Below are 144,179 nucleotides of genomic sequence, written 5' to 3' on the forward strand. Positions count from 1 at the left end.
TTTTCAAATAATGCTGGGACTGTTTGTATCACTTGCTTTGCGGAACGTGCCGCAACATTAGACCTAGCAGATCTCTCGCCCCCTTTCTTTTGATTCATACCTGAGGGAGTCTGTGCTGCTGTCTTCTCCCCTTCACCCATCTCTACGGGCTCCCCAGGAATTGCCGTTTTCAATACCTTCCCTTGTAGCAGTTTGACCTTTTGTTTTGACACTTCGCGCAATCATTTTCGGAGACATTCTGCTCCACACTCCTCCACGTCCTCCTCCGCCTCCGCGTCCACGTACCACAATCGGTATAGTCCAGCAAACAGAGCCGGAAGCAACCAAACCGGAGGTCGACTCAATCGAGAAAACAAAAGCCTGGACACCATCCGGAACGCCGTAATAGAACAGCAGTCTGGCGCCCTCCAGATACCAGTAAGTCCGGCAATAAGTCTGTCACAAACGCTGATTTATAATATCCGGGGGAATACTGAAAACCTTTTCGTTCTTAAATTCCAGCAAAAAATCCCGAACCTTCTCAAAAAATCAATCTGCTTTTTTTTGGAGTGCTCTGCGAGTAGAATGCTTCATATTCTCCCTCCTTTCCAACCCAGAGCCTTCCCTGCGGCCTCCATCTTGCCTCCTCTCAGTGCATGTAACTGATTCTTTTTATTGATTCTTTTTATCGAATAATGTGAATCATAAATACATTAACACTCGCAGTGCGCCTGGCAAACTGGTGGTGCTCCACCAGAAGTATTTCCTAGTTCTCAGGCTGGCAGCCTTTTTACCAGGTCGCACGCAGTCTTTGTTTAAACAGATTACACGTAACCTACCCAATTCTACAGGGAGTGCGCAGACTTTCGAACAATTCTTTCATTAGCTATTCGCCATTTCCAAGTCCGCAGCAACTCGCAATCATAATCTAACATGTCTTTTGAAAGCATCTCAAATCTTACAGATAACAGAGCAGATACCCTCACATACTCAGCTTCACAAGTCAAAGACATATACTCTTTAATTCAGGATGCACTGTCATTCAATGCCCACGGTAGTTCAGTTACACAGCACATCCGGCAGTTAGAATTCATTAAACGCAGAGCATTAAGTTAACGTTTATATGCATTCCCATTAATTCAATATCACAAAGTTCAACGTATTCCGCGAGGTTTACGTTTACCAATTGAACCTCTTTTATAGAAATTTCAATTTAATAAGGCATTCATGAAAAAATGGCAGGCAGTAAATGCTCTCTAGATTTGATACTGTTATTAATTGAAGAGCTGTCCAGAACGATAAAAGAACTTGAAGATGAAATAGATACAATCAAGTCTGATTTATCAGTTAGATGCGAAGCCGAGTTCTGGAAGATAACATTGGATGATCTGAACAGTAAACTTGATTCTTACGGCAAAGATATACAGTAGAGAAAACGTAGGAAATTTTGTTGTGATACTATTGACTATAAACTCAATGAGGTGTACACTTGGGCAGCGGTGTACGCCAGCAGACGACCTTACCAGAAACCAAATACATCATCTCAAGAGTCTGTGGTATCCAACCATGAGCTAGATCCTTCTAGACCACCATTGGTAACGCAACCTGAAACAGCTCATCCAAGCACAAACAATGGTGCTGGTGCTTCATCTAAACAAACACTGTCTTCTTCTTTTTTAGAGGGAGGTGCAGCCGGTGGAAGACCACCAGATCAAAGAAAACCAGGAGAGGTCAAAGAAAAAGTAAAAGAAGTGGAAGCTTGGAATCTGAGGAGCAAAGGCAAAGCCTTGTCATAAACATTTCCTCAATTGAACTTACACCAGCTCAACACCAGGTGCTCAACAAAGGCACATCCTTCGTGCCAGTATACCATACTAATCCTTTAGAATTGGAGGTCTCTACCTTTAAATTCATGAGAAATTTAGGATTGAAGCACTTTTTTAATAATGTGGTTCCTACACTTGAAACTACGACATCAGCTACTCAGGATCAATACCCCGAACTGCGTTCTTTAAAGCCGAAGAGTTTATTTATGGCACCAATTTCACAAAAGGTATTGGATTCCTTTGAAATCTTAGTCCGCAATGATCTCGCTAAACTCAATCTTCGTCCCGAGGTGCACACAAATTTGAAGTAACATGAATTTGGTATTTTGCATGAATTAGCGAATGATGACAGAATCACTTTTCAGATGGCTGATAAGGGCGGTGCCTTAGTCATGATGAACTTTAGCTTCTATGAACAGAAAGTGTCGCAACATCTTCTTGATACCACAACTTACATCAAGTTGGACAAAGATCTTACATTGATTATCATGGATACCTTAACCCACATTTTGAATCATGCTGAACAAATGTCTTGGATTAACAACAGCATTCACAGTTATCTCACAGTTACACACCCGAGGAGACCCAGGTTGTACATGCTACCGAAAGTCCACAAAAACCTTGTAGATCCCCTGTTCCGTCCCATAGTTTCTGGCTGTGACTCAATTTTTTCGCCAGCTGGTCGGTTAGTTGATCATTTTTTGCTGAAATTTGTCCAATCTTGGCGGAGTTATGTGAAAGACACTACGCACTTTCTCAATTTGTTGCAGAATATGAGTGGATATGTTAGAAGGGGCGAACTCAGAGGGCCAGGTTATGCTCACCCGGTCACCCCAAGTCCCACCTCTCCCACAGAACTTGCCGAGTCTTGATTGTGAGGTCCTCACCGGGGAGGACTTCGAGTCTAGGATCGTACACTCTGAGCTCACACCACACTACGAACAGACACCACACCGTTGGATTCTGGTAACCAGTTCTTTATATAAGCAATAAAACGAAGAAGGCACTCTTATATACACAGTGGTCGCGGGACCACAAGATCGTTGAGGAATCGGGAAGGGGGAAGCGGGACAGTCTTTTAGTCTCTGGGACAGTACGAGGCGTACCCTACGCACAGCTCTCAATCCTCGAGCCGGGGGATACGGGATGATGGTCGTACTGGCTGCTTCACCTCCGTCGAGTCGGCTCAGGTCGTGATGGTGATCTCGATGGTCCAGCCGGACCAAAGTACTCCTCGAGCCGCGACGAAGTCAGCAGGGCTCGATCCGGAGAAGTTCGTGAGGAGCCGCGACAGCGTCAGCAGGGCTCGGGTGGTCTTAGAGGTCGAGCCGCGACAGCGTCAGCAGGGCTCCGATGGTTACAAGAGGACGAGCCGCGACAGCGTCAGCAGGGCTCCGGTGGTCTTAGAGGTCGAGCCGCGACAGCGTCAGCAGGGCTCCGATGGTTACGAGAGGACGAGCCACGACAGCGTCAGCAGGGCTCCGATGGTTACGAGAGGACGAGCCGTGACAGCGTCAGCAGGGCTCAGGTGGTTCAGTTCCTTAGATGCCAAGAAGGAGCCGCAACAGCGTCAGCAGGGCTCAGGGGTTCAGGATGAGTTCGTCTTAGGGTCAGCCGCGATAAGATCAGCAGGGCTTCAGGTCCAAGATACAACTGCCCGCTAGCTGTCGGGCGGGCCCAGTTATAGTCCTTTGGCTCTTTGATCTCCAGACCCTCGCAGGCAGAGGTCTCCTGCCCTGGGGGCTGGTCGGTGGCGAGGCCCGGCGGTTGGCTCTTTGATCCCTTTGAAAGATGGGTCCGGGAATTCCCAGACGCCCAGCGGGTCTGGAGCCAGCCCTTGGGGAGGCCAGAGGGGTTATCGAAACTGGCCCACAGGGGAGGCCCAAGGGTGTGACAGATACCGGCCCCTCAGGGGAGGTCGGAGGTGCCATCGAAACTCCCTGGCTTATCTCACTCGGGGAGCCCTTTACCCCCCGGCTGGGACTGGCGCGCCTTTGGAGTCTGGGTTTCGCTGGGGCCGGGGTCACGCTAGGCCCAAGGCGACAGGGATGTCGGGAAGGGAAGATGGCGTCCGGGCCTTGTGGGGCATGCAGGGTTAGGCGCTCGGAGCCGGGCGAGGAGCGGGAAAGGCAGGCCTGGTCAAGGTTCTCGGGGGATCTAGGTTTACTTGGAGTAGGACGACCAGGCTCGGGGTGCAGGCTACACTAATGGGGGCTGCGCAGGGGACTCGGGGTACAGGCCTACGCTCACAGGGTGTGGAGGGACAGAGGCGAACCACGCCACGAGGCCGGGTCCAACACGCGTCCCCCCCCCCGCTGAAGGCGGGTAGAACTACCCATCCTCTTGGGGGTTCTCTTCGCTGAGGCGGAAGAATCTGGACAGGCCGTCTGCGTTGGCGTGGTCAGAGCCAGGCCGTGCTCAACAGTGAAGTCCATCCCCTGGAGAGAGATGGACCAGCGCAGCAATTTGGGATTCTCCCCTCTCATCTGCATTAGCCACCGGAGAGGTTGGTGGTCGGTCTGGACCCGGAAGTGAGTACCGAACAGGTAGGGCCTCAGCTTCTTCAGGGCCCAAACCACCGCGAAGGCCTCCCGCTCGATGGTGCTCCACCTTTGTTCTCGAGGGAGTAGCCTCCGGCTAATGAATGCCACTGGTTGGTCCAGGCCGTCCTCGTTCACCTGGGACAGGACTGCTCCGATGCCATGCTCGGACGCGTCCGTCTGGACTACAAACTCTCGTGAGTAGTCGGGGGCCTGTAGGATGGGGGCGGTGCACATAGCGTTTTTCAATGTTTCGAACGCCTCTTGGCAGGTGGGGGTCCAGCTGACTTTCTTTGGCTGGTTTCTGGAGGTTAACTCCGTGAGGGGGGCTAGGATGCTGCCGTACCCCTTGATAAATCTCCGGTAGTACCCCGTGAGCCCTAGAAACGCCCGCACTTCCGTCTGGGACGTGGGGGCCTCCCAGGCCACGATGGCATCGATCTTGGGCTGGAGGGGGGCTACGAGGCCGCTTCCGACCTGGTGTCCGAGGTAGACTACGGACCCTTGTCCGATCTGGCACTTGCTCGCCTTAATGGTGAGCCCGGCCCTTCTCAGGGCCGTCAGCACCGCCCAGAGGTGCTGGAGGTGCTCGGGCCAGTGGGTGCGATATCGTCCAGATAGGCAGCGCTGAATTCCTCCAACCCCGCCAGTACCTGTTTCACCAGCCTCTGGAAGGTGGCGGGGGCGTTCTTCATCCCGAAGGGCATCACCCGGAAATGGTAGTGACCATCTGGGGTGGAAAAAGCGGATCTTACCTTAGCTCCCTCGGTGAGGGCGATCTGCCAGTATCCACTGGTCAGGTCGAACGTGCTTAGGAAGCGAGCAGCCCCGAGGCGATCAATAAGTTTGTCTGCTCGGGGGATGGGATGAGCATCGGTTCTGGTGACTGCGTTGAGCCCGCGGTAGTCAACGCAGAACCTCAGCTCGGGAACAGCACCGGGGGTGGCTGCCTTCGGAACCAGGACCACGGGGCTAGCCCATGGGCTGTCAGAGGCTTCGACCACCCCGAGAGCTAACATCTTTGATACCTCGGCCTTGATGCAGGCCCGGACTCGGTCAGGGACGCGGTAGGCTCTGTGTCGTACCGGTGGGCTGTCCCCGGTGTCCACGTCGTGGACGCACCAGTTGGTGACGCCGGGGGTGAGGAAGAAGAGGTCAGAGAACTGTCCCAGCAACTGGCGACAGTCCTCGCGCTGCTCGGAAGAGAGGGAGGAGGAGAGACTCACTCCCTCTACGGAGCCATCTTTTTCTTTCGTGGACAGGACATTGGGGAGAGGCTCCGTTTCTTCTTCTTCCCCATCGTCCGTGGCGAGGAGTAAGCTCAACTCAGACCGGGCGAAGTGGGGCTTGAGGCGGTTCACGTGAAGGACCCGCAAGGGGTTCCTGGGGGACTCTACATTGATGAGGTAGTTCACCTGACTCTTGCGCTCTACCACCTTGAAGGGCCCTGTCCACTTGTCTTGCAGGGCACAGGGCTCTACGGGGGCCATCACCCAGACCTGTTGTCCGGGCTGAAACTCGACCAGAGTGGCATTCTGGTCGTACCACCGTTTCATTTCTTCTTGGCTGGCCTCGAGGTTTGCCTCGGCCAGTTCTCTGAACTTCCTCGTCTGGTTCCGGAGGGCCAGAATGTATCGAAACACATCGGGAGGGGGCTCTGGGGCCGCCGTCTCCCACCCTTCCTTGACCAGGCTGAGGGGTCCCCTGAGGGGGTGCCCGTAGAGCAGCTCGAAAGGGCTGAACCCCAGGGACTTCTGGGGGACTTCGCGGTACGCGAAGAGAAGACAGGGGAGGAGGTCGTCCCACTTACGCCTCAGGGGCTCTTCGAGACCCATGATCATTCCCTTGAGGGTCCGGTTGAATCGCTCCACCAGACCGTTACCCTGGGGGTGATATGGGGTGGTAAATTTGTACGTCACCCCACATTGGTGCCAAAGGGACTTCATGTATTTCGAGATGAAGTTGGTCCCTCGGTCGCTGACGACTTCACGGGGGAATCCCACCCGGGAGAAGATGGCCATGAGGGCCCGCCCCACTACGGGGGCGGTCACCGTTCGGAGGGGAATGGCTTCGGGATAGCGGGTGGCATGGCCCACCAAGACAAGGATAAAGCGGTGACCCAAGGAGGTCCGGGGGTCGAGGGGACCCACAATGTCGATTCCCACCCTCTCAAAGGGGGTACTGACCATGGGGAAGGGTTGGAGGGGAGCCTTGCGCCTCCCCCCGCTCTTTCCGCTGGACTGACACGTGGGGCAGGACTTACAGTGGCCCTCCACCTCGGAGCACATGCCTGGCCAGTAAAAGTGGGTGACTAGGCGGTGATATGTTTTGTCTTGACCCAAGTGACATCGTGGGCCAGGTTCAGGAGAAAGCTGCGGAATCGTAGGGGTACCACCAGCACTCGGGCTGACCCTAGTTCGGCAGACTTTTGCTCGCTGTACAAGAGGCCGTTCTCCCAATAGACAAAGTGGGAGCCGGTCTGGTCACCCGCGGCCTGGGCGGCGGCCTGCTGCCGCGGCCCAACCAAGGATGGACAGGACGTCTGCTCTAGGCAGAATTCTTCTCGGGATGGTCCTCCTTCCTGGCGCCACTGGGCCAGCTCAGGAAGGTCGTCCAGGCTTGGGGTCGATTCGACGCCAGGGCCGAGGGGACCTGCGTCGGGGGGGGAAGGAAGCTTTCTCCGGGGAACAGCTCAGGGGTCTCAGAGGGTTCAGGGACCTCGGGGTCCTCAGGGGTCACCGGTGCCGCCTCTAAGGTCGCCCCTTCGGGCGGTCATCGACCGGGTACTCACACAGGCCCACTCGGGCAGGCCCACCATCTCCAAGTGGGTCCTTTTCTCAACCCGCTGCCATGGGGAGCTCTCCAGATTGTTGCCGAGCAGGCAGTCCACGGGCATGTCTGAGCGGACCGCCACTCGTAACTCTCCGGAGACGCCCCCCCATTCGAACGGGACTTGAGCTATCCGGCAGGTGCGGACGGAGTTATCGGCTGCCATCACCCGGCAGGAGATGTGGGGAACAATCTGGGCTTCGGTGACGAGGTGCCGTTTGACGGCGGTGATACTGGCCCCAGTGTCTCGGAGCGCCCCTATGTGATGGCCATTGACAGTCACCTGCTGTCGGTATTTCTCTGTATTGTCGGGTAGGGGGGCTCCTGGGACCATCTCCCTATCACCCAGGGAGACTAACATCATGGCTGCGGGGTCAGCTCCCTCGAACTCCTCTTCTCCCCCCTCCTCTTCTAGGGCTACTGAGGTGATGTGGCGCACTGGGGGCCCTGCCGCGGCAGGCTTCTTGAACAAAGGGCAGCGGGGGTCATTGGCATAGTGCCCTGGTTGCTGGCAATGGAAGCAGGCTTGGCTGACTCGGGGCCCTGGCTTAGCTAGGGGGAACCCTGCGCGCGCTGTGGGAGGCGAGGTACCTGGCTGGTTTCTGGGGGGACTGCACGGGGACCCTCCCTGGGATCCCCTCTGTCTATTCTGATTCCCTCCTCCCCTCTGGCGGGAAGATCCCTGTTCGTTTCGTCCAGAGTCTCCCCCGGGCTCCCGGGGTACTCTGGTGCTCACCCAGCGATCGGCCTCGGCGGCCAGTTTCCGGGGGTCAGCCAACTTGCTGTCCAGGAGGTGCTGTCGGAGTTCCACAAAGCAGTTCAGAGACAAATGTTCGTAGGCAATAAGGTCAATGAGCCCCTCGAAGGTGGACACCTTGCTGCCCTTGATCCACCCCTCGAGGGCCCGGCTGTAGAAGTTGACATATTCTACCCATGTGGTGCCGGGGATCTTCTTGCATTCTCGGAAGCGTTGGCGGTACATTTCTGGGGGTGAGCCCGTACCTTGTGAGGAGGGCCTATTTCATGTGGCTGTAGGAGGTCTGTTCGGCAGACGGTAGATCGAGCAGGGTGTCTCTCCCTTCACTCAAGAATCGCCCCCACAGCCCGGCTCCCCAATCTTTCTGTGGAACTCGGTGTGAGGTCATGGCGACCTCGTAGGCCTTGAACCATTGCTGGATGTCATCGTTTTTATAATATTCTTTGACCACATCCTTGGGGATGTGTACCTTGGGGTCCACCGGAGGAACAGACTCTCGGGACGCTGCTGTGCGGTTGTCTTCGTTCCAGGCCTTTAGTTCCATTTCTAATATGCTGCGCTCGTGCTCCAGCTGGAGCTTCTTTCCGTCATGTTCTCGCTGGAGTTTCTTCTCCTCCAGTTCTCTGTGGAGCTTTTTCTCCTCCAGTTCTTCTTGCAGCCGTAGCTGCTCGATGGCTAGCTTTTTCTCGGCCAGCTTGAGTTCTACCTCCATCTTCAAACGGGCTAGTTCTAGCTCGTGGTTCCGGTCGCGTTCTCGGTCGGTCATCTCTTCTCGAGATAGACCTCTCTCTGTGCTGTGAGTCCGCGTCGGGGACACTGCTCTTTCTTGCTCTGGGGCGTGGGTTTCGATCAGGGGTGCTCCCCCTCCATCGGCTTCTGTCGGTGCTGGAGGTTGGGCCCCGGTCTCCACCCAGGCTGTTAGAGCTTGTTGAAAGTCCTCTTTGGTGTTTAATCCCGTTGACGGGATACGGAGATCTTTGCAGAATTGCTTGAGCTCACGGTGCAAATAGTCTCCCAGAAGCTCCATCTGGAAGGTGGTCTTGTCGCTCGTGATGCTCATGGTTGCTCTTCGTTCGGGTAATGTGTCAGTACTGTACGATCCCTAGACATAGGTTCTTATCGCGACGCTGCCACCAATGTTAGAAGGGGCGAACTCAGAGGGCCAGGTTATGCTCACCCGGTCACCCCAAGTCCCACCTCTCCCACAAAAATTGCCGAGTCTTGATTGTGAGGTCCTCACCGGGGAGGACTTCGAGTCTAGGATCGTACACACTGAGCTCACACCACACTACGAACAGACACCACACCGTTGGATTCTGGTAACCAGTTCTTTATATAAGCAATAAAACGAAGAAGGCACTCTTATATACACAGTGGTCGCGGGACCACAAGATCGTTGAGGAATCGGGAAGGGGGAAGCGGGACAGTCTTTTAGTCTCTGGGACAGTACGAGGCGTACCCTACGCACAGCTCTCAATCCTCGAGCCGGGGGATACGGGATGATGGTCGTACTGGCTGCTTCACCTCCGTCGAGTCGGCTCAGGTCGTGATGGTGATCTCGATGGTCCAGCCGGACCAAAGTACTCCTCGAGTCGCGACGAGGTCAGCAGGGCTCGATCCGGAGAAGTTCGTGAGGAGCCGCGACAGCGTCAGCAGGGCTCGGGTGTTCTTAGAGGTCGAGCCGCGACAGCGTCAGCAGGGCTCCGATGGTTACAAGAGGACGAGCCGCGACAGCGTCAGCAGGGCTCCGATGGTTACGAGAGGACGAGCCGTGACAGCGTCAGCAGGGCTCAGGTGGTTCAGTTCCTTAGATGCCAAGAAGGAGCCGCGACAGCGTCAGCAGGGCTCAGGGGTTCAGGATGAGTTTGTCTTAGGGTCAGCCGCGATCAGATCAGCAGGGCTTCAGGTCCAAGATACAACTGCCCGCTAGCTGTCGGGCGGGCCCAGTTATAGTCCTTTGGCTCTTTGATCTCCGGACCCTCGCAGGCAGAGGTCTCCTGCCCTGGGGGCTGGTCGGTGGCAAGGCCCGGCGGTTGGCTCTTTGATCCCTTTGAAAGATGGGTCCGGGAATTCCCAGACGCCCAGCGGGTCTGGAGCCAGCCCTCGGGGAGGCCAGAGGGGTGATCGAAACTGGCCCACAGGGGAGGCCCAAGGGTGTGACAGATACCGGCCCCTCAGGGGAGGTCGGAGGTGCCATCGAAACTCCCTGGCTCATCTCACTCGGGGAGCCCTTTACCCCCCGGCTGGGACTGGCGCGCCTTTGGAGTCTGGGTTTCGCTGGGTTGTGGTCACGCTAGGCCCAAGGCGACAGGGATGTCGGGAAGGGAAGATGGCGTCCGGGCCTTGTGGGGCATGCAGGGTTAGGCGCTCGGAGCCGGGCGAGGAGCGGGAAAGGCAGGCCTGGTCAAGGTTCTCGGGCGATCTAGGTTTACTTGGAGTAGGACGACCAGGCTCGGGGTGCAGGCTACACTAATGGGGGGCTGCGCAGGGGACTCGGGGTACAGGCCTACGCTCACAGGGTGTGGAGGGACAGAGGCGAACCACGCCACGAGGCCGGGTCCAACAGGATAGTATTCTTCTTCTTGGATACTGTGCACTATTGACGTAACTTCGCTATACACTTCCATACCACTCAAAGAAGGTATTGAAGCAAGTGAATGGGCCTTGTTACAGCTTCTTGAGACGTGCATCAGCAAAGTTTTTTTACTGGAGTTGTTGTCATTCTGCCTTCAACACAGTTACTTGCAGTGGAAAGAAGACTTCTATTGCAGGTCAGTGGAACCTCGATGGGTTTTTCGGGTGATCCTGCCTATGCGAACACATTTATGGCTCAGTTTGAACATGCACACATCTTCACACAGGACTCCTAGAGTTCTAATCTGGCGTTCTACGTCAGATTTATTGATGACATTTTTTTGATTTGGAGGAATTCCAGAGAATCATTAGAGTTACTTATCTCGGAACTCAACACGAAACATGACAGAATCAAGTTCACACATTGCATCAGTGATGAAAGTATTTCTCATTTGGATGAACTCATAACTAAACAAGATCACCAGTTTCAAACATCAGTGTTCACCAAACCTACTGACAAAAACAATTTGCTTTTATACTCGAGTTTTCATCCACCCAAGCTGATTCATAACTTACCATTTTCTCAAATGTTAAGGATCAAACGTATCACATCTGATGATACTAAACTACAGGATGCTCTTAAGAAACAGAGTGAGAAATTCACGCAACGTGGTTATCCTCAATCAATTTTGAAGCAAGCCACCAGTAAAACACAGTTGACCGTCCGCAAGGAATTGTTGAATACTAGATTAAGAACTAATGTCAACAGACATGTTTGTCTCCAAATTTTCCACTAGGTCACTTGCGATCAAAAAGTGATTAAGGCTAGGTGGGAACTGTTAAAACATGAACCAGATTTTAAAGGTTAATTTACTGATGAACCTTTATTTGCATATACCCGCAGTAAAAACATCAAAGAAAAGTTATCAACCAGCAAAACTGAGATTACGCAAATTTCTGGAATGGGCAAATGTTTCAAGTGCATCAATTGTAACAATGTGATCACAGACAACATAATACATCATCCTCATTCTGGCAAACACATAACACTCAAGTACAACGGCGATTGCAACACCACCAATGTTATTTACACAATTAAGTGCCCGTGTGCGGTTTTATATGCAGGGAAAACATCATGCAAAATCAAAGTCAGGATAACCGAGCATAAAAGCACTATCCGCACCAAAAGCACTAAATCTTATTTTGCCGCACATTGGTCAGAACATCATCACTCGAATGCTGTTAAAATTTATGATCTTAGAAATTTTGTTGAGGAAATCTGGTCAAGACGACAGTAGAGTGTTGGCTCAAAGAGAAGCATGGTGGATAAAAAATGTGCAGACCCTCATGCCTGGGGGTCTTAACCTGTTCCACGCTGGTGACGGAACCGCTCCGTCACCAGCCTCGGTTGGGCTGTGCTGGTGACGGAGCTGTTCCGTCACGGCGCCTGCGCGGCGCGTTCCATTGAGCGGGCGGTGCCGTGACGGAACCACTCCGTCACAAGCACAGCCCTCCAGAGGCTCGTGACGGAGCGGTTCCATCCCGAGCATGGGAGCGCAGTGCGGCCCTTCCCCCCTCCCCCCTAGCGCTGTGGCGGAATAGCCGCCGCAGCTAAGGGGTTAATGATAGAATTGAATTACTATGTTTTTTATAGTAACCATTGGATGTTTCTTTAATGTTTGCCATTCTCCAGATTTTCCTTATGTCTACTTTTGTCATTTATTCCAGTAGGTTTTGCATGCTGGTTCCTATGTGTTGACTTTTGTGGCCCATAGATTGTACATATGCATCTCTTCAGTCAATTCCTTTTTTAACATGTGGTGGTGTTTATTTTTTTAATTATCTTTCCATTTGTTCATTTATTTCTGTTTTTTTCACTGTTTCGATCTTATTAACATCGGCAATTTCATTATGACCATTTTGTTATTTCCTATTTAGTGGTTTGGAGTTTTCGTGCATTTCTTCACGGTGATATCACTTTTGTATAATTAATCACGCAACACCAGACACTTTGCTGCTCACTTTGTTCCATAGTTGTTTGTGTTTACACACTCCAAGATGGGCGCCAATTTCTCGCATCAGCAGTCCTGTTTCTATTTCCATGACCAGCATTCGATCACGTTGTTTACGTCCTGCGCGTGGTGTTAGTAGAGGAGCTTGTATGGTCTCAGCTCGAGAAGTGCAGCCCGTGTTTGAGGCATCCGTTGAGTCCTGTTGGTGAGTGTTTAAGCGGTTTGTACGGAGTGATGAGTAGTTGTCTGGAGGTGGAGTCATCTTAGCTAACTGGCCGTGGGCCTCTTCAGGGAGCCTCCGGTCATGGAGTTAGCGTACGAGGGTCACCGCACTGCAGCCGTTGAGTAACGGCCTCTTCACCCAGAGTCTGCTTGAGACGTTGGATCGGGTCATTCACCGCGTTTGACATCTCCTCTTCCAGAGAGTTCCATGGGTTTTCGCGTATTTCTATGCATTTGGATCCATTCTTTAAAAAAAGGGTTTTTATTGAAGAAAAACAAGAGAATATACATAAATCGGGTATCATATACAGAACACGATACATCACTAGGTGAGCAAGTACACAATGCGTAGAAAGCAATTTTACAGACTGATGCAACTGTAGCAACAATACACACATTAAAGAGGAAAAACTATCAGCAATCCGACAAAACAGCAGTTCACAAAGGTAGCCCACCCACGATAAAGGATATTAAAGACCAAATTAGACACCCGATAAATAAGAAAATCGATACAGGATAATCGACCCGTCTCTTGTGAAAAAGGAAAGAAAGAAGAAAAAAGGCCATAGAACTAAAGTAAAATAATAAACCCCTCCCCATTCCCCCCACCCTACACCTCTGCAATGGCTACTGCCCATCCCCACTAGCAGCGTGCCTGTCGCCCCAGAACTTGACCTAAAAGTAGGAAAGAAGAAGGTGGAGGAGGGAATATCAAACAGACCCCCGGTCTCCCTTGCCCCCCGCCAGCAGCAACCCACCCCATAAATGTCCAGGATAATAAAATGCAACAAATAAAGTCCATCGGGGGGGAAGCGTGTAAGAACCACCCCGCTCCCGCGCCATCATGAAATACAATCCTGTGTCAAATGAAGTCATTTTCCAAACCCATACGGTAAAAGTCAACCCTGGACACTGCGATTCTTCATGCGAGCCCTGTCCATCGAACCGCCATCTCAACAGGAATATCAAAATAGAGAGAAGTTTCAAACTCAGCACGGAAGAAGTGATACCAGGATAGACGTGTACAAAATCCAAAAGTCAACCAAAGTTCACTGTCCATCAGAAACAGGCCGGCAGAGCGTTTTCGATCCGTCTGGGAGAAAAAGGGCGAGGTATTAATCCGACAGTCACTGGAGAACTCACTCTGAAGTATAGGAATATTCACATCCATCTCGGGCGATACCGGCATAGGGCAGAACACACCTCCGATAGTCTCGGGCTCGCTCGCTGCCATCTGAGGGTCGCGAAAAAATACAAAGTCCGACTTCCGCACAGGGTCCTCTATAGCAGTCGGAGCTTGCTCCGCGGGTAAAGTATCTTGTTCCAAAACCAACAAAGGGTCGGAGTCCAGACTCCGACAGATGGTATCAGCCGTTACAACCATCCTCTGGACGATGGCGGAGACTCGTATGTGGAGCTCCCCAATGGCGGCCATTATAGTATGCAGCGACGGTGTACATTCAACCCGCTCCATCGCCCCTCACGAAGTGACCGAGCAGGTCTCTGAACCCCGGCTACTCCAGGGCACAAGGCACAGGCAATGAAGATGACAACTGTGGGCACTTCCAAAAGCACGATCTCAACACCGTCGCCGCCAGCGAGGAACCAAGCCCCTCGACCCCGGGAGCTCTACGGGGCCTCCGGGCAGCGGATCCCCGACCACAGCAGTCGATATGTAAAGCCGCCGCAGTTGCGGGATAAAGCTGCCACCGAACCACCATCCAAAACGGACAAGAAAGACGCCACTTCGGGAGAACGGAAGCCACACACGTCCCGCGGCCGATGTTGTTCAACTTCAACCCGGCTGGGTTAGAACTCGAGGCCCCGGCTTCAACTCCGGGTTAGGCCGAGAATGGAACACGGCGTATCTTTGTCATTCGAGCAGCTAGAAATTCCGGGATCGCACCTTTAGAATCAGGCACACTTCAGCTGCACGGGAGTCCGGTGGGAAATCAGGATGATAGTCAGGATTTATAAGCAACCGGCGGAGGTCGGCGGAGCCGGGAGCTTATGCGGCCATCTTGGTTGCTAGCGTAGCTCCTCCCCTTGGATCCATTCTTATTCTCTTTCACTGAGGGCCTGGTGCAGTGGTTGATACTCCGGAGGAGGTTTATAGAAGAGCTTATTACTGAGCATCTTCGCACACTTCTCATTAGTAACTTATTTTACGTGTTCGCCTTCAGGCAGCACCGTTTTCATTTCCAAATTATTTTTAGGTCTCGTCCTATTAATCGCGCAAGCGATAATAGGATGAGAGTATAGAGGCTCAACCAAGCTCTGAAACCATCGGGGATTACGTCGAGTGCATGTGCTCATGCACGCGCTTAACATTTGCTCCCCGAGCAGCCTGCCTCCGAGAGCTTCACTTCAAAGGGATCCGCTCTCCCGTCCCCTGCTTCACACTTTTCACGTCCGCCAAGCCGTGTCTCGCATTTCTCCTACCCCCCTCCCCACAGCAATGCCAAGAGCTTGTTTAGTGTGGGTTGTAACTGGTCAGCGCAGATGTTGACCAGCATCAACAAGGGAGATGGCAATAACTTGTATTTTTCTCCCGCACTTCATACCTGACGTCTGCGTTACGACTCGCTGTAACTAAGCAAGTTTCTCCCTCAACTTTGTTGTAACTTACTTCTCAACAAATCAGCGTCATCATTTTACTAAAGATTTCAGGAAGGATGTGGTAGGTTCTAGGGCTGTGCGAGTAAAGTCTTCTGAAAATACAGGTTTGCCTAAAAAGCATAGACAAAGCATAATATTGTTACAGAATGCAATGTGTCCGGAAGTGACAACATACGCATCACAAGTGAAAATCCTCTTATTTTGTTGCCAAAGTCTGGGTACAATCTTCACAAGTTAAAACATTAGTGTGTATGTGCACAAAACACAAGCCTAGTCTAGTTAAAAGAACACTATATATTTGAAAAAATTCTAATGTTGAATAAAACCACTACATGGCTGTAGATTTAAATGCACATTAAGCAAAGCAGACTTCGCATTAGGAAGCTAGGCCGATTTCCTTCAGACTTGGAACTAATTTGGTTGATATTAGGGATCACAGCAAAGGCTAGACAAATAAACTACATGTCATTGCACCCATGTTTTTCAATAGTTTTGGGTTTCTGTAATGTTTATGAAACGCCCATGCTTGACTCCACAAGCCATCGAAAGACGTACATGAGGTAGCAAATTAAAAAAATATCGTCTAAATTGAAAAAATATCGATTTCTCAGCATCTCAAAAAAATACACATTCATATAATTGAATGACATTTACTGAAAGTAATATATATATTTTTTAATGAAACGTTGGCAAAAATTCCCATGACCTGACAACATTGACACATTATTCAAAATGTCAGTTTGTCATGTTATTTATTTAGGTTTTTGTGCTGCGCTGGATTACTTCATTGTGCTCTCATATTGTTTGGCTTAGCAAAATGATAGTGAAGTAAAGTGATGAGCCGTGGATCACACAGTTTGGTTTAGTGGGAAGCCAGGATTTTTCAAACAGAATAGCATATTGTGCAGTTCAGAAACTCTAAAAGTACACCCATCTCTATTCTGTTCAACACAAACTTATTGCTTTGTGTTCACTATTCAAGTGGTGATACTATGCCTCTGCTGCCACTTCAGCTCACCAGACTGCACACCCCCTCACCCCTCGCTCACCAATGTCCCGCCCACCCTTCCTTTGATCTTGCCGCGGGTTCTCACAGGTTAATGGCCCTCCCCCAGCACAGAGAGCTCATCGCTTGTTCTTTCTGCTTTCGCCTTGTTGGCTGGCTCACGGAGCTGCTCCCAGTTAATCTAATCTCCCCATACCGTTCCCACACAACATCTCCCGCCCCTTGCAGCTTATTTGTAGTGTCATTGTTCTGCTTTTGGACCATGTCCTGCCCATCGCTGCTTGTACGGCGCTGCTCACAGCTGCTCATTTAATTTTATTTTAAGCACTCTATGTTAGTGTGGTTGCTGGCTACCATCAGTACTTTCATACACGTGATGTTGATTATCTCTAAAAGATCCCTCCCACCCTCCGAAGTCTGGGTGCTTTTTTTTATTTGTAATCATGGGCGCCAGTTCACCTAAAAACCACGGGTGGTAGCGAGTGATGTCATGTACCGTTTGCCCCGCCTAAATTTACATCACTGGTTTGACCTTTTTCCCTGACCTAAACCCCTTCATTGTTGCTTTCTTCCACCCATCTCCGCAAAGCCCTCCCACAACACAGCTTGACTTCCCCCCCTTTCCTCCCAGGTCGTTGCTCCCTCTTTGCAACCCTCTCCCACAACACTGCTTGCTTGCCACGATACAAGCAAGCATCTTTCCCATGTAGTTGGAATACATATGGAATTAAAGCTCCATCGCCTACACACATATTGGCGCTTTCACATCAAATCTCCACTAGCGTGCCTATGCACTTAATCAACCTTTGCAATCATTCACACAGTTCTAAAAAGCAGGCTTGTGAAACCCACACACACCCCACACACACACCCCACACACACAACCCCCCACACACACAACCCCCACACACACAACCCACTCCACACACACAACCCACCCCACACACACCCCCCAAACACACAACCCCCCACACACAAACCCCCCACACACACAACCCCACACACACAACCCCACACACACACAACCCCACCCTGAGCTCACCAGTGTCCTTCCTGCCTACAATAAGAACACTGATTTATCCCTATTTCAGCAACTGGACCCGTTCCTCAAAACACTCGGGTCTTCAAATCCTTAACTTTTTTATCAGACTTGTCCTTGCTCTCATTTTCCCGATGTTCATAATATTGACCCATACTGAGTATAACGGAAGGGGTGGAGGTGGTCCACGTACTTTCGGCAGCCTGCAATCGTGTCATTATCTCAGGCAGCAAATTAGTGACAAATCTGTTTACGAATAGCCGTATACCACCCTCCGTCGACAGATCCTGACCACTGAAATTAATGAATACTTTCTCAAACCGAGTAAAGATATCAGACACATTTTCGTCCTTTTTCTGTTTACAAGCTGTCAGCTTATCCCAATCCACCTTACGTGGAGGAATAAGGGTTTGCATATATGTTATAATACGAGCAGGTATAGCTAAGATCTCTGCTTGAGGCTTATCACCTGGTTTCCGGTCTCTGTCCCAATCTTTAATTTGGTCCCATGTTCCACCAAAATCTGCAACATGGTCTTGCTCATGCACTTGTCTCCATATATCTACCGGGATCAATAGGCCGAAAAATAACTCAATGTCAGCAAGGGTCATAACAGCCGAATTAGCTGCCTCAGTAAGTTCTTTGTAGTAAGCCATCGGATTCTTACGGGGGTCGGGAAGCTGGGCTTTTAATGCGAGAACCTCGCTTCTCTTCCAAGGGGTATAAACCCACTGTTCTTGAAAACGTGTCGTGTCACATAACTCTTATCCGCCTGTAATCGAAATTGTCTATCAGTTTGTTCAATATTCTTCTCTACTTTTGCTTTCTCATATGCCACAGCCTTTTGCCTAATTGTCTGACAGGATTTGATTTTTTCCTAATTTCTCCTCTCGCATTCGCCGTCGTTTTGCTTCCTTTACCCATAGGGTCAAAGAGTCGAACATTGCCTGACGGCTCCTTTTGGCGAACAATTTATTTTGCAAATAACTAATTTTTCTTTCATCAAAAACCCCGTTAAGGGCCATTGCAATTCCTGATTATCTTTGGTGTACTTCTTCCAGATCGTATTAAACAAAATGGAAGAGATACCATGTTTAACATACATATCAAAACTCGGGCTGCCCTCCGGAAGAGCAGGCTGCCTTTCATCCAAACGCCCACTCTTCCGACGACAGCAACATCCAAAACACAATTTACTAAAACACAACATATTTATTCATTCAACAACTCGTACTTTCCAAACACACCATTCACCAGGACATGTCCATCTTCTATATACTCATTCGTTCTCAAATCATACAATCGCATTCACCACTCACACATGGGCTTTCGATCGATAACCAAAGTACAGCCGGCGTTCTTAATACAGTACAAATAGGCGTCAATTCCAAATTCATGTCTTCCAAATCGAACAGAGCCCGTCGACTCCTGTTCGGGGAATCGATCAAACCTGATTCCAGACCACACAGATTCACAAAAGAGACAGTCCAGAGACTGCCCAGAGATCATCAGACAGGCGAACCACGGACCTTCTTAAGGACGATCCCATAGTCCTGTGCTGGTTGGGCTAGGATGACTGGGCGCATAGCTCCAGGTCCCAAGCTTACCCAGTTGCTGTTACGGGCTTTTCCGAAGAAGATTCGGCCCAGTGAGCACCCCTTGTGCAACACCAGGGCATCTGACGTTGTCTCAATTAATCACCAAACAAGTCTGTGGGGCATCCACCCGTGCAGCCACTCCGCTGCCACGTCGGACCCCCAGATTCCCTGTGGTTCACCAACCACCAAATTCCAAAATACAGTTAACTGTTTCCAAAGGCACCGCTCAACAGTGCTATTCCAAAAGATGCCAAAACAAGTCAGTCACCTGGTGCACTCCGGTCCGATTGCGTGTTCTCCACTGCCGACTCCTGTAGACCAACACGGTCAGCTGTTCCGGGTTAAGCCCGAAGGACTCCGGCGAAGGGTTATTTAGCAGCTGGGAAGGTCACTTGGCGCGAGAGTGGAAATTTTCCGACCAAAAACTGGTTTCTCAATTAGGATCCTTTTTCAGTCCACCCACTCGACCAGAACTCCTCCTGTCCTTTCACTCCTGCTTATAGGAGGGGATGGCCCTATCACGAAGTCCCGGCCGAGTCGCCAACTGAAATACCCAAAAATTATATACCATAGGACTATACTTACCAATAGCCCATATACCAATTACCAATAATCAGTCAGTCGGCAATGGAGAAGGTTCAATCGTTTATTATGCAAAGTACTCTATATAGAGGAGCCTCTCTCTCGTCCTCACTGTAGTGATGAGCCTCAGCAAGGCCTACCAATGCAAGGGGTTCGCCCTTCTCTGCACAAAGTCCTCAGACCATAAGAAGAAGTTGGCAAAGAAACTGGAAATAGAAAAACAATATTTATTACACCTCATGAGGCGGTACTACGGTCCAAACAACACCCTCCAGTATTGTATGAAGTAGCACCCCGAACAAAGAAAGCATGGTCCTTTTATACCCACGCAGGGGCTCAAAAGGAGGCGGTACAAAACACAAAAGCAAGTTTTATGTACATATAAGGGCATGTTGGAAGGCACAATCGATGAGTGGGCGGAGTTAACAGTTTTCAGAAACTAGTAAACACATTACCTATCTGGAACTAATTACTAACAGCTGCAGACCCTACTGGACATGCCTGGGCATGCATGAAAGTGGGGGATGCTAAATATAGCCTGTTGCTGGGCAGATTTCAGGCACAGTTAACAAGAAGGTAGGACAAAGCACATGGTGAGCACATGGCAACATGTGGCAGACAAAATGGCTGCCACAAATACAAAATGGAGTCCGCACGATGTTACAATAATTGCTGAAAACAGCATGTCTTCTGCTAATGCTTAATCTAGCCGCTCCCAAATTACAACATCACCCTCAAAGGTGCTGTAGAGGAGACTGCTGGATCACATTCAAAACAGTGCATATATACTTTCAGCATAACACATGAAACCCCTTACATGGAAAAGTACCGCTTCTCGTGAAGCCAAAAAGGAAAGCCCATATAAGGCACAGTTGATTAGTTCGAAACTCAACTAAGCTATTATGGGGGCAGGTCAGAGAAGGTGACTCCCTTTCGTTCTGGTGCACGGGAGTACAGGCACGATGCCTACAGAAATGTGCCTATCTGACTTAAAAGGCAGATGCGACCTTGAGTTCCCAGGACCAGAAGTAATGGTTCATTCTTAGCTCAGGCTGACTGCTCAGGTTCTATCCTAAAGGTTGTCACGTGCTTTCGGAACTAAACTAAGTGAGGACGCGGAAACGAAACCAAGATGGCGTCTATTCGGCCAAGGCCCGATTTTCCCATGTCTCTAGTACGGTACGAGCGTATTTACAAGGGGTTTCGTTGCAAAGTAATATTGCGTATATTGGATATATTACGCCAATATCATATATAAGTCGGATTTTCTCTTCAGAACTGCAATGGTAATAGAAGCAGATAAAAGTAATTAGCAAAATAAGCACATTGAACAGAATAAATAGTTCCTCCATCTTTCTAAAACAATGTACATATGCAAGCATATAAAAACTGTACAGAGCGTTTTCCTACTATGCTTTCCCGTTTGTGTGTGTCTGTTGGTCTCTGTGTTTCTGTCTCCCATTCCCTGTAGGGAAAGTATGTAGCTCCTCGTGTAGAAGAGTCGGTCAAGAAGGAGCACACTGCGTTGAATAATTTCTTGGTATGCACTTTTTATAAGTATTACAGGAAATCACAATGATTGATTGTCTCTGTTATATTCTTCTTTCCCCCAGGGTCTTCCTCTTCAGTCCCTTAGGTGTGCCTCGGCGGCCGTCGTCCCTCAGACAGAAGGAAAAGACTCAGGTAAGTGTTTTTACTTTATGGTTTAATCAAGGGAGGATGTGAGGGATAAATAATAGCTATGCATAAATGTGAAGGAAGGGTGTAGAGGTTGGAGCAACCAAAAGAAAAGAGTAGCCGATGATTTCTGCTCTTGTCTTTCTTTTCCATCTCACTTATTTCCTTTTCCCTGGGTCCCTTTCACCCCTCAGCCTCCACTCCCGTCCCTCTCTGACTCAGCCCCTTTCCAAAAGCCCTGTAGACCCCCATGCACCTGGAAGAGGCACGTCACTCCGGGCCGTGGCGTGGTGACTTGACGTCCTTCAGTGAGGTCTGGTAGTAGATCATGCCTCCGGGTATTCTGAGGCTATTCCCCTCAGGACAACCACTGCCCCTGCAGTGGCTAGGGCCCTCATTAGCATCTTTACCAGGGTGGGCTTCCCTAAGGAGGTGGTGTCATACAGAGGTACCAACTTCATGTCTGGCTACTTGAAACACATGTCGAAGGAGTGTGGCGTGAATTACCGGTTCACTACCCTCTACCACCCACAATGTAATGGCTTTATTAATATTATTTTTTTTAGAACTTTATTTTAATTTTGTCAACATACAACCTGGCAGTCAGAGTATACATAGACATATCATACCAATATGTTCTACGTCAGTAGGTTAATCAAGAAGCAGTCAATAATTACACATGCACTTATCTGCTTTCCCGTTCTCCAGGTGATCAATAAGTATCCCATTCCCCTAATTGGGAATTGTACCTTACAATTATCATGTGGAGACACCTCCTTGCTCATCCCCAGTGTCGTAGTGTTCTGCCTTATCAGTTTCAGAGCTAGAGTCTGTCTGTTGTCACTCGTGAAGCAGGAGCTAGGAGTTATCTGTATGAGCACGGCAAGTGTTTAGTGTATCCTCAAATTTGTCATCCTTTCCGCTAAGGCGCATATGTGTCTCCCCAGCTAGGGCCCAGTCGAGCGCACCTCTATGCCAGAGCGCAATCGTTGGGGCATGCTGGGACAGCCATGTGATTGCAATTCTACGTCATGCCAGTACCATAGGCGACTGACCAAATGTATAGGTTATCTTGCACCCTTCTGGCATCTAAAGAGGCTTAATAAACAGCATTTGGTTGTCAGCTCAATACTTAGTTGTGTGGCATGCTCCATTTCTTCGACAGCTAGTTGCAAGAAGGAGTGTATTGCATCGCAGGGCCATGGTTAATGTAAGAAATCAGCCCCCACAGTGTGGCAGCGCAGGCGTATATCTGGGCAAGGCACAACCATTCGATAAAGGCCTTGTGGCGTTAAGTAAGTCCTTCGCAGAAAATTATAATGTATCATTCGAAAATGGGCATTACTAGAAACCATGCATGTTAGTTCACAGGACCGCTGGCAGTCTTGATCTTCCATTGGAATGTCAAAGTCTAAATTCCAGGCCTCTCGGGTCCGTGTGTAGTGTGAAGTGTCTACTGTACTGTTTAAAATGCAGCCCTTTAGGGGTGCAAGGGGTCGTGGCTCCTCCTCTTCCTTTCGGGGATGTTACAACCAATATCAGCAGTACCATTCCTATCAGGGCCAACCGCGTTACTCCTCCTCCCTGCAACAGCAGTCGTTTCGACTGCCGCAGGCTGCCTCTTACAAGCAGTACAGAGGGAAATCCTCCTGCTGAGGTGGAGATTCCTCAAAAAAGCACTGCCAACTGCCAACTGTCAACCGCTCTTTCCATCAATCCGACCAAAGTTGGAGGGCGGATCTCCCATTTCTTCTCCAATTGGTCCGTAATAACTACAGATCGATGGGTTTTTGACATAGTGTCCACAGACTACACTCTGGAATTTGTGAAATTCCATCACAAATTCTCCCCCCAGAGGTCCTCCTCCTGCCCGTCTGATGGAACTTATATGCCAAATCCATCTCATGTTAAGGAAAGGAGCGATCAAAGTGTGCCGAATCTTCAAAGGGATGCAGGCTTCTAGTCAAGATTCTTCCAAATCAAGGAAAAATCGGGGGGAGTGGCGCCCCATTCTGGACCTTCGTTCCCTCAAAAAGATTCTCAAGAAGCAAACTTTCCGGATGTTGTCTCTCCTAGAAGTGCTTCAATTACTGCCTCAAGGGGATTACAAGCCAACACTGGACCTTCAAGATGTCTATTTTCATGTCCCTATCCTACCCAGACACAGAAACTTCCTGCGCTTCAGAGTGGCTGGCAGAGATTTCCAATTACAAGTCCTTCCATCTGGCCTTCGCTCTGCACCCGAATGTTCACTAAAGGCTTGGCACCGGTGGCAGCATATCTTGGTCTAGCTGATGTCCAAATATTTCGCTATCTCGACGACTGCCTTATAAAGGCACAGTTGTTCGCAGTCGCAAGCAGACACACTCAATCATGCCTGTCTCTGTGTCTTTCCATCACTCTGGAGAAGTCTCAGTTCACCCCCTCTCAAGTGAGGACCTTCTTGGGGGCCATCATAGACACACAGCAAACAAGGGCCCTTTGTCTCCAATAAAAGACAACAGCAGATTTTCAAACTGGCAACTCCTGTGCACATAAAAGTATGTTTCTGTTCGACAGTTCAAATCGCTTCTGGGGATGCTGTCTTCCGGTATTCCCCTAATTCCCAACTGTCGCCTCAAAATAGGACCCCGACTGGAGAACTCGACAACCAATTGCAACAAGTCTCAGGGTGTCATGCTTTCAGAATCCCCTACGCGGTCCCTTTAAGAAACCCGGTATGTAAGGAACCTGGAAACAGGGAACGACGCTTCACGTTCCTGCGTCAAGCTTCCCTTGTTTCCGGTTCCGTTCCTGTTCTCTGACTTCGTTATTCTTGGACCTGTTCTGCTGTTGACCGCTGTTCCTTCGTGTAGCGTTCCCCTGCATCCAGCAAGTGGGCTCGCTTACGCGTTTGGTTTACAGTGCCTTTCTGCCTCAGGCGTTTCACTGCTGTATGCTCCGCCCGGCGGCCGGGCTTTGCTCCGCCATTCGGCCGGGCATTACACTGTGCGTACGCACTCTCCTCTCCCCCACTCCTGGTGCCTCGCCCGGCGGCCGGGCCTTGCTCCGCCATCCGGCCGGGCACTGCTCCGTTCTCTGCTTTACTAAGAACTAGTTCACGGCTATATAGTGAACTTCTGAATTATTGAGCTGATCCTCAGTTCCACCCGGCGGCCGGGCTTAGCTCCGCCATCCGGTGGAATCAGTCTCCCTCTTGCTTCCCAGTATTTTTTTGTAAGCCTGACAGCCGGGTTTTGCTCCGCTGTCCGGTGTGGGGTTTTCCCTCATTTTTCTCCTTACTTAGTTAGTCAGTTAGGTTTCTCCTTTATTATTTTCCTGTCCCCACCTTACCTGTAAGGTCCCTGTTTCCAGGAGCTTCCACCGTCCCTTTCCATTATATTCTGGTAACTCTGTCCTTGGTATTTTGTGGCACTCTTGCGTGGATCTGGGTGGGTGCCTCTATTCCTCACTACAGGGAATCACGGTAAGAGCGTTTATGCGCTACCAATATTTTGCCTTATCATTGTTCCATGTATATAGATTGTATAGAATTTGTTTGGTTCTCATAGATGGTGATTATTCATAAAGACATCTGCGGAAGGATTAAATGGAAGGTTCTTTGTGTACCAGACGTTATTGAAGGGGTCTTCAATGGCAGTTCCAAGATAGTTGAAGTAAGAGAGGGGTTGTTTAGAGTGCTATCAAACATACAACATCTAGACTATAATATTCCTTTCAATAACTGTGTCATCCTTCTTATAGCTCCAGACGTTGTACCTTATTACCACCTCCATCTGCTAAATCAGAGTCATATTAAGAACTTGGGGTACGTGATATGTTTATGTACATGTATAATCAATATCCTGTTTGATTGGAGTAGAGCTAGAGTGTTTCCTCTTGTCATTTCAGCCTTCCTGATTTCTTGTTGCCTTCATTGAAGTACCCTATATTCACTACTGGAGAATACCATCAGCCATCATTGTCTTCCCCCTTCTTTCCTTGTTTTGTTTCCCTGTTTTCCCCTGGCGTGTCTCTCGTACTCTAGTGCTTGATAGAGTCGGAAGACCGTAGGGGAAGGCTGCGGACTACTCTTCGGATTCCTGACGCTCCTGTGGAACCAGCCTGCAATCCTTACACAGGGTACTTTGACAATGTCATCAACATCACGTCTCAGATATGAAGAGCATTGGTATGGTGGACTCGCATACCAAACATTTCTGCAGTTTGTTTGTAGTGGACACTCCAAATTTCATCCTCACGACAGATGCCTCCCTCGAATGTTGGGAAGGTCATCTTCAAGCCCTCACAGTCAAGGGGAAATGGGACACCCACCAATGAACTTGGCACATAAACCTTTTGGAGTTACTGGCGATATTCCCGGCTCTGAAGTCCTTTTGCACCCTCATTCAAGGAGCTTCAGTGTTGATCCGAATGGACAACACAACAACCTGACCCCAGGCCACCCCCCACGCCGCACGGCTCCTCCGCTGTGACCGCGTCTCTGCCCCTGGCGCTGCAGGTTCGCCCCTGACCTTGGTGTCCCCCTGCTGCTACCTTCTCCTTCTTTCTGCTGCTGCCCTCACTTGTGACTTGTGAATTGTGCTTTTTTTTCTGGACTTCTGCATTTTTCGGTATTTTTCGTAGTTGCCGTTGTATTCCTTCCCTCTGTGTGTGCCCCCCCCGCTCCCCGCCGCTGCTCCCTCGCGCCCGCCCCTTTTCTTTTGTACTCCCTGCCCATTGCCCGCCCCGCTCCTGCCTCCCAGCTGCTCCTCCTTCCCACTTGGCCTCATATGGAGGCCGCACGGCGCAGGTGAGTGTGACCTGTGAAGAACCGGGCCTTATGGGCCTGGCGGCACAGGGCACGCCTTAATCTCCGAGGTCACCTGTCTTGTTGCACAGAGACACGGAACACTCTGTTGTCGTAGGAAACCGAATTTATTAGCTGCAGCTAGGCACAGTTGTCCTAGAAGTACACCAAGTATGTTCTCAGGAGACTGCCACTTTACTCCGTGGCTCACAAGCTTTTATAGTAAAAATGCAGTTGTACAAACATATACCCGATGCACAAAGTTACAGCCAGTCAGAAGAGTTTGAAAACAAAGTGTTGTGCAACCGGAATGTTCTCTGCTTACATGTTTGTGTGTTATTCGGCCCCTCAAGTTAATCAGTCTGGAATGAAAAGGCTTTTCTTGTATGCTTCAAAGGAAAGGTTGTAAAATAGGAAAACAAGAGGAGAGAATAGCGAAAGGCCGATAGATAAGATACGGCAAGAGAAGAATGCTAAAGGCTTAACAGATAGTTGGTACAAGGATTAGTTAGGCCGGGCGTTGTCTGGGCTTTGTTTCGGACAAGGACGGAGGGGGTCTTGCGACACGTTGCAGTCAAAAGGGCAGAGACAATTCGTTCGTCGAGCTGCCTGTGTAAAGGCAACACAAAATGGCGGATGAATGTAAGATGGAGTCGAATTTAGAGAACCTCAGTCCCTCCTTTTGCCATTACACAAGCAATACACAACGATTCCCGTTAGTCTGAGTCGATGTCGATGATCATGAGGTGGTCAAGCTGTTGTTGCAACATCATCTTCATGTTGTCTGTCCTCTGTGACATAGGTTTGGGAACACACATAGTGGCACAAAGAACACAAATTGCGGGACCACATTGCAAACAAAGGCAGCATGAACAGATGATAGCCAAAACTATTCCAATGAAAGTCAATACCTTCAATCCCCATGGACAGCAGTCCCCATAACCATCCCGTTAATGACCAGACCCCGTTCGTCCTAGTGAATGGATTTAGAGATTAGGTGTAATCTGGAGATGGCCTGGTATACTGTAGGGGCGTTGTCTGGTATGTAAATACAACAGCTAGACCCAATCAATTTGCATACTCCGCTTCTATCTTCAAGAATAACATCCAACACCATTCTGTTCTGTAAAGTTACGAGACGGTCCGCCTGAAGCTCAGCGGTGAGGTTACTCAGTGCCCCCACCGTATTGTTTACTGTAGCCTCAACAACGCGAATAAGGTGTCTGATGTCTCTGCTATTGGCCATAGGGCCCCAAAATGGGAGGAGTCCTTTGATAAAGTCCCCTCCCTCTTGTCCTGCCGGGTCTCCTGAAGTGATAACCCCTCTCCCGTACCTAGTCTTATGATGTCCCAAAGGGGCTGTATATGTTGGAAGAAGGAGGAAAGCCACATAACACAATCCCGAAAAATTGGTCGGCAACCATGTGTAGGCTCTATCATGACAGACAAAATATGTACGTTGAGCTGGTACTAACAGGGGAGAAGTCTGAGATGAAAAAGTCTAAGTATGGGTACAAGTGCTCTTTCCTAATTGGGCTTTGGCATTCTGACCATTCCCTTGCGAACAGTAATGGCCTCGACGGGGTAGAGTCCAAACGGGCGGAGATCTTTTTCGTCCAGCCCTATCTGTAAGGCTATTTTTGTATCGGGTCAAGTTCCAACCATCATATGCTTGCTTCTCGTCAGGTGGGATCTTCCCACCTTCACCAGTATTCCTTGTCATGGCTACTATTCCCTTCATCAAGGGATCGTGACCAACATCAGAATTAACAGGGTATCGAGGTTGGTGCTCATATGCGTTGGAAAACATGGCCAGAAATCCATCATAAGAAAACGGCAAGACTAAATATGGCAACCCCTTATCCGTGCTGTGAGGCATGAGCCCACAGACCCAACAATCGGTGGTGTTAGTGACGAGTTCATGCTGATGCAACAACTGTATGAATGAATTGTTAAAGAATTCCATTCTCCTGGTCTGTCATGTTCAGAGAGGGTATGTAGCTGGTGCGGGGAGACAGTAGTGTGAAAACATATAGGGTGAGAGGTGGGTGTAGGTACAGGTATTGGTTGCAACGTATGAGTAACCCAACCCACACAAGCTAATAAAACACATAGAAAAATCAAAACACATAATACTACGCCACATCTACTAAACAATAATTTACAGTATTTCTTTTTCATTTCTGCTCTTTTATCAATTTCTGATTCACCAGAATCCATCCTCTAAAGTGTTGCTCGTGGCAATCTTCCTATCTCACTTAGTTGTGGTTATTAACCGTCCCATGACACTGCAGGTCCTGCTGGCCTATTGCCACTATTCAGGTCATAAACCAAGTCTCCTACCACGACCCTGCAACTTAAATTGGATGATTCCAGTATCACACTGGAAAGGAGAGAAAAAAATATATATGCAATTCAAAATTTGAAATGTAAGTTCAGTTACTCAGATTAGCTTTATTCGATTTTTGATTTAAAATCATAAAAGCAGCAGCAAAACATAAATAAAAACATCAATATTTTGTTACATAACATTTGTTAAAACATGATTAAATTGATGAAACAAGTCAGCTAATCAAAAATAAGAAAGAATCGTACGTTCAGTGCTATTTAGTGGAATAGGGATCTAGGGAAAATCACCAAACTGGGCTCTGTCAGCAATTTTTCTAATTGGTTTGGATGCTTATGGGTGGGCTCTTGTGAGTAGTGCTCAAGAAGTACAGTATCTCAACAGAGGTTCGAATCTGTTAGGAGCTAGGAAGCTAGGGGCATTAGATGCACAGAGTCCCCCGCCCAAAACGTTATAATTCTTTACTGCTGTTCTTGGTGACTGAACAGGTGGAATGCTCGGATAGAAGTCGTGTAAATCCCAAATGCAAATTGGGCCATCCCCCTCTTTATGTTTGCAAGATCGTAAATAAGGGACTATTTTCCTGTGCTTAAATTTGATTAGCACCAAGTCCCCAGGGATGGATTTTGGCAATGCTCCCAACCACCCCACTCTCCTAACGCTTAGGATCCCCCCATCTAAGTCAGGTGGCAGAGGTCTATTGGTCTGTAACCAGAACGTAACCTTATTTAACAGGTCTTGATGTGTTTCATGTTTTCCATGATTTAGTGGTGGGATCCCAGATACAACAGTCACATAAGGGGCGGCTTCAGGGGGTAAGTTAATTCGTGGCATTCTAACAGGTTCAGGTTTAGCCTCAATATGGTTAATTAACGAGTGCTTTATGGGCAGTTTAAAGCCTGTTGTAAAAGGTAATGTTTGCGAATGGGCGTTCTTGCGGGAATTCAGCTTGGGTTTTTCCGGGATAGTGAGGGGAATAGGAGCGTCTGATAATACCGGTTTGGTACTTGATGGAATATGCGTTTTGATTATCAGTTCAATACTAGATAACCTGTCCCCCAGATCGTTAATTTTGGCCACCAGTGGTGATATGAGAGATGTAAATAAATGCTCTAGCTGGGCAAATAAAGTTGGTTGGAGGGGTGATGGACGGTTTTCTATTTTTCCATGCGCCATATCCCCCGACACTGTGATTAAGTTGGAGGGTGGATAAGAGGGACTGGAGCATAATTTTTGATTTTTGGCTTGCTTCTCATTTACAATGTCATCATCGTGCTTCCTTTTAGTGTTGGGCCCCCCCGGAAGTGCATTGGCTAGGGATTGGTGTTTATTAGAGTGAAGGGGTGAAATCTGCAAGGTGGCGTTTACATCGTCTGGATTGGTGGCCATGCTTATAGTGGGTGATGTGTCCGGGACATATTTAGTTCCACACAGGGTGTTCAGCTCCTCCCAGATAGACATGTTACGATGCTAATCGCCAAAGTAGGTCGATAGAAATGTTAAGGGGAGTCCCAGTACCTCTTGGAAGGAAATGTCAATGGTGTGGCCCGTCCCCGTCCTTCTTGAGCCACAGAGGGCCCGCCCTTTGCCCGGGCTTAGCCCCGGGCGCCGACCCGCGCGCGATACCGCGACGCGGGGGCTCGCGCTGGCCTTAAACGCACCTCCGGGGGCGGGACAGGATGCGCGCCTTCCTAGGCGCAAGTGGTGCTGGGAAATGTAGTTCCCGATCTGCCGCTCGCCGCGATGGTCGGGAAGCGGCAGGCAGCAGGGAGGCAGCAAGGAAGCAGCGCTCGGGCTGCGGCAGTCCAGGAACCCAAATAGTGACCTCCCAGGTCAGTGGCAATGTCATTCACAAGAAAATAAATAATTAAATAAATAAACTTCCGGCTCAGCTTTTTCCCCAGACACCGTCACCAATGCTAAAGCCCGATTTTTCCATATGCCAGGTGCAATGGGGGACAGCAAGCTCCGTAGCCAAACAAGAGTCAGAGTCACGGCAAGGTTTTTTTTCTTCTCTCCTTCAAAGACAAAGTGAGACCAGCAATGGGCAGAATGAGCTCAAAGTTCAGTGTAGCGTAGCAGCAGCGATAAGTAATCAAATGCTGAGGGGGGGGAAATGGCTCAGTTGCAAGAGCGAGCTGGGAAGAGCCCTTCCCAGCGCGCCTTACCTCGCAGGACCGTCCAACAACCCCCAAACGTCCCAGCAACTCGCTGCCACAAACGCCGACGCCACAGCCCCACCAACGGGCACAGCCGAGCAGTCAAGCTTCGGCGTCGAGGCTGAAGTCCCACCCGCGGGTTAAAAAACGGGCGAGCAGGCAGATGCTGAAGCTCCCCCGGTAAAATCCGCTCGGGGCGCCTCCAGGAAACCTCCGTAATTCATGTCGAAAACCGCCGCTCTCATGCTCCGATACCTAGCGTGACCGGCATTGCTTGCATGGGCGTGGCCAATAGGGAACAGCCTCCGGTCAGTGGTCCACATAGGGGCCCCCACCATGTAAGTTCAGAAAAAGGAAAAGTTTTCAAATGTCTCTTGTCTTTCTAGGCCTTAGATTGTATTTGTTTTTGTTCGGCACAGTCTGGTCCTGAAAAAGTGTCTCTGGATCAGTTGTATCTATTCTGAGATGCGATGGTACAGCTTCTTGCAAAACATCATCGTCTTCCTTCTCAGTCCGAGTCCATTCTAGGTGTGCATCGCCAAAAGGTACAAACCAGGGGACCCTTTCTCCTTCAAAATCACCTAAACCTCCGTGGACCCACTGGTCGAAAGGCAAGGGTACCTTTTTTCAGTGCACACCATGAATCCAGTTCTTTTTCCCAACAACCTTCACGGCTGTACGTGTCGTCAGCAGGACCTGTCTTGGCGGTCCCCAGCGGGGCTCCAGATTCTCTTTTCTTTGGAAATTCTTCAGACACACCCAGTCCCCAGGTTGGATGGTGTGCCCGGCATCTGAAGAGGCCTGAGGCAAAAGCGTCTTGTACCTGCTGATGGAGAACACGCAATTTAGTGGTGAGGTCATGCAAATATTCAACCAACATTGGATAATCTATATCCGAGTACTTTTTGGGCCTAGGAACACCCCAGACATTAACCGGGCGTCCGAACACAATTTCATATGGGCTAAGTCCCACACGAGAATGAACAGCTGTTCGGGTGGACAAGAGAGCCAAAGGTGACGCATCGGCCCAGGCAAGACCCGTGCTGGCCTGTATCTTTGCAAGTTTAAGCTTGAGAGTGCCATTATAGCACTCTACCAAACCCGCTGACTGAGGGTGATTTGCCGCATGGTATTTCTGCTTAATACCAAGACCTGTACATACTTTCTGCATGATTTGGCCCACGAATTCACTTCCATTCTCACTCCAGACAATTCGAGGTAAACCAAACCTCGGGAAGTATTCCTTCAGAAGGACCTTGGCTGGAGACAAAGCAGTATTATCCTTTAGGGGGTAGGCCTCTATCCATATAGAAAAGGCACACACCACCACAAGGACATACTTTAGGTTATTGCATCTCTCCATATGAATGTAGTCTATCTGCAACACCTCAAAAGGATACGTTGGGAGAGCAAAATGGCCTGCTGGAGTTGGTGTCCCTCTTCCTGGGTTATGCATTAAACAAACAATGCAATGCTTAACTAGATTGTCTGCACATTTAGGGATTCCCGCATTCTGCCATACCGGAGCCAAAAGCGTGCATATTCCTTTCGCACTGATGTGGGCTGGACCATGCGCCATAGTTACTACTGGAAGTACATAGGCATCTGGTAGCAGCCAACGCTGATGTTCTGACAATTCTATCTAACACCCCGTCACATCTAACATTCCCGTACCATCTTTCCACTTACTTAATTCTTTCTCTGTAGCCTCTTCCTGAATCATTTTCACACTTTCTATTGAGTCCTCACACATTCCTCCTTGACTGACCCATCTGGCAGGTCCAGCAACATACATACGACTTGTCACATCTCTAGCTGTCTCTTTTGCTATCTGATCCGCGAAAGCATTTCCTTCACCTACGTCATCAGTGATCCTCTTATGTGCACTACATTTCACAATCGCGATCTGAGTGGGCAAGGCAAGTGATTCTAAGAGGTCATTTACTAGCTGGCCATGCTGTATTTTAGTACCGTGTGAGTTAAAGAATCCTCTTTCCTTCCAGAGGCGGCCAAAACTATGGGCCACTCCGAATGCGTATTGGCTACCGGTGAACACATTCACTGTTTTTCCTTTAGCCAATACACAAGCTCTAGTCAGAGCTATCAATTCAGCTGCTTGGGCTGAATTCTTCCTAATGCGTGCTGTATCTACAATTGTATGCAAGGTGGTAACAGCATAGGCTGCAGTCGTTTCACCATTGGTAAGCTTAAAACAAGAACCATCCACCCATAGGATCCCATCCGGGTCCAGCAGTGGCGTATCCTTCAAATCGATTCTACCTTTTGTCTCTTCCTCCGTACGAAGAAAACAATCATGTTGTTCTCAAATGCCTTTCTCTACTGGAATCGGCAACAGTGTAGCCGGATTCAGGGTGTTACATCGTTTGATGTGTACATGACTAGCCAGGAGCGTCAGCTCATACCCAGATAGGCGTGCGCTCGTAAGGTGCTGAGTTTTTGTCCTATTTAGGAGAGTATCCACTGCATGTGGTACCATGACAATAAGTGTAAGCACCAATCCAGCAGATTGGCGAATGGAAACTGATGCTGCTGCTGTAGCTCTCAGACAACTAGGTAATGCTTTAGCCACGGGATCTAACGAAGCCGAAAAATAAGCACATGGACGTTGCTTGTCCCCAAATTGTTGTGTCAAGACTGACAACGCGCAACCTTCTCTCTCATGTACATAAAGTGTGAAAGGTTTACTGTAATCCGGAGTACCCAACACAGGAGCAGAACATAAGGAAGTGCGCAAATCAGAAAAACTTTTCTGGCATTCCTCAGTCCAAGGGAGAGGTTGGGGTGTATCTTTAAGGGTAAGTGCTAACAAAGGTTTCGCTAATAAAGAAAAATTAGGAATCCACTGTCTGCAATAAGAGGTAATGCCCAAAAAGGCACGCACCTCTCTCTGTGTACATGGTACGGACATTTGCGCAATTGCTTGGATTTGTTCGGGGTCAATCGCCGTCCCTCCTTCGACAAGAGATGACCTAAATAGGTAACCTCTTGGCGACAATATTGTAATTTAGAGGGCGAAACCTTGTGATGAAAGTCAGACAAGTGACGTAACAGAGAAATAGTAACTTGTTTACAAATTTCTTCAGAATCAGCAGCAACCAATAGATCATCTACGTATTGAATAAGGGTGGCACCTGGAGGCAAAGTAAAAGCGTCAAGCTGAGTTTTCAAAGCCTGACTATAAATGGATGGACTTTCACAATAGCCTTAAGGTGCACGCTTGAATCGAAAGCTTCGGCCTCCTAAAGAGAAATCAAAAATATCCCTACTTTCCTCAGCAATGGGAATGCTAAAGAAAGCGTTCTTAAGGTCAATGACCGAAAACCAGGCAGCCGAAGCAGGTATCATCGTCAATAAAGCAGTGATATCTGGGACGACAGGAAACTGTGGTACAACAATCTTATTGACCTCCCGAAGATCGATCACAAAACGATAAACAGGTGGCTGGGAAGAGTCAGTACGTTTAAGAACAGGCAAGACAGGACTATTGCATACATTTCCCATAGTCTCTTCAACCACATCTTTCCCCACTAGATCATAAATAATAGCCAACAGTGCTCTCTCACCATCACTCGAAATCTTATACTGGGGAATGCGAGGTAGCTTAACATTAGACTTGAGGGTGACAGTGTAGGGTGGGATCTGCAAGAGACCAACATCATTGGAACCTGTAGCCCAAAGATCAGCGGGCAAGGAACATAATTCAGAAGGGAGTTGGTCTCTAGACAAATATGTCGGGGAGATCAATCTCTTACCTAAAGTAAGATGCACGCCAAAAGGGTAACAATGCAGTGTCACATACAGTCTTTTCAACAAGTCCAAACCCAACAGATTCTCACCACAACCAGTCGTCAAAATAAGTGTAGCCTCTAAGTCATAAGGACCTATCGAAATGGGCAAAGGACAAGAAACTGGGTTGTGAACTGGGGCGCCAGAAAATCCTACAGAAACATTTGTTAAGCCAGACAAAGGTGCCCCAGGGAATTTGGAGTGGATGATAGAACTCTTCGTTGCACCAGTGTCCAATAGAAATGGCTCTGACACACCAAGCGCAACGACTTCAACATAAGGCCCATTTTGGTCCACTGGAACTATCTATGGCTGTCCTAGCTAGAATTAAAATACTGAGTCTCATCCTCCATACAATAATCGTCATTATAATAGTGTGCAGACTGAGTATTTTGCTGATCAAAACAATTCATGGAATTTTGGGGCGGAAAGGAACGTTGCTCCTGGGACATTGTACCTCGCCCCCTCCCCCTAGGGGTCGACTGAAAACCACCTCGGCCTCGTGGCCCAGGTGTACCACCAGCACGCTGCAATAAAACTGGGCAATTATTCTTAAAGTGACCTTCTTCTTTACAATTGGCACATTGATTAGGGCCCAGTGGAGGTCGTGGAACAAAGGGCTCAGGTTTCTGAAACACCTTCTGAAACTGGGGAGTTGGCTGAAACTGACGCTAAGCGGGGCGAGGGGGATAAGCCTGTTGCAAGAGTACTTTCATTTTTAAATCTTTAGCCTTTTTATCCAATTTATCCTTTTCCTCCTTATCCCTATTCTCGTAATATTGAGCAGTAGCCAATATCTGAGCTGAAGAAGAAACGGCCCACAAACTTTCAGAATCCTTTAATTTATTAGAGAGTTCGGGAAGTAAATTAAATACAAATTTATCCACAAATAGTCGCTGCCAACCTTCTGTGCTCATATCTTGACCACTGTGATCAAGAAACGTTTCCTCAAACCGAGTAAAGAAGTCGGAGACACTTTCTTCTGTTTACAGGCATCTATTAACACGCAGAGCGGGCATCATAGTTTGCATTAAGGTGATTATCCTACCAGGAAGTTCTGTAATTAGATTATCAGGTTTGGAACCACCCACTTGAAGTCTATCGGCGGCAACTATAGCAGGCCAATCTCCTCCTAATTACTGGATATGGTCCTCTTTCCGAATTCTAGCCCACAATGGTTGCGGAACAACATTTCCCTTCAGCATATCTATGTCGGCCAAATTCATAACACACGCATCAACAGTCTGAGACAGATCTTTGTAATAACCAGCAGGGTACTTACGGGGGTCAGGTAAGGACTGTTTAAGGGCCAGCCCCTCAGATCCCTTCCAAGGTACATGTACCCATACACGTTGAAAATGAGCGGGAATAGCAGGATTTCTTCCCGCAGGTGCAACCTCATCCCTAAAACTGGGGGAACCTCTCTCATAGGATAGTGTTTCAGTTTCCGTCTAACGGAAAGATCGGGTTCAGGTAAAGACAGAGAAGTGAGCATGGGCCTAAGGGCGACAAGTGTCTTTACAGCATTCTCAACTTCAGGACCCACAATTATTCCTTTATCGAAGTCAGCCTGAATATCTAGCAGATCCTGGGGAGCTAATCCCAATCCCGTATCCTCCCACTTTTGGCTAAGAATGACGCACATGGCATCAAAAACATGTCTTTGTGTAGGTGCATTCCACTGTGAAAAAGTGTCCATGATATCTTGTACACTATACTCGGGATCATTCATGATCCACTTACGAGCAAGAACATCTAACACATTTTGTTCGTCAGGACCCAGGAGTTGTCTACGGGCCTGCTTCCGAGGAGGAACAGGAGTCGTGCTCAATAACCCAATGAAAGGGGACAAGAAACCAGAAACGGTATCTACCATTCGTTTATAAAATGAGGGGGAGTTGGACATAACGACAGGGGACAAGGTATTAGGCGGAGCACAAGAGGGGGCAGAATAAGGGGTAACACGTATAAAGGGGGTCGAAGATAAAGGAGCCAGTGGCAAAGGAGGTGGCAGGATAGGCATAACTTGAAGGGGCTGTGGTGGAGGTGCAGGGACTGGTTGAGGAACAACAGGTGGCTGAGCAACAGGTGGCGGAGCGGGTGGTATTAACAAGAGTGGATTAGCACCTTGTGCATAGGGCGGGGGAAATCTAAACAAATGGGACATTACAGGATCCTTTTCGGGGTCAATATCTTTGTCCGGAGGGGAAGTTGGCAACACCGGATAACACTTATCCACAGCCATACGATGCCGTCTATCTAAAACCTCAATCACATGATCAGTCTCATTGTCAGTAAACTGCTGGGCAGCCTGTATGACAGTCATGCCCTTTTCCTTTCTATCTCTCTTTGCCTGTTTAATTTCTTTTTGTTTGGCTTCCTTGCGCCAGAGGCAAAAAGAGTCAAACATAGACGGCCGGGCTTTTCTTTTAAACAATGTAGCTTCAAATTATCTAGGATGTCAGGTTCAAAACTACCATTTTGGGGCTACTGCAGAACACCATCGTTCCTAGTATAGCGGACCCACACTTCATTAAAGGTGATAGAGCCCACACCATGTTTAGAATAGAGCTCATAGGTGGGAGTTCTGGCCGGAGGAATGGGACAAGAGTCCTCCAGTTGGGAATTCCTATGACAATCACAACAGCACCAACGTCTGAACTTACTGAAACCAGGCATCGTTATTTCACTGGCCTCTTTTCAAAACATTAAGGGGTTAATCAAGCAACACAGCACAAACGTACTCACCCCTTGGCTTTGGTTATTGCAATAGTCGAATCAAAACCCAAAAACAAAAGAAGTGGGAGCTACCCACTAGTACTTAACCAAATGTCTCCTTACGCCAACAGAGGTCCGTTCTAACATCTCGAGATACCAGTTGTCACCAAGGGACCAAGACAGGGGGGCAGTCAGGGCAGCAGTTGCCAGCAGCCGTTGGAACGGAGAAGCTGCGCTTCAAAAGACCATCGGTCCACTTTCGACATACAGGGGTCGCTGATGTGGAGCGCCTCCTCCGGAATTTTCCTGCGGGGCTCCTCTCGATCCTCGGGCTCAACCACTACCTCTGAAGCCGCCCTAGTTGGGCGCCAATTGAAGAACCGGGCCTTATGGACCTGGCGGCGCAGGGCACGCCTTAATCTCCGAGTTTACCTGTCTTGTTGCACAGAGACACAGAACAATCTGTTGTCGTAGGAAACCGAATTTATTAGCTGCAGCTAGGCACAGTTGTCCTAGAAGTACACCAAGTATGTTCTCAGGAGACTGCCACTTTACTCCGTGGCTCACAAGATTTTATAGTAAAGATGCAGTTGTACAAACATATACCCAATGCACGAAGTTACAGCCAGTCAGAAGAGTTAGAAAACAAAGTGTTGTGCAACCTCAATGTTCTCTGCTTACGTGTTTGTGGGTTATTCGGCCCCTCAAGTTAATCAGTCTGGAATGAAAAGACATGTCTTGTATGCTTCAAAGGAAAGGCTGTAAAATAGGAAAACAAGAGGAGAGAATAGCAAAAGGCCGATAGATAAGATACGGCAAGAGAAGAATGCTAAAGGCTTAACAGATAGTTGGTACAAGGATTAGTTTGGCCGGGCGTTGTGTGGGCTTGGTTTCCGACAAGGACGGAGGGGGTCTTGCGACACGTTGCAGTCAAAATGGCAGAGACAATTTGCTCGTCGAGCGGCCTGTGTAAAGGCAACACAAAATGGCGGATGAATGTAAGATGGAGTCGAATTTAGAGAACCTCACCTGACCCCAGGCCACCCCCCACACCGCACGGCTCTTCCGCTGTGACCGCGTCTCTGCCCCCGGCGCCGCAGGTTCGCCCTTGACCTCGGTGTCCCCCTGCTGCTACATTCTCCTTATTTATGCTGCTGCCCACACTTGTGACTTGTGCTTTTTTTTCTGGACTTCTGCATTTTTCGGTATTTTTCGTAGTTGCTGTTGTATCCCTGTCCTCTGTGTGTGCCCCCCCCGCTCCCCGCTTCCCGCCGCTGCTCCCTTGCGGCCTGCCCCTTTTTCTTTTTTACCCCCTTTTACCCCACTTCGTCTCATATGGAGGCCGCACGGCGGCCACGCAGCGGGCGCGCCAAAGGCAAGCCCGTCTGCGCCCGTCCGCGCCTGGACCGCGCCCAGCACCAGGACCCCTGGCCCTCGACGATGCCTGCCCACCCGAGAGACTTACGGCACCGCAACCATCCACGCACTCAACGCCGGCCGGAACCCCGCCTGCTACCGAACCATCCCGAAACTCACCCACGAACCCTTCACCTGCCAAGCTTGCAAATTCACCTGCCTCCAAACCTGCACCGCACCCACCAAGTCAGCTACCAGCAACAATCACCTCGAGTGCATCCTTCTCAACACCCGCTCCGTCCACAGGCACGCCGGCGAACAATGGAACCTCCTGGACACAATATCACCAGACGTCGCCTTCCTCACAGAAAACTGGATGAACGCCTCCTCTGCCCCCGACATCGCCATAGCCATCCCGGATGGCTACAAGATCACCCGGAGGGACCGCGTCAATCAAACCGGAGGAGGCATCACCATCGTCCACAGAAACACCATCCAAATCACGACCAACTCTGACGACACCCTCACCGCCGCCGAGCACCTTCACTTCCAGATATACACCGACCCCAAGACCCACCTCAGGGGCACTCTCATCTACAGACCCCCGGGACCACGCACACAATTCAGCGAAGCAATCGCAGACTTTGTCAGCCCGCACGCCCTAACCTCCTCAGACTACATCTTCCTAGGGGACCTCAACTTCCACCTGGAGAACAACAATGACAGCAACACCGCCGCCCTACTGGACAACCTCGCCAACCTCGGACTCAAGCAACTGGTGAACAACCCCACCCACTACGCTGGCCACACGCTTGACCCCATCTTCTCCTCCAGCAAGCACATCTCCATCAGCCACTCCACCGGACTACACTGGACAGATTACAGCTGCGTCCACTTCAACTTCAGGAGAACCACGACCCACCACCACCCGCAACAGGTTCCCCGCAGAAGCTGGCGCAAGATCACCACCGACCAGCTCACCACCTCCCTCAGCCAGAACCCTCCCACCAACACGACGGACCCTAACGAAGCAGTCCGCAACCTCACACAGTGGCTCACCAACTGCGCCGATGACCTCGCACCACTGAAGAACCCTCCCAGCAGACCCGGCAGCAAGAGAGCCTCGTGGTTTACCAACGACCTTAAAAACTCCAAGAAAACCTGCCGCGCCCTCGAGAAAGCCTGGCGCCACGACCAGACAACAGAAAACATGACAGCCCTCAAGAACGCCACCCGCAATCATCACCAGCTGATCCGCACCACCAAAAGGACAACATTCAAAGAATGACTGGACAACAACACCCACAACAGCAAGGAACTCTTCAGCATCGTTAAAGAGCTCTCCAACCCCAGCACCTGCAACAACGACATCAAACCATCGCAAGACCTCTGCGACTCACTCGCCTCGTTCTTTCACCGTAAGATCGCCGACATACACAACAGCTTCAGCGCACAGACCACGCACCCTACCACCGAACCATTGACCCCCACCACCACCCTATGCACCTGGACCTCTGTCAGCACCGAAGACACCACCCGAACGATGAACACCATCCACTCCAGCTACCCAACCGACCCCTGGCCACACAACATCTTCAACACAGCCGACTCCATAATCTTACCCCAACTCCGGGACATCATCAACAGCTCCTCCGCATCCGCCACCTTACTGGAGAGCCGGAAACATGCCGAGCTCAGCGCCCTCCTGAAGAAACCCACCGCGGACCCCACGGACCTCAAGAACTTCCGCCCCATCTCGCTCCTCCCGTTTCCGGCCAAAGTCATCGAGAAGACAGTCAACAAACAACTCTCCGCCTTCCTCGAGACAAACGGATCCCTCGACCCCTCACAGTCCGGTTTCCCAGCAAACCACAGCACCGAGACCGCCCTCATCGCAGCTACCGACGACATCAGGTCCTTGCTCGACAACGGGGAAACAGCTGCCCTCATCCTCCTGGACCTCTCAGCATCCTTCGACACCGTGTGCCACCGCACCCTAATACAGCGCCTCAGCAACACCGAAATCCAAGGAAAGGCCTTGGAGTGGATCATCTCGTTACTCGCCGGAAGAACCCAGAGAGTCCGGCTCCCCCGTTCCGATCCGCGGCCACCAAAGTCATCTGCGGCGTACCGCAAGAATCCTCGCTCAGCCCCACCCTCTTCAACGTCTACATGAGCCCCCTCGCAGCCATTGCACGCCAACACAACCCAAACATCATCTCCAACGCTGACGACACCCTGCTGATCCTCTCCCTCACCAACGACCCCGCCACCGCCAGAGCCAGCCTCCAGGAAGGAATGAAAGACGTCGCGGAATGGATGAAGCTCAGCCATCTGAAACTGAACTCAGACAAGACGGAAGTCCTCATCCTGGGACCATCCCCCTCTGCCTGGGACGATTCCTGGTGGCCCCCTGCCCTGGGCACCGCCCCCAAGCCAACGGACCATGCTCGCAACCTAGGCTTCTTCTTGGACTCCTCCCTCACGATGACCAAGCAAGTCAACGCCGTCTCGTCATCCTGTTTCAACACCATGCGCATGCTTCGAAAAATCTTCCGGTGGATCCCCATCGAAACCAGGAAGACGGTCACCCAGGCCCTCGTCACCAGCCCACTGGACTACGGGAACACCCTCTACGCTGGAACCACAGCCAAACTCCAGAAAAGACTCCAGCGCATACAGAACGCCTCTGCACGACTCATCCTGGACATCCCCCGTCACAGCCACATCTCTCCCCATCTGAAAGACCTGCACTGGCTCCCCGTCAGCAAGAGGATCACGCTCAGACTCCTCACCCACGCACACAAGGCTCTCCACGACATGGGCCCCAAATACCTCAAGAGCCGCCTCACATTCTACACACCCACCCGCCAGCTCTGATCCGCCAGCCTCGCCCTCGCCACCGTCCCACGCATTCGCAAAGCCACCGCCGGAGGAAGATCCTTCCCTTACCTGGCGGCCAAGACCTGGAACACCCTCCCCACCCACCTATGGCTGACCCAGGACCATCTCTCCTTCAGGAAACAACTCAAGACCTGGCTCTTCGACCAGTAGCGACCCCCCCCCTCCTCCCAGCGCCTTGAGACCCTTACGGGTGAGTAGCGCGCTTTACAAATCTGTTGATTGATTGATTGAACAAGCATGCATTATGTGACCAAACAAGGGGGCACGAGATACACTTTGCTATCCCTACAAGCTCAGCAAATTTGGGATTGGGCGATTCAACATCAGATCACAGCAGTCCATGTTCCGGGGGTGTCCAACCTTCTAGCGGACTCCCTGAGCAGGTCGGTCTCGTCAAACCACTAGTGGGAACTTCATTAGCCGACGCTGGACCGCATCTTTCAGCTTTGCGGACACCCCAATCTGGATTTATTGGTGACCAACATGAACCGCAAATGCCCATTCTATGCAAGTTGGCTTCCCCACTCAGAATCGTGCAGAAATGCGTTTTTAATGAACTGGTCAAAAATATATGCTCATGCTTTTCCACTGATTCCTCTAGTCGCAAGGGTACTTTGGAAAATGCAGAAAGAACCCTGCGGCATTCTTCTCATAGCCCCCAGATGGCCTCGCCAGTTCTGGTTTACGGAGCTCCTCCTTCTGTCGGAGTGCAATCCAATTTGGCTGCGCCCAATTTCGAATCTTCTTACTATGAACCATGGCCTGATCTGCCATCCAAATCCTACTGGTACCTGAGCACTATGAGTTTGCTAAATTGATTATTCCTCCGGACTGCAGGGAGGTTCTCACTAACGCTAGAGCACCCTCCACTATCAAAACCTACAAACTCAAGTGGAAACGTTTCTATCTTTGGTGTGAAGCTTCAAATTCTTCAGTTTAACTCTGAGAAGACAGAGATTCTACACTGTGCAGTAGAGAGAATCCCTCCTAAACTTCCGCTTGAGTTTTGGCCAACATCCCCTGCTACTCCATTGGCTCCCAGTAGCGCGGTACGTAATCTCGGAGTCATGGTTGACAACAAATTGACATTAGAAAACTGTCAACAAAACAGCTGGAAGTGGTTTTACTCTGATCAGAGCATTTCGCAAAATCCTTCCGGTGTTCTCTTACAGAACAGAGCGCTGATAGTCCGGAGCACCATCCTCAGTAAGCTGGACTATTGTGATGCCCTGTTACTAGAATCCCCGCAATATCTGATTAAGAGATTGCAGAGAGTACAGACCATGGTGGCCAAAATGGTACTAGTGCAACCACGCCGCTCCTCCGCCTCCCGGGCACTCTCAGATTTACACTGGCTGCCAGTCTCGCAGAGGATACGATTTAAGGCACTATGTATAGTATTTAAGGCTCCACATGGTCACGGGCCCAAATCTCTGCAGGAGAAACTGACATGGTATGTCCCTCCACGAGCACTGCGCTCCTCATCGGCTAATCTGGTGAGGGTGCCTAGAGTTAGGAAAGTCAAATCAGGAGGTAGGGCCTTCAGTGCGGCAGCGTCCCGCCTTTGGAATACTCTTCCATTTGATACGAGACAAATGAACAACATCCTGCAGTTTAGAAAAAGGTTAAAAACCTGGCTCTACCCTCGAGTATGCTCCTCGGCATCCTGCTAACTCCTTCCGGGCAGGGGACACAGTCTCTCGGCCCTAAGCTAGTCGCCTGTATCACAGCGCCAAGTTACCCGTAGGGTGTCAGTTGCTAACTTAAATAAATAAATGTTCACCCTGTTCACTCTACGCCAATTAGCAAAATCCGGCCTCTCTCACTCTACCCTGAAGGTTTTTCTGGATGCAGTTTCCAGATTCCGGCACGATGGCTCCAATTCTCTTTATTCTTCAAGAATTATTCAACAACTTTTCAAAGGCTTATTTCAGATGTTCCCTCCAATTCCACGCCCGCCTCCTCCTTGGCATCTGAACATTGTGTTGGCACAACTCATGATGTCCCCATTTGAGCCCATTCGTAGGGCTGATCTTAAATTCATCTCCTGGAAGACATCACTGCTTTTAGCTCTTACTTCGAGTCCGCGAGATACAAGCTTTTACTATCAAACCACCTATTCTTCAATTCACCAAAGACGCTGTGGTGCTCCGCACTAATCCTGCCTTAATTCCTAAAGTTCCATCTAATTTCCACCTGAATGAGCCGGTCATCTTAAAGACTTTTTTCCCTAATACACAGTTGCCATCAGAAAAGACTTTACATTCTCTAGATGTTAAGAGATGTTTGACATTTTATTTGCAAAGAACAACCAGTATCCGTAAAACTGATCAGCTCTTCATAGCCTACGGCAGGATGCGTAAAGAACCTCCAGTTGCTAAACAGACTATTGCACGTTGGATATCTAGAGAAATTTCCTTTTGGAATCAGCAAGCAGGCAAGACACTTCAACCAACGATTAAAGCACACTCTACTAGAGCAGTCTTCTCTTCTACTTCTCTCTTTGCTGGTGTGCCTCTTTATCAGATTCGCAGAGCTGCGACCCAGCACTACTGTCTGGAATCTGCCAACAATGTTGACACCGCTGTGGGGCAAGCGGTGCTACGTAATCTTTTTAAGTAAGGTGAGCCTCTGTTTCTTACCTCCTCCTGCACACATTGTATACATGTATATATTTCTGCTTTTTGCAGATGTGCCCATGTTTACTGCTATTCTGTAATATACGTATATGTATTCTCTCGTACTCTGTTTACAATGTACTTATGGCTTACTATGCACAGTTCTCGAATTACTCCTATCTACTCTGATTCAAGCATGTGAATCTATGAAAGATACCCCAATACTGGAGAAGAACATAAGTTACTTACCTGAAAACTGTGCTTCTCCAGTATTGATATCTTTCATAGATTCACATGTGACCCACCCACCTCCCCTCAGAGGCTCCCCTCTTCTCCTTGGCTCTTATGCCACACGTGTGCTAAAACATCGGAGAGCCTGAGCCTCTGAGGAGAAGGTTCCAGAGGGTGCTGTTGCCTGATTGGCTGGAGTTTGGACCATATCTAATGACTTGGACAAGTTATTAAAGTGACACGTTTTTTCCTATTAACTTCTATGTTACAATACTTCCTATTGCTCTTTCAGCTATGCTTTCGCTATGCTATTGCTATATTGCTATTTATTCTATGTACCGTAAGACGCCCACTTCGGCGACGGGGAATGATTCAAGCATGTGAATCTATAAAAGATGCCAATACTGGAGAACCACAGTTTACAGGTAAGTAACTTATGTTCATCTTCCTGATCTTCCGGAGCGGAAAAAAGCAGGTAGAGACTACCATCCCAATCTGGGATTTCACAGATCGAACGCAGTCAATTGTGATGCCAAGGCTTTTAGTTGATCTAGATGGTAGGGGTGGGTTTCCCAACTCAGTTGGACAAACATTAGAGTTCCAGGGCCAGTTTTGTCTGGGTTTAAATGCAGGTGGTTACTGTTCATCCAGCTACCAATATGTCACATGGTAGTTTGAAAGTTACTAACAGAGGCTGCAGACTTGTCGATTTCCAAGATCAGTTGATGATCGTCAGCTTAGTTGAAAGTGCATACCTTTCTTTAGCCTAAGGATTGAATTAGAGGATACAGATTAAAAAGGTGCGGTGACAGGGAGGAGCCCTGCGGCACCCCACAAGTCAATTTGACTTTAGAGGTAGAGAATTGGGCAAAGCGTACAGCTTGATTCCGATCCTCTTGGAAAGACGTAAGCCACTTAAGGGCCAGACCCTGTAGCCCTGCATTACTCACATTATCCACTAAGCGGGCGATGAAGACTCTGTAGAGGAAGGTTAGTCTCATCCTCTTTCATTTGTGGGGGGAGGTTGTCATGAATACACGTGCCTCTTTTGGACATAGTAAGCCCCCACGTGTTGCCTGGAAAATATTGTGGTTTCGACTGGAAGAGCACAGAGTCCCCTGCCAACCAGGTCCCTTATGCCAGATCTCCTTCCCTAAACTGTTCCCGTCATTTCCACATTGGCACCCCTTTAGCTCACATATAAGTTCTTTGTAAAAGGTACCCCTGGTACCAAGTGCCGTGTGGTTAAAGAGGGTCCCTAAGGGCTGCAGCACAAAGTTCGAAGCATGTGGGCTGCTAAATTCATATCTATAGCATAGATCGCCGCCTAGTGTTGGGTCCGGATGATTGCACATTGTTGTCCTGGAAGAGTCTTCGAAGTATCACGAGATAGGTGGCTCCTCCCCCGGACTACAGTGCGCATGGGCATCGAGTCCATCCCCAGATTGTTTTTTTCCGTCATTGGGTTCGGATGTGATTTCGACATCTCCTGTTCGGAATCGATAAAAACTTTTTTCAAGGCCAAAAGGCCTTCTTTTACACCGTCGGTATTGTTCGCGTTCGGTCTCGTGTATACTCAAACTCGTCGAGTTGGATATCCGGGGAGTCGGGTGACTCTTCGGTGATCGAGGCCCAGTCGACGCAGCAAGACTTCGACGGCATGGAACGGAGTCCGTTCACGCACTGCCCCGTGTGTGGTTCTAAGTACCCACACATCGACGTCCATCCTGTGTGCAACAAGTGCCTGTCGCCGGACCACGATGAGGCCAACTGTATGGCCTGTTCACGATTTCGATCGAAGAAGACGATCAAGATGCGGCGCGTGGCGCGCCTCGAGGCCCAGCGATCGGCTCCGGCACCGGTGGACATCTTCGACGACGACGAAGCAGACGAGCAAGAGCTTCAACTGCAGATTTCACCTACATCGGTGGAGGTCGTGTCCGTCTACGAAGTGGACGACGAAGGCCAAGACCTAGAGGAAGTCGTTGATGAGGTAGGGGACGACGACGAAGCATATGGGGCCATGGAAGATAGCTCAGAGGAAGAGCTATGCCCCGTACGCACTTTTACAAAGGCTCAGGTCACAGGATCGCCACATGGCCTTACCCAAGACCTTACACCTCGATCCACGGCCCCACCTTCCGGCCCGGCTACGGACACCCCAGCGGAGCCGCCATTACCAAAACCGAAACCGAAACCATCGGTGTCGCCGAAAACAAAGAAGAACACGCCATCGAAACCGAAGACGGCTAATCCACCATCGACGCCGTCGTCTTCGGAGGCCTTAAAGTCAAAGAAGGCTGTCAACCAGGCAAAGGTGCCGAAAGTGGTCAAGGAGCCAAGCTCGAAGAAAGTCGTCGAGCAGGTGTGTCGAGCAAGGTGTCGAGCAAGGTGGTCGAGTCGAAGTCCAAGAAGACTGTCGAGCCTACACCAGGCAAGGCTATCGAGCCAAAAGGCACAAGGCCCGTCGAGACAAAGTCGGCAAAGGGCGCCGAGCCGAAGTCTGGAGTCCCGACGCCAAAGGCAAAAGCTGCCGATCCGAAGCCGTCGGCGTCGACGTCTGCGACCGTGGAAGGTGATCGAAGCGCAGTGGTCGAAGATACTCCTGCACCTCAGACAGGCAAACAGAAGTCATCGACGCTCGGGTCTTCCCCTGGGGGTGGACCGAGGTCATCGGTCGGGTCGACGAAACTATCCGCTTCCTTCACGAAGCAGGTCTCGGACTCCCTCAAGCGGATACGGGACAAGGCGTCAGCGTCGGAGCCGAAAACGCCTTCAGCACCGAAGCCGATGGCCCCACCGAAGAAGACTTCGATGCCGATCCTCTACACTCTACCGCCTAAGGTGGCGCCGAAGGCCTTTGCACCACGATTGGTGCCCAAGGACTCTGAAGTGTCGAAACAAACTCGCCCGAGTGGAAGTTTAAGTCATCGACAACCTTTATTGGAAGAGCAGTCGGAGCATTTCATTGACGCCGACACAGGAAAGCTCACGCTCTACAAGAGGAAAATTACATCACAGCCTTTGGAGTCATTTGTAATTCCTCTAAAGAGAATAAACCCAGCACCAGAGACACCAGTACTGGTTGAACACATTCTTCCACAGCCTAGGAGGAGTGCAACACCTTCACCCACTTACTCAGATGGAGATGAGGGTGAGCAGGATGAGGAGTATAATTTTCCTGCAAACACAGAGCCTGATGAGCAACAGGACTCGTGGATGGACACAGGTGATCAAGGGGACCAGCAAGCTGTCCATGACCCTCAGGTATATAATGTGAAAACGTCTCCCACTGAAGATTCTGCGGCATTTAATGCCTTGATTGAAAGGGCAGCTACAAACCATAAAGTGGAAATGCATGCTGACCCTGTGGAGGTTGACTTTCTTTTTGACACTTTCTCCGCTGCCGAAAAAACTGTGAAAACTCTTCCAATGCTAAAAGGGGTCCTTAAGCATGCCACAGACATTTTCAAGGAACCCACGAGATCAAGGGTTGTCAACCCTAGAATAGAGAAGAAATACAGACCAGCACCTGGCGACCCAACCTACATACGGGGCCAGTTGCCTTTGGACTCTTTAGTGGTTTCTAATGCCCACAAGAGGGCGAACTCGCAAACCACGGGTGAAGCTCCTCCCCCAGACAAAGAATCAAATGTGCTGGAGGCATCGGGGAAGAGGGTGGCAGCTCAGGCAGCCAACATCTGGCGCATATCAAACACACAGGCTCTGTTGGACAGATACGATAGGGCACACTATGACACCCTAGAGCAGCTGTTGCAACACCTTCCAGACCAGTTTAAAGAGGGAGCTGAGATGCTTATCCAGGAGGGCAAGCTCATCTCCAACGCTGCAATAAAATGTGCGCTAGACGTTGCGGACACGGCAGCGAGAGCAATCAACACTAGTGTGATGTTGAGGCGTCAAGCATGGCTCCGCATCTCAGGGTTCAAGCCAGAGATACAGACTACTATCCTCAACCAGCCCGTTAACCCAGACAGGTTATTTGGTCCAGAGGTTGACACCACCCTCGAAAAAATCAAAAAAGATACTGAGACTGCCAAATCCATGGGTGCTCTCCAGTCTCAGCAATTCAGAGGGAACACTTTTCGTCGCTCAGGCAATCGAGGTGTTAACAGAGGACACTTGGCACAGCAGACGCAATTCAATAAAGGTGGGGCGCAATCCTCGTACCCCAAGCAGGGTAGAAGAGGTTAACGGGGAAACAGCGCCAAGGGCAGAGGCAGAGGCAACAACAGTTCCCGTTCCTCTGCCACCAACAAACAGTGACTTCCTGTCACTGCCCCCCGACCATCCAACACCTGTCGGGGGGAGACTCCAACAGTTCCTGCCAGTCTGGAAGTCCATCACCACAGACAGGTGGGTAAGGAAACTTATCCAGTTCGGCTATTGTTTGGTGTTAACATCCACTCCACCCAACATACCCCCAAGACAACGTCCTATGTCAGCAGAGCACTTGCACTTATTGCAGCAGGAGGTTCTTGTGATGCTGCAAAAAGGCGCAATAGAGCTCGTGCCGGTGGAGGAAGAAGGCACAGGGGTGTATTCCCTGTACTTCTTAATCCCAAAGAAGGACGGCTCACTCAGACCGATTCTGGACCTCAGGCCTCTGAACCAGTACATTCTCTCAGAACACTTCCACATGTTGACACTGCAGCAGGTTCTTCCATTGTTAAACCAGGGAGACTTCCTCGAAACCTTGGACCTCAAGGATGCTTACTTTCACATACCACTCCATCCATCCCACAGGAAATACCTCAGGTTCACCATCCAAAACCGGCATTACCAGTTCAAAGTCCTCCCCTTCAGAGTGACCACTGCCCCCAGAGTGTTCACGAAATGTCTGGCGACAGTAGCGGCGCACCTCAGGAGACAGAACATACATGTCTACCCTTACCTAGACGACTGGCTAGTTCAGGCCAAGTCGGCACAGCAGTGCGCCGCAGACATGTCCCACACCATTCACCTCCTTCACAGTCTGGGGTTTTCACTAAACTATCCAAAGTCGCACCTTTAGCCAGCCCATGTGCGGCAGTATTTGGCGCAACGATAAATACTCTGGCTGCCACAGCTCAGCCAAACCCAGCGAGGATCGACCATATCCAGTCGCTAATCCAGAGGTTCACACCGCAACACTCACTCCCAGCGAGAGTGTTCATGCAGTTGATAGGCATGATGGCCTCCTGCATCTTCATAGTCCCACACGCACGGTTGCATATGCGTCCGCTCCAAGAATGCTTGGCGCATCAGTGGACTCAGGCTCAAGGACAGTTGAAGGACCTAGTGTTGGTGACCGGTCGGGCATACAACTCTCTGCATTGGTGGAATCCACACAACCTTTGCAAGGGCCTACCGTTCCAAGAGCCTGTGCCACAGATTATCCTGACAATGGACGCATCTCTCCAGGGATGGGGAGCTCATGTGCTCCACTACACGGTGCAGGGACTGTGGACGACGCAGCAAAGGAAGATGCACATCAACTACCTAGAACTGATGGCAATCTTCATGGCACTCAAGTCCTTCAAGGTACATCTGTGCAACAAAGTCGTGTTGATCCGGACGGACAACATGACGGCCATGTACTACATCCAAAAGCAGGGAGGTACACACTCTCCACAGTTGTCTCATCTGGCTCAGAGCATGTGGAAGTGGGCCATTCAGAGGAACATCTTCTTCATGGCGGAACACCTCCCGGGCAAGGACAATCAGATGGCGGATCTGCTCAGCAGGTACAGCCACCAGATGCACGAGTGGGAGTTACATCCATCAGTACTCCGCCCGTACTTTCAGCAGTGGGGTCATCCAGAGATAGACCTGTTTGCCACAAGGGAAAACGAAAAATGCCAAAGCTTTGCCGCCAGGTTCCCTCACCCACAGTCGCAGGGCAATGCGATATGGATGAACTGGTCAGGCAAATTTGCGTACGCTTTTCCCCCAGCACCTCTCATTCCGCTGGTGGCAAGAAAGCTAAAGCAACACTCGATGACGCTCATCCTGGTTGCTCCAACGTGGGCACGCCAACCATGGTACACCACGTTTCTAGAACTCTCTGTGGTACCGGATCAAAGGCTGCGCCTCACACCCAGACTCTTGACGCAGAACCATGGCGACATTCAGCATCCAGATCCGCAACAGCTCAATCTGGCGATCTGGCTCCTGAGGTCTTAGAGTTTGGCTACCTTAATTTGCCTCCTGAATGCATGGACATCATCCGGGAGGCAAGAAAGCCCACTACCAGAGCTTGCTATGCAGCATAATGAAAGCGGTTTGTCATGTACTGTACAGAACACAATATCAACCCGCTAGATGCATCCATTCCTAACATCATCTGCTATTTGTTACATCTTTACAAATGCAATCTAGCATATGCTTCCATTCGGATACACTTAGCATCTCTCTGTTTTCAGGGTGCCTGCCATTAAAGCCTTCCTAGAAGGGCTGAAACGGGTCATTCCTCCCAGGACCCCTGGCTCCTGTGTGGAACTTCAATGTGGTGCTCACCAGGTTGATGGGCCCACCTTTTGAGCCTCTACATTCATGTGAGATTCAGTTCTTGACATGGAAAGTGGCTTTTCTCATTGCCATCACGTCTCTAAGACGTGTTAGTGAGCTACAGGCGCTCACGATACAAGAGCCATTTATACAAATTCAATCAAACAGGGTGGTGCTCTGCACTAACCCCAAGTTTCTTCCTAAGGTGGTGTCGCAGTTTCATGTCAATCAAACCATTGAACTGCCCACATTCTTTCCAAACCCAGAAACAGTAGCAGAAAGAATGCTCCATACGCTTGATGTCAAAAGGACGTTAATGTACTATATTGACAGAACACAACATTTTAGAAAGACACAGCAACTCTTTGTTGCTTTCTCAGCCCAGCACAAAGGCAACCCCATTTCCAAAGCAGGAATAGCCAGGTGGATCGTTAAGTGTATTCAGATTTGCTATCAGAAAGCTAAGCGCACTTTAACGGTCCCCCCCAGGGCACACTCCACACGCAAGTTGGGGGCCTCCATGGCATTCCTAGGTAACATTCCTTTGGAAGACAATTGTAGAGCAGCCACATGGTCTACACCACATACTTTTACCAAATATTACTGTGTAGATGTGCATTCCAAACAGCAGGCAGCTGTAGGACAGGCTGTTCTTAAAACACTTTTTCAAACTTCTGCAGCTGGCACGGGCGGCCGCCGTTAATGGAGGGACTGCTATGTATTCTATGCTATAGATATGAATTTAACAGCCCACATGCCTCGAACTGAATATGCTACTTACCAGTATGCATCTGTTCTTGGCATGTAGGGCTGCTTACATTCATATCGCCCGCCCTCCTCCCCGGCGCCCGTAGCGACTGCAGACTTTTCTTGCATTCAATCATTAGCATGGCCATCGCTTACACTATTACACTCCATCTTTGCCACAATGGCTAAAAACAATCTGGGGATGGAGTCGATGCCCATGCGCACTGTAGTCCAGGGAGAAGCCACCTATCTCGTGATACTTCGAAGACTCTTCCAGGACAACAATGTGCAATCATCCGGACCCAATACTAGGCGGCGATCTATGCTATAGATATGAATGTTAGCAGCCCTACATGCCAAGAAAAGATGCATACTGGTAAGTAGCATATTCATTATGCCACCCTAAGGGGCCCCTCACCAAGCACATGCATACTGCCACAGCGGCCTGAGTGTCTTGTTGCAGACAAAACTGAAGAGCCGACCTGTGTGTCATACCCATGAACACTGCTAGAGGGGTGTCTTCCCATATCTCAGGCAGGGAGTTAAAGTTCACAGATTTATATATTGCAGCTCATCACCTGTGAGGGTTTACAGACGCTGTCTATGGGCACCGGGAGATAGTGATTTGCCCAGAATCACAGGATGTTGCGCTGAAGCAGAGACTTGAGCCCGGAACCCCATTTCCCGAGACGGCAGCTCTTGCTGCTGCACCACATCCTCTCCCCCCTGTGAGGGCATATCTGCATGAAATGCCCCTGATGCCCCTGCAATATCCTAGTCGATTCCTGGATATTGTAAGTGACCAGGGAAGTCATAGTAAGTACAAAGGCTGGGCACTCGTCATTATGAGTTCGCCAGCTCCATGATGGCTTCACTGAAATATGTGATGTTTGGCACCAAGCATCTCAACACAATAAACCTGCACTGATTTGTGTCGATTTTATTAAAAATTGCACGCAGAGGGCCCCTTAGAGGGGTCCCATGAAACCTACCAATCCTCAGAATGGTCCTTGACTGGCCTGAGCCAGCCTGCTACCACCAGAGTGTGTTCTGACCTCAGGGGAGAGTGCCTGCGCACTTTGAGGCTGAGAACAATGCCTTTCCTGGGTGGAGGTGTTCACATCTCCCCCTGCACAGGAAGAGCCATCCGTGGTGGGGAGCTTCAGAGGTCTTGCGTCCTTTGTAATGCGACCCCAGCCTCTCTTGTTCGAAGGAGCGGGCCTCCATCCTGTCCTCACCCCTTTTTGGCAGCAGGACAGGCCGGAAACCTTTGATAGAATAGGAGATGTGCCCCCCCTCTGCCAACTCCAGCCCTCGGGTGCTGGAGGCTAGGTCACGTACACTTTTCAATGCCCACCATCTTGAAGATGATGGGACTTATCCAGTTAGGGCTAGGACTGTGTCCTCTCACAGAAGGTGAAAAAATAATGCAGGGGTTCTGCCCAAATAACCCTCCCAAACCTGGGCTAGGTACGTCACAAGGATGAAAAAGTAGAACAAAGGGGGTATAGAGGGATCAATTGGACAACAAACTTTATACACAAGATATATTTAATTACCTTGTAATGTACAGTTATTTGTAAAGCATATGATTTCACAAATTCACAAACACAGATATACGCATCACAGGACAAGGTGGCACAACAGCAAAAATAATATATAGATGATACATATTTACAATATATATATATATACATCATACAAATACATTATATACATTACATATAAAGAAACAATGTGTACCCTACAAAAGGAAAGAAAAATAATTAGGATAAACAGTATTCACTATAACCTTAAGTGATATAAAGCTATAAAGGAAATCCTCTCCGCGCCTAAGTTGTAAATTCTTTATACACAAAAATATAGAGAAGAAGGCGCCAGAAACGAAACACAATAAATCAATATAAGGGGACTCCTTAGAATGGTGTCGACGCAGTCGCGCTTCCGCCAAATATTTCTTTAGGCTTCATCAGGACACGGGTACTGGTGTACACGTCCTCAAAAATGAGGGCGTCTACTCAAATGTCCCAAATTGGGTATGCCAGTTCACACGGGGCAAGTCTATACTTCATTCAGCTCCTTCTGGAAACAATCTCAGTGAGCAGAGCCACGGCAAATCCAAAGAACAAACACTCAAACCTGCACCCATCCGCTAAGTCGGATCTCACAGAAGGTGGGCATGTTAGAGTGCGTAGACACCCCAGGCAAAGGGCCCATTGGACACTACCTGTCACTCCCTTGTAACGCCCTTAAATCTAGGTTTTAGGTGGCATCCCCAGTCCATGAACTTCAGTTCCTGACCACCTACTTCCTCCAAGCCGCTGTTACTTACCTGTAAGCAGCCTCTGTCCGATTGCCCCAGTCTCCTTTAGCTTGTATGGGGTTTCTAACCTTGAACTTGCACTTGGGCGCCCACGTGCCGCTGGTGGTGCACTGTTGGTTCTGAACTGAACCTTGTCCAATACTGACCTTAACTTCCGAAGAATGGTCTTGTAAGTGGACGTTGCCTATACGTATGTTGAATGTTTTTTTCACCCCATAAGTTAACATTGCAAAGTCTGAAAATTGCACGAATTATCCACTTTTTATATTGGACAGTCCTAATATTGCAAAACATATTTACTCTAGATGAAATTCTGTGGTTCTGCAAAATAAATCTAACCAAGTATCATTTTATAAATTGATATCAGATTTATTCATTGAGTGTGTGTCATTTATTACCACTGTGCGTACAACAGTGTGTGTCATTATTGCCACTGTGTGTACAACAAGTGCTTAACAGTACCCCCGGATACATCTAACTGCTCCCCCACACTACCACAAAAGAGCATTAGTATCATCTAATTTAACCTCTGTAAAATCTCTGGGGATCCACTGGACACTCTGCACACTATGGTATACTATATTGAGATTTGCATTTGTCACCCCGAGAGGGATGGGTATGCTCAGACGTGAGTCCCATGCTCTCCACACCACTGTAGTCAAGCTATCCTGGCTGAAGACGGCTGAAATGCCAGAAACCGGTCCTCGGAAGCTTGTTTCCAGTCCAGGGAAGGCATGGCTTGGCAGTTCGGGCTGGACTGTTCCCATGAGGCACAGGGTCAAACCGATTTGCATATGGCCATGTCTGAACTGGGGTGGTGTGGAGTGGAAAAAAACGATGGATTTAGGCCCAGATCTCTGTACTGGGGTGAATGTATGACATTGTTCTGCATTCTGTCCATCAATTGTTGTTTTTGCATACTATATTGAGACTCACACTCAGACAAGCTGGATGTGGAGGGACTGGGAAATGTCTTGGAAAACCAAATGTACCAGCTCCAGCTGGATGTGGAGGAGGCCACGACCATTTATAATAATTGGCTTTTGGATGCCTGTGATCAGCTTGTTTCTCACAAAAAATGGACTCCCAAACGGGCCTCTCCTGCAGAGGTGAATTGGCGGAAATTTTATGACAAAGCAGAGAAGGAGAATTACAAAACTTGTATTTTCAGTTACAAGCAAGCTCTTTTGGAAGCTAAAAAATGAGTACTTCTCGTTACAAAATACCATGGCCGAATCCAATTCCAAAGAATTGTTTAGAACTATTTTTAATGTTTTAAGTTTTATAAAGCGCATAGCTGCCCCAGTGACGGGGTGTCCCAGCGCTAACTAAGCCATGGCTGAAACACTTCAAAGGAAAAAGAAGAGCCTAAGCTGGAAAGAGCCAGGTCTTTAACGCCTTACGAAAGGCCAGATGGTTCTGGAGTCCTCTGATAGATGTAGGAAGAGAGTTCCAGAGGCGTGCCGCCTGAACTTTAAATGATCGACCGCCCGCTCTAGCTCTGAGAAAACGGGAAGTGCAAGCCAAGCCCGCATTAGCTGAAAGCAAAAGGCGGTTCTTTACATAATGGGCCAGCAGACTCGCCAAAATCTGCGGTCCTTGGTAGGTCAATATTTTATGAGCCACACACAAAGACTTAAACTGGATTCTTTTCGCTATCGGTAGCCAGTGCAATTTAGGCAGAAGGTGCGAGACTGAGCAAGATCTGGGCAAAGCTAGCAGGGCGCGAGCTGCTGGGTTCTGGATTCTCTGCAGGCGGACAATACAGGACTTGTTGACGCCTAAATATTAGGAGTTCCCATAGTCCAGCCTTGACAAAATTGTAGCCTGAAGGATGACTTGGCGAACTTTTGGTGCAAAATAGCCAAGTAGGGGCCTCAACCCTCTTAGGAGACCAAAGCAGGATCCAGACAGGGCCTTGGATTGCACATCAAATGAAAGTTCGCTATCGATCGAAAAGCCCAAATATTTTACAGCCTTCTTTGGCTGGGGTGCAGGTTTAAGTTTGACAGGCCACCACTGCTCTGACCAGAGGGAGCTGTCTCTACCCAGCACTAGAATTTCTGACTTGGCAGCATTCAGCTGTAAACAACTAGCTGCCATCCAGTCAGAGATAGCTACCAAGTCCTCTTTCAATGTGATGAGATTGTCTTGGCAGTTCCTCGAAAAAAGTGATGACTAGCTGGGTGTCATCGGCGTATGAAACCAATGACAACCCTCTGCTTTTTGCCAGCAGGACTAGGGGCCGTACAAAGATGTTAAAAAGTGCAGGGCTCAATATAGAGCCCTGAGGAACCCCGTGTTTAATAGCATGTATGTGAGAATGAAACGGTGGTGCCACCACTTGAAATGCTCGACAGATTCTGCCAGGACTGACTTCACATATGCCTCAGTAACCTTAGCCAGAAAAGGAAGCTGGGAAATTGGACGAAAGTTACTCGGGTCCGATGACTCCAAGGAAGGCTTTTTTAAAAGTGGAATGATTTTTCTAAACTAGCTAACCCTGCCACTCCAAAGAAACAGGGGGATGCAGAATTTTGTAATAAAATAGCTGGCTTTTTTAAAACCAAAGTAGATTTTTTTTTACCTCGCTCAATGGTCTAATCAATGATACTCAGACTGATTTCAATCTAACAGAATCATGAAGCTTAGGTGCCCCGGCAGAACTACTGGAGCATTTCACCCCGATTGAGAAAGCAGATTTGGGCAAATTGTTGTCTATGCTAAAATCAGGTGCCCCTAGTAATCCGTGTCCTGTTGGAATTGCTAAGCAAATTCCGGAAACTTTTGGAACGTCTCTCACACCCCTGCTTAATGCAGATTTCCGGACTGGAATTTTTCCCAAAAATTGGAAAAAGGCTCTGTGCTTCCTCTTCTAAAGAAGTAATCTTGGCCCTAAGGACCCGAATAATTATCGTCCTATCTCTAGGCTTCCACTACCTGCCAAATTACTGGAAAAAGAAATAAATAGCCAAATCAGCAACTTTATCTCTGCCAATAACTCCTTGGACCCATCGCAATATGGGTTTAGAGCTTTTCACAGAACGGAACTGGCTTTAATAAAATCAACCGAGGAAATCAGAGAAGCAGTGGATAGGGGAGGTAATGCCATCTTAATCCTCCTGGACCTATCCGCGGACTTTGATGCGGTCCACCGTAAGGTCCTGCTGAACAGGCTCTCTGATATTGGTGTGAAGGGCTCAGCATGGAAACTGCTACATTCCTTCCTGTCTGACAGAGCTCAGACAGTAGATTTAGATGGCAACACTTAGGAACCCTTCTCACTTCCCTGCGGGGTGCCACAGGGCTCGGCGTTGAGCCCTACGCTTTTTAACATCTAAGTGGTACCCCTGGCCAGTGTCATCAAGTCGTTTGGTTTCCAGCTCACCTCCTACGCTGATGACACACAAATTGTGCTATCACTGATGGAGGGTGCGGAAAGGGAGGCGGGGGAGAGGTTCTATAATTGCATGAGCTCTATTTCCACCTGGATGTCGTCCAACTGTTTAAAACTCAACTCAGCTAAAATTGAGGTGTTAAAATTTGGCAATAATCCCTGGGTCTGGACCCCAGACTGGTGGCCGGAGGATCTAGGATCGTGCCCTACACTCTCTAGGAAAGCTAAGAATTGGGGAGTCATGGTGGATAACAAACTCACCATGGGGGACCTAGTGAATCAGGTAACTTCAGCAAAAAAATCAGTTCTTCCTATCGGCAGAAAACCTAAGGACGGTTGTCACTACACTCATTATGTCCCGTCTGGACTATTGCAACAGCCTCTATCTTAATGTTCAGAAACAACATATGAACAAGTTGCAACTGGTCCAGAACGCGGCAGCGAGAATGCTGACGGGAACCCGTAGGTTTGCTTCGGTCAAAGGAGAACTTAAGAAACTGCATTGGCTCCCAGTTCCACTTAGATCACGCTTCAAGGCACTTTGTGTCGTCTTTAAGGCGGTTAATGGGATTGGTCCGGAGTTTCTTAAAACCAGACTTACATGGTATGTTCCTACGTTACTCCGGATCCAAATTAGTCCAAACCTCCACCTTTAAGAAAACTAATTGGGGAGGCAGAAGTATTCTCCACTGTGCCTCCAAAGCATGGAATGAACTTCCGTTCCATCTCAGAAATGCGCTAAACCTTTTTTCTTTTCGCAAGGGTTTGAAAACATGATTCTTCTCCCACTAAACAGCTGATGCTCCCCAGGTCACCAGTACTCAACGGCAGGACACCCTAGGGTAGCAGTGCGCTTTACAAGTACAAATAACATAACATAGACACACAGACACACACGCTCTCTCACTCACACACATTCTCACACATACCCACCCTACCTCACATAAGAAACATATAATTAACTTCTAAATGACACCTTCCACTAGGACCATTAGTAAACAGGTTCATGCAGAATTCAAAAGATCCTACTTGTAAGGATATCTGTGCAGTCATCCCCATGACAGGAAAGAAGAAATGCAAATGAATTAATAAAATGCTTTAGGGGCTAAGCATTCTTAAATTAAGAAATGAATGAGAGATAAGCCAGGAATAGAGAGAAACAGAAAAAGAAATAAGAAAGAGGACAAAAAAAAGTGAAATCTATCTATATAAATAAAAATGTAACTGTTCGTTGTTCAAAATCTAAAATCTCCGAAAGTACTCCACCGATTGCTTTGAAGTTTTGACACAACATTGGATTTGAAAACGTGCGTGTTTTTATATACACAACGTTGGATTCAAATACACGTGTGTCGAATACGTGCGTGTTTTTAATCGAAGGCCCGAACAGACCCTATTGATTTGGTTGATGCGCAACAACTACAAGGGACGCATAGAGGCAATAGTCTACATATATTAGGATGGACAGTTGGTGTCAGGATGGCAGACCGTGAAGTGGGTGAAGGAAGGGGGGAGGAGTTGGTTCAGTTTGCAACATAATTTAAAAGAACAGGATGCAACCGCGACCTGCGGTTCTGTTACATGTTATATATTAAGGATGCGTCCAAAAGCTACCATCTGTACTGTTTGTTTCTGTTATATTAACTGATGTGATGTGATTTAAACATGTATCAAATTGATATCGGTAAATACTGGATAACAAGCAGCAAAAACAAAAAAACATGGGTACTTGCTATGATACTGTACAGTTTGTTTAAATTTTTTTTTTTTTAAAAAGCTCAGGGCCAATCTTTAGAATTGTGCGGTTTAGATCTTGCTTCTCACAGGGACAATTATATGTTGGGTGTTCTAGAGTCGGAAAACCAGACAATCTCTACATCTGCACAGACAATGGAACAACAAAAAATATTGTATACCCACAAGCATTGTGAAATTAAACATATTAGAAACGTGCGCTTGTCCTTTTCTTTCTTTTCCATTTAACCAGACTGAGCCACAGCAACGCGTGGCCGGGTACAGCTAGTAAAGATAATAAAAACAAGGGAAATAGAAAGTACGAAAGAAAGAAATGAGGCTCTCATATACTATATTCAGTGGTGCTTGTAATACGGCGGCCAGGATATCCGTCACGGTTCTGTCTGACTAACCCTGCCAGCGAACTCTAAATCAGGCTCTTGACACTTTGCAATGTTGCTGCTGTTAACTGTGCACCATTACTTCTGCAGAAGTCACGGGCAAGAGACACCTGGCCGCCTGTAACATACTTTTTATAATTACAAGGGTGTGATAACACGGCATAAACAAGAAGTGCAGATTAAACCGCAGGGTTCCAATAAACCCACACACACACACCGTAAGATTACGCTGTACTAAACACACAAGCCTCAATAACAGGTAACTAATACAAACACTGATGGACATAATGAAGCAGAACTATAGATACATGCATAGCACAGACAAGATAAAGGTCTTGATTTAGAGTTTGGTGAGCAGGGTACTCCTGCACAAGCGTGGTGGAGTATCATGTCCAACAAACGGATGGTCTGCCTGACCTAATGCAAGTCAGCTGGATTGTCATTTGTCCAGCCTTACTTGAGTGGCATTGATGTAAATACATCGGACGGCCCTTCCTCTCTAGATCAGGCAGTCTGAGGTATTTTTCTCTTATTCAGGACCACCAGGGAATACCTGGCAGTCGTGATGAGAATTTGTTTTTAAATGAAACCCACTTCCTGGGAGAAAATTAATCAGGGAGAAAGTTCCAAGGGTGTGAGGGTGATTAGTTATTGGTTTTTAAAAATCAACTCCAGCTTTGAAAGCTTGTTTTTGAAAAACACAAAAGTTGGTGAATGGTCGCCTGAAACATCCCCAAGGGATCCAGAGAATTGTAGATAAACTTCCTATAGATGGTTGAGATTGCTTTTTCGGAGGAGTGTGGCTCAATGGTTAGAGCGGCAGACCCTGATGCAGAGGTCTAGCCCGGGACCAGGGTTCAATTCCCGCCTCGGCGGGTCTTGGGCTCAATTTCCTCAGACCTGACAATTCTCGCCTCGGTGCCTTGTCTAATCATGGGTCCCTCGCTGCAACTCTGGGCAATAGCTTGCTTAACCTCTACACCGGCCCCAACAGCGCTAGGATGCCTGGCTTCACCCTGGGGGTGCCCAGGAGTGGACACTTCACAGGGAAAGCCAGGAGGGGTTCCATAGCGGTATGAGTAATAGCCGCTTGGTGGCAGCGCGCTCTACAAATACCTTGACATTTACATTTACATTTGCAGAGCTTGACCCACCTGCAAATGTCAGAACCGTCTTTAGTCACCTAATATACCGTTGTTGTAGGATTGTGAAGGACACAAGCGCCTGACTCCTCCACACATCGCCCGGCGTTCTAAGCTAATCAATCCCTATTTTGTAAAGCCCTGCAATCCTCCCACTGCACTTAAAAGATCACCATCATACAGTGGAGTAATTTCAGTCAGCTTGGCTTCTCAGCCTAAACACTTGGTAGCCTCTCTCCACACCCTTACCACTGTTTGGATATGAGTTGGTAGGGCGCACTCATACTTTCTTCGATACAGCATCGGGGTGGGGTAACCTCTCTTGCCCATGGCCAATCTATCTACCCGGTAAGCAGGATCCTCACGGTCCGCAAAAACCCAGTTGGTGACTGCCACCAGCTGCGTGGCCCAGTAATACTTGCGAATGCTCCGGACCGCCAGTCCACCTTGAACTCCCCTCTGCACCTTACTCAGCTTGAAGAGCCACCATCCCAAAACAGGAGCTGAAGTTCTCAGTCTACCTTTTAAAAGAAAATGTCAGGTGGGATCTTAAAGGACGTTTTTTGCACGATGTACAGGAAACCCTGGAGGGTCATCACTTTAAATAGGGCCACTCGGCCCAGTAAGGAGAGCGGGAGCGCCCACAAGTGTGGGGCATCCCAGCGAAGCCGGTCTAATTTCAGAAGTATGTTCCTGCCCGTGGCTCTCTTGTAATGAACACGCCCAAATATTTAAAGCCATGTAGTGCCACTCAAACTGTGCACGTAGAGTCCAGCCGCAGGGTCCCTGCCACCAGCAGGAATATTAAGGACTTCTTCCAGTTGATCTTATATCCTTAATAATCTCCAAATATGTGAAAGATTTGTAGGATTCGTTCACTCGAGAAGGCTGATTACGTATCCTACACCAAAACATCAGTGTAGAGGGAGATTCTCTCATCCCACTCTTGATCAACTGGAATACCCCATATGAGAGATCCTGGCGAACCTACGCATGTGTGAAGAGCATAGGAGACAAGGAACATCCCTGTCGGACGGCAAAGACTCGGGAGACTGTGTTATTGACGCGCATGCACACTAGAGGGGCCACATACAAGAGCATGACAGCAGCGCCACTGGTTCAGCAAAGGAATCCCCTGTTGCATGTGGTACTCCATTAAGGTGTCGGAGATTTAAGCGCGTTCCCTAGTGTGGCATAAAGCTACTGTCAGCAGGCAGATCGCTAGGGCCTATGCAAGGACCTTAGTCTCAAAATTAAGCAGGGAGAGAGGTCTATGAGACCCAAACTCAGTTACTGGTTTGTCCTTTTTTGGGATGACCACCACCTCAGACGTTCTTTGGTCCTCTGGGAGACACCTTTATTTTCAGGCAGTCTTAAACCTCTTCTGGAGGTACTCCCTGATTTTATCCATCATGCTTTTATATAATTTTGAGGGAAGCTCATTAGGCCCTGTTGCTTGTCTTGTTTGCAAGGTTCTTATTGTCTTATTTATTTAGTCTACTGTCAGGTCTTGGTCTAGTGCGTCTCGGTCCTCATTCATTAGCATTGGCAGGGTCTGGTCTTTCAGGAAGTCTCTCCCAGTATTTCCGTCCCCTTTGTTGTAAGTGTCCTCAAGGATCACTGGCTTGAATTCATCCTATAGCACGTAAGCTGATTCAACAGGCCGCCCGTTCTCCTTAAAATAGAAGTCTGCTCCATCTCTCATACGAGCTTTGAACGTCTTGTCTTTTAAATATCACGGATCACCCCTTGGGGGTAGCATGAAGTCCACAACCGGACTATCGAGTTGCACCTCCACCAGCCAATGGTCTGTGATTCCCACTGCTATGTGCGTAGCGGCTCTGAAATCATCTTTATGGACAGTCTGGGTGAAAAGATAGTGCAGGGATGCCAGACTACCATCTGCTGCAGACAGGTGCGTCCGGTTCTGATACCCTCTTGCCCCCTGGGGCATTTAGGAGTATCATGAATATAGTATAGGTGCAGTTCTGTCACTCTAGTCACCCCAATGTGTATATGCTCTGTCGTAAGCGTTTTATCCTTCCACAGGATGAGTCAGTCTTGTCTGGGTCTCTTTCCTGTTTCCCGGCACTTGAATGGCACGCGCAAACACTCGAGAGAGCAGTGACCCACCAGCAGGCTTTTGTGGAGAGCTTTTGTCCTGGATGTAGGGCTGCATTCCGTAGGGCACCCACTCTGTCTTTTCTTTGCAGTTGCCTGAAGATCAGCAGTCCCAAGGTAGCAGTCACACCTGACCTGTCTGTAAGTGCAGCCCCTCTGGAGGCCCGACCGTCAGCAATCGAGGCCACACTGTGGCTGGCTGGACCACAGGCGTAAGCTCAGACACTGGAGCAGTTGTAGTCCCTCATGGACCTCTGACACAGAGTAGTCAGAAATTCAGCAGCTAAAAGCCCAACACAGGCTCTCCAGGAAGACAGTAGATTCAGACCCTGTTGTGTTAGGAATTTGGCAAATGCAACCTTGAACGGGCAGTTGGCAGCACACAATCGTCCAACTGGGCCTCAGCAATCACGTTGTCGTAGAGTTTTATTTTCTGCCTTGAACTGTTGGGAGAGTCTTGGCAGGGGAGGAGGGGTCCCTCAGACTAGCTGGTCCTGCTGGATGGCTTTCCGGCCCGCCCTACAAATAACGAGGATGTGTCGGACCTTGCTTCTTCCAGGACAGCCTTGTCCTCCTGCTGGATAGTCAAAGTCATTTCCCTTTCTTACCAGACAGGCAGGCTTCTAGGCAGACTTCTTGGCTCTTCAGGACAGGTACAAAGCTTCTCCATTAAGTAATTCTGCCTGCAGGTGATGTCCCTTCAACTTAGATAGACTGTCAGGCTGACACCATCCCTGGTGTCACAGCAGGCACCTGGGTACTTTGTAGAGCACATTATTCCTTGGTAACAGAGGACTTTGAACTAGGGTATAAAAGAGGATTAGATGGTCCCACTTGTATACACAACTGGCAGGCAGGAGATGCAGTTTACTCTGTCGCACTCTCACATTGCTTTTATGCTACGCACACCAACACCCTAAACACGCACATGATGTTAGTGCAAAGTCTGGGCACAGGCAGAGAAATGGAGCATTACATAGGTGTGTCATCTATTCCAGGTGTAGCAGTTCTGAATAAACCCAGGGCATTTTTTTTTGACCGGAAGCTTCTCCCTTCTCCTGGATGAGCAGTTTATTGTGTATATGCAGGCTTGGATAGCTAAATTTTTTCGTATTAATCGGGGTAGTACTGATCCTGAGTATGTTTGGGATGCATTCAAGGCTGCTTTTAGGGGAGAAACCCTTAGTTATGGTTTGTATAATCAGAAGCAACAGGCGTTAAAGGAACATGAGCTATATCAGGGTCTGGTCAGAGCTGAAGAGGCTCTAGTTCAGGGTATACATATGGGTAGGGACATTGGGGCATTAGTAGTAGAAGTGTCAAAGATCAAGGCGAAATTAAATCTCCAATGGAGCCAAGAGGCTGCTAAAACATATGTAGTAAGACAGCGACTTAACTATGAATATGGGGAGGCCAGCGGTAGGTGCTTGGCACAAAAATTAAGGATGAAGGAGGCAGCTGAGAGAATCAATTACATTTTGGATAGTAATGGCCAGCGTGTTGAGAATGAGAATGGTGTACTGGAGGTGTTCAGAAGTTTTTATGAAGCATTATACATGGATGATCAATATGATGTCCAGAAAGTCAAGAAATTTGTATCTCAACAGTGTGAGCAAGATATTGGGGAGGAGGACGTAACGAGATTAGAAGCTCCTATTACAATGCTGGAACTCGAAGAAGCTATTAAGGAACTTGCAATTGGTAAGGCTGCGGGCCCTGATAAATTACCATTGGAGGTATATAAAGCTTTCTTCGAGTTTATAAAAGATGATATGTTATTAATATTTAAAAGAGCACAAGGTGGATTGGCACCGAAATCGTGGGGCAAAGCCAGTATTATTGTGTTTAGAAAAAAGGTAAACCAGCGTAGCTTCCAGCATCGTATCACCCCATATCTCTTTTAAACGCGGATGGCAAAATGTATTAAAAAATGTTGGCCACTCGGCTTGCCACGGTAATATCGCCACTTGTGTCTATTAGACAACATGGCTTTATCCCTAAGCGTGGCACTACAAATCATGTTAGTAGAGTTATTGCATTATTAGATAACGCCAACGCTACTGGGGACCCGCTGAGCCTTATTTTGTTAGATGCCGAGAAGGCGTTTGACCGAGTGTCTTGGTGTTTTTTATGGGAAGTAATGCGGCAGCGGTGTTTTGGGCAGCAATATATAGTAGCAATACAAACGCTATACTGCCAACCTGTCGCTAAGATCTGTACCCTGGGCATCGAGTCAAAAGTGGTAATAAAGTGGGGTACTAGACAGGGCTACCCCTGCTCCCCATTATTATTTGCCCTGTATATAGAGCCTTTTTTGAAAATGCTTGACCATAGCCCACAAATACAGCCTGTTATTGTTCAGCAGCAACAATATCGGGTTCTGGCTTACGCAGACGATGTTGCGGTGCTTTCTGTTAAACCTGCAGCAGCAATACAGGCAGTAGAACATCTCGCTGCAGAATATGGGTCTGTCTCGGGATATAAATTAAACACCGCCAAAACGCAAATCTTGTGCCATAATGTTAGAGGTTTTAATGACCCAAGGGTCTCACAGGAAGTAACATATCTAGGAGTGCTATTAAGGACGTCGGCACCAGCATTAGTTGGCGCTAATTGTTGGAAGCTTTTACAAGGGGTGTGTAGACAGCTTGATCGGTGTGAATGCTTGCATCTGTCATTAGTTGGCAGGTGCAATATGCTGAAAATGATGATCCTGCCAAAAGTACTGTATTTTTTTTTAGATGTGTTCCACTTGAAGTCTCACGCACTCATTTGACACACCTACAGTCATTATGTATGAACTTTATATGGGCACGAGGGAAGGCCCGCAGAGCTGCACGGTTTATGGTGTTACCTAGAGCGGTTGGGGCGTGGTCTGTACCGGACTTTACACTCTACTACTAAGCATGCATGCTCCAACATATGAATATACTCTTTACTGGAATAGGGCCAAGTGTGGCTGCTGAATCTCCTGCTATATATCATATGTTGCTGGGGTCAGATGCAAAAAACTGTTTGTTCATTCACCTAGACTGGAGCTATTATAAGCGCACAAGATTCAAGACTGTATTAGCAGCTTGGAAGGTTTGGAAAGCTATTAAGAAAATGTTCATGATAGAGAAAGTCTCCTGGTATACCCCATTAACTGTTGTTACTTGCTTTCCGAGTGTATTTTGGGATAGGACAGTGCAGAACTGGCAGAGTAAGGGTATAAAAATAGTGGGGGATTTGTATACGGAAGGGGGTCTGAAATTGTTTAATCAGATCATGGAACAATACCATATACCCGGGCAGATTTTTAAAAATATTTACAAATTAGGAACTATCTCCTCACTGCCCGGTGGAATATTCAGACTAATTCTCTTATTGAAGCTAGCCGAAAAGCAGTAAGAATAGGGGGGTTATATAGTTGTATGTTGGAAACAAGATCCAATGATTTGTAAGAACATAATCGTAAGTGGGAAAGCAGGTTTGGATGTTCTGATATTAGTTTGGAGACCTCCATTGAATTAGCTAGTCGATAATTTATGACTGCTAACCTGTCTGCCCAACATTATAAAACAATTTTTTATTTATATATGATACCTCATAAGATTGCCAAATGGGGTGGTGGACAGGAGGGGAAATGCTTTCGCTGTGATAACCCTGATGTAGATGTGATGCATATCTTCTGTACGTGTCCACTATTAAAAGAATTATTAGAGCATGTTGATACATTTCTAACTGCTATTTTGGAAACACCTATTGATTTGTCGCCTACGCAGCTTTTGTTGGGTGTAGAGATGGGGGTAAATGCTGATAGTGTGCCAAGGAATGCTATATATTTGAACTTTTTAGCAACAGCAGTATTAAGGCTATGTATAGCTTCAAGCTGATAACAAAGGGATCCCCCATAGTTTGAGGCTTGGAGGGCTAGGTTCTAGGCTAAATTTAATTTAGAGTATAGTTTGTATGCATTAAAAGGTAGGCATAAGCGAAAGCTAGGCTTACAAATTTGGGGTCCTGTTTTATCTTATTTGGATTTTTGAATGGCAATTTTTTTTTGTTGTGTTTAATCTATGTACTAAAGTTGGGCATACCAGAAGAAGTCGGTCTGATATGGAACTGTCCGAGTTAAATGTATATGCTTAAATGTGGTGTGATGGTTAAGACGCATGTACTCACTATACTTTAATTTGTTTGTACTCTTGTGAGTTGAATACTCATGTATTGCTAATAAAAAACAAAAAACAAAAAAAATAAACATAGGTGTGTCAGCAGGACGCCACTCCACTGATCATGATGCAAAGATCTCATCAGGCTATTGATCCTTACAACAGGGTGCATTGCCACCACCGCTCTAGCTGTTAAACCCATGACATTCCTCTGGCTTAAATAAGGGAACACTTGGTGTGACACTCCAGGTCACAGGACCGGTCCAAGACCTCTCATAGTCCCTTGTTAGAAGTTGCACAGTGCTGGAGTGGCTGAAAAATCTAATGTAATTGTTTTTTTTTAAACTTTGTGGTATATTTACCCCAGCAACATGCAGTCACAAGTTTGACGCCATGGACAGGGGAGTTGCCACAAGGAACAGATTCTTCTGCCTGTCAAATCACATGCCATTCACTATGTCATAGTGTTTTTCTGCTTTTATTTACCACTTGTTTTAAGCAGGTGGTAGATAAATGCATGTGGTTGGTTGGGCGATGGGTGAAGCAGGGGAGGGGAGGGTAAAGAAATGTCTAACAAAGGGAAGAATTGTGTGTTTCTCCCAGTTTGTATAAAAACAGCATAAGTCTTGGCTGCTTCTGCTGCACCCAGAGTCTTGTGCGTCTTTTCAGTCTTATTTTCCTGTCTGGAAAAAAATGGTGTCCTGTTTTTCTGCACCCGGTACATCCAGGTGCAGAAAAACCTAACAACTGATAATCAGGTGGAATAAAATGAGCACATGAAAGTACTCCTTAATTTCATTGCCCTTGATTCATACTCTGGACATAGTTGAGGGATATGTCTAGGCATAGTCCTCGCAGCACACAATAGATTTGTGTGCAGCAGAGACCAGAACTCAAAAGTCAGGATACCAGATACAAGTAGGTGGTAACTCAGGGCAGGGGAAACGCCTGTTGTCCATGGAGGGGAAATTCCCGTCCCAGAAATCTACATTAAAAATTAATTAATAGTATCCTTTTTTAAATATCTGTTTGGTGCCAGTGCATATGACTTTAATTTCTGCCTTTGGGATTCAATGTTACAAGTCCATAGGGTGCATGTATCCTTTGTGAGCTTAATAAAATGTTGAAAATTCTATAAATCCTCACTCCTACATCCAAGTACTCTCAGGCTACAATTCTACACTCTGCTCTGTATGAAAACCAGCTCAACATTTTCAAAATTCTGCAACTCTGCATTGATTTGGCTTGTAAATTATATTTTGGGAAATTTTCATGTATTAACTATTTAATTTTAATACTATAGGTGATTGAAATTACTGACGAAGAAAGCAAGATTTAGCACCAGGCAACTGAAGTCTGTGCCATAAGAAGGATTATTTTGAAAAACTGAAGGACATCCAGCATTCTATGTTTAAACAATTTCCAAAATCTAGGTGTGGCGAGGAAGTGGGAGCTGAGGAAAGTACTATACTGTAAGTGAAGTCTCTAATTTAGCATTTCATTAACCCAGAGCAAATCCATATCTGTGTACAGAATAACCTTCATCTAAAACATCATGTAATTCCAGAGAGGAAGCACACACTGCATAAAAAGAAAGTTATAACAAAAGGTTTCTTCTGCAGACCATCAAAGAAAAGACGCTGAGAGAAGACTCTGAAGCTGACACGTTAACAACCAAAAGAATGGAAAATCACCTTTGTTCAACAACTGTTTTTAACCAGTTACACAAGTTTGAGACTATCTGACTCTGGGTAGAAAACCACGACCCACTCTGCTAACTCTTGCGAAAACCTTAAAAATTCACCACTTTATTGTGTTCATAACCATCTCAGATTGTTTATTTTTTATTGTGTACTGTTCTGTAATTCTATGTAAATCGCCTCAACAGTATCTGCTGTGAATGAGTGATATGTAAAACTGTTCAATATAAAAATGGATTAAATGAGCACAGTTGTGCTATAGGTAATGTAAATAAATCCTCGTCTTCAGAACTACAAAACTTAACCTTACACCAAACATAGAAAGGGTAAAAGGAACTGATGTTCTGAGACTCGTGATCCACAATAGTACTGTGCACGTTCTAACGCCCTCAGTTACTGCCATTACGTCAGTGCAAAAAGGTACTTATCAGTTTAATTAATAAATATCAGACTAACACCTTATCACTGCATTGCTAAGAACCTATACAAATAGATTTGAGAAAATCTTCAGTCACAAAATAAGTTGCTGCCGGATAGGCTATAACCTAAAGACTATTATCTGCTAGAAATATTTCGACAGGTGTTACAGGACTGCTTCCAGACATAGTTTGCTCAATTCAAGTGTTAAAAAGATTACACACAATTTCTTTTAGAGATAAATGCTGAACATTATCTAAACAAGCCTAACTCTAAAATCGGGTTCACTCTTACTGTGACATATAAGCAAGAGAAAACTAAACGTAGAGATATTAACTCTAGGAATACACCTTATAAAAACACGGACTGTGAGAACAAATTCAGTGTTCAAAACCGCCTCAATCAAGGCAAAATAACCTAAGTTAGGGGAAAAAGTTACATGTGCCAAAAAAGATACAGCCATAAATCTTATCTCACAGAATTTGACACAATGCACACTGGGGGAAACCACTCTCAGTGCAAAGTATGCCAAAAAAGTTTCAGGCGTAAATCTTATCTCACTGTGCATATGAGAATCCACACTGGAGAAAAACCTTATCAGTGCTCTGAATGCCAGAAAAGGTTTAGTGTCAAAGCGAGTCTATATCTACATGCATTAACCCACTCTGGGGAAAAACCTTACCAGTGCGCTGAATGCCCGAAAAGTTTCGCCCATAAATCGAAACTCACTGAACATATGAGAATCCACTCTGGAGAAAAACCTTATCAGTGCTCTGAATGCCAGAAAAGGTTTAGTGTCAAATCGAGTCTATATCTACATGCATTAACCCACTCTGGGGAAAAACCTTATCAGTGCGCTGAATGCCAGAAATGTTTCAGTGACAGAAGAGGACTTACTATACATACAAGGACCCACACTGGGGAAAAACCTTACCAGTGCTCTGAATGCCAGAAATGTTTCAGTGACAAAAGAAGACTTACTGAACATACAAGGACCCACACTGGGGAAAAACCTTACCAGTGCTCTGAATGCCAGGAAAGGTTTTGTAACAAACGACGTCTTTCTCAACATGCAATAACCCATTCTGTGGAACAACCTTATCAGTGCTCTGAATGCCACAAATGTTTCAGTGAAAAAAAGAGTCTCACTCGGCATATAAGAACCCACACTGGGGAGAAACCTTTTCAGTGCTCTGAATGCCAGAAATGTTTCAGTTACAAAAGCAGACTCATTGAACATACAAGAATCCACACTGGGGAAAAACCTTATCAGTGCTCTGAATGCCAGGAAAGGTTTTGTAACAAACGACGTCTTTCTCAACATGCAATAACCCATTCTGTGGAACAACCTTATCAATGCTCTGAATGCCAGAAATGTTTCAGTGTAAAAAGCAGACTCACACGGCACATACGAATCCACACTGGGGAAAAACCTTATCAGTGCTCTGAATGCCAGAAATGTTTCAGTGTAAAAAGTAGACTCACACGGCACATAAGAATCCACACTGGGGAAAAACCTTATCAGTGCTCTGAATGCCAGAAATGTTTCAGTTTAAAAAGTAGACTCACACAGCATAAAAAGATCCACACTGGGGAAAAACCTTATCAGTGCTCTGAATGCTAGAAATGTTTCACTGACAAAAGAGCTCTTTCTCAACATACAATGACCCACACTGGGGAAAAACCTTATCCATGCTCTGAATGTCAGAAATGTTTCAGAGACAAACCCAGTCTCACTCAGCATATAAGAACCCACACTGGGGAAAAACCTTATCAGTGCTCTAAATGCCCAAAAGATTTCACACTTAAATCACTTCTAACTGGGCATGTGAGATTCCACACTGGGGAAAAACCTTATCAGTGCACTGAATGTGACAAATGTTTCAGGGTAAAAAGCAATCTCACTCAGCATATAAGAACCCACACTGGGGAAAAACATTATCAGTGCTCTGAATGCCAAAAATGTTTCGGGCAAAAAAACAGTCTCATTATTCATATAAGAACCCACACTGGGGAAAAACCTTATCGGTGCTCTGAATGCCACACATGTTTCAGTGAAAAAATCAGGCTCACTCAGCATATAAGAACCCACACTGGGGAAAAACCATATCAGTGCTCTGAATGCCAAAAATATTTCTGCCAAAAAAACAGTCTCATTAATCATATAAGAATCCACACTGGGGAAAAACCATATAGGTGCTCGAATGCCAAATATGTTTCAGTAAAAAAGGCAGTCTCACTCAGCATATAAGAACCCACACTGGGGAAATACCTTATCAGTGCTCCAAATGCCAAAAATGTTTCAGCCTTAAATGTAATCTCACTAAACATATGAGAATCCATACTGGAGAAGAAAATTATCAGTGCTCTAATTGTCAGAAAAGATTCAGAGGTAGAGATAATTTCAAGCACCATAAGAAAACACACCATCAAAATATTTTAGTGCCAGAAAAGCATCAGTTTTAAACACAATCTCCCTCTACATGAGCAGACGCACACAGGGGAAAAACATTACCAATGCTGTGAATGCCAGAAATTCCTATCTGATAGGCACAGCCTCACAATCATAAGCGATTCTCCATACTGATGAAAAACTTTGAGTGTTCTGAATGCCAGAAGAGCTGCAGAGAAAAACGCTATCTCACCATGTGAAACTCCACACTGGAGAAAATCCTTATGCCAAAAAAGCTAGTATCTGAAAGACAGAATCTGAAAGAAACACGTTAGTGTTAGATTCCTTACCTTAGAATTACCCCCAGGCGTCAGACTGGATACGGAAAGTTTTTCGTCAGCAGTACCCCTGCGCGTCGGTAGGCGTCGTCTGCGGCTCGGTGTCCGTCGTCGGTGTCGTGATCGCCGGAATGATGTCGCTGGAGTACTTAGACGCCGCCCTCGCGCGCTGACGTCAGTTCTTCTTTTTTCCGCGCCAGCTAGCGCAGATCCGGGAAGAGCACGTACCTTTAGTCATTTTTTTACTAACTTTTTGGACATTTTTGTCTATCTTTGTCGAGTCGACTCGACTCCTGGTGCCAGTAGGGATGCCCGGTTTCAAGCTGTGTGACGCCTATCACCGACTGATGTCTGTTACCGACCCCCTCCGCCGGTGTTCCTACTGTTTGGGGGCGACCACGATGACAAGTCGTGCTCCGACTGCCGGGCCTTGACGTCGAAGGCTAGGCGGGAGCGTTCCCGTAAGCTCCTCGAGCTCCGGCAGTCGACTCTGTGCCGCTTGAGGTCCCAGTCGGGGAGGAAGTCGAGGAACTGATCGCGGAGCCGCAGTCATCACCAATCATCTGGATCCAAGTCCTCGCACTCGGGTAAGTCGAGGCATGTCAAAAAGAAGCAGTGAGGACTCCCCTCGCCACTCACGGCGCTCAGGAGTCGCATCCTGTCCCACACCCTCTGGTCCCTGGACTGAATGCGACTCCGGGCGATATTAGAGACTTCCTCGTGGCCAAGAGGACTCTCTTCCCGCCGTCGACACCTGCCGGCGCGGCTTCGGGCCTGCGGGTCCGACTGGGAGTCCTAACTTGCTGGCGGCTTCGGCCCCGGTGCCGTCAGCAACTTCGGTCTCGGTGTGCAGGACCCCGTGGGATCCAGGCCTGGATCCCGGTCGAAGACAGTTGACCTTATGACTCCTCCGCTGGTGCTGACCCCGGCGCCATCCTCGGACAACACCATCTCTGGTTTTAGCCCCAGTCCCGGTTCGGCGTCGGAGCAGCGCCGTCCCCGATGTCGATGGGTGAGCCCTTCACCTATGACCCGGCTCTGTCATTTATGCAAGTGTGGCTCACTGGTTAGAGGAGGCAGACCCTGAAGCAGAGGTCAGACCCGGGACCAGGGTTCAATTCCCGACGCGGCAGGGTCTTGAGCCCAAATGTCCACGGACTCGACAATTCTCGCTTCGGTGCCTACTCGAATCACAGGTTCACACTCTGCAACTCTGGGCAATAGCTTGCTTAATCTCCACTACGGCCTCCCAGCGGCGGGATGCCTGGCTTTCACCTTGGGGATGCCCAGTAGGGATTATCTCACAGGGAAAAGCCAGGACGGGTTCCCAAAGCAAGCGTCTTGAGACCTTTCGGTGATAAGGCGCTATATAAGAACCTTTGACATTTGACATGCCTGTTAATCAGGACACGGATCAAGGGGAGGACTGGGAGGGGTCTGAGGACCCTCTGGCACAGCAGTGCCAGTTAAGTCAGGACTGGGATGATGAGCTGGGGGATGCCAGTGGTCTAGACACTTCGCCTGACACTGGTTTTCTCTCTCCTCCCTCCGTGACTACGGAGGAGGGGGCTACTTATGCTGTGGTGTTGCGCAGGGCGGCCAAGGCCCTAGCCCTTGAGCTCCCTGCAGCAGTGTGAGGACTAACTTCCTCACCGAGGTGCTTCAACCGCCAGTCGTATATATATGGGGGGGGTTTACCCAAAAATAGTCACTGGGACCTGGGTTGAATGAGTACTGAGAGAAAGGGGTCCCAGTGTGGAAGCAACAATGATTTAACCATTTCACACAAAAAAAATTCAAAAACAACAAATGAATCCACATTGTTTTAATTCACAATGAGGATGGGTATAACGAATATACAAAGTATCGTAGGTTGTACAGTGCCCAAGGGGGGAAGGAGGAAGTGATTGAGTGAGGATGGTGTGGTACGGGAGTTGTGACAGTAAAATCAACCTGAGTAACAATATTACATTTGTATGTTAATTCAAATACCAAAATAGGACCAATGGTTCAATGCAGCAGTATATACATGTCATACTCCAGAAGTGCAAATAATGTCAAATTAGGTATGGAGTTGACAAATATCGGGACAGTTGTCGACATTTCGACCCTCAATGTAACGCAGGGATTAGTGCAGCCCTTGCAGCAGGGTCTTCATCAGGATATGGAACTGGGCGGGCAACCTAATGAATATATATAAGTTCTATTAATAGTTCAGGCCCCAGTCCCTTTCAAAATTATCAAGACTACGGCTACCAGCAACATCAATATAACCCTTTTTTAGGACAACGCCAAGCACCATGGCGTCCATCCCGTGGCAGAGGCAACAACTGGCGAGGTGGCCAGCAACGCGGCCAACAGAATACGAACAATTGGGACGGAGGACGAGGCCAGGCCCCGAAGCAAGTGCACTTTCAACCGGAACAGCATGGGGAGAGGGTAACCCGCAACAAAACCTACCGTTGGTAGACACTCCTGAGATATCAACATATCTCAACACAACTTGAACGAGGATGAAATCAAAGTTCTAAACAAAGGGTTATCATATGTACCGACCCACGGGCCTGATAACTTTACAATACCAACTGAACTCTTCAAGTTCAGTTCGTCTGAATACGGCTGAAATATTTTTTTCGCAATTCTGATGCACGGTCCAACCCTTCATTGACAGGATTATGAACACCATCTACCTTTGTACCGCACGCCAGTGCCATGTCACACAAAATACTGGCCTATGAGACCGTTGTTTGGCGAGATGTACAACAAATTCTGGATACAAAATCATTCACAAAGTACAAGATCAGTAAAACTGAAAAGTTGGACCTGCAATCACTCGCCCGCAACAACGATGTCGTGATTAAGCCAGCGGATAAAGGCGGCGCAATTGTGATCCAAGACATGTCCGACTACGAATCCGAGATCTTGCGCCAATTAAACGATGGGACCAGTTACCAACTACTAAGATCGGATCCATCAAAAGCCATCACCATCGAAATTCAGCAGCTGACGCAAGCTGGCCTGGACCAGGGTTTTCTGTCCGAACACGAACTTTTATATCTTAATCAAAAACATCCACGACTGGCAACCATTTATACTATACCCAAAATACACAAAGCATGGACCACCCCCCGGGACGCCCCATAGTCTCTGGCTGTGGGTCCATACTGGAACCACTTGGGAAGTATATCGATTTCTTCATTAAACCTCTCGCAGAGTCTACTCAATCATACCTGCGTGACACCATGCACACTATAAACATTGTCGAGAATCGATCCTTCGACCCACAGTGTCAAGTACTAGCTACATGCGATGTGGTATCGCTCTACACCTGCATCCCTCAACAGGAAGCTTTAGCTGTGATAACCAGGTGTCTAAACCAACGACCTGCTCCAGTGCAAGTTCCAACAGAGTTCATTGTAGCTCTTCTGACGATTGCAATGACAAAAAACTTTTTTATATTTAAAAATCAATTCTATCTTCAGATCTCTGGCGTAGCGATGGGGGCTCCCTTCGCCCCAGACGTGGCAATTCTATACATGGCGGCATTTGAAGATGATACTGTACTAAACCACTCCAATCCATTCAGAGACCAACTCAGTCTCTGGATGCGATATATTGACGACATACTGTTAATCTGGAGTGGCGACACTGAGGTATTATCATCGTTCTTCATATGGTTGAATCAACAATCACCCCATCTCAAATTCACATGCCAATCGGACAACAAAACTATCAATTTTCTGGACATTACCATCTACGAGGAGTCTGGAACCTTATTCACTACACTCTATCGCAAACCTGCTGAGAGGAATTCACTGTTACAATATACCAGCCATCATCCTCGCGCACTCCGTGACAACTTGCCATTCGGACAGTTCCTCCGTATCCGGAGGAACTGTTCCAACAAAGATCACTATTTCAAGGAATCTGAGGACCTTGCGAACCGTCTTCAAGAACGGGGCTATCCTAGAGGGCTAGTCAAGAAGTCAAGGAAACGTGCCTGGTTTTATCCAAGAGATGAACTACTCACTCCAAAAGACAGGACAGAGGAACAAAATAACAGGATTGTGTGTATGACAACGTTTTCGACTAAAAGCAATCAAATCAAACCCATTGTAAACCAACATTGGCAATTGATATCCGACGATGTCAATCAAATGGCTACACCATTACATGCTTTCAAAAAAGCCAAAAGTGTGAAGGATTATGTAGTGCGGTCCTTTCTACCAAGTCCTGATGACCCCACCATTACCTCATTATGGAATCTTCCACCAGTTGTTGGCCACTTCAGGTGTGGCCACTGCAAGGCCTGTGACACCACCATACCAACAAAGGAATTCGTACATCTTCAACACAGAATCAAACTCAAATTCCACAGCAATTGCAATACATCTAACATCATCTATGCGATAGTATGTCCATGCAAATTGATTTATATTGGCCAAACCCAACAAAAGGCTAAAGTAAGAATTCTCCAACATATGAGCAGGATCAGATGTGAGGTCCAGGGCGCCCCACTTGTAGACCATTTCAAACTCGCGTCACACCCCCCAGATAGTCTCCAGTGGGTGGTACTAGAAAAGGCAGTTTTGGGACCACGAGGTGGTAACATTGCTAGTATTCTAAATGTACGCGAAGTAAAGTGGATGCTTCTTTTTAATTCTATCCATAATGGACTCAACGAACAGGATAGCTCTTTTTCCCAGTTAGCAATATTACCCATAATATGTTCCTATGTAACTGACTACCCTGGGGTGGTAGCATAATCCTGAACTGATCTAACTCAGAACTGGCCTATACCCTCATGTGAGAGGTACGCCAAAAATAGCTAAAATCAGTTAGAATTAGTTAGATCCTTAAAGATGCTCCTCTTTGATTGGTTGTTACACACTGCAATGGCTTCACCAATGTGTCTGGGGAATTCTATATCTAATCCTTTTTGCAATTATTGTCTGTGGTTTTTCTATGTCTGATTAATCATCATTTCATCATGTCAATGACCTTTTCGGCTATTATAGAGCACTTCAAACGAACTCCATTAATTGCCGCTAAAGTATTATAATCGTACTAAACGCGCAGTCTTTTTTCAATGTCTATTCATGACCCATAGTCACGTGACACCGTTCCCTAGGTTACTAACCTAACCAGGAAGCTCGTCTTGCGATTGCAGACGCAGACACGAGCGGGAGTACATGCCCGATTAAGTCGGCGTTCGGTGAGTTCCATCCGCCCTGCCACTCCAACTTTTGAGATCGTGATCTCCGATGAGATCCTCCATTCACGATAATTTTTTAACTTATTGCCTCACAGATACCACGGAGTGATCCCCTTCAGACCACCTCTGGACTTATTGCCGAGCTACCGCATTAGGTAAGCGCCCTTTTCTCCACACGTCTCCGGTGTCGAGTCACTCCCACGGGACGGTGCTCGGTGAGCCTCATCCGCCCTGCCACTGCAGTCTTTGAGATCGTGATCCCCGATGAGATCCTCTATTCACGATCATTTTTTAACTTATTGCTTCACAGATACTACGGAGTGATCCCCTTAAGACCACCTCTGGACTTTTTGCCGAGCTACCGCATTACGTAGGTAAGCGCATGCTTCTCCACACGTCTCTGGTGCCGGATCACTCCAACAAGACGTTGCTCTGTAAAGTCTAACTCAATGTCTTGTTCCAGATACGGCCAAATCCACCGCCCGCGGGCCGGTCTCGACCTCCACCGCTCTCTCAATTTCACAAAGTGAGTACACAACGCTTGTGTATATGATGACCGGTAATCCATTTTGAGCCTCTGAAAAGAATAACAGTATGTTTATTCTGCTGCTCTCAGAACCTTCGGTTCCCACAATTCTAATTTAATTTGTCTCCCACCCTTAGTAATGAATATGACCCACGGCGACGAAAGCCCCTCACAGGAAGAGCAATAATCATAACGGTATGCTCTTTGTTGATGTGTGCTTTTTGTTACAACTCACAATTAAGTTGTGTCCCACGATTATTTTGAACTATTAATAGAACTTATATATATATTAGTTAGGTTGCCCGCCCAGTTCCATGTCCTGATGAAGACCCTGCTGCAAGGGCTGCACTAATCCCTGCGTTACATTGAGGGTCGAAACGTCGACAACTGTCCCGATATTTGTCAACTCTATACCTAATTTGACATTATTTGCACTTCTGGAGTATGACATGTATATACTGCTGCATTGAACCATTGGTCCTATTTTTGTATTTGAATTAACATACAAATGTAATTTTGTTACTCAGGTTGATTTTACTGTCACAACTCCCGTACCACACCATCCTCACTCAATTACTTCCTCCTTCCCCCCTTGGGCACTGTACAACCTACGATACTTTGTATATTCGTTATACCCATCCTCATTGTGAATTAAAACAATGTGGATTCATTTGTTGTTTTTGAATTTTTTTTTTAGTGAAATGATAAAATCATTGTTGCTTCCACACTGGGACCCCTTTCTCTCAGTACTCAACCGCCAGTCAGCTCTACGAAGCCTCTCCTGCCGTTTACTGAGGCCCTCACTGACTTTCTGATGGGCACTTGGTCCAAGCCCTCCACAGTTCTCCCTGTGGATCAGTACGTGGACCGACGCCAACGCCCGGCTTCGGGCGACCCCTGCTTTCTGTCCACCCACTCCACCCCCGAGAGTCTGGTTATCCAGGCCTCCACGTCCCAGACCGCATTCCCGACCGCTCTGCCATATCAGGAATCCAAAAGGCTAGATCAGTTTGGCAAGAAACTGTTCTTCTCGGTCAGCCTAGGATTGCGGTCCATTAACACTTCATGCCTTTTGGGCTGTTACACCCACTCTCTGCGGGATACGGTGGCGGACGTGCTGCCCCAGTGTCCGGCGGAGGCCCAGACACGGCTCGCCCAGGCTGTCGCTGACGGCCGAGACGCAGCACGGTATTCCATCCGATGTGGACTTGACACCACGGACTAGCTGGGCAGAGCAAATTCAACGACTGTGGCGATTACTCGTCACGCCTGGCTGAGGTCCTACAGTTTTTCAGGGGATGTCCAGAACACACTCATGGACATGCCCTTTGATGGCCGTCTCCTCTTTGGCGACAAAGCAGATAGCGAGCTTGAGCGCTTTAAGGACTTCAGGGCTATGGCCAAGTTCTTGGGCCTGTCGGGCCAGCGCCAGCAAACTTCTGCTTTCCGTCTCTTTCGTGGCCACGGAAGGGGCACCCCCACACGTTTGTACAGCCTCAACACGGTCACGGACGTGCTGCCCGCCGTGGCGGAGCAGGGGGTCAGAGAGCCGGTCAGTCCACATCAGCTCCCGCAGCTTCTGCCGCAAAGCCTTCCTAGTCCGAGCTTTCAGGTTCATTCCACGCCAGTCGGAGGCAGGGTTTGCCATCACGTACTCCACTGGCGTTCCATCACTTCAGACAGGTGGGTGCTGCAAATCATCTGAAGGGGCTACTCCCTCCCCTTTGAGGCGACCCCTCCAGCCATGCCACCACAGTACCATGTCGGGGGATCACTTGCAACTTCTGCGAGAGGAAGTTACGGCCCTCTTGGCCAAGGGGGCCATCGAGCGCGTTCCTGGTCCAGAAGTAGGACGTGGTTGTTATTCCCACTACTTTCTGGTTCCAAAGAAGGGCAAAGGGGGCCTGTGCTCTATCTTGGACCTCAGGAGCGTCAACGGCTCCCTCCTGAAGGAGAAGTTCAAGATGCTGACTTTAGCTCAGGTTCTGGCTGCCGTAGACCCTGGAGACTGGATGGTAGCGTTGGACTTGCAGGACACCTATTTCCATATTCATGTCCTGCTGGCCCACCGGCGTTACATGCGGTTCATGGTAGGCCACGAGCACTTTCAGTTTACCGTGCTCCCCCTCGGCCTTACCAGTGCCCCCCGGGTATTCACTAAAGTGATGGCAGTGGTTGCAGCTCATCTGCGCAGATTAGGGGTTCCAGTCTTCCCCTATCTCGACCACTGGTTGTTGAAGGCGGGCTCGCCCCAGACAGTCATCTTCCACCTCCAGAGTACGGCCAGTCTCCTGCACTCGCTGAGGTTCTCCATCAACGTGCCGAAGTCACACCTGAGTCCCTCTCAGAAGATCCTCTTCATCTGAGCGGTTCTACACTCGGCGCATTTTTGGGTGTATCCCCCCGAGCAGCGGGTTTGGGATATTCAGGCTCTGTTTCCAATCTTTCAGCCTTTATCCAGAGTTTCGGTCAGAATGACCCTGCGGCTCCTGGGGCTGATGGCCTCCTGCATCCTGCTGGTACATCACGGCAGGTGGCGGATGCGGGCTCTCCAGTGGGACCTGAAGTTCCAGTGGGCACAGCATCAGGGCAACCTGACTGACCACGTTCTGATCTCGAAGGGCACTGCGAGACAGCTGCAGTGGTGGCTCATGGACCGCGATTGGGCCAGTGGCAGATCCCTCTCCCTTCCCCAACCGGAGCACACAGTGGTGACGGGTACGTCCCTCCTGGGATGGGGTGGCCACATGGGACAGGCGGAGATCCGAGGCCTCTGGTCTCCGGCTCCATATCAACCTTCTGGAGCTGCGGGCGATCAGACTTGCACTGAAGGCATTCCTTCCCTCTGTCCGGAGAAGTGTAGTGCAGGTGTTCACGGACAACACCACCGCCATGTGGTACTGCAACAAACAAGGCGGGGTGGGGTTGTGGACCCTATGTCAGGAGGCTCTGCGCCTCTGTACATGGCTGGAATATCAGGGCATCACCCTGGTGGTTCAACACCTGGCAGGTTCTCCGAACACCAGGGCGGACGAACTCAGCCGCCGGTGCATGATCGATCACGAATGGCGTCTGTACTCGGACGTGGCGCAAGGTCTCTTTCAGCAGTGGGGAGAGCCTTGGTTAGATCTATTCGCCACCGAAGAGAATGCGCAATGTCTTCAGTTCTGCGCGTTGGAATTTGCAAGGTGGCACTCGCTCGGCAGCGCTTTTCTTTGCGAGTGGAGTTGCAGTCTGTTGTACGCCTTTCTGCCTATCCCACTTCTGCCCAGAGTGCTGAAGAAGATCAGGCGCGACCGGGCCCAAGTCATCCTTGTGGCTTCAGATTGGGCACAAAGATACTGGTATCTCGAGCTACTCAGAATTTGAATCGATTCCCAGATTCGACTGCCTCTTCAGGAGGACCTTCTGTTGCAGCAGCAGGGAACGTCCTCCACCCGAACCTGTCCAGCCTCCACCTCCATGCGTGGAGATTGAGCAGCGACAGTTGAGGCCATTTGACTTGCCTCCTAAAGTCTGTGATGCTGTTCTGCCAGACAGGCTTCCCCCCACAAAAACGGTATATGCCTGCAGGTGGAACACATTTGTGGCATGATGCACAGCAAAGGCTGTGGATAATCTCTCTGCCCCTCTTTCAGAGGTTTTCCTCTTTCTTCTTTCTGTCGCCCAGCAGGGCTCTGTCCTGGGCACTATCAAGGGCTATCTTTCGGCCATTTCAGCCTTCTTGTGGCTTCCTGGTCAGCCTTCTATTTTCAAGTTCCTTGTTGTAAATAGATTCTTGAAAGGCATCACGCACATGTTTCCTCCTGTTCCTTTCGTGATGCCTCAGTGGGACTTGAATCTGGTTATTACCCTTTTGATGTGCGCTCCCTTTGAGCCACTTCATAATTGCCCTCTCCGTCTTCTGACCCTAAAAACTGCTTTCCTGGTTGCCATCACCTCGGCCAGAAGAGTGAGTGAGCTCCAGGCTCTTAGCCTGCTTTCCTCTCTGTCCATCCGCACAAAGTTGTTCTGAGGACTCGTCCTTCTTTTCTACCCAAGGTGGTTACTGCCTTTGCTCAAGCCTGAGATTGTGCGAGTTATGTATCATTGGTGAACTGTAGCTGCTCTCACATCTGTGGTCTTTCTATCACACCAAACAGACCGGTTCCCTTCCTGTAGTTAGTAAGGTTACTGCCTTTCACATCGGACAGACCATTACCATGCCCACCATCTTTCCGCCTCCACATCCCTCGAAAGAGGAAGAGAGGCTCCACCGTCTGGACCTAACACGTGCGCTCTCCTTTTACCTGAACCACACACAACAGTTCCAGGTGGACGACCAACTCTTTGTTGGCTAGGTGGGAGCTAAGAAGGGACAGGCAGTGCACAAGCGTACGATCTCTCGTGGGTCGTTTTGTGCATCAAGATCTCTTATTCCTTGGCTAAAAAGGAACCTCTTGTGGGGCTGCGCGCCCATTCCACTCAGGCTACAGCGGCTACTACTGCTTTGAGACGGGGAGTCCCTTGCAGGACATTTGTCAGGCAGCTACGTGGGCCTCGCTGCACACGTTTGCCAAGCATTACTGCCTGGAGAGCCACGGCCGGAGAGACTTCTTCTTTGGCCGTTCTGTTCTCCAGGACTTCCTGGTGTGATTTTGGTTCGCAGACCCACCACCGGGGTTGGTATTGCTGGGGTATCTATTCTAAGGTAAGGAATCTAACACTAACGTGTTTCTTTCAGATGCACAATTTACTTACCATTGGTAATGATATATCTGTAAGAAACATTAGTTAGTGTTAGATTCCTTACCAACCCACCCATCCTCCCCGTTTCTGCGAACCGATATCTAGGGTTCAGGAATTTCCCTGTCAGGTCCCTAGTTTCATGGTACCATGGTCAGTTTCTTGCATGGCTCTGCGTTCCTGGCGCAGAAAGCTATGTACAGAACTGACGTCAGCGAGAGTGGCGTCTAAGTACTCCAGTGACGTCATTTCGGTGATCACGATGACGGACGCGGAGCCGCAGACGACGCCTACCGACACGCAGGGGTACTGCTCACGAAAGTCAAATTCCACCAAGCAGTTCCAGCGCCTGTTCGTCGTACCAAACAACTGCAGCCAATGAATCCTGGGCTGGCTGTCAAACAAGTTCAAGTGTGACTCCTGATGAGACCATCGCCATTGACTGTCTTGTCTGTGAGAAGCTGCTCCAGCCCTCCTGTGATGGTGGGCCGGAAGACCTTCACCGCCAAGTGAAATGCTCGCAACTCCAACAGCTTGATTTGGAGTTGGGTATCTGCCGCTGACGAGGGTTCCCTAATCTCTGTCTCCCATATGGCCTTCCCATCCCATTCCAGAAGAGATACATGCGTCCCTGTGCCAGAAGTAGGTCGTGGTTGCTATTCCCACTACTTCTTGGTACCCAAGAAGGACAAAGGCCTGCGTCCTATCTTAGACCTCAGGGACATCAACCGGTTTCTCCGGAAGGAGAAGTTCAAGATGTTAACCTTGGCTCAGGTCTTGTATACACTCGACCCTGAAGATTTGATGGTAGCGTTGGACTTGCAGGATGCTTACTTTCACATCTGCATCTTGCCTGCCCACTGGCGCTACCTACGGTTCATGGTAGGCCACAAGCTTTTTCAGTTTACCACGCTCCCCTTTGGCCTTACCAGCGCCCCTAGGGTGTTCACGAAAGTGATGGCGGTGGTCGCAGCTCATGTGCGCAGATCAGGGGTTCCAGTCTTCCCCTATCTCGATGACTGGCTGTTGAAGGCAGGCTCGCCCAGGCTGTCGTCTCCCACCTCCAGACTTCAGCGGACTTCCTGCATTTGCTAGGGTTCACAGTTAACGTGCAGAAGTCGCACCTGATTCCCTCCCATAAGTCCTTTGAATCAGAGCGGTTCTGGCACAGCGCAGTTTTGGGTCTATCCTCCGGAGCAGCGAGTCCAGGATATTCAGACTATGATACCGAAGTTTCAGCATCCATCCCGGTTTTCTGTGAGAATGACCCTGAGGCTGCTGGACCTCATGGCCTCCTGCATCCTGCTGGTGGATCATGCCAGATGGCATATACGGGCTCTGCAATGGGACCTGAAGTTCCAGTGGGCGCAGCACCAGGGGAATCTTTCCGATGACGTTCAGATCTCGGAGGGGACTGCAGTGAAGGCTCACGAACCAGGATTGGGTAAACGGCAGATCCCTCTCCCTTCCTCAACCTGAGTTCACAGTAGTGACGTATGCTTCACTCCTGGGATGGTGCGGCCATATGAGAGCGGCGGAGATCAGAGACCTCTGGTCTCCGGCGGAGTCCAGGCACCACATCAACCTTCTGGAGCTCTGGGCGATTCATCTTTCACTGAAGGCATTCCTTCCTTCTGTTAAAGGAAGAGTTGTGCAGGTGTTCACGTACAACACCACCGCCATGTGGTACTGCAACAAACAGGACAGGGTGGGGTTGTGGACCCTATGTCAAGAAGCTGTTCGCCTTTGGACATGGCTGGAACATCAGGCCATATCTCTGGTGGTTCAACAACTAGCAGGTTCACTGAACGCCAGGATGGACAAACTCAGTGCCTCATGGATCACAAATGGCATCTTCACTTGAAGGTGGTGCAAGGTCTCTTTCAGCAGTGGGGAGAGCCTTGGTTAGATCTATTCGCCACTGAAGAGAGCACGCAATGTCAGCAGTTCTGCGTGTTAGAGTTTCCAAGGCGGCTCTCGATCGGCTACCCTTTCCGTCGCGAGTGGAGTTGTGCCTGTCTGGCAAGATTGCTGAAGAAGATCAAACGCGACAGGTCCCAAGTCATTCTTGTGGCTCCTGACTGGGCACGAAGAGTCTGGTACCCCGAGCTCTTGAGCATGGCCATCGATCCTATTGTTATCAGATTTCTGTAGTGCATTACTCCTCTCTTTCCTCCTTCTCCTTTCGTAATGTCCCAGTGGGACTTGAATCTTGTCCTCACTTATCTTATGTGTGTTCCCTTTGAGCCCCTACATAATCCACTTTGCCTCATTGGAAGACTGCTTTTTTGCTTGCCATCACCTCTGCTCGCAGGGTGAGTGATCTTCAGGCTCATCTTCCAGACCTCCCTTTCTTGCTGTCCATCCAGAGAAAGTAGTCCTCCATATAAGCCCTCTTTTCTGCCCAAAGTGATTGCCTCTTTCCACATAGGTCTCACCATCGCATTGCCTACCTTCTTCCCGCCTCTGCACCCTTCCAAAGAGGAGGGGAGAATTCTCTGTCTGGACCCAAAACGTGCGCTGTCTATCTACCTTGACCGCACTAATGACTTCCGGGTGGACGATCAACTCTTTACGGATTATGTGGGCACCAAGAAAGGTCGGGCAGTGCACAAAGATACCATCTCTCGATGGGTTGTCCTATGCATTAAGATCTGTTATTCTTTGGCTAAAATGGAACCTCCAGTAGGACTGCGCACCCACTCAACCAGGGCAAGGGCATCCACTACTGCTTTGGGACGTGGAGTTCCACTGGTTGACATCTGTCACACAGCAGCGTGGGCATCGCTGCACAAATTTACTGTGCATTACTGCCTGGACAGCCAAGTCCGGAGAGATGGCTTTTTCGGCCGTTCTGTTCTCCAGGACTTCTTGGTGTGAACTTAGTTTGCAGATCCTCCTACGGGGGTGGAATTGCTGTGGTATCTATTCTAGGGTAAGTAATCTATAACTAATAGTCTCTATCAGATGAACTAGTTACTTACCTTCGGTAATGATGTATCTGTAAGAGACATATATTAGTTATAGATGCCTTACCGCCCCACCCATCCTCTCCATTCTGCACACTGACTTGTAGGGATAGGGATTCCCTTGCAGGTCCCTAGTTTAGTGCACCAATGGCCAGTGTCTTGCATGGGTCTGCGCTTCTGGCATTGAACGTTGTGTCAAAACTGTGGTTAGCGCTCAGGAGCGGTGTCTAAGTAGACACTGCGGCGTCATCCCGGCGACCACAACGCTGATGACAGACGCGGAGTCGACCGATGCCACCTACCAACACGCAGGGGTACTGCTAAGAAAAAATTTCTTCGGATCCAGTCTGACGCCTGGGGGTAAATGTAAGATAAGGAAAAATACTCTGTGCACTGAGAAAATGTGTTAAAATAACGGAAATTTGATAATCGCAGTTAAACCTTCTCAAACCTGGATTTATCTAGAAGAGAAGTCTGTTAATTCTAGCAGATTTTTGATACCACAAGGTATAAGAAATTAGGGGATCTTTATCTGATATCTTTATCAGTAAATTATCTGAAATTATTTAATATAAATGTTTGCAAGTATTATTTCTAAAGATAAAGGAAGGTCAATATTTGTTTTTTTAAAACGAACCCCAGTGCATATGACTACAATAACCACTTCTCTCAAATCAATATTGTGCTTGGTTTAGTGAGAAAGCTAAATGATCTAGGAGAAACCAGGAACTGGCGTCAGTATTGTTCTTAGGAAGCTTTAAGTTAGAGAGTGAAAACATTTTTTAGAATGCCCCAAAAATTGTGATAAAGATATTTCAATATGTTTGACAAAAAGAATAGGTACATTTCATGACAATATTGAAATGGGAAATAAAATAACAGAAACAAATATTTACACCAGATGACAAAAATATTAGAGACTAAATTTGAGCAATATAGGAAATACTGAGGTTCATGTATTAATAATCCATTTGGTAAAAGTGGTTGCTTGTGGAGTCAGCACACTACTGTGTCTGCGATTGCTTTTAAATAAAGGCATTTTTAATGCACCCCATTTTACTTTCAGATTCACAAATGTCCTCTTGGGTTACTACATCCTGTTACTGTTTTTCAGCCCACATATGGTTTCAAAGCTTAATACATACCTTAAGGATGTATTACATATTCAGAAGGGACACTATTAACATTCCCCTTCCAAATTCTGAATTGTTAAATGGGCTTAGTACATTTCAAAAAGGGGGGTTTAGCATTTGCAAACTCTGTGAATTACCGAACCAGTGGATTTTTGGACAATAAAACCCTTGGTACATGAGGCAATTTTTCTCAATTCCCTCCAAATTAAGTTTGCTAATAATGTTAGTTGAATGATAACCTGTGCACATACCTATTTTGTGATAGTGTTGCTTCAGATCAAATAAAAATCATCACACATAACTCTTATACAATCCTTAAAGACAGAATTTCTGACATCCAGCTTTAATGTTTTGTTAAGTATATTTGCAAATGTTGTCACTTAAACAGGAAAGCATCTAAATCGGTCTCTGGACATAAATTGGATGTAATCATAATCTTTAGATACATTTTCTGAGTTTTAGGACCAATGTGTGTCTTCTGGGTTTACTCTAAACCACTATAATAAACATATTCAATCCTTTTAGATTTGATCTATTTGTACTGGTTTCTATTGCAGACAATAATCTAGATTTAGACCAAGGATCAATTCTACCCATGGCTTTTAAAATCTATTTTCCAATGATCTCTTTTAGTGTTATTGCAAATAAAACTGTAAAAGAACTGATCTGAGAGATGGACCTTCAAGTATTATGCCTAGTCACTTTATTGAACAAACTATGGAGTTAAAATCTGAATAGATTAGATCCACAAGCATTGCCTGACCACTGTATTTTACATCAATAGATTACTAATCAGCACATTTTCTCTAAGTACAATTCACTCATCTTCAATTTTTCGTGGAGCTCGTGCTGTGTCTGTTTGAACTCTTTTAAAATATGACATTTAAATGTCCAAAAGTTCAGGAACTCTAGTTTCAAGCCTGGTTAAACCTTAATGAATGCTATACCTAAAAATGCCCTTCTGTTCCTACATTTTATTGTGCACCACGATTCAGAAATGGCATGTTTTTCCTTTCGGAGGTAAAATTCTAAACATATTTATTGTTGTTGCCATCTGAAACATTATCACTAATTCGGAAGATAACCACAAGTGGTCCTGTAATGCTTGCTGGAATGGGAAGTTTTTAATCAAAAGGTGGATTGAATTCAAGTTTAGGTGACAATTTTACAAAAGTGTATGGATTTTGTATATATTTAAAATTGCTGATCTCCAAAACGGCCTAAATCAATAAATTTAATTGAAATTCAAGTTTATCATTTGAATCCTATTGTTGGAAAAGATGTGATTTTGAACCCCATGAGGCGGTTCCTTTCCTGAAAGCATTCAGGTTGTAATCATGCGTCAAATAATGCTGAGAAGGTTAAAATATTCAAATTGAATTCTAATTACACATGAAATGTTCATTGTTCAATATATTTCTCTTAGTATTTTAGTGTGCAGACATTATTGCTTATGGAAAATAATTAATTTTGTTTTTCTATATGTAGGAAGCATTACATTAATGAAATTTCTGTATCCCACTTTCTTTCTTTCCTTTCCTGTTCTTTATACACATGAAATGTTCATTGTTCAATACATTTCTCTTAGTATTTTAGTGTGCAGACTGTATTGCTTAAGGAAAATATTTAGATTTATTTTTCTATATGTAGGACGTATTACATTAATGAAATCACTGTATCTCACCTTCTTTCTTTCCTTTTCTGTTCTTTATGAACGTTTCTATTGTTGAACTTTAAAGATTGCCTGAAATTAAGAATTGTGCTCTACAGAACTTTGCTGTGTTACAGTATGTTGATTTTCATGTACAACTTTTGTCTCTTATGTGTATGGCAACTGATGTTTTGTTTTGCTTTAATAATCAGCTTATGTTTATTAGCTTTTATTATTCAATAAAATGTTTTAAACACAAGAAATGGTAGTTGATATGTATTTACAACTGCAGCATTTTTATTGAGTGGGCAGTTTCAAAGTGGCCAAAAATATGGTCTGTGGGATGATGGAAACCGCATTGGCATCAGCAGGGAGAGTTTTGGGCAGGTGATTGGGGGTATATGTAAGGTTGGAGTAGGGGGAACAACCATGTACATTGTGTGGACTGTGACTCCTGGAGTTATTGTGAGGGATACTATGCTACCCTGTAAATGAACCCCCCTAGTGATTATTATCAACAAGCTTTATTCGGTTTTATAAAAGAAAACCATAAAAGTCATATATAAAATGATAAAACAACTTCCAAGTTACAGATTGACAAATATAATATGTCCAAGTTAATCAGAACACAAGGTAAAAATTCATGAATTACAGTACAGAAGTTAATCGCAGCTTTACCTGAATCTAACAGCGAACAGTAAAAAGTAAAGCGTATGCAAAACAGTGTCTTTAGAGAGGAGTTGTAAAAAGATAAAAGCTGGTCTCACCTGCCTAAAACGCGCTTTTTTGAGAATGGGAATAATAAATAACTTTCTAGGGACAGCATAAAAAATACAAAACATTAAAAAAGGGTATCATGTCCTGAGGAGACTCACCGTTGCAGCCACAGGGCATGAGGCACTGGCCTCTGTGGAAGCCGCGAGGGTGTGCCATGAGGTAATGGAAGAGGTTGAGCCAAAACCGGGTCAATAGAAAACGATCATGGATGCTTTTAAGCCCTAGAAGTTAAGGTTCGGTGGTTGGTACAGTTTTTAACAAAATGTACTTACGCACACTAGGCTTACACAGCTCATTTCCCTCTCTATCACAGCAGCTCATTCTTTAAAAAACACTCTTTGACCAGAGAAAGATCCCTCTTACATATGCTCTCAGAGTTAGCAAATAGTTCCTACCTACCCTGGAAAGGCCAACTCTTATGTAGTGGAGCCATCGGATGCTTGAGACATGGTCAAGTGAAAGGCCTTCCCGTAGGACGTCTTTGCTAAGTGTATTTTCTTAATTAGCCCAAATATTAAGCCACAATGCCAAGGGACGGAAAACCAGTACATCTGAGGGGAAAGACATCCGCAACTCTTTGTGCACAACATAAAATGGGGTGCTTTGTGGGACAGAAAGGGCCCATCGCAGGAAAGAGTTTTGTGCACTTTGCACTGCCCCTGCACTAATGTGGCCCCATATCTCACTTCCATAACTAACCTTTGAGATATATTTGTCTTCAAAAGAGCCCCTATTGGCTTCTCTCCCACTCTGCTGGCAAAGTTAAAAACAGCTGCAAAAGCTTTCACTAGATCCCATTTCTTCCAAGTATGCAAAGGGCACCAACTCAAGGAATCGTCAAACACAACTCCCAAATAGGAGAAATCATTGGTCTTCGGTATTGACGAAAGTCCAAATTTAAAAGTGAACTGCTTAGCTTTTACGAAGTCCCACCTGCATAATGAACGACTTGGAATGATTAAACGAAAGGTCCAAGTCCTTCATAAAAAGGGCAAAAGAATTCAGAAGAAGTTGTAGGCACCAAGCTGTCCTCACCCAAGGACTGCGTCGTCTGCGTATAGGAGGACTGGCAGGCTACGCTTGCCTACCTGGGGACAATCAGCATTTGTGGCGAGAAGGGTCTTCTCTAAGGAATTAATATATAGGTTAAAAAGAAAGGATGCTAAAATGCACCCCTCTCTTGATGTCAAGCTGACTGAAAGTTTATATTTCCAAGAGTAAAGGTTTGATTTTTAAGGGAAATACGTTTCGTAAACATTGCAGCTGTGATTGGTATCCTGGTAAAGAGAAGCTGGAAGTCATGAAGCCTTACCCTTACTTGGACAAAATATCTTCTGATACCCGGAATGAAAGTGAGCACATATTAATTAAACAACTCCTCGTTGCGTAGGTGGGTTAGAGGCTTATTACAATGTCCATAGGTACTTTCTACATTTATCACCTGTATATCGAGCAAAGTCTCTTATTCTCTGTTGTACGCTGTAGAATGCATAGATATTTCAAAATGCTACTTTTTAAATAAAATAGAATGACAATTTTAAGGAAAATATGTAATTTGAATACACTTCTGGCAGTACCAGCACTTAGACTAGAATTCAGGATAATGAATGGTTTTGTGTAAGGCCTGGCAGCGGTAGTGCGATGGGGGCACCGGCCTCAGATGAACAAAGAAAACATAATTAGACATACAGAAAGTTTTGATATGAAAAAAGAAAAGTGTGCATTCTATAGAAATTTTAAATATGCAACAGATATGTTTGAGTCAAATTAGGAAACTCTTATCTCATGGTCAGTTTATCAGCCAAAACTATTTTTAAAGACATCCTTGGGTGCCCTTAGTTTAACTTTGGATTCTTAATTTTGTACAAATAAGGGAACATTTGATATAATAATTTCATCCTTTTCTGTGACAAAGCCGCAAAAATATCTCTGGACTACAAAAGACAAAAAAGCACAAAGCAGCAGACAAAGGTCAAGCACATTAAATACCACCACTTTCATATATTTTACAGAAGTGCAACTGCTCCCGGCATCCCCTGCTGGGGGGTGTCAGTTATAGAGAAAGTCCACAAGAAAGGAAGGTGCCCTCTGATCAAAGTCAGCCAGGAGACATACGTTATCCAAAATTCTTCTCTTTATTAACGTATATGTGCCTTTTCTGTACGGTTGGTTTGGAGTAATAACCCTGGGTGGCTCTGGGATAACTACTTCTATTATTGGTGTTTGGTCACTGGAGAGGTCAGTTATAGAAGCCCCTGAGATTTGTAAGATACTCGGGTCAGTCGGTGCAATTTCTAGATTTGGGGTCAGGGACAGTCGTCTCTCGGTCCGCTCTATTTTAGTTGCCACGGCTCCTAGAGACTTTTCTAGCATCCTGTCAATAGAGGTAGGTTTACTATTTGGTTTGGACAAGACCGAGCCTGTTTCTTCTCAAAGCATGCTCATCTCCCCATTCTGAAATATTTTTAAGATTAGACTCTCTTGTTAGTTATTAGGTTTAAATTTTAGGTGGACGCAAGAGGTTCCTCTTGAAAGCACCACTATGGTGCTCTATATGCACTATCTAAGACAAGCAGGGTAGGCACATACAACATTCTTCAGTGTTCTCAGTCGGGAGTCAATTGTGATACACACTGTGCCAACTGGGTGCCAATAAAAGAAAGGACAATTTCAAAAGTTTAGCAAGCTGGAGGACATAGCCACAGTACTTTAACCGCATCGATGCTCGCAGATTTACAACCATGCGCTGGGATTTTCAAAAACTCATTATTCATGACGAGCTGGGCTCGTCATGAGCGTGTGAGCAGGCTACTGCATGACGAGCCCAGCTCGTCATGAGCGTGGAAGGGGTTAAATACGGGTCCCAGGGATTAGGGGTTGGAGAGCAGGCCCAGCCCAGCCTGCTCTGGCCTCGGACGGCCCCGCCCTTGGTCCAAGTTTCGCCCAGCGCGCTCCCGCGCGCGTCCCTTTGGTGCGAGAGCCCTACTCTGAATTTCAAGCGCCTCCTGACACTTGCTGATTGCATCACAGACCGGCGCCACAGGGGAAATGCTGGGGATTGTGGTCCCCCCGGACTTCGCTGAGTGTTGGCGTGCAGCAGGAAAGACAGCTGGGACAGGGGAACAAAGGTAAACATTGCGGTCTGTCTAGACCGTTTAGTGGACGTGTTGCCGTGTCCTCGGAATAGCGTTGGCGGAGCCAATGCAGGGCTTTCAAGGCAGGGGAGATGTGGTCTAGCGGTTTGATATACAAGAGTAGTCTGGCAGCCGAGTTCTGAATCTGTTGTAGTCTTTTCATGGTCGTTAAAGGTGATCCGTGGTAGAGGCTATTGGCGTATTCGAGTTTGGACAAAACAAGGGAGATGGTAGCTTGGACCTTGTGTGGAAATCTCAAATGGGGAAGATTTGAAGCAGAGTTGTTATAGTAACAAAGCTTGATCTTGCTAGTTTGTCCACTTGGGCATTCATCGATAGCTTGGAGTCCATGGTCAAACCAAGGTTTCTTACTTCCTTCGATACTTTAACTCCTTCTGTGCTCGTCATGAGGCACGGTTGAGCTGTGCTCATGACGAGCTGAGCTCGCCATGATCATTGGAACGTTCCCACACGGGGATAATGTTCCCGCTGTGCTGATCGTTCCAAAACGGGTGTGGTCATGACGAGCTCCACTCGTCATGAGCACAGCGACGCCGTGCAACGTGACGAGCTGAGCTCATCACAAGCACATATTATAGAGATTAGGGTTAGACCCATATAGTCAGTGGGACCTGGGTAATATGTAGGTATATATAGAGTGGTCCCAGACAGAACACAGCGGATTTGAGAAAATCACAATGTTTTAGTTAAATAAATTCTAGAGAAATAAATCCTTTAGGGTGCAAGGTGTTTTTATTTTCACCGCACCAAAGTCAATCAATGATCAAAAAATTAGATGAGAGATATATACACAATATACATAAATTCAATACGCCCACAGGGAAAAGAAAAAGTATTGGGGAAGGGTACACATTTTTTATGATAGTTTAACATCACTAATCAAAGTTTTCATGTGCATGACTCTACAGATCACAATCACGGAATTTAATAGATCCCCATACACGGGGTCAGAAGACAAAACGTGAACATCAAAACAACATTTCAAAATAGAAGCTCCTATTCAGCTGTATACATCAGGCTATCCTTAGGAGTTCTGGATTGTAGAAAATAGTCTACGTTTCGACCCTGGGATTGTAGGACAATAGATCCTTACTACGCGGGTCTTCGTCAGGACGTGAAGGGAGGAGGGGGGGTAGGGTGGGGCTGTTTCCTAGACAAAAATAGAAGTATATTAAAAAAAACGGTCTCAAGAAGAGTCCCAAAATAGTAAATTCAGTTACGTTCGGGGTATCTACATTAAACTTAAAATAAACTACAGAAGGAGGAAGAGTTTTTATACTGAGGATAGGATCATGATTAGCATAAAATTACCTGGTGAGTAATCAAAAAGGTGGCCTGGGAGAATGTACCTGGTCGTTGGCTTGACGTAAATTATGCCAGTATATGTCCGTATCTAAAAAACTGATTGAAAGGTGACAGGGGCGCCATTTAGTTAATATTCCCGCCATAGAATCAACATTCGACAATAAAAACCATCATGGTTACTTGATATAGAACCTACCCTTGCTATAGGGCATGTTGGGATGAATGGAATCAATCGTATTTATTCAGGACTGCACCTCCATCGTTGTGGGGTAGAGTAGGGAAACTCAGACTGTTAAATTATATGTCTGAAAATACAAGCATTAAAAACGAAGTCAGGGAAAATACATAGAGGACTTCATCATATGGTAGTTATAAAGCGCTGGCAAAACGCCCACAGGTACCGCCTTAAGGCCACTCACCATAAAGGAATGATCAAAGGGGATCGATCGTTATACTCTTAGATTTTTCCGTCGTGGCGGGGTGAAAAAGTAGCTTCCACTCTTAATCTGGAAAAAACGGTAAAAGACCGAAGTCAGGAAAAACACAGTCTGGCGGCTTACTAAATTGCGTGAATGGAGCGCGTGAGCAACCGCCCACACAACCCGTCCGGGACACTCACCCGAAGAGATTAGTTTGCAGGACTGCAAACTAATCTCTTCGGGTGAGTGTCCAGGACTGCAAACTAATCTCTTCGGGTGAGTGTCCCGGACGGGTTGTGTGGGCGGTTGCTCACGTGCTCCATTCACGCAATTTAGTAAGCCGCCAGACTGTGTTTTTCCTGACTTCGGTCTTTTACCGTTTTTTCCAGATTAAGAGTGGAAGCTACTTTTTCACCCCGCCACGACGGAAAAATCTAAGAGTATAACGATCGATCCCCTTTGATAATTCCTTTATGGTGAGTGGCCTTAAGGCGGTACCTGTGGGCGTTTTGCCAGCGCTTTATAACTACCATATGATGAAGTCCTCTATGTATTTTCCCTGACTTCGTTTTTAATGCTTGTATTTTCAGACATATAATTTAACAGTCTGAGTTTCCCTACTCTACCCCACAACGATGGAGGTGCAGTCCTGAATAAATACGATTGATTCCATTCATCCCAACATGCCCTATAGCAAGGGTAGGTTCTATATCAAGTAACCATGATGGTTTTTATTGTCGAATGTTGATTCTATGGCGGGAATATTAACTAAATGGCGCCCCTGTCACCTTTCAATCAGTTTTTTAGATACGGACATATACTGGCATAATTTACGTCAAGCCAACGACCAGGTACATTCTCCCAGGCCACCTTTTTGATTACTCACCAGGTAATTTTATGCTAATCATGATCCTATCCTCAGTATAAAAACTCTTCCTCCTTCTGTAGTTTATTTTAAGTTTAATGTAGATACCCCGAACGTAACTGAATTTACTATTTTGGGACTCTTCTTGAGACCGTTTTTTTTAATATACTTCTATTTTTGTCTAGGAAACAGCCCCACCCTACCCCCCCTCCTCCCTTCACGTCCTGACGAAGACCCGCGTAGTAAGGATCTATTGTCCTACAATCCCAGGGTCGAAACGTAGACTATTTTCTACAATCCAGAACTCCTAAGGATAGCCTGATGTATACAGCTGAATAGGAGCTTCTATTTTTAAATGTTGTTTTGATGTTCACGTTTTGTCTTCTGACCCCGTGTATGGGGATCTATTAAATTCCGTGATTGTGATCTGTAGAGTCATGCACATGAAAACTTTGATTAGTGATGTTAAACTATCATAAAAAATGTGTACCCTTCCCCAATACTTTTTCTTTTCCCTGTCGGCGTATTGAATTTATGTATATTGTGTATATATCTCTCATCTAATTTTTTGATCATTGATTGACTTTGGTGCGGTGAAAATAAAAACACCTTGCACCCTAAAGGATTTATTTCTCTAGAATTTATTTAACTAAAACATTGTGATTTTCTCAAATCCGCTGTGTTCTGTCTGGGACCACTCTATATATACCCTCATCACAAGCACGGCAGCACCGCGTGCTGCCCTCCTCCCCACGCACAGCAGGTGAAAAAACCCCGCCGCGAAGGGGTTAAGCGGTGACCTCAGTTCATCACGCCAAGCGGCAAGCGATCATAATGTTTCCAATCGCCACAGGTGAGTATTTCCGTTTTGGAAGTATTCAATTTGAGGTGGCTCCAAATCATCCATTGATCCACGGCTCTGAAACAACTGAAAATTGGCGAGTTTCCAATGTCTTTGGGGCATTCCAGTTGAAGGAGTATTTGCGTGTCATCTGCATAATTATAGCATGTGAGGTGAAATTGATTGATCATGTAGATAGAGCCTTGAGGGACCCCTGCTTTTGTGGAGTATGGTTTGGACAAGAAAGGTGGGGGATGACATTAGTTCTGTTTCGCAGGTAGGACGAGATCCAGTCTAGAGCAGTTCCCTCTATGCCGGCTTTGTGGAGTCTTTGTGTTAGTGTTATGGTCAACCGTGTGAAAAGCAGCTGAGAGGTCCAAGAGGAGTAGGCAGCAACCATTTCGCAGCCAACTGTGTTCTTTTAGTACTGAGGTACCCAGGGCATAGGTACACCAGGGGTATCACTTGGGCTGCAGCATCTATTATGCCAACCGTGAGAGACCAATCAAACTGTGTCTATTGGCCTGCCATTGCAGCCTGTGTAAGCTGGTGCTAGCACCACTTACTAAATATATAGGTTTCCTATATTTAGTGTCACTGCACTTAAGACCTATAAGTCACCCGTATGGCAGGCCTTTGCAATCCTGGTAGCAGAGTGCTTGGTTCTAAGCGAGAGGGTGCCCCTGCATAAGCAGGACACCCCTGCAGCCTACGGAGTCCATTCTCCCGTGTTCCAAGTGTGAGAGTGCCTTTGCATGAGCAGAACACCCCTAAAACCTTCGGAGTCCATTCTCCCGGATTGTAAGTGCATCAGCCATTACGATACATTGAGTGGCCATGTGTCATTATGCGATGACCATCTCTAAAGTGGCTGTAACGAACCCTGTCATGTTTGATATCAAACATGTTGGAATCATACCTCCCGCACAGTAAACAGTGTGGGAGGTAGGATTCCAGGCAATGTAAAGGTCCTTCCTTCAGGAGGCCCTCAGTGCTCCCGGTACCTTCCGGACAGCAAGCTTTGACTGCTGCTGGCCTGAGAAACGATTCTGACCTCCTGCTGCTGAGCCGAGCTCGAGCACAGGAAGGCAGACAATAGGTATCCTGTCACAGAGAGGTCTGACCACCTCCCAGACAGGGTTTAGTGTATTGGGACCGGGTGGGAGCGCTTGCCAGTGTAGTACTTAAAATTCTGGATTCGTGTAATAAACTTCGTCGTAACGTGACGATTTTGGTATCAAAAGACCGAGAATGACAAGTACACTATGCACAAGCATTTTCGTCATATCCGAGTGACGATTTCACCCCGAAATCATCATCTTCGTTCTGAACCCTTGGGTTCCATTTTGTGCACGGCAGCCATTTTGTGAGTTGCCCTCACATAGGCAGATGATTAAAGCCAAATTCGATTCCAAAGGACACGTACACCTTAACTGACTTCTCCGTGACCTGGGCAAGCTGAAACCATTGCCCCAGGCCGAACCTGCCCAGCCAGTTCCCTTCCCAGTGGCCGAGCGAGATAGCATCAAGGCACAGCCTACCATAAACCTTTTCATCGCACACACACCCTGCCTAATCTTACACACACCTGCCCCTGTTTCTTCTTCTACAACTTGCTTTACGATGAGGAGGTGCCCGTTTTTATTGGGGGTCCGTCGATATCTGATGAGAATACTGGGCCTTGCCGGATAATTTATTGTGGGCTGGACAAACTGAAACATGGGCTTGTCATCATGACTCTGCTTTTCCTTTGTAGTGAAAACATGTGAATGGTCTATTAAAATGTAAAGAATGTTTGCCTAAAGCACAATATTTCGTATAAGAAGAGAAGCCTGGCTTTGTAATTTTGAGCAGTCTCCTGAGAATATACACCATGTTGTACTTCTAGGACGCCTGTTACTTGGTTGCAGCCAATAAATTCGATCTTTGACTTCACCTAGAAGACTCTGAGTTTCTGTGTCTGAATCAGGAAGTACCTGAAGTCTTAGGGTGTACCCTGACACCGCTGGGTTCCGAAAAACCCAGTACTTCATCAGTGAAACTTAGACAGCTTGAAGGGCACATTTGATGCCCTCTTTGCATACTCCAGCTCAAACCAGTTCAAGGGGCCATTGGGTCCCTGCTCTGGCGCAAATCTGGTCAAAGGACATTGGAGTAACCTCCCCACTGCCCAGCCCCTCCTCTGGGACGGGTCCCTGAATCATCTCAACCCTTTGCTTAGGGTACTTAAGGGCTTACCTGAGGGTGGGTCCCAAGATTCGTCATGGGATTCAATTCAAATCAAAATCTGCATCCTCTTCAACCGTCTGGACAGCCTGACCGAGCCATGCAGACCGCGTCGGACTGACCTCAGCGGTCTTTTCCTTTAGGACTGAGACTGCAACTGGGAAGTCTCTGTCTGCTCCTATTCTCTTCGTTCTGAAAGCCCACTGCACCATTAGTGTCCGTGCTCCGTACAGGTCCCTTCCAGGTGCTGCGGACATCTAAAGACACCCGTAGGAATCTCCCTTGTAGTGTAGGGGTCACTCCCCTGCATACTCAGGCACCGCAACACAGCTGACCGATTGCTGATCTGGTCTTCCACTGGGTCGGTAACACAGGTGATGGTCCTATAGCTTCCTCGAGGCCTGCAGACCAGTATCCCTCACCGACACAACTGGAACCGACTCCCTGTGCACCACGTCGACTGGCCGTTGCTAAGTCTGGACGATTGTTGTCCCCAGAGATCTTTGGGCCTTCACAAAGGGTCTTATTCAACTCCAGTGGGCTCCCCTGCTTGCTCAGGGCCTACTCTGATTTACTTGCACATAGTGAGTCTCTTGGAATTTGCTGATCCCGACACTGCACCTGTTCCTCTTCTGCCATGTGTTGCCGTTCCCAAGGTCTGTTGATGCTCCCGCCAGACACCGACCCTCTGGATATCGACATCCGACGTGTGACAGCTAGTTCACCATTCCTGGTCGTCCTCAGTTTCACCTGGTCCACGGAGCTGCATAAACATAGGCACCATCAGCTTCTCTGCAGCCACCGACATTGGTAAGCACATGACTCCCTTGCTCCTGGGTCACTCCTGGGTGACCTAGACTCTGTCCACTCTGCTTACAGGTTCTGCTCTTCTTGAATCCAGGCTTTTGTTTCACCGGACCCTTTTACCTTCTTTAGCAGTGGTATCTTCCTGAAATCCTCCACTAAGTTCCACGGCGATTCTGACGCCACTTCACACCTATGCACCCGGGATCCCTCGTGTAGGTATCCTGGTTCCTGGGTTGGCAGTTCGGGCTGGACTGTTCCCATGAGGCACAGGATCAAGACTGATTTTCATATGGCCATGTCTGTACTGGGGTGGCTTGGTGAGCAAAATAAAGATGGATTAAACCCAGATCTGTGACTAGGGGTGAATATTTTGCCATTGTGCAACATTCCATCCATCATCTTGTGTGTTTTGCTGTTCCCCATATGTGGGAAGGGTATGCCCAGACGTGGGTCCCGTGCTCACTACGCCACTGTAGTCAAGCTATCCTGGCTGAAGACGGCTGATAGCCAGAAACCGGTCCTAGGATGCTTGATTCCTGTCCAGGGAAGACATGGCATGGCAGTCCCTCCCTCTGACTCCCAAAGGCACTCTCTTGAATTTCAGTTCATTTATCCACATAATACAATGTCACCGCATAATTACAGGTAACTCAGGAATGGTGCAATGTGGAAGCCGTTAATCTTCTGCCCTTTATATTCTTTTATACAACACTCTTCTGGTTTCATTTTATAATTCTTTTTACCAGGAATGTGTTTCCCGGCTTTTTATTGACGTTTCCGTTCCGTCCTTGTGTCTTTGAACAGCAGTGCCTATGAGTGCTTGCTTGTGCCTATGAGTGCTTGTTTGTGCCTATGAGTGCTTTTTTGTGCCTATGATTGTCTGTATGTGCCCATGAGTGCCTGTGCATGAATATGAGTGACTGTGTGTACCCGTGAGTGCCTGTGTGTGTCTACCAGTGCCTTTTTTGTCTCTTTGTATGCCTGTATATTCATATGTGTGTGCCTATGAGGGCTTGTGTGTGTGTATGAGTGTCCAAGGGTGTCTATATGGGACTGTGTGTTCCTATGAATGCCTGTGTATGCCCATTTGTGCTTTCGGGTGCTTTAGAGTGCCTATGAGTGCCTGTTTGGTCCTCTGTGTGCCTATGAACATTTGTATGTATGTGTTACTGTGCGTGCCCGTGTCTTCTTGTGTGTGTCTATGACTGCTTGTGTGCGCTTATGTGTGACTTTGAGTGCCTGTGTGTGCCTATGTATGCCTATATGGACCGTGTGGTTCTATGAATGCCTGTGTGTGTGTGCCCTTTTGTGTGCTTTTGAGTGCCTGTGAGTGCTTGTGTGTGTCTACCAGTTCCTGTTTGTGTCTGTGTATGACTGTGCATTCTAGTGTGTGTGCTTGTGAGTGCCTGTGTTCATCTGTGTGCCTGTGTGTGCCTGTGCATGCATGTGAGTGGATGTGTGTGTCTCTGTGTGCATGCCTATGAGTTCCTGTGTGTGCCCATGTGTGCCTCTATGTGCCCATGTGAGTTTGAATGCACTTTTGAGTGCCTGTGAGTTTTGTACCTGTGTGTGCCTGTGAGTGCCTGTGTGTGCCTGTGCATGCATGTGCATGCATGAGAGTGCCTGTTTTTGTTTCTGTGTGCATGTGCATGCCTATGAGTTCCTGTGTGTGCCTATGTGTGCCTCTATGTGCCCATGAGTGTTTGTATGTGCCTTTGAGTGCCGGTGAGTGTTGTACCTGTGTGTGCCTGTGAGTGCCTGTGTGTGCCTATGTGTTCCTGTACGTGCCTATGTGTGCATGTTTGCACCTGTGAGTGCCTGTGTGTTTTGTACCTGTGTGTGTCTCTGTGTGCCTGTGTGTGCCTATGAGTGCTTGTATGTGCCCATGTGTGTTTGTATGTGCCTTTGAGTGCCTGTGAATTTTGTACCTGTGTGTGCCTATGAGTGCCTGTGTATCCCTGGAAACAAATGAACAGTGGCATTTGCAAGCTGTGTGAGAATTAATTCAAACACAGGCTTCTGCATTTTAACACCTTGAATGCTATGGGGATTTTTCCCCTGTGCTGGGAAATCATGAACACCATTGTTCATGACGAGCTGGGCTCGTCATCAGCGTAGCAGGAGGCTACTGCATGACGAGCCCAGCTCGTCATGAGCGTGGAAGGGGTTAAAGATGTTCTGAGGCAGTGTTGACTGGATACAAACAATAACATTTGCTATTGAATGCACATTTGTCTGCTCTGCACTGCAATATAGTTTTCCCTGTCTGATGTCTGGTTGTCCCTGTCTGGTATGTGGCTGTCCCTGTCTGGTATGTGGCTGTTCCTGCCTGGTATGTGGTTGTCCCTGTCTGGTGTGTGGTTGTCACTTTCTGGCGTGTGGTTGTCCCTTTCTAGCGTGTGGTTGTCCTTGTCTGGTGTGTGGTTGTCCCTGTCTGGCGTGTGGCTGTCCCTGTCTGGCATGTGGCTGTCCCTGTCTGGTATGTGGTTGTCCCTGTCCGGAGTGTGGTTGTCCCTGTCTGGAGTGTGGTTGTCCCTGTCTGGAGTGTGGTTGTCCCTGTCCGGAGTGTGGTTGTCCCTGTCTGGTATGTGTCTGTCCCTGTCTGGTATGTGGCTGTCCCTGTCTGGTGTGTGGCTGTCCCTGTCTGGTATGTGGCTGTCCCTGTCTGGAGTGTGGCTGTCCCTATCTGGTGTCTGGTTGTCCCTGTCTGGAGTGTGGTTGTCCCTGTCTGGTGTGTGGTTGTCTCTGTCTGGTGTGTGGCTGTCCCTGTCTGGTGTGTGGTTGTCCCTGTCTGGTGTGTGGTTGTCCCTGTCTGGTGTGTGGTTGTCCTTGTCTGGTGTGTGGCTGTCCCTTGGCTGGCATGTGGATGTCCCTGTCTGGAGTGTGGTTGTGGAGGTGGTAAGGGGTGATTGTATGGGAACAATAATCCGTAGTTGATGGATCAACAAACCTAGCCATAGGAAAGGGTTCACTTAATGAGTGGAAAACATTCCTGTCTTGAGAAAAGAAAATGTGTTTCTTGAGTCCCCTCACTCACCAAGGGTTACCCCTAACTGGCATGCTTCATCATTGGGGCCATCCCAAACAGCTACTGTCTGGGGCGTGCTGCGACTTGCGAATTTACGTAGGAGCAGTTTTATGTTGACATGTGTGTAGTGCAGTGTAGGGGGAGCGGTGCAGGTGACGTTAAAAGTTACCTAGCTAGTGAGCCTATACTTTATTCTTGCTCCTAGTTGGTAAGGATTCAGAGGAGGGGTGCAGAGGAGGTGAGGTCACGTCATCCTATTTACCCTAAAATAGCTTCATGTCAATGGCTCGCTAAAACTCGGAGCCGCCCACTTCACCACAGCAGGTCTTAAGGTCACTCGGTGTGTTTACTTTATGTCACCACCAGGAAGATCTGCCGCTTTATTAACTTCCACTTTCCACATTGAGCTGCTTCTGTTCGGTTACTCTGCCTATTAGCGAGATTTTCGGATCTGATCTGTTTTGTCTTATTTTGTGGGGGGGTTTTTGTTATCATTTTTAAAATTTCTCTTCTCATTTATTCAGCGTGCAGTCTGCGGCAGTCCACATCATTCTGGTGTTGGGTGCTGAGGGTCACCGCCTGGGTGTTCAACCCTTCACCCCGCCATGCCCACCTGCCACACGGACTGCCTGGAGCGGCCCCTCTCCAGGGTCTTCGGCCGCCTGGGCGCACTGATCACCAGGCATCCCTGGTGGTTCCTGCTGGTGCCCGTGGTGCTGGCTGCAGGGCTGGGAGCCGGGTTCTACTTCTTGCCCAAGAGGCTGTCCAATGATATTGAGGAGCAATTCACTCCAGTCGGGGGGCCCGCCAAGAGCGAGAAGGCTGTTATAATAGACCACTTCCCTACCATCGACTCCGGGCTCTTCATGGCACAGAGGCTGTACCCTGAGGTCACTTACGCCTCCCTCACTGCGGTGACCAGAGACAACAATAATATCCTGACACCTGCCGCCTTCGAGGAGCTGCTGAGGCTGGACCGGATGGTAAGAGCTCTGCGTGCGACCAGCATGAACCTAACCTTCTAGCAACTCTGCGCCCGCAGCGGGGACTCCTGCATACCCCCAACCCGCTGCTGCATGAGGTGCAGGGCAACCCTGCTGCCATCCTGAGCCTCAACATCACTAAAGTAAAATAACAAACTGAAAAGCATACACGATTTAAAAGACTGTTTTCATCACGTTGGGTAATTTTCAAATCACCTGTCGTTCACCCACGCTCACTCGAGTAAGGAAGGGACGAGATATTTGTAGTTAAACAGCGACAGTCTAGTAAGAGCGCTCACTTTACAGTACACATCGCTGCATATAACAACCGCCAGTACTCCTTTTCGGCTAACAAATTTTTCAACAAAGTGTGTCACAACACAAGCACACGCAGGTACGATATTTTCATATTCTCATACTGTTACAGTACAGTATTAAATCAGATTGCTTAAATCCTAGCTTAGTTGTCAAGTAGACGTTTGATCACATCACTGTCGCTCAGAAGGACACAGAGAAAGGAGATTTTCATGCAGCGTTTCAAACCACACATCTGCAGTTTCAAGGCGTTGTGAATCACAGCGCCTTAACTAATCTAACGGTACTGCGCCCAAATGGTAGATTTGTCTTGATTTCTCTAAAGAAAGCATCGCATTTCTGAACGCGACTGAAAACGATGATCTTCAAATGAGTCACTATACATTTACTATTATAAAAGCTTCAATTCTCTTGAGTGCCTTATTTTCCTTTTCATAGAGCTTAAGACCGCTGTTTATCTTTTCTGAGCGCTGCAAATAAAACAAGTGGGAGGGGTGGGGAGAGTGCGAGAGAACACACAGCTGATTCCCTTGCGGGAGCGAGCAAAGATATGTTGCCAAAGCTCGCTCCCGCAAGGGAATCTCCAAACGTGCCTACATTGCCATTGAAAGCAATGCAATGCGTGCACGTTTGTGGCTGAAAAGCCGAAATGATTTCAATAGGTCTTTTTCTAACAGCGCATGTGCGCTGCGTAGGCGAGACCTAAAAAAGGGGGTTAATGATAGGGAAAAAGTAACTGTTATGTGTTTAAGCGCCTAATATTTCGTGGACATGTTTCGAGGTGTCCCCTAAACCTCTTCTTCAGGACCACATGGGGACTAGTCCCATGTGTACCACTCCGTGACAAACTTATAATAAAGAATATTGTAATACAATCAATACAGAAGCACACTTAATACATGGGCATCAAATAAAATACTTACTGCTTAATTAGACTTGTAGTATTTTTTTTTAGGCAATAATGAGCCTCATGGTCAGCCAGGGTGGAGGGGCCTGTAGTAACCTTGACTCAGCAACCCTCTGTCGCTATGAACTGAACATTCCCGGGGTTCCCTGCCAGCCCTGCCCTGCCCAGCTCTGCCCTTTCAGTCCTGCCCTGCCAGCCCTCTCCTGCCCTGCCAGCCCTGCCCTGCCCAGCTCTGCCCTGTCAGCCCTGCCCAGCCCTGCCCTGCCCTGCCCAGCTCTGCCCTGACAGTCATGCCCTTCCAGCCCTGCCCAGCTCTGCCATCAGTCCTGCACTGCCAGCCCTTTTCTGCCCTGCCAGGTCCTTCCAGCCCTGCCCTGCCCAGCTCTGCCCTGTCAGTCCTGCCCTGCCAGCCCTTTCCTGCCCTGCAAGCCCTGCCCAGCCCTGCCTTGCCAGCCCAGTCTGGTCTTTCCAGCCCAGCCCTGCCCTGTCGGTCCTGCCTTGCAAGCCCTTTCCTACCCTGCCAGCCCTGCCCGGTCTTGCCATCCTTGCCCTGCCCTTCCCATTCCTGCCCTGCCGCAGACGCTAGCGTTTGGAGCCAGGGCCGGGAGAGGGCAGACTTTTTAATATTATGGTCTGTTTTGGAACAATTGTTCCAGAGCTTGTTATGTTTAATTAACAGCATGCGCGCTAGCGGTTTTCCCGCTGTGCGCTGGGTTTTTAAAAAACCCATGTTACATGACGAGCTCAGCTTGTCATCAGCGTACGAGCGCCGTAGCTCGTCATGAGCGCCGAAGGGGTTAAGCTAAACCAGGCTATTGAGAGAGAAAACTTGTGTGAAGCAGAGTTGGTTAATTGTGACGAGTTGTTTGCGATAATTCTATAGCCTGCTTGTTGTCCTGATTATTAATACCTGGGCATATTGTCTTTACGTTTGTGACATTTAGGAAGGGGCCTTGAAAAGCCACATGATGACGTGTAGTTGCATATTGTGACTTGGCACCAGTTGGAGATTCACCTTGTCAAGTGACGTATTCCATACATTAAAGGGGCAGAAAGATGGAAATGGATCATGATTTCCCTCATTCTGAGGGATGAACACGTGCCTCGTGTGTAGCGCCTCGAGGCTGGTGTGTGGTATTAAAACGCCTCGGTCTGAGCCACAGTCCTGCCCCGGGGGGCGCCTCTGGGCAGGTCCAGGGGAGCAGTGTCTCTCTTCGGGGCCTGTGCATAGCGCCCCGAGGCTCAGGGCGGAGTCAGAGGCGCTGTATGGGGTGGAATGAACTCTGGGCTCCTCTGTCCTTAATGAGAATCCTTCACCGAGAGGCCTGTCCAGAGGAGGGGCAGAGGAGGAGAGGTCTGTCCAGAGGAGGGGCCTGCCCAGAGGAGGGGCAGAGGAGGAGAGGCCTGTCCAGGGGTACAGAGGAGGAGAGGCCTGTCCAGGTGGCTGGCGGCTGATGCAAAGAGAGCAAGGATTCTCTTTTTTACTATCACGGGGCAGGAAGCCCTCTTTCAATTACCCCTGCAAAACCATCTTAACCATCAGTGGGGGCCCGCACCTTCACTCGAGGGCATCCCCGTCCAAGGTGCAGAGAAATCATTTGCCCATTTGACTCGGACCTGTTTTTCCCGGTTCCACACTCGGGATTCTTTGGTTAATTAGGTCCACGCCCCCACATTATTGCCAGAGCGCTCCTCGACGGCCCCTCGGCTCCTTTCTGCCTTGAAATCGAGTGGCGGACAGAGGGGCACCACATCCTGGGGAAAATGAGTCATTTCTAAGAACTGTGACATTGAACTTTTGTTAATCTTGTATGGGCAATTACGAGGCTCAGCCACAGAGGGCTTATATTTACAGAGACAAAATGCTGCCCTAAGCACAAGTAGTACCAGCTGTACCGTTTAGGCCTTTTACAGCTGCCCAGCAAGTAGTGCCAGCTGCACCGTTTAGGCCTTTTACAGCTGCGCAGCAAGTAGTGCCAGCTGCACTATTTAGGCCTTTTACAGCTGCGCAGCAAGTAGTGCCAGCTGCACAGTTTAGGCCTTTTACAGCTGCCCAGCAAGTAGTGCCAGCTGCATTGTTTAGACCTTTTACAGCTGCCCAGCAAGTAGTGCCAGCTGCACCATTTAGGCCTTTTACAGCTGCGCAGCAAGTAGTGCCAGCTGCACCATTTAGGCCTTTTACAGCTGCGCAGCAAGTAGTGCCAGCTGCACCGTTTAGGCCTTTTACAGCTGCCCAGCAAGTAGTGCCAGCTGCACCATTTAGGCCTTTTACAGCTGCGCAGCAAGTAGTGCCAGCTGCACCATTTAGGCCTTTTACAGCTGCGCAGCAAGTAGTACCAGCTGCACCGTTTAGGCCTTTTACAGCTGCCCAGCAAGTAGTGCCAGCTGCACCGTTTAGGCCTTTTACAGCTGCGCAGCAAGTAGTGCCAGCTGCACCATTTAGGCCTTTTACAGCTGCGCAGCAAGTAGTGCCAGCCGCACAGTTTAGGCCTTTTACAGCTGCCCAGCAAGTAGTGCCAGCTGCATTGTTTAGACCTTTTACAGCTGCCCAGCAAGTAGTGCCAGCTGCACCATTTAGGCCTTTTACAGCTGCGCAGCAAGTAGTGCCAGCTGCACCATTTAGGCCTTTTACAGCTGCGCAGCAAGTAGTGCCAGCTGCACCGTTTAGGCCTTTTACAGCTGCCCAGCAAGTAGTGCCAGCTGCACCATTTAGGCCTTTTACAGCTGCCCAGCAAGTAGTGCCAGCTGCACCATTTAGGCCTTTTACAGCTGCGCAGCAAGAAGTGCCAGCTGCACCGTTTAGGCCTTTTACAGCTGCCCAGCAAGTAGTGCCAGCTGCACAGTTTAGGCCTTTTACAGCTGCCCAGCAAGTAGAGCCAGCTGCACCATTTAGGCCTTTTACAGCTGCCCAGCAAGTAGTGCCAGTTGCACCATTTAGGCCTTTTACAGCTACCCAGCAAGTAGTGCCAGCTGCACAGTTTAGGCCTTTTACAGCTGCCCAGCAAGTAGAGCCAGCTACACCATTTAGGCCTTTTACAGCTGCCCAGCAAGTAGTGCCAGTTGCACCATTTAGGCCTTTTACAGCTGCCCAGCAAGTAGTGCCAGCTGCACCGTTTAGGCCTTTTACAGCTGCCCATCAAGTAGTGCCAGCTGCACCGTTTAGGCCTTTTACAGCTGTTCAGCAAGTAGAGCCAGCTGCACAGTTTAGGCCTTTTACAGCTGCGCAGCAAGTAGTGCCAGCTGCTCCATTTAGGCCTCCTACAGCTGCGCAGCAAGTAGTGACAGCTGCACCGTTTAGGCCTTTTACAGCTGCCCAGCAAGTAGTGCCAGCTGCACCATTTAGGCCTTTTACAGCTGCCCAGCAAGTAGTGCCAGCTGCTCCATTTAGGCCTTTTACAGCTGCGCAGCAAGTAGTGCCAGCTGCTCCATTTAGGCCTTTTACAGCTGCCCAGCAAGTAGTGCCAGCTGCTCCATTTAGGCCTTTTACAGCTGCGCAGCAAGTAGTGCCAGCTGCACCGTTTAGGCCTTTTACAGCTGCCCAGCAAGTAGTGCCAGCTGCACAGTTTAGGCCTTTTACAGCTGCCCAGCAAGTAGAGCCAGCTGCACCATTTAGGCCTTTTACAGCTGCCCAGCAAGTAGTGCCAGTTGCACCATTTAGGCCTTTTACAGCTGCCCAGCAAGTAGTGCCAGCTGCACAGTTTAGGCCTTTTACAGCTGCCCAGCAAGTAGAGCCAGCTGCACCATTTAGGCCTTTTACAGCTGCCCAGCAAGTAGTGCCAGTTGCACCATTTAGGCCTTTTACAGCTGCCCAGCAAGTAGTGCCAGCTGCACCGTTTAGGCCTTTTACAGCTGCCCAGCAAGTAGTGCCAGCTGCACCGTTTAGGCCTTTTACAGCTGCTCAGCAAGTAGAGCCAGCTGCACAGTTTAGGCCTTTTACAGCTGCGCAGCAAGTAGTGCCAGCTGCTCCATTTAGGCCTCCTACAGCTGCCCAGCAAGTAGTGCCAGCTGCACCGTTTAGGCCTTTTACAGCTGCCCAGCAAGTAGTGCCAGCTGCACCATTTAGGCCTTTTACAGCTGCCCAGCAAGTAGTGCCAGCTGCACCATTTAGGCCTTTTACAGCTGCCCAGCAAGTAGTGCCAGCTGCACAGTTTAGGCCTTTTACAGCTGCCCAGCAAGTAGAGCCAGCTGCACCATTTAGGCCTTTTACAGCTGCGCAGCAAGTAGTGCCAGCTGCACCATTTAGGCCTTTTACAGCTGCGCAGCAAGTAGTGCCAGCTGCACCGTTTAGGCCTTTTACAGCTGCCCAGCAAGTAGTGCCAGCTGCACCATTTAGGCCTTTTACAGCTGCGCAGCAAGTAGTGCCAGCTGCACCATTTAGGCCTTTTACAGCTGCGCAGCAAGTAGTACCAGCTGCACCGTTTAGGCCTTTTACAGCTGCCCAGCAAGTAGTGCCAGCTGCACCGTTTAGGCCTTTTACAGCTGCGCAGCAAGTAGTGCCAGCTGCACCATTTAGGCCTTTTACAGCTGCGCAGCAAGTAGTGCCAGCTGCACAGTTTAGGCCTTTTACAGCTGCCCAGCAAGTAGTGCCAGCTGCATTGTTTAGACCTTTTACAGCTGCCCAGCAAGTAGTGCCAGCTGCACCATTTAAGCCTTTTACAGCAGCGCAGCAAGTAGTGCCAGCTGCACCATTTAGGCCTTTTACAGCTGCGCAGCAAGTAGTGCCAGCTGCACCGTTTAGGCCTTTTACAGCTGCCCAGCAAGTAGTGCCAGCTGCACCATTTAGGCCTTTTACAGCTGCCCAGCAAGTAGTGCCAGCTGCACCATTTAGGCCTTTTACAGCTGCGCAGCAAGAAGTGCCAGCTGCACCGTTTAGGCCTTTTACAGCTGCCCAGCAAGTAGTGCCAGCTGCACAGTTTAGGCCTTTTACAGCTGCCCAGCAAGTAGAGCCAGCTGCACCATTTAGGCCTTTTACAGCTGCCCAGCAAGTAGTGCCAGTTGCACCATTTAGGCCTTTTACAGCTACCCAGCAAGTAGTGCCAGCTGCACAGTTTAGGCCTTTTACAGCTGCCCAGCAAGTAGTGCCAGCTGCACCGTTTAGGCCTTTTACAGCTGCTCAGCAAGTAGAGCCAGCTGCACAGTTTAGGCCTTTTACAGCTACCCAGCAAGTAGTGCCAGCTGCTCCATTTAGGCCTCCTACAGCTGCGCAGCAAGTAGTGCCAGCTGCACCGTTTAGGCCTTTTACAGCTGCCCAGCAAGTAGTGCCAGCTGCTCCATTTAGGCCTTTTACAGCTGCGCAGCAAGTAGTGCCAGCTGCTCCATTTAGGCCTTTTACAGCTGCCCAGCAAGTAGTGCCAGCTGCTCCATTTAGGCCTTTTACAGCTGCGCAGCAAGTAGTGCCAGCTGCTCCATTTAGGCCTTTTACAGCTGCCCAGCAAGTAGTGCCAGCTGCTCCATTTAGGCCTTTTACAGCTGCCCAGCAAGTAGTGCCAGCTGCTCCATTTAGGCCTTCTACAGCTGCGCAGCAAGTAGTGCCAGCTGCACCGTTTAGGCCTTTTACAGCTGCCCAGCAAGTAGTGCCAGCTGCACAGTTTAGGCCTTTTACAGCTGCCCAGCAAGTAGAGCCAGCTGCACCATTTAGGCCTTTTACAGCTGCCCAGCAAGTAGTGCCAGTTGCACCATTTAGGCCTTTTACAGCTGCCCAGCAAGTAGTGCCAGCTGCACAGTTTAGGCCTTTTACAGCTGCCCAGCAAGTAGAGCCAGCTGCACCATTTAGGCCTTTTACAGCTGCCCAGCAAGTAGTGCCAGTTGCACCATTTAGGCCTTTTACAGCTGCCCAGCAAGTAGTGCCAGCTGCACCGTTTAGGCCTTTTACAGCTGCCCAGCAAGTAGTGCCAGCTGCACCGTTTAGGCCTTTTACAGCTGCTCAGCAAGTAGAGCCAGCTGCACAGTTTAGGCCTTTTACAGCTGCGCAGCAAGTAGTGCCAGCTGCTCCATTTAGGCCTCCTACAGCTGCGCAGCAAGTAGTGCCAGCTGCACCGTTTAGGCCTTTTACAGCTGCCCAGCAAGTAGTGCCAGCTGCACCATTTAGGCCTTTTACAGCTGCCCAGCAAGTAGTGCCAGCTGCTCCATTTAGGCCTTTTACAGCTGCGCAGCAAGTAGTGCCGGCTGCTCCATTTAGGCCTTTTACAGCTGCCCAGCAAGTAGTGCCAGCTGCACAGTTTAGGCCTTTTACAGCTGCCCAGCAAGTAGTGCCAGCTGCACCGTTTAGGCCTTTTACAGCTGCCCAGCAAGTAGTGCCAGCTGCACCGTTTAGGCCTTTTACAGCTGCTCAGCAAGTAGAGCCAGCTGCACAGTTTAGGCCTTTTACAGCTGCGCAGCAAGTAGTGCCAGCTGCACCGTTTAGGCCTTTTACAGCTGCGCAGCAAGTAGTGCCAGCTGCACCGTTTAGGCCTTTTACAGCTGCCCAGCAAGTAGTGCCAGCTGCACCATTTAGGCCTTTTACAGCTGCCCAGCAAGTAGTGCCAGCTGCTCCATTTAGGCCTTTTACAGCTGTGCTGCAAGCAGTGCCAGCTGCACCGTTTAGGCCTTTTACAGCTGCTCAGCAAGTAGAGCCAGCTGCACAGTTTAGGCCTTTTACAGCTGCGCAGCAAGTAGTGCCAGCTGCACCGTTTAGGCCTTTTACAGCTGCGCAGCAAGTAGTGCCAGCTGCACCGTTTAGGCCTTTTACAGCTGCCCAGCAAGTAGTGCCAGCTGCACCATTTAGGCCTTTTACAGCTGCCCAGCAAGTAGTGCCAGCTGCTCCATTTAGGCCTTTTACAGCTGTGCTGCAAGCAGTGCCAGCTGCACCGTTTAGGACACTTTATCCGTGGGGACATTTCTGATTGAGTTAGGACACTCGCTGTATTGGCACGAACCTTGACATTATGGTTTCAGGGTATTTGAGTCCCCCTCTGAGATGGCCAGTTGGCAGGGAAACTGCGAGGTTTGTACAGAGCTAGGCCGTTTTAAGTATTTGTGGTGCTAGGAAATGCTTTCATGTTGTATGATTTACGCACCCTGTTTTGAGCACCTCTAAAGGTGGCCTTATAATGATGAGGCTGTTGTGCATATGTTGATTTTGTTAGTCAGATTTTGTTCCACCCTATGCTCTGTGCCCCTAATGTTAGTGATTCTCAGGAGATTAGGGTCCAATAGTAGTCTGTTGAGACTATGGGCGTACAATGCGGTTGGTGCCGAATATGCTTCTGTTACAGGCTGATGCTAAGTACAGTAATCACCAGTGGACACTGGGTGTTTGTTTGTGATTTGTTTTACTATGACTAATTGTGCTTTGTGGTGATTTTGACAGTGGGACAGTTGGTCCTATCATAAGTAAACTTTCTCTTGTAAACCTTTTCTTGTGCCAGTTGGCTGCATGTATACCTTGATGAAGGGCCCAACAAACACCCACCTCTCTTCCCGGATGGCACATTAGTGCAGATCTCTTCACCCTACGTCTGGAATATGTGCCCCCTTTTAGTCCTTTTACTTCTCCTCATCACCGATTTCCCAGTAACACCCCTCTCATATCCCCCCGCACTCCTTCTCCCCATTTTCCCAACATGGCTACCACTCGAGCTAAGGTTGGAATTAATTGCTACAAAATCATTTATCCTCCCGGCCAGACTAAAGCTTCAGTAAAACGATTGAAGCATAACACTATTGAACGTTTCCCAGATTCCCTTTTTGTTGATCGAGTTTACAATGGTCAATTTGGGAGGCGCAAAAATGATTTCATTTTCTTCACTCACGACACCCCCTCTTGGTCCACCAGTTTTTATAATTTCCTTAACGTCACATCCTCCTCATCTGTCCCTCATGGGAAACAACTAAAGATTTCCCCCTCGTATTTCAACGGCTCCCTCACCATCTCACTCTATAACAACGGCACTGTCATGTTTCAAGGTAAAGACACCTGTCTCTCGCTCTTTGACCACCTCTTCCCCTCCCTACTCCCCTCCTCTGCGACCGGGTTTTCCCCTGACTCTCCTTCTAGCTCCACCCACTGCTCCCTTTCTCCTCCCCTGATCCCCATACATTCTAATAGGCTGCACCCTCGGGAGGCACAGGTCGGACCTCTTCCCTCTCCCTCCCTTGTGTCCTCCTCTCCCTTTCCTCCCACTTCACTGTATGCCCCCCCTTTATCACATCAGCTTTACCACTAGCTAATACGCTCCTCGTCCAATCTGCACCGTCCCGGTACTCCATTCTCATCTCCTCCCCCCTACTCCTACCTGCTACTCACTTTTTTAGTCCACCCCTCCGCCAACCTCCTCCCCCAGCTAGTTTTCCTTATGCTCCCATCATTCCTCCCTCTCCCCCTCTTCTCTACCCCCTCCTGCCCTCGCTTCTTACCCCGATTTCTTCACAATCCCATTGCATCTCTCTCCTCCCCCCTCTCCACCAGCAATGCTGTTTTGCCCCCTTTCCCCCCCGGTAACCCTTTCCATCTCCCTCCATCGGGCCCAGCTGAACCATCTCCTTTCTTCAACTTCACCTTCTCCCAACCCCCCTCACTCTGCCAGATGCCGGTTCTCTGACAGCCACCCCTCCTAGCCAACAGGAGGACCTCTCCAACCACCTCCTCCCTTTTCCTTCCAAACCTCCTACACTTCTATGACACCTCACAGTCCTCCCCTCTCCTTTTACCCCACCGCCTTGATCCGCACCTATCTCCTCCTAAATATGTCCTCAATTCCTTTCCTTCGTGCAATGCCAACAAAGACAACTCTCCCTTCACATCCGATAAACCAACCCCCGCTCTCAACCCCCACCTTTCCCCACCTATGAACCCTATACCCCAACTCTCCTCCTGCCCCCCCACCTCTCCCTGCCCTCCACCACCTATTTCACCCCATCCTTTTGCCATCGAGACACCCAACCTTCCGTGCTCTGCCCTACTCTCTCTTGAAAATAAGCTAGGCTCTCTTATCACCTCCTTCTCCCAGCTTGTAGCTTCCATTGCACTTCTAAGCTCTAAGATTTCCACTTTCCCATTCACCTCAACTCCTTTGGAAAACTCTCACCTTCCCACGAGATGCACCTCGCTCCCTCACCCCATCATAGCCAAGCATAACCTGTCGTCCGCAAACATCGCTCACTCACACAAGCCCATGAACGCCACCCTTCTTCAACCTACATCTCAGAGTAACCCAACTATCTACACTATTCCGACCATCTCCTCTGTCAGAACCAAGCATCCTCCTAAACCCTCCTGTGCACCCCCGTATAGGCACAATATCCCTATCACCCTTCTTAGCCCAAGTGCCCCCATCACCAAAACTGTCTTGACAGAGCTGCGCTGTCTGCTCCACAACTGCAGATCTGCAATAAAGCACAAACTCGAAATCTCTGATACCATCACCCTTCACAATATTGACTTGATCTTCCTAACAGAGACCTGGTTCAATGATACCTCTCACTCTATGTTTGATCTCCTATTACCCACAGGCTACTCTATCTTCAGGTATGACAGACCTATCAAAGTTGGGGGAGGTGTTGCAGTCATCTTTACAAACTCCCTTCAACTTAAGGCTTTTCCCATCAGCGCATTCTGCACTTTTGAATGTCTATCTCTTGAGCTTCAACTACACCACCGCTCACCCCTCAGATTCCATGTCATATACCGCCCAACTGGCAGCGGCCCTTTGTTTATGGAGGAACTCACTGACTTCATCAGCGACCAATACTTGCAAAGTGACAATCAGACCTTCGTGGGTGACTTCAATCTCCACTGGGGCTCTCTGCAAGACTCTTCCGCGGGCTTGCTGGCCACCTTCCTCTCTACAAATGACCTTATCCAACACTGCACAGAATCAACACACTCTAAGGACTCAATCCTGGTCCTTTTTATTTCTAAAGCAGGCATGCTTTCTATCGCTACCCCTATTCACGTAGACTGGTCTGACCACCTCCTCATCCCATTCTCTCTTCACCTAGCACACTCTATAACTCTTGGCCAACCTGAAAGGGCTACCTCCTGGTTCCGTGACGCCAAGAATATTGACACAGTTTCCCTCTGTGAATCAGCTTTGCTGTCACTTCCAAGGCTAGACCCGAACATAGCTGTTGACGATCTCACCACCCAATGCCTCTCAGTCCTTGCAATAGAAATCAATAACGTCGCTCCTCTCCGAAGAAAAAAGAAAAGGCCCATTCCCTCAGGACCTTGGTTCAACAAATCCCTCTATGAAGAGAGGAAGCACCTAAGACTCCTGGAGAAACAATGGAGGCAAGCGCCCTCCACTGATAATTTGGCCACGCTTTGTTCAGCAAGATCCAAGTACCATAAGCACATCTTCCTTGGGAAAGCATCACACTTCAGAACCCTCCTCGACTCAGCCAAAAATAGACCCAAAAAACTATTTGATCTCATCAAGAATACTAACTACTCTCCCCCCAACCTCCAAGTTGGAGGATTCTACAAAGAAAGCTGTGGATTTCGCTATATTCTTTGACAAAAAAGTGAAATCACTTGTGGATCAGGTCGCTCATCCTACCCCTCCAGAGGAGCGCAAATCACTAGCCACTTGGCAGAACTTCGACCCCATCTCTGAAGATGTCCTCCTTAAGTGCATCCTCGAAACAAAGCCCTCCAACCATTCTCTTGACCCTATCCCCAGTGCCATTGCCATTGACTTCTATACTCATTCTCTTCCCTATTGGACCACTCCGGTCAACCTCTCCCTCTGTCAAGGCTCCCTTCCTGTTCCTTTCAAAACTGGGCAGGTCACCCCTCTGCTAAAAAACCCACTGCTGATGCGAATGACCTCAACAACTTCCGCCCCATCACTAACCTACCCTTTCTTGCGAAGATCACAGAAAGATGTGTTGCGAAACAACTCTCTCGTCATATCAAGGACAATGATCTTCTTGACAATTTTCAGTCCGGCTTCATCCAAAACTGCCGCACTGAAACAGCAATGCTGCAAGTGATTGATGATGAGCTGCGGATACTCGATTCGGGAGGGGTCTTGTCTTCTAATTCTCCTTGACCTTTCAGCAGCCTTTGACGCTGTCAATCACAACACCCTTTTCAACAGAGAATGGGCATATAGGGCACTGTGCTTAAATGGTTTGCTTCCTTCCTCTCTGATCTCCTTTGGCAGTGGGTCTTGGTGTTCCTCAAGGCTCTATACTTGCACCCACATTGTTCAATCTCTACCTAGAACCCCTGGGAAATCTCCTAAGTAAATCCGGGGTCCACTATCATCTCTACGCAGACAACACTCAAATCTACCTCAAGGTTGCCTCCACTCATGATCTCTCCGTCCTAAGCTCTACTTTGGACTCCATTCAAAACTGGATGTCAACGCATCAACTGATTCTGAATCCCTCCAAAACTGAATTCCTCCTCATATCCTCCTCACTTTCTCCTCCCGCGGTTCAATCATGGATGGACCAGATAAATCTACTGAACAATAAACCCATCATTGTCGACAGTGCAAAATCCCTTGGTGTCATACTCGACACAAAACTCAATCTACTGTCCCACATTAATTCAATTGCAAAGTCTGCTTGATACCAACTGCGCCTTTTTGGGGGGATTTGTCGCTTCTTCGCGGAGCATGGGTTTAAAACCCTGGTCCAATCACTGGTCCTCTCCAGACTGGACTACTGAAATTCTCTTCTTACTGGCCTCCCCAAATCCCACCTGTCCCCCCTTAAATCTGTTCTCCATTCAGCAGCTCACTTCATTTATGGGGCCAAAAGAACCGACCACATCACACCGATGTTATCAACCCTCCGCTGGCTTCCCATCGAGGCAAGATCTATCTACAAGACTGCCTGTATCACCCACAAAGTCGTGCACTCCTCCTCTCCTCGCTACCTGGTGAATAATCAAACTTTCTGGAGGCTCTAGACCACGGGTACTCATAGTACGGCCCGCGGGCCGCCAGCGGCCCGGCAAGCCTTCCCTGGCGGCCTGCGGACCGTGCAGACATGGTATCGGTGTTTGTTTTTAAAGAATCTCAGCAACGCATGTCAGTGCGGTGTTACCGCATCACCGCACTGAAATGCATTCGTCAGGCACTTTGCCACAGACCACATGGCTAGCCACTTTGGTGCTAGGGGAGCGCCAGCGCCTCTGACACCCGTGTGTGCGCCCCGGGCCGCAGCAGACAACTTCACTCAATGCAGGCAGCTGAAGCCCAATGGTTAATGATCTGCGTCTCTCAGCATCAGTGCTTACCACAATGTAAATTCTCGCCCGCTGAGGTGCGCGGCTGTAAATCACACTGTGAGTCAGTGGGGGGTGGGGGGGTGGAGTTGTTGATTGGGGGGTCTGCTGTGAGCTCATTTCCTCGGAGGTCGGAGGTGACCAGAGTCGGCAGGGCTGTATAAGAGAGAGTGCGCTCCTGCCTGTGCACTGCAGGAGAGGCAATAATTGACATTAAAACCGGCCGTGGCGGGACGCGTAGGCACAGCGACCTCAGTAGTGAGATAGTCACAGACAGGGTCAGTCAGCGCAGGCAGCATGATCGCAGGAGCCGCATAATAACCGGGCGCTGCTGCGGGGAGACTGCATGCAAATAGGCTGGTCTATGGCAACCACCACACAGTTCGAGGTGGCTTTTCAAATCATAATCCGACTCAAAAATAAAATGTACTTTAAGCCTGCCTAGCTTTTACCTAAATGCGTGCCTCCCACTTTCAGCTTTCCGTTGCTCACGGAAGTCCAGTAAAGTTGCAAGTCACTCTGCTGATTATAAATTAAATTATGAACATCTCCCAGACCGTTTTATGTATTTTCTGCAATTTTGGCTAGAGTCTGTTAAATAAAAGCCGTTTAACAATTATTTCTTACGCTTTTCAGCAGTTAACAATGTCACACATGGCAATCTAAAACCTTGGCAGCTATGAAACACCCCTGCGGCAGCACGACCCAGAGACTCTGCTGCTCTGTGGGGACCGGGCGATTCCCGTCAGAGTGGGGCTGCAGGGGCCAAAGCCTCATTAGTATGTGAATGGTCTTTTAAAGACCTGTGAAGTGCTTGGGTGGGGATGACTGGCTGGCTGTGTGTGCCCAGAAGCTGTCTCAGCCCGGGGACACACAGGCAGGGTGAGATGAAGAGGGAGGGAGGTAGAGGGAGGGAAAGCGAAGGAGACGGAGACAGAGACAGACAGACAGAGGCAGACAGAGGGAGAGCAAGGGAGACAGGGAGAGCAAGGGAGACAGAGGGAGAGCGAGGGAGGGAGACAGGCAGACAGAGGGAGAGAGAGGGAGTCAGAGGGAGAGCGAGGGAGGGAGACAGGCAGACAGAGGGAGAGAGAGGGAGTCAGAGCAATGGAGAGTGAGGGAGAGCAAGGGAGACAGAGGGAGAGCGAGGGAGGGAGACAGGCAGACAGAGGGATAGCGAGGGAGAGACAGAGCGAGGGAGGGAGACAGCGTGAGGGAGGGAGACTGAGGGAGACCTCAGAGTGAGTGAGGGAGACCTCAGAGTGAGGGAGGGGGAAGGAAAGAGAGGGAGATAAAGGGAAGGAGGGAGCGGGAAGGAGGGAGAAGGAAGGAGGGAGAGGGAAGGAGGGAGAGGGAAGGAGGGAGAGGGAAGGAGAGAGAGAGGGACAGAGGGAAGGAGGGAGAAGGAAGGAGAGAGAGGGAGAGAGAAATAGAGGAAGGTAGAGGGAGAGGTAACAGAGAGAGAGGGGGAGACAGAGAGACAGTCAGAGTGAGTGAGACGGAGGGAGAGAGGGAGTGAGACAGTCAGGGTGAGTGAGACAGAGGGAGACAGAGAGATAGAGGGAGAGAGAGGTAGGGAGAGGGAGCGAGAGAGAGAGGGAAGGAGACAGAGACAGAGAAAGAGAGAGCGACAGAGAAAGAATGAGAGAGAGAGAGAGATGTGTGTATGCCGGGTCTGGTGGCTCAGTGGACGAAGGCGTCCGCTGCAGGAACCTGTGATCAACCTCATGGTCAAAGTTTTTTTTGTTGCTCTAGCCCCGCCCCCTCCCCCACTGACCCCGCCCCCACCGGTGCGGCCCTCGGACACAAACCACACTGTAAATTTGGCCCCCGAGAGAAACTTTGTGAGTACCCATGCTCTAGACCATCACGTAATGCGGAAAATCTACTTTTCAGGTGTTAGAATTGGGGGTCTCTGGTTGGCGCAGTGCAGCACTGGCGACAAGCAGGGACCCTCTCCTCTAAGTCAGGGCAAAGGATTACTCCCAGAAATAACCCCTGCTCACCCTCTAGGTAGTGTGGCGGAAGCAGTCTAGGCTAAAGTCCGGAGTACATAGGGTTAAACATTTGCAACATCACACACAATAATCATCAACCCACCACACAATGACACTAGACTGTATTCTTGTAAAAATATCTTCTTTATATATATTTTTAAAGCAGGCTTGTAAATACGGTCTTTGTACAAAAAAATGGTTCCAGTTACTTGTAATTAGGTTGCCACAGTTCTTTGTTCAGCGTTTCAAAATAGGCTAAAAAATGTGTCCTAGGGTCCTTCTGACCAGTTTCCACCAAGTACTGTGTTTTCTAGCGCTTCTGGGTGCTTCTCAGCGCCTCTGTGCACCTCCTGCTTGAAAATCGGGCCCGGCCTGCCAAAGCTCACGCTTCTCGCGTGAGCGGCGAAGGGCACGACCAGGTCTGGCTCTCAGTCTGTGTCACACAGCTGTGTGGGACTCGCTGCAGAGGGGGCGCCGGCCACGGGGAGTGTCAGGGGGGGCCTCGGGGGGCCTGGAGCGGTGCGAGCCTCACTGGAGAGGGGAGGCTCATGCCAAGGTGCAGACTGCAGCTGCGGGGCTCCCGGGGCACAGGTGTTTGACTCCTAACATTACATTAATCTGTTCACTACAACTGCTTTGTTACCTCCTCCATGTTGTTTGATTGCGGTTCTTTCAGACTATCTATGTGTCAGAGCTGTGGGATTTAAAGGGCAAATAGATGGACGTGAACAGTGAATATTGTTGCATTTTTTAACAGGAGCCGTATAAAACTGGCTTCGGGCTGTAGCGCAATACCCATGACCTCCTCCATCACTGCATGCACTCGACTCCAAAACACTACCACTTCCGGACACTCCCAAATTATGTGGAGGAAAGTACCAGTTAAACCGCATCCACGCTTACACAACCCATCCACAGAATAACCCATACGAATCAGACGAGGGCCAGTCACATAGATCCGATGCAGGATCTTAAGCTGCACGAGTCGGAGGCGGGCCGGAATCACGACCTCCTTGGGAGAGGATATCGCCGATTGCCAGTCCTCATCGTCCAACTCTAAACCGTCGCTGGTCCAGACCTCTCTGAGGTGCACCAACAGGTCAACACGATAGTTAATCAATTTCTTATATATCAAAGAAATAGTGCTGTCTGGGACATATCCGTCAAGCACCCGATCTTCGAGTGGGGATGATTCCGGAATAGCAACACCTGCAGGAAAAACCGAACTCAACGCGTGGCGGATCTGTACATAACGGAAGAACTCCTTGTCACTCAGCTCATATTCTACCTTCAACTCCTCAAAAGTCTTAATCCTATCTTTGGCCCAAAGATCACTCACCCCACAAATACCAATCATCTCCCACCTCTCAAAGCCTTTCATCTTCCATAGGCTGCCCAGTCTTTCAGACGCTTAGAGCGGAGTCGCCCGAGTCAGCCGATCCGTCCATCCCATTGCCGCATTCGCACACTTCCATATTCACACCGCTACCTTAGTAGGTCCACTGATGGTTTTACCTCCTCCTGCGCAACCCGCTCTAGGGTTGCCAGCTTTGCTATCAGCTTTGCCTCAAACTCCTTTGCCTTCCGCTTCTGCATCTGAGACTCCTACTGTTCTTATTCCTACACCTTCTTTGCCTCAAAACACTTATTCTCCTGTTCTTATGACTGCTTCTTCTCCTTCTGTTCGAAAACGAGTGACAGAAACTGTTTCTAGTTTATTGTCTCCATTGTTTGGGTCACTGAATATGACCCCTGTTTCGGAACGTAAGCAGAGTCGTAGTCAGCTTCCTGGTTCCGAGGAACGGGCTGTGTTGGATTTGTTCGCTCGTAAATGGATTATAAATGCCTCAATGTATAGTTTGCCAGCGGTTATGGATGTTTTCTTTCAGTGGGAACCGCCTAAGCAAAGGTATGTTTTTAATGTAATGTGTATGTTTCTGCATCAGGAATGGGAAGATAATGATTTGGGTTTGATCACGCAGGAACCACTTGATGTTCAGTCGGATTTTGCTAAAGGGATGATAGTGGAATATGATATTACAGATGCCGTAGAGATTATACTAGCTTTTAGATCTAGCCTTCCACCTCAGACATTGCACAAACCTGATTCCTCTGTTAGAAGAAAAGCGAGACAGTATCCCATGAGAGAAGTTCCTCCTGTATGGAAGGAAGCAGTTCAGGCTAATGTAAATCAGGGTATTGTTGCCGCACCGGCTCATTTTCAGCGAGTATGGGTACATGTTTCTTGGAAGAGAGCAGAGGTCTTGGCTCTTAAGCAGACCTTACCTGATCCTCGTAAAAATCCTGCTGGTTATTACAAAGAGTTGTCTCAGACAGTAGATGCGTGTATAATGAATTTAGCTGACGTTGACATTTTGATGGGTAATGTAGTACCTCAACCTTTGTGGGCGAAGATTCGTCATGAGAATCATGCGGTAGAATTAGGGGAATATTATTGCTGCGGATGGTAGACAACAGGGAGGTGCTAAACCTGAACCTTTGGTTACGGAATTGCCAGGGAGAATTATTAATTTAATGAAGACGATGATGCCAGCGTTACAAGTGAATTGGGACAAGTTAGCAGCATGTAAGCAGAAGAAAGATGAGAGTGTGTCTGACTTCTTCACTAGGGCTGAAGAGACGTTTATAGATCACAGTGGTCAGGATATGAGCACGGAAGGTGGGCAAAGATTGTTCATAGATAAGTTTGTCTTTAACTTACTGCCTGAACTGTGTAATAAGTTGAAAGATTTTGAGAGTTCTTGGGCTGTTTCCTCGTCGGCCCAGATATTGGCGACTGCACAGTACTATGAGAATAGGGATAAGGAAGAGAAAGAAAAAGTAGAAAAAAAGACCAAAGACTTAAAGACAAAGGTTCTTTTGCAGCAGGCGTATCCGCCTCGCTCGAATCAGCAAGAGTCACAGCAACGCCCACAGTTTTAGCAACCTCCCCCATTTCAGAGACCGCCACAGAACGCTTGGTATTTTCCTCCAAGACCACCCTTGGGTTTAAATCAGTGTGCGTATTGTAGGGAGGAAGGCCATTATAAAAATGAGTGCCCTGTGTTGCGACAGCGCACGAGTGGTATGACGGCCCGAGAGGCCGTGGTGGTCTTCAGCAAGTGTCTAGGGGTAGAGGACGTGGTGCATTTCCTCAGAACGAACGTTCCTTTCCCCCACCGAATTCTATGAATTGTTTTGATCAACAGAAAATTGCATCTGGTCAGTCGACTCAGTACTATGCTGATGACTATTATGTTGAGAGTGAGAATGCTGATTATAATGATTGCTAGGATAGCCATGGACAAAGAGAGGGAGTAGTGTCGGTTCCAGTAGATCAGAGTGGGCCTTATGTTGCAGTAGCCGCATCGGGTGTGGTAGAGCCTTTTCTTTTGGATACTGGTGCAGCGAAGAGTTCTATCATGCACTCTAAACTCCGTAGCGCACCTTTGTCTGGCTTAACGAATGTTTCGGTAGGATTCTCTGGCGCCCCAGTTCGTAATCCAGTTTCTAGTCCTTTGTCTCTTCCTATAGGGCCTTGTGAGTTGGAATCACTTCTTATTTTAACGACAGGTTGTGGTGAGAATCTGTTGGGTTTGGATTTGTTGAAAAGGTTGCATGCAACATTGCATTGTTCTCCTTCAGGAGTACAGCTTACATTGGGTAAGAAAGTGATCTCTCCGGTGTATTTGTCTAAAGATCGTCTTCCACCGGAATTGTGTTCTCTCCCTGATACTCTTTGGGCTACTGGTCCTAATGATGTGGGTCTTTTGGAGATTCCACCTTACGTTGTAACGCTTAAAGCAAATGTTGAATTGCCACGCATCCCCAATATAGGATTTCTAGCGATGGTGAAAAAGCGCTTTTAGCAATCATCTATGATTTAATTGAGAACGATGTGATTGAAGAAACGAGAGGTAATGTGTGTAACAGTCCGGTTTTGCCTGTCTTGAAGCGTACTGATTCTTCTCAGCCACCTGTTTACAGGTTTGTGATCGATCTTAGAGAAGTTAATAAGATTGTTGTGCCACAGTTCCCAGTTGTTCCAGACATTACTGCTTTTTCTGACCATGATTCCGGCTTCAGCTGCCTGGTTTTCAGTCATAGACTTGAAAAATGCTTTCTTCAGTATTCCAATTGCTGAGGAGAGTAGAGATATTTTTGGCTTCTCTTGAGGAGGCCGAAGCTTCCAGTTTAAGAGAGCTCCCCAAGGCTATTTTGAAAGTCCTTCTATCTATAGTCTGGCTTTGAAAACTCAACTTGATACTCTTGTGTTGCCTGCTGGTGCTGCTCTTATTCAGTATGTGGATGATACTTTGCCGTTGGCACTTTTGTCAACTAGAACTACAGTACATTCCCGAATAGGCCTTAGTCCCTATGAGATAGTTTTTGGCCGACCGGCAAATGTGTGGGGAGTGCCGAGGCCAACGAAGTTCAGTGACATCGATTATCCTATGCTAGTGGACTACTTGTATGACTTAACGACTAAATTACGTGTCAACAGGTTCATGATAAATTGCCGCCAGCTTCTGTGGATCCAGGTCACACCCTCAATCCTGGTGACTGGATTTTGGTGAAGAACTTTCGCGAACCAAGAATGATCAGCCCCACTGGACCGGCCCACACCAAGTCATGTTGTCTACGAGGACCTCAGTGAAAGTTTTTGGGAAAAAGAACTGGATCCACGGCGTACATTGTAAGAGAGCACCGTTGCCTCTGCCGTACGACCAGTGGGTCCGTGAAGGTATTGCAGATTCCGAGACTGAAAGGGTGCCGAAGTTTGCACCGTTTAGCGATGCTGAGTTGGTATGGAGAGGTTCAGAGAAAGAAGGTGACGATGTTCTGCAAGAAGCTGTGCCTTTGTCTCTAAGATTGGACACTACTGAACCTGAACTATTATTCCAAAGTCAAACGAAGCCTGGAAAATACCGTTATAATCTATGACCTAGGGACAATGAACTAATAAAGTGAATAATTCCTTTTTGATTTTTGGAACTGAACTCTCTCAGCCAAGAAACTATTTTGGTATATTTTTGTGAACCACCATCCGGGTTCAGTTGTAGGGTCACGGTGTAAAGACTACAGAGTGCAAGCCGAAGACGCAAGGTCGACAGTTCTGGTTGGTCTAAGGGAGTTCCCTGGGCTGACAGAAGCATTCCTTAGCAGAAGAAAACCAACCGCCGTGAACAGCATCGGTTAGAGGATGGAGTTTTTTGAGATTGAGAGAGCCGTTGAGAAAATGAACTTTAAGAAGAAACTGTGTAAAATTATTCATAGCAAATGTTTTCTGATCACATGTCTTTTGATGTTTTTTAGCATGACGTTAGCTTTGGTGGGTTGGTTTGTATTTTCTCTTCAACTGATTTCTGCACCCATTTTCCAACCTACGACTTTACCTGCTACTACTTCTTTGCATTCTTTTCATACTTTACCTGAACATGAACAGATTAGAAGGTCAGAATTTGTAAATAACTCATCCATACAGTTATTGCATCAACATCAGTTGGTGGTGAACATCACTAATTGCTGGGTGTGTGGTCTTATGCCGCATACTACGGATAGAGGTGTTCCCTATTTGATTTTACCGTTTAGTCAGAATGGGTCTTTGTGGGCTTTTCAGACTATGTTCCTTTATGCCCTTGGGGTTTTTCCTCCGCGTTTTGGAAGAGAGAACACGAGTAACCAAGCTTTGGTGAAAGGAGTTTTAAACATGAGTATAGAGATCGATACTTATAGAACTATTCCCAGAGATGAGTTTATGGCATATGTTGGTTGGAATGCAACCGGATATAGTATTAGTCTGGGTGAGAAGCAGAGATTCTTTTCCTGTTCTTTCTTTGTGGGCAGTGCGCTCCTGCTATATGTGACCTCTATGCTACTACGTGTGCAAGGAGACCTGTCCCAAGAGAGGTACTAAGTAATAGGATTATGCTCCAGCAACATCTTGATGATCTGATGAATATAGACCTGGACTCATATTGACGTGAGTTTAGGTTATTGCCTATGTAAGGGCAAAAGGAGGGTCTGAGGTTCCGTGAATTCTGAACCCGTTTCATAAAGGTCATGGTTTCGTTACGAATTTGATATTAGCGAACTGTAACTAGTTAGTGCGGCAATTATGAGTGTTTTCATCATGTTAGACCGATGGATTCACTACGTATTTAGGGATTTCGTTCTGAACCCTTGGGTTCCATTTTGTCTATGGCAGCCATTTTGTGGTTGCCCTCACATAGGCCGATGACTGTGGCTGAACTAGTCTTTTTAAGGACATGTACATCTTAGCTCCAGTTCGTGCTGACTTCTGTTTGACCTGAGTGAACTGACCCTGTTGCCTGAAGCTGACCTTGTTAAACCAGTTCCTGCCCATTAGCTGATCAAGATTAAGGATCAGAGCACAGGACATCGTAAAGTTTTATTGCACACAAATATGCCTTATCCTACTCTCACCTGTTTCTGCTCCTTTCTTTAGGGTCTATTTATGATTGGGTTGTGGCCTCTTTTATTATGGGCTCGTTCGACCTGTCTAAAGAAGAATGTTGGTTTTGACCGATGATTGATCATGGGCTGGGCAACTGAAAAGTGGGTTTTAATGTCATGCGATACCTTTGGTGTGAATACATGTGATTGGACAGTTTGTAAATATTAGGTATTTGTCTGGAATGTGATTTTTGGCATAAAAAGGGACGACGTGCTGTGTAAAATTTAGCAGTCTCCTGAGAACTCATACCGTGATGATTTCTAGGACTTCTGTTACTGGCTGCAGCCAATAAATTTTATCTTTGATGCCACCAAGAAGTTTCCGTGTCTCTGTATTCTAAGACAGGTGGTACCCGAAGACTTTGGGCGTGCCCCTGGCGCCGCTGGGTATTAAATAACCCGGTTCTTCAGTAACCCTGAAAGTAAGTGACAGGTACAGTAGGAACTACATGTGATCTGCTGCAGCATATAGAGTAGTAGTGAAGGCAGTAATCCTTGTTATTGGCAGGAGGGTAAATGTGCTCACTGAGCAGCATCTGCTGCTGTTTTTGGGCCAGTCCACGCCTGGTTGTATCTTTTTGTTATTATGGTGGGTAGAAGGGTTTACATTACTTATCAGGTTACATCTGTGTCAAAGGGTGGCTGGCTCTCTGTGTCACATGACACCAAGTACTATAATGTGACCTATCCGTAGCTGCTTCCTGTTGTGTGCTTCATGGAAATTGTAACACCGTGAATCCTGATTTGTTAATCCTAAATACTTTGGAATCTGAAATTAATAGTTTTCTCTTTTCCTATAATAATGCATGGGCATACAAACCCCAGCATACAAAGAACACCTAGGTATAAAAAGCAGACATTTGGTGATCAATAGGAAACTTTAATTTCAGGTGCTCTGCAGCAGTTTCAAGATCTTTTTAGAGTTTCTCACAGCTCAAAAGAGTATAATTTGTAATATTTATCCGTTGCCATTGACTTCATTGCTTGGTTTTGCTTGCGAGAAAGTGTCACTCATAAATTATTGAAATGTCACTCATAATTGCACTGAAATTTAAAAAAATGTCACACATAGCAATCTGAAACCTTGGCAGCTATTACAGCCCTCGTGATTAGAACGTAGCAGTGACACGTTATGCGCTTCACCGCTACGCTCTCGTGAGGAGTCAATTCTGGCCTGGTGCTTGCAGCTTTTAGCGTTGTTTTGCTGGCTCTCTGGACTGAGAGTCTGGCTGCTGCACTGCAGACTCAGTACAGCAGAAGTTATTAGGGGATCAAAGTTCGAACCAAACCACCCCTGCCTGCCATAGAGACCCTGCCTGGATCGAGTGAGGTAAGAGGAGAGCAGCAGCAGGTTCAGAGGGGTGAGTGGCTGAGTCTGTGGCCCATCCATAGCTGCCAAGGTTTCAGATTGCTATATGTGCCACTTTCAGAATTTAATTGTAATTATGAGTGACATTTCAACGTCTAGGAGTCACACTTTCTCATGGGCAAACATTAAAATCACTCAATAAAGATGAAGGAAAGTCATATGAATACCAGAAATTACACGCACCTTTCAAGTGCTCCCCGTCCTTTTTCCCCAGCACCTCTCCCCCCCCCCAAGGGGCGGCAATCTGAGGGATAGCCCCGGGCACCACAAGCTCTAGCTACGCCCCTGAGGGGGAACACAAGGGGAAGGGACAACGTGGGAACGGGAGAGAATAGTCAGTGTGCCAGGCCCATAGTCACCACCATATGTGCTTTATAGACCCACTCCGGCATCCAGTGCCAGTGGTGTAGGAACTTGAAATAACTCAATTTCTACCTGACCATCTCGGGGAAACTGCCTTGGTCTTTCCAAAGGTCATGCCAGTCCTGCTCAGAGAGTGAGAGGCCGAGCCTCTGCTGCACAAACAGCATAAAGTGTGGGCAGTGGTGCTCGAAAAAAGGCTGTTCATAGCTGTAACATACAACCTCACCATAGTGTCCTTGTATCCTTTCCGCATCAGGATATAATGCAACATTGGGTCAGTGTTAGACCTAGCACCTTTGTCGTGAGACGTCCTTCCATTTTTCTCTTTTGTCTCCTCTGTGTTTGCTGGTGTTAAAAGCTCTGGGCGCTGTGCCACTGCAATAAAGTGCCACAGCGCGAATGCTCCCTATTGTAAATTGACTGTATGAATTAGTATAATCCTAATTGACCCAAGGAACATGATAGGAAATTCGAATTTAGTATGCCTGAGTTCCGAATATTAAAGTGCATGTTTTAGTGATGATTATTTTTATGTTCTGTCAATCAATCAATCATTTCCATTTATAGAGCGCGCTACTCACCCGTGAGGGTCTCAAGACGCAAGGGGGGGGGGGTGCTTCTACTGTTCAAAGAGCCAGGTCTTGAGGTGCTTTCCTTCCTGAAGCTGAGATGGTCCTGAGTCAGTCGTAGGTAAATGGGGAGGGAGTTCCAGGTCTTTGCTGCCAGGTAGGAGAATGATCTTCCCTCTGTGGTGGTTCTTTGAATCCGTGGGACGATGGCGAGGGCAAGGCTGGTGGAGCGAAGCTGGCGGGTGGGGGTGTAGAACGAGAGGCGGCCATTGAGGTTTTCGGGGCCCATGTTATGGAGCACTTTGTGTGCACGGGTGAGCAGTCTGAACGTGATTCTTTTGTTGACGGGGAGCCAGTGGAGGTTCCTCAGGTGGGTGGATATGTGGCTGTGGCGAGGGATGTTGAGGATGAGTCGTGCGGGGGCGTTCTGTATGCGCTGGAGGCGATTCTGAAGTACGGCGGTGGTTCCTTCGTATAGGGCGTTCCCGTAGTCCAGCCGGCTGGCGACGAGGGCCTGGGTGACTGTTCTTCTGGTTTCTGTTGGGATCCATCGGAAGATCTTTTGCAGGGTGTTGAAGCATGAGGATGAGACGGCGTTGACTTGTTTGGTCATTGTGAGGGAGGAGTCCAGGATGAATCCCAGGTTGCGTGCGTAGTCCGTGGGTGTGGTGCGGTGCCCAGCGCCGAGGGCCACCAGGAGTTGTCCCAGGCAGAGGGGATTGTCCAAGGATGAGGACCTCCGTCTTGTCCGAGTTAAGCTTAAGACGGCTGAGCTTCATCCATTCTGCTACCTCTTTCATACCTTCCTGAAGGTTGGTTTTAGCGATGGCTGGGTCCTTGGTGAGGGAGAGTATCAGCTGGGTGTCGTCGGCGTAGGAAATGATGTTGTGCTTCGTGCGATGGTGGCGAGGGGGGTCATGTAGATGTTGAAGAGCGTTGGACTGAGTGAGGATCCTTGAGGCACGGCGCAGATGATCTCGGTGGCCGCGGAACGGAAGGGGGGGAGGCGGACTCTCAGGGTTCTGCCGGAGAGGAACAAAATGACCCATTCCAGGGCCTTTCCTTGGATTCCAGTGTCGTCAAATAGGGTGTGGTGGCAGACGGTGTCAAAGGCCGCTGAGCGGTCTAGGAGGATGAGGGCGGCTGTTTCTCCGTTGTCCATCAGGGTTCTGATGTCGTCAGTGGCTGCGATTAGGGCGGTCTCGGTGTTGTGGTTGGGTCGAAATCCAGACTGGGAGGGGTCGAGTGAGTTGTTTGCCTCGAGGAAAGCAGTCAGCTGTTTGTTGACGGTCTTCTCGATGACTTTAGCCAGGAAGGGGAGAAGAGAGATGGGGCGGAAGTTCTTGAGGTCCTTGGTGTCCGCTGTGAGTTTCTTCAGGAGGGCGTTGATCTCTGCGTGTTTCCAGCTCCCAGGGAAGGTTGCTGACTTGAAGGGACTGTTTATGACAGTCCGCAGGTAGGGTGTGATGGTGGTGTCGGCTTTGTTGAAGATGTGATGGGGGCATGGGTCGGAGGGGGAGCCGGAGTGGATGGTATTCTTGACGTTGATGGTGTCTTCACTGCTGATGGGGGTCCAAGAGCTGATGGTGCTGGTGGGGGTCGCTGGTTTGGTGTCCGGAGGTGGAGTTTGGGGTCCAAAGCTGTTGTGTATATCTGCGATCTTGCGGTGGAAGAACGTGGCGAGGGAGTTGCAGAGGTCTTGCGAAGGGGTGATGTCGTTGTAGCTGGCGTTGGGGTTGGAGAGCTCTTTGACGATGCTGAAGAGTTCCTTGCTGTTATGGGTGTTGTTGTCCAGTCGCTCTTTGAACATTGTCCTCTTGGTGGCCCTGATCTGCTGATGGTATTCTCGGGTGGCGTTTTTGAGGGCTGTCATGTTTTCTGTTGTTCGTTTGTGGCGCCAGGTCTTTTCGAGTGTACGGCAGGATCTCTTTGCGGTTTTGAGGGTGTCCGTGAACCATGAGGGTTTTCTGGTGGCGGTCATGCTGTGGGGGTTCTTCAGTGGGGCGAGGTCTTTGGCGCAGCTGGTGATCCACTGTGCGAGGTTGTGGGCTGCGTTGTTGGTGTCGGGTATGTTGGTGTCGGCTGGTGGATTCTGGCTCAGTGATGTGGTAAGCTGGTCTGTGGTGAACTGATGCATGAGGTGGTGAGATGTAGTCTTCTTGAATGTGAAGTGTGTGCAGCTGTGGTCGGTCCAGTGTAGTCCGGTTGAGCGGCTAAAGGTGACGTGGTTACTGGTGGAGAAAATGGCGTCAATAGTGTGGCCAGTGAGGTGGGTGGGGGTGTCCACCAGTTGCTTGAGTCCGAGGTTGTCGAGGTTGTCAAGCAGGGTGGTGGTGGTGCTGTTGTTGTTTTTCTCCAGGTGAAAGTTCAGGACTCCTAGGAGGATGTATTCTGGTGAGGCTAGGGCGTGCGGGCTGATGAGGTTGGCGATGGTTTCGCTGAATTGTGTACGCGGGCCGGGAGGTCTGGGGGTCAGTGTGGATCTGGAAATGTAGGTGTTCGGCGGTGGAGAGGGTGTCTTCGGTGTTGGTCGTGACGCTGATGGTGTTTCTGTAGATGATGGGAATCCCTCCTCCTGTTTTGTTGACGCAGTCCTTCCGGGTGATTTTGTAGCCGTCCGGGATGGCTATAGCGATGGGAGGCGTTCATCCAGGTTTCCGTGCGGAAGGCGACGTTAGGTGCTGTTGTGTCGAGGAGGTCCCAGAGTTCGATGGCGTGCTTGAGAACGGAGCGGGTGTTGAGGAGGATGCACTTGAGGTGGTTGTTATTGTGGTTTGGTTTGGCGGGTGGGGTGCGGGGTCGGAGGCAGGTGAATTTGCAGGCTTGACAGGTGAAGGGTCCGTTGGTGCGCCTTGGGGTGGCTTGATAGCAGGCGGGTGGTCGTCCGGTGTTGAGTGCGTTGAGGGCGGCGATGACGTACTTCAGTCGGATGTCCAGGTTCCTGCGGGGGCCAGGGGTTCTGGCGCTGGGCGCAGTCCAGGCGCGGACGGGCGCAGGCAGGCTTGCCTTTGGCGCGCCTTGGCGTGCCAGCGGCGCGTCTGTGCGGTCTCCTCCATAAATGACGAAGTGGGAGGGAGGAGCATCTGGGAGGCGGGAGCGGGGTGGCGAATGGGTGTCGGGGAGCGGGTACAGAAGAGAAAAAGGGGCGGGCCGCCGGGGAGCAGCAGCGGGAGCGGGGAGGGGGGCACAGAGCTGAAGAAATACAGTCACGGGGAGTGCAGAAAACAGAAAAGAGCTAAAAACAGGGCACAAAGCAAATACAATAATGGGCACAGTAAAACCGCAAAATACTCAGAGCAGACGGAGCACAGGAGCAGCGGCGAACTCGCGGCAGCAGCGGTGAAGGTCCTGGTCAAACACGGGAAGTCGTGCAGTGTGTGGAGCGACCGGCCCTGCGAGCAGGGTCAAGGGTCACAGCTCACCACCATGCGGTCTCCTGCATAAATGGCCAAGTGGGAGGAGCAGCTGGGAGGCGGGAGCAGGGCGGCGAATGGGCATCGGGGAGCGGGTACAGAAGAGAAAAAGGGGTGGGGCCGACGGGGAGCAGTGGCGGGAGCGGGGAGCGGTGGGGCACAGAGCGGTAGAAATACAGTCAGGGGGAGTGCAGAAAACAGAAAAGAGCTAAACACAGGGACAGAAAAGAGCTAAACACAGGGATGTGATTGAAAATTCCACTTTTAGGAAGAGGGTAATTTCTTGCCTAAACCTTCCAGTGTGCTCTGCTGTTATGTGTATTGGCTGTCTGGTTTTGGAGGGTCAGGGCAGGCTGATCCAGACCAGGATTGAATAGAGATATATGCAGTTGGAGTATGGGGAGGGGTGACCCTTTGATCTGAGCAGGGCTGTGCCTGGCAAGGTCAATAATGGCTCCACCTCCCACTGTGTGTCTGATAGCAGACCCCCTCTTCCTAAAAGGCAGGATGTTATGTTATTTTATATGTAATAGAAAGCTTGTATCGCGCACTAATACTCTAGAGTGTCCTGGCACGGAAGTGAACTGGGGCGGAACAGGTGGAAACCAATTAAGGGAGCTGACTAAACAGATGTGTCTTTAGGCGTTTTTAAAAAGTTGGAAGTCTTGAGTAAGCTGAAGATCCGCAGAGAGCGAATTCCAAGCCCCTGCTGTTTTAACAGAAAGAGACTGGCCTGCCAAGTGAGCTCTGCGGAAACGCGGCATTACCATCGGCGTAAAGAGGCAGACCGCAGAGATCGATTGGGTACATACAGGGCAAAGCGCCTCCTTAGATACAAAGGACCAAGACCATTAAGGGCCCTGTGCGCGAGAGTGAGAGCTTTGAATTGTATTCGCAGGGCCACAGGCAGCCAGTGCAGATCCCGCAAATGCTGTCGAACACTAGATCTCCTGGAGATGTTAAAAAGGAGTCTAGCTACAGCATTCTGTATAGTTTGCAGTTTTTTCAGCAAATACCCGGGAATGCCAATGAACAAGGCATTGGCATAATCAAGACGAGAAAGAATCAAAGCACGGGCATCTGTCTCTTTGGCCTCTCTAGGGAGCAGGGGAAATAACTTTCTAAGTGCCTTGAGGGTGCCAAAGAAGACAACAGTCAGTTTTTTAGGTCGAGGACCGAAGGCCGCGCTTGCGCAGTCTCCGGGAGGAGATTTAATGATTTTGAGTCATTTTCAGTATTGGGGCTTGAACCCGCCTCTCTCCTCCATTGGCTGGCTTCCTAAACGGAGGCCAGCCATTGGAGGAGACAGGCGTCACTCCAATAAAGCCCCGTCTCTTTCGGAATCGGGGGCGTGTTTTTTCGCGTTCTTTCGACTGTGACGTCACCCGTCACTCAGAACGCCAAAACACGCCCCCGAATCCGAAATTTGCGGACGTTTGCGGCCGCCATTTCTATCTGCTCTCTTACTGTGAGTGCTGATTGCCACGAGGTTAGCCACCATGCCCTTGCCAATTAGTTCATATTTACTCTAGTCTGTGTCTATACCGTTTGCGATGACGTCATCTAACTCTTTAAGGGCAGCGTTCCTGGAGCAGTCCTGTTCCATTGGGAGTACAGCCAGCATCAGCTAGATTTGTTTTCACCTAGATGTAGCTGCCAAACGTGTATCCTTGTGACGGTGTAGTGTTTGTTATAACTCTCCTCATCCTTTTGCCAATCAATGCTGTTGTTTACTCTAATTTCATGGGTATGTTTCAGTTTTGTATCTTAAGTGACATCAAGGCACAGATGCCAGCTCGCAGGTCTTGCATGCAGGAGCCGAATTAGTCCTTCAGCACTCATGATTAATATCCGTGCAGTTCTCTAGACCCCATAATACTCAGGGGAATCAAGATGCTAGTTAGATGCTAGCTAGGGGTGGGAGAAATTTGCGTTACTTAATTTTGCATACTTGCACGAAATTACACGTAATTACATGAAATGCAAAAGTGGCATTTGGCGATGTATTTTAGTACGAAATGCATTTTGACGTGAGGATACATTTCACTCTACCAAACCGTGCAAAAAACAGAACCCACCACAAACAACAGCAGCTTCTGTTCCGTTGTTCGCATAGTTCCTGTGTGTTGACAGAATACAGAGCATAATTTTGCCGTGTGGGATAATGGTATAATTTCAGGAATTTTGTGAAACAAGAGTAACTCAAAATTATGCTAATGGAGGTTTTGTCTGGCTGATTGGGTCACTGTGCCACAGGTCAGCTGCAACTTGTATCTGAGTGTGGCCTTCCTTAGAAGGAATACTAGTAATTGGCAGGGCATTAGTACAGTGCCCTACAGTAGAAGAGTTATCATAGAAAGCCGGGTCCACCTTGGTATTAGAAACAACACTGGTGGTTTAATGCACACAGCATCATATCAGTAGGAAAACAGCAACACTATGTGCATGGGAAAGTATTCTGACACAAGTTAACTAGACTGGCACAGCTCTGTGCCTGCTCAGATATAAACCATTAGGGCAGTATGCATTAAGGACTTCAATCATGAGCCCCTGCTTCAGAAAAAAGTGCATAAGTAAGTCTCATCTGTGGGTTGGGGAAGACGCCCCCGCCACCAGAAGAGTTTGCCCTTCAGGAAACTGAAACTGGAATCAATTTACATGGGGTAGTTTCACACCTCCTTGGCAGAGTCTGCCTTCTGAATGATCTCGGGTGCAATAGTCCGGCTAACCTCAAGCAAGAAAACATAGCACTTAGGATAAGTGTTAGGGGTTTTAGAATCACTTGTTCTATAGTAGAATGGGACAGAGGGATTTGTCTTGCCTCTGCTCCCGATTGTGCCATTTTCCTTGCCTCTGCTCCCCTGACTATGCCATTTTTCTTGCCTCTGCTCCCCTGATTGTGCCATTTTTCTTGCCTCTGCCCCCCTAATTGTGCCATTTTTCTTGCCTCTGCCCCCCTGATTGTGCTCGTTTTCTTGCCTTCTGCCCGCTGGTTGCACTCGTTTTTCTTGCCTCTGCTCCCCTGATTGTGCCATTTTTCTTGCCTCTGCCCCCCTAATTGTGCCATTTTTCTTGCCTCTGCCCCCCTGATTGTGCTCGTTTTCTTGCCTTCTGCCCCCTGATTGCACACGTTTTTCTTGCCTCTGCTCCCCTGATTGTGCCATTTTTCTTGCCTTTACCCCCCTGATTGTGCCATTTTCTTGCCTATTCTCCCCTGATTTTGCTCGTTTTCTTGCCTTCTGCCCCCTGATTGCACTCGCTTTTCTTGCCTTCTGTCCCCTGATTGCACTCGTTTTTCTGGCCTCTGCTCCCCTGATTGCGCCATTTTTCTTGCCTCTGCCCCCGGATTGTGCCATTTTTCTTGCCTCTGCCCCCGGATTGTGCCATTTTTCTTGCCTCTGTTCCCTGGTTGTGCCATCCCTGCCCCATGACATGCAAGTGTTGAATAGTTAAGTGTGTTGGGGGCTCTCTTGACATGTCACCCCAATGTTAGTTCAATGCTGATATTATAGTGTGGTGTATGAGGAATGTCCTGGCTGAAGTCCATTACTCTCTGCTAGGGAGGCAAACAACATAAGACTGCCTTCATGATATAATCACCTGTGTCATGAATCCCGGGCTCCTTCAAGTGTCTCAGTTCATGGTTCGTGATATTCGTGGGTCCTCTGGATATACTCAGCAATGGTAGTGCAGGGGCATATGGTTTTGTATCTCGTGTAATCAACACGCTTCTGCTATAGCATCTGTATGCTACATTAAGCAGTAATTGCGCTGGAGATCTCTGCCTGGTACATGGGTGGAATAATGTGAGAAGAGCTTGATGAGATGAGGGTGTTGAGTATGTTGCCGTGTCCAATAGGTAGCGCTCGGAGAACCACAGAGCCACCCACTGCAGTTGTGCTGTGTGGGTGGCTTTGTGTGTGTGGCTCTGTGTGGGTGTAAATGCAATAGGTCATGCATTTGCGAGTGATTATGCTATTGGCATTGTAAATGACAATGCCATTTATTTAACGATTAAGCTATTGGGAATATAAATGACAATGCCATTTATTTATGATTTAAAAAAAAAAATTCATGAGCAATGCCTATAGCTCTACCTTTAATAATGCCAAGACCATTGCATTGTAAATGCTTGTTTAACATGTCAGCGAACCGAAGATCCTCACTAAATCATACCCCTAAGTTCTTTGCTGGGGCTCCCACAGAGTTAGGAGACGGGAAATCAGGGGGCCAGAGAGATTGTCTAAAGGCCAGAGGGAACTGGCCGTACAAGAGGACCTCAGATTTGTCCTTGTCATGTATTCCTATCGGTTCTGAATCGATCCCCCTATTCCTGACCCTATTCTGGTTAACAAACCAACAAGTTAACTAGCAGTCAGCCCATGAGGCAGAAAACCCCCATGATGCAGATACCGTTATCTGACGCAGTCACAATACGGCACAGGAACGTGTTATCTGATTAGGTCATAACGCTTGCGATCTAATTAGACAAGCGATATTCCTCCAGCCCCTGATAAGGCATACGGAGTTCTCATAACAAATCAAACCTATGACAACCTGGAAAAACCGTGCGGCCATTGTTTTGATTTCACAGAGAACTTCAGCAAAAGAATGTGCTAACGAGCAAGTCATATGACATCCTTATTGACGTATCTATGTCCATCCTTACGTCAATCTCGGCACCTTAAAGGTATAAATATTACCGATCTTGCCCTATGCAAAGACACGCGTGGTGACGAGACGGAGCAGCCATACTTGCCGAAGCCCAGAGCAGAGCAGACCCCGCTGGCAGCAGCCCCGCCTTTCTGACGCGCTGAGAGAAGCTGCTTTCTCCTGCCGAGAGACCCAGCACCGGCGCTTCCGGGTAGCCCTCGCAGGCAGCCTGGAATATCGAGAGCAGAGACAGAGATACCATTCCTCATTCATCCTAACTTCCAGGTACAGAACTGAATAACCCCTCGCAGAGAATTCTTTAGTTATTCACTTGGCAAAAACAAACTTAACTTAAACTGTAACTTTCTATTCCCGCCCACGCATTAGACTTAGGTCAGGTACACGGAGTAGGCGTATTTAGAAACACCAGTTGAGTACGTTTAGTCAAATGTATATATGTATGTAATCTATTTTAATCATTTTAAACCTTCATATGGCTTAGAAACCATATCAATGTTTTTACAGTATTACTTTATACTATTGCTTTTAATGTATGCACTTTACTTAACTATAAGTATTGCAATAATATCGATCCATTTCTCATGTATGAGAAAAGAGACTGATCAATAAATAACACCTTTTTATTGAACACGCCCGTCTCTTCCTTTTCTCTACATTCTGATGAGACTAAGAATGCACGTACTGACTGAGTAAAATAAATTGCCTTTTGTTCACACGACTCTCGAGATTTACTCTTGATTAGGGGAGAGCAAAGTTGTCATGTTCTATGGTTGTCAGAAACTAAATCCCTTCTTGTCTAATCAGGGAAGTTAAGTCCTCCTTGAACATTCAAGAAAGTTTCTAGTGAACTCTGAGCTAAGCTGGCAAACCCAAAACTTTAAGTCTAGTATCGACAGTAGTAGACCTAGTTAACGTCTGGTCTAGGCCTTTACTGCTGTAGGTATTATTCCAATGCGCAGAGCCTATTGGGATGATAGGAGCTACACTACATGGTGCCCAACGCGTTTGGAAAGGGCGATAAAACTAACGTAAGACATTTAGAGTAACTCAGTCGTGCTTTCTCACTCAGACCCCTTTTCCCACAATACTCCAAAGACGTCTGGAGTGGGTGAAAGGTAATATCCGCCAGACCTCGCAGGAGGGAACTCCTATGTATGGTTCTTGGTATAGTCAACGTTGAAGGATACACTGTTCCAAAATATTGTGCATCTAATCTTTGTTTCCATAAGAAACCTGATCTGCAAACAAACATAATAACCTTCAGGACAGTAAAATGTCAGACAATGAAGAAGAAAGAGAGGCAGTTAGATTAGCAGCTGAACTCGCAGCAGCTGATGCTGCAGCACTAGATGCGGACGGGGATATAATACTCATCCCGGTCATCAAAAGGAGATCTATAACTCTAAAACTTATAGAAAATGGACTGACACCAAGAGGTGGCACAGTCATATTCGTAATTGAGGCACACGAATATCGGCAGACAGAGGTATACTATTCATGGATACATTTTCCAGCAGCAAATGCTGTAACAAAGTACTTCCACTATTACAAAATAGAGGAACCTCCTGAAATGTACACTCCTTTCGAGGAGGTGGAAGTACCACTCAAATTCCAAGAGCATTTGCTCTTATTTGATGGCGCCCTAAAACATAAAAATCACATCACCAGGCTCGGTCCTTTAGGTAGACCAGGAGCAACGTGGCCGGTCCTAGCCGGATACACACCACATCCAGACATCAATGGGATGTCTGTAGCAGAGCTGTTAACACAGCTAAAACAATTAATAAAAATTCATAGACAATTAGTACAGTATGTGATGCGGACTTCAACAATTCAGCCAGCGATTAAACTTCCACAGCTGACCCCTCACCAGGGGAACACAAAAAAAATTACACCACAGAACATCCAGTCCTGCCTAGGTAAAGTACCGACTAAACGGGAACAAATACCATTCTGGTTGGCACAAAAAATCACCCAAATAGAGGCGGTGTTTCCTGACACCACCCCGCTAGAAAAACACAGGATTCTGACTATATGTCTCCCATTGGGAATCGCACCACACATAGAGGACTGTGACACTTGGGGTACAGTCTTCGCTTCTATCTACACAAAAACGCACGGTGTTCCATCCATTTCGGTAATACCAGATGTGCTAAAACAAATTCAAGACGAATACGGTCCAGAACCCGCTTTAACTCTTGGTATGAAATTACTGAAAGACTTCAAGCAGGTCTCGGCTATATTATTAGCCAACATAAAGGGAGAAGCAGCAAACGTGGCGATCCGCCAGTGGTTAAAAGAGACAGATATAGCAGACCAACCAGCTGAAATTGCCAGAATCATAGAAAAATCCTATGAGGAACTAGGTAGAGATAGTTTAGGTGGAATACCAGTAAAACCGCAACTGACTGAAAGTCCAGAAAAAATATTTTTTAATAATAATTCACCAAAAAAGAACTGGGATGGAAACAAACAATCCAATCCTAAAGAAAAGAAATTCCAGTCCAGAGGAAGGTCTCCTAGGCGAAGAGAAAAATCTCCAAACCAGAGACAAAGGTCACCCCAGAGTGACCCTTCTGGGAAAAGATATAACCTTAGAAATAGGGATAATATAAAGAAGCCTGATAGATATCAAGACATTGATACACGTCCCTCTCAATCTTTTCAGACTTCCTCGCAGAAATCGGAAAGAAGAGGACGATCAGAACAAAGAGAAGAGCACGCCAAGTCCAAAGACAAGGAACCTGCTCAGCTAAAAAAGAAATTACAATTTCCAAAAAAGAAGGTAGCCAGTATCAAGGTAGTTAACAATGCCGAGAATACTGAGGACACAACTGAAAAACGGGGAATGGGCGCAGACAATGCTAGACAGCGCAGCAGAAGTGAGCATAGCTCGCAAAGTCCTTATGAATCATCTGGAGACAGTGGACACGAATGAATATCTTCAAGTGGAAACTGCAGACACCAGGGTTAGCAAACCTCACAAGATATACGAAATAACACTACGTATAGAGGGAGATAAGACTAGGAAAATAAGGGGACTATTTTGGGATAATCTCTCCGAGGGCTATGATATCCTTCTAGCTGAAAAAGACTGGCCACCTGAGTTTGTTAGGGAGTGCCCTCATGGCGAAGAAATAATTATGCCTGCCTTCTCGAATCATATCCCGATTCATAAAAAATATACACTTGCTAGAAAGTGGGCAGTAGCTCTAGCTCCTGCTTTATATAAAAATCATGTAGGATGGGATGAGGACTCCCCTCCTCACAAAATCCAGTTAAAATCACAACCTACTGCACAAAGGCAGTACCCAATTATGCAAGAAGCTAAAAAACAGGTAAATGAAATACTAGATCAGCTAGAATACCAGGGGGTGATTGAAACTTGCACCTCACAAATGAACAATCCTTTGTTTCCGGTCTCCAAACCAGACAATTCATATCGTCTAGTTTTGGATTACCGACACCTTAACACATGTTGCAAAACTTTTGCAGTGCAAAACTCACACAGTGCTGCACTAATGAATAACATAGTGCGCAAAAAATACAAAACAACCTTAGACATCTCAAATGGATTCTTTTGTCAAAATATAGCACCAGAGAGCAGATATTTAACTGCATTCTCAATAAATGGCACTCAAAAGCAATTCTGTCGATTAGCCCAGGGGTACAAGAACAGCCCGGGGGTATTCTCAGCAAGAGTAACAGAATTACTACAACTATATGATGATGAAGCATTATCTTATGTCGACGACATATACTTAACAGATGATGACTTGGATACTCACTTGAAGAGAGTGAACACCATAATACTTGGGTTCGCAGCAGAGGGTTACAAATTCAACTTTAAAAAATCCAGAATTGCCCATCTGAAAGTCCTGTTCTTAGGATATGAATTATCAAGTATAGCCTGGCTGACAATTTTTTAGAACTAGAAGAATTAAAAAAATCTAGAATATGAAAAAGCATATCCTCTGCCGATCAACATTCTGCCCTTACGACACTACGCCTGTGTAATCTATACAGACGGACATGCTCAACCCTCCGTTTGGGGAGAACAAGCATACAACCCCACATGTGGGATTACAAAAGAAGTGTGGCGCGGAGGTAAACTAAGACCTCTTTTAACAAAAACACACTCAGTAGAAACTAATTCAGAACAACAGACTGAAATAATAGCATTGAAAATGGCACTAGATAATGCGGATCGCGAATTCCCGACACTTATAGTGTCAGATTCATATTACTGCGTCAAATCATATAACAAGGATTTGCAGACATGGATTCGGAACGGTTACAAAGATGACACAGATGCACCAATAAAGCAGAAACTGCTCTGGGAACAAATAGCTCTTTTACAAAAAGAACTACCAAAGACTCACGTGACACACTCACTGAGTCATCAACGTGATGGCGTTCACGTTGCAGGGAATTCATTGGCTGAAACAGCCACAGCGGCAGCCACTAAATCGACTCCCGTAGTTCGAAAAAAGCGTACATTAAAATACATTGACGGTGAAACAGTGCTGGCGGTGAAAACGTCATCAATTGGCGACTGCTCAGCGTTACCGATCAACTATCCACTCAATTACACATACATAATCGATGCAAACTCCGTCCCTTTTGCTCGAATCCCTGGAGTGGGGGATAGAGTGATTCCAAACATGGACAGGAGAAACTTGTTAATCGCAGACGCACATATGGGCGAGGGTCTCAGACACCTCAAACTGAAAGATTCTCTGGAAGAATTACAATCAAGGTACTGGTGGCCAGGCATGAGCCTGCATCATACCATGTTTGTAAAAAACTGCCCAAACTGCAACAGAAATCGCAGTGGGGAGAGAAAAAGTGTAATACGGTGGAACCTGATTGCAGATAATATCACCAGTAAAGAGCATGGCTTGCGATTAACATATACAGGCTAGTTTCCACTTATAATGTAGATCCTCGGCACTCGGCTGACGTCTGGACTGTTATACAAAGATTTGCGAGTCTAAATGGCATATACGCTAAGTGCGTGCTACGTTTGACCATTGTTTTCACTCCAGCCCTTAAGCCTGAGGGGAATCATGGCCAAATGAGCATAGCCCAGCGGGAATCTTCTCACTTCCTTCCTGAGGGTACGGGATGGTGTAAAGAAAAAACCAAGGCATAAAGCAATCTATAACGGAAAGGATATTAGGTTAGGGAGCTGGGTGGGTCAAACATCTAATAAGTGTCCAACGTAGTCTAAATAACTTGCCAAGAAATTCTCTGAAGGGATTCAGTCCATACGAATTATTATTCGGAACTAGGATGATTATCTCTGACCTTGACAGTCAGACTTCAGTGGTAAAAGAAAAAAGCTTTGATATCAAAGACCGTTTGGCTATTTTACAGGACTTAAACAAAACAAGAAAAGACCTGAGCAACATAAAGTTGAAACAACAGCCAACAACCACTGAAGAACCACCACCTGTCCCAGCAAGACCTGTCTGGATTCCAAAAGTCGGGGATCTAGTCAGGGAGAAGATCGCGGTAAAGAAGGAATTTGGGCCTTCTTACAGAAAAGCAGTTCCTGTCTTGTCTGTCAACGGGACAAGATCAGTCGTACTACCGCCACTTGCTGGTAAAAAGGAGAACCGAGTTGTATCCATCGACCTGGTAAAACCACAATTATGTGGCCGATAACAAACAGTAGGCCGAGTGGACTCCCAATAAGTAGCAGAACACCAAGGTTTGCTACCAATACAGAGGTCTTAACAAAGAGGCTCATCACATTTGAAACGCCTACAGAAGAACAACAAGGACTATGCAACAATGCAATAGAACTCAGACCTCTGAAAACCCAAATAAAAACATTTAGCAGAGACACACCAATCTATAATGAAGTACCAAGTGAAAATGCAAGAAACAGAAATCCTGAAGCAATTGGAACAATTGACAGAACTGCATCCGGCTACTTCATAAACTTCGATGATTCCTCTGAAGGCTTCAGTGAATCAAAGACACAGCCATCATCAAAAACCTTTAAAGATAAAGCTAAAGAACTTTTGAAACAACTGAAAGAAACATATCTGATTTCCCCATGGATTGAATTTTGGGTGGGTTTTGGTGCATTTATCCTCATACTTTGGCTCATCATGGTACTTACTTTGTTACGCTTCATTGAGGGAAAATATGCTAAAATGGACACAGCAAGTCAGAATATCAACTTGATCCTCAAACCACACACATCTTCACACGTCGAGAAAAGAGAACTTTCTTCAGCCAACTTCACAGCCAATCCTATACCGGGTGGGGTAGCATGGGACAACACTGACTATGAAATTTATGGTCCGGTCGAGATCCTGAAATATCCACACCAAATTAAGATCTCCTTGAGTGACTTTGTGAAACCGAACTCATTTGCTGATGATTGGGACTTCGAAAGCATTAATAATATGATGTCTGACTTAGTAATGTCTGCTAAATTTACCAAACATGATTATTTGCAGGGTTCTACAAATTATGATAGTATGTATTGCTATAACCACTATGGTAACCATTTTCTACATAGATCTGCACAGCCTAGAAATGTTTTAAAGTATAATCAATGGGAACATTGTGCTACACCTCCAGAAGGGAGCTCAAGAACCGTTTATGACAAATATTCATACTTTTCAGGTTTTAACACAAGCAATGCTGAAACATTTTATTTTAAATTGTCGAACAAGACAGGGATGAAAACAATGATAACCAACACAAAATTGATATATTCAGACTCATTTTTTGAACAAATGAATACTTTTGGATTTGATTATTGGGACAAAAATGTTGAATTGAAAAGTGTTTGGGGTACAAAAGAATGGCAAGTACAGGGTATAGAATCACTGTTTAGAGCCTGCATGATCCCGGAACAAATTATATTTTTAAATGACACTGTCCAACAAACCACCTGTCTTGGCTTAGCCAAAATCAAAGACCTAAATAAACCGTCTATTCCAAAGCCAACAATGTTTAGCAATAACTCTGATACAGATGAAGAGATAGACGTAAACCATATATTAAACCAAAACAGAACACATCCTGATTGGAAACAGTGGTTGATCTGGCCCACAGATACTAATAACTGTCAAGACAGATTCCTGAACAAAACACAGGGGTTCAAAATGACCAGGCCAGACCCTAGATATCCCCAAAGACATCACCCAGGGATAATAACAACCTACAGTGTGGGCAAATTATGCCTTCAATGGCTACAAACTTCCACACTGGCAGAAATTAAGCAACACCTAACTTTACTTACTGATGGTGCTGACTTGCGTGATTTCATAATGGGACCACGCAAACAGCGTCAAAAGCGTTTCATAGCAGCCTCTGTATATGCAGCATACAATGAGGCCTGGAAGGTTACTCAAATTGAAACAGCAGAGAGAATACGGGAAATTGACCGTATTCATTTGGAAAAATCACTTTCTGTAGTGGACAATGGGTTAATGACTCTGTCCTCCAGAATTTTTTCTTTGGACAGCATTGTGTCTTCAGCAATCGATATATTATCGCAAGACTTACTGTTGCTACAACACGGTCAGTCGCAATTGCGTTCTATTGTACAGCTTGGCTGGACGTTACAAAATCTGCGTTCAGGCTATGTGCCTTGGCGTTTAATCAACACAACGTCACTATTCCAAATCTTTAACCTTACTGATAGACAAATCAGTATGGCACAAAAGGGTGCTGATTATACAATCTTGAGCATTGAAAAACTCGAAAGATTACCAGTGACAATGTCAGAACGACCTGTCAGTGAATGGATAATACATGGGATAATAAATATTCCAATCTCAACCTTCAGGTTTCAATACTGCCAAAAATATATACAGGCTGGCATGTACGAGAAATTGGGAAAGGGGTACATTAAAACAACATGGAACCTGCCCTATTCACATGCATGTGTCAGTAATAAAGGACAGAAAGTGTTTCTTAGTGGCAATAATTGTGCGATGTCACTAAGCGGCACGCTTCTGTGTAACGGAATTAGTTTGCATGGAGCCTGTGAAGGGAATTCATACAACCTTTCATGTCACCAGCAAGGCGCACCTGCAACTGAGATAGAACCATTCTTTCAAAGACTCTATAATGGGAGTTACATTCTAATTGTAGACCGCAGATGTTGTAGTCTTATGCCCGGGACTCCTTATCTAGTAACTACGACTGCGAAGGTCAAGTGCTGTGGACGCTCATTGTTCCCCAGCTCCTTTCCAGACAGGGAGGCAAGGGCATGGCCCAATTTGAAAATTACTTCTATTCGAATAGATACTTTAAGCAGAATGAAAACAGTGCTTCTTCAGACGCCTACAAGGCTCTCGTCATCAAAAGAAACATATGATCTCCAAGTCGCAAGGACGACTGCAGAGATACATTCATTGTTATCGACTAATTCCCCCATACATTTCGCGGAAATCCTTAATGAAATCTTAAATATTTCTGATACCACTGGGGTCTCAAAGGTATTTAAGACAGTATTTTCGATGGCATTAACACCATTCAAAGCCATACTGGTTATTTTTCCAGATTTCGTCCATTCGATTTTTGGCGGACTTCCCCTGATCTTGGGACTAATTGCAGGAATTCTATTCTTAGTCCTTATTTTTCGTTATGGCAACCCATGTCACAGAACAAACTCTCGCGACAATGGAAGAAACAATCCTAGCCATTGGATACCGGGACCGGATATCAAAAATCCTGGGACTCTCCCGGCTTAGAGACCTGAACATGACTTGGTTTCTATCATATCGACCAATGTGGCAAAGATGTGTTTTACCTGTATTAAGGTGCCTGCTATGCGGAGAAGAATGCGTGTTAGACACCTGTCTGACGCTACAATCGGATGCGCCGATGGATGCAGAAACATTGTTGAGCCCGATAAAGGTTCATGCTTTGTGCTGCCCTCAAAGGCTACCAATCCTGATGACGGCATTCGTGGAAGCTTCACCACTACGATTGAGGGGTAGTGAAGTTCAAGATGAAAGCAGCATCGATCAGGTACGACCTTCTGTCAGCAATACGAATCAGAATGTCAATGGAGATAATCATGCGCACGAATGCATGATTACACCTATTTCCGAGTTAGTAGAACTTTCCCAGGAAGCTGTTGACAGTTTTTTCGAAAGCCTAAATGATATGATGTTCTCACCCGAACAGAAATAGAGACTTTTGAGCAAGCTCGCACTCGGCGTTCCCTGAATTTGGCCTTCAACTTTAAAAATAAAGTCACATGAACAATTTTCCCTCCAGTTCACGGACAGCAATTTTTTAGCAGCCCCAAATTAATTTTTACAATTTTTCGGGACACTATCTTCTGCTTAAAGTAAGAAACTATTCCTAGAGAACTAAGATTTCTATTTTTTGATACTTTATAGACTTTAGCTGCCCGCTGGTATGTTCACAAATATTTTATGATAGGAGCTACACTACATTGCACTTCACAGAGACATGGCCAAGCCAGCGAAATACGGACGCTAGCCACGTCTGGGCGATGCTGGTGTCCAGATCCGAGCCTCTCCAGGTAAATAACAATTGGGTGTCGTCTGCAAACACTATGATTTTTGCCCCAACCTCCTTTGCCAGATAAATCAAAGGGGTCAGATAAACATTGAAAAGCAGAGGGCTCAGAGTAGTGCCCTGTGGCACCCCCATAGCGAGTTTCCTGACAGAGGATAGA

At 47.8% G+C, this 144,179-nt stretch overlaps 1 long non-coding RNA gene and 1 pseudogene across 1 annotated transcript; both read left to right on the forward strand.

Annotated features, from left to right (window-relative positions):
* Nucleotides 1–21,192: 21,192 nt before the first annotated feature.
* LOC144806066 (uncharacterized) lies at nt 21,193–68,717 on the forward strand. Its single transcript, XR_013605683.1, has 3 exons — nt 21,193–21,266; nt 68,022–68,190; nt 68,286–68,717. It is a non-coding gene; the product is annotated as an uncharacterized LOC144806066 (long non-coding RNA).
* Nucleotides 68,718–69,158: 441 nt separating this feature from the next.
* LOC144806061 (uncharacterized) lies at nt 69,159–73,342 on the forward strand (annotated as a pseudogene).
* Nucleotides 73,343–144,179: the final 70,837 nt, after the last annotated feature.

This window comes from Lissotriton helveticus (assembly GCF_964261635.1).
Source record: "Lissotriton helveticus chromosome 1_1 unlocalized genomic scaffold, aLisHel1.1 SUPER_1_unloc_42, whole genome shotgun sequence".
Lineage (NCBI taxonomy): Eukaryota > Metazoa > Chordata > Amphibia > Caudata > Salamandridae > Lissotriton > Lissotriton helveticus.